Here is a 143,737-nt window from a genome sequence, read left to right on the forward strand (position 1 = left end):
ACTGCTTTCAACATTTTTGGCTTGTGACCCTTTATGACCAAGTAATTTCTACGCAGAGAGAACATCACCGATCACAGATGCTGTTCTCTGGTATTTGACAAGCAAAAAGTTGTGTAAAATTTTAAAAAATTAAACCAAATTTTATGTTGCTTAAACGATAAGTTCACCCCAAAATGGAAATTCAGTCAGTACCTAATCACCCTTGAGCCAATGCAAGGTGGAGGGAAGTTTCAAAGTCCACAAAACATTTCTGGAGCTTCACAACAAAAACAGCATTGCAGCATTCTCCTGAACAACTTAAGTAGATGGGGACTTTTTTGAACAGTGACAAGACAGCTTGTACGGTGTAATCCAAGTCTCTGGAAACCCGCGATCCAAATTAATTTGAAATGACATTATTTACACCCTTTTTTAAGATAAAATATTTGCTGCTAAGCCAAAAGTGTTAGCATGGACCCAGTTTGAAGTGGGTGCACAAGCTCAACCATGTGTCAACGGTGTAAATAACATCTTTTTAAAATTAATTTGGGATCTTGGGGCTTCCAGAGAGTTGGATTACACTGTACAAGCTGTATGAAGATGTTTTTTTTTTTGAGAATGGTGTAACACTGATTTGCTGTGAAGCTCCAGAAATGTTTTGTGGACTACGAAACTTTATCTAACTTTGCGCAGTACATCATTAATTTTCATTTTAGGGTGAACTTATCCTTTAAATGATTTTTTCCTTTCCTGTTATTTAGGATGTGACCTGACTCCCAGGTTGGGAACCACCTCCTGTGATCAGTAATAAGATTTCCTATTTTGGTGAGACATTCAGCCTGTCTCCCTTCTTTTTGTTTATGCTGATAGAGCTATGACACATATGATGAAAATCGTGTGTCCTATAAAGGTACACAGGCCAGAATCTGAACACTTCTTCTTCTTCTGCACTGTGTGCAGATGTACAGCAAAGTGTCAACTCATGTGCATGATACAGCTGGAGCATCTTCTCTCGAGGACACATCCAGAAATGTTTTTCTACCAAGTCCTTGCAGAAAAACATTTCTTTATGTACAGTACTTCATATTTACAATGTTATACAAGGTACTCCTCTGGTTCTTTCATCAGATGGATCAAATAGTTTACAGAGTTTTATGAGTTTGTTTTTATTTGGTAATTTGGGGGCATTATTGTTAACAATGAGGTCAAGTGGCAGCTCAGTGTATATGCTGTTAATTTTTTAATTTAAATGAACAAAAGCATATAAATACATCTCCAAAAAGATAAAAGGTAAGACATTGTGGCATTTTATATACAGAGAAGAGGTATACTCTAGGAGCCTCAAAGATTGCTACTTTATTCAAGATTTTAAGATTAGCTTTCTCATTCAGACTATATGCAGGACGTGCACAGGAAGTGCACAGCAGAACAAACTTACGTTGCACCTGGCTCACAAATGTAAATAAAAAATACTATAAAAACTGATTAAAGTGAAGAATAAAGAGTTTATTATATAAATATACCATAAACAAACATGAGTATATTGCACACAGTGATTTAAAATTGCACACCTGAGTGAAATTGCTCATTGGTGGTTAAAGCAGCTACTAGACGGGCACAGTCCATGTGTGTGTGTGTGTGTGTGTGTGTGTGCGTGTCTGTGTATGGCGTCACAGGGAGTTAAGCAGTCTGACAGGCAGCTCACTAATGTAAGTGAAAAATACTATAGCTGACAAAAGTGAAAAATAAACTAATTACACAGATATTCTCAAATAAATATACATTACTATAAATATTCCTATATAGACTATGCAATAGCACAGCTTCCCACTGATTCTACGGGATGGAAGTATATATTGCTTTATGAATAGACCTCACAGTGAAAGCAGTTTTCTCCTGTAAAGCCTCTCTGGAGCTTTAAACTTTGTCATATCACTGTTACATCCCATGTTCAGCATAATTTTATAGATTTCAAGTACTGTTGATTTATCTGCGAAATTGACCACAGAGACCTTATAAAACTAGTGATATGCAACACTGTCTCACCCAGATAAAAGACAGAAAGCAACGACTTTTCATGGTCACTCTCTTCTCTGTCAAGCACTGAAAAATACTGACATGACACAACAGTCAAACACTTGTCATGGTCGATCACTTCACATGTGCTGCTTTCATCAAGCGCAAAATCATCCAGTACCAGAATGTGGATGCAAGAGCAATATTAATGCTCAGTTCAAACACATCTCCACCTTCTTCTTTAAGACTCGGTCTGCTCATGTAGTGGGGCAGATACAATGAAGTCCTGCTTGTGCGTGCCATCACAGTATGGTGGGTTGTTTGTGTGCTTGCAACCGCACAACCAAACAGTGCAGTCTTTCTCTGGGATGAAGCGTAGTGGCATCAGGCCTTGAGCTTTGGTTTTGTGGGCTCCATCACAGAAAGGCTGAAAGATGAAGATTGGATGAGGGAATATGCAGGAAGTGTACTAAAGACATGGGTGATACAAGATGAAATCAAATGTGGTTTTACCTGTTTCTTGCTGTGTCCACAGGTGCACCAAGAGTAACGCTTGCCACCGACCAGGTCCACTTTAAAAGGCTTTTTAGAGGGGATGACAGGTTCTGGAGGATGTGTGGACAGATGGACCTGTGGACAGAGGTAGAAAAGTTTAGGAGTCTCATCCTGAGGAATGAAGCTGCTCTGTAGTCTGGTGGTATGACAGCAGATACTTCTGTATCTTTTGTCAGATGGCAGCAGGGTGAACAGCCTGTGGCTGGGGTGGGTGTTGTCTTTTAGTATCCTTTGGGCTCTGTGCAGACATCTGCATGGGTACCAGTGATGTTCTGGGTGGTTTTAATCACCGGCTGTACAGTCTTCCTGTCCAGGGCCGTGCCCAAACCACGGCAGTTTGTGATGTTTCCAGTCAGGATGCTGCCATATCGCTTCTCTGTAAAATCTGACAAGAACTTGGCACGGAAAGTAGAGCCCTTTTTCACCATTTTCTGATTGTTTATACACGACTTGTTGATTAATCGAGAGAATAAAAAGACCATTAAAAATAATCAATGGTTGCAGCCCTACACTGTAGCTACAGGTTCTGCATGTTAAAAGTTGGTTAAAGTAAAACAAGTTAACTCGTTATAAGTCATTATGAGAAAGTCAGTGTAATAATTGATATTAGTGTTTCAACCATCTACAAACCCACGGGTCTACCTTCACAGGTGTTGTCACTTTGGCCTGTGCAATGTGCAGATTGTGCTTCATTTGACTTTGCTGTCAGTGGGAAAACTAACTTTTATGATTCTCAGTGGTTTATAGAGATTGGTAACAGTCAACCCTGTGCAAAAATATAATTGAGTAGAAGTGAAAACACCTGTACACCTGTAATACACAGGTGTAATCGGGGCATTTAGCTTCTTTTGGCCTCTTTTCACAGTGAAGGTTGAGCACTGCTGGATATTTGAAACTCATCAGTCTCAACAGAGCCAAAGCTGTAGGTTAACTGTCCTCAAGTTTATCAAAACTCACATCAACTACGGAGGTCAAGCCCTGACAGTATGTGCTGCTATGATTTAAACAGCTGTGTCTGTGCAGGAGCTCTGATGTTATACAGTAGGTAGGACAGCCATTGTTAGTTTCATCATATGCTGCAGGCTACTGTAAGGTCGCTATTACGAAGTTATCGTTTTTCAAGGTGCAAAAAGAGAGGAAACCTCGTCAGAAAAGAAAAAAAGTAAAGTTTCAGATTGTTGTAGAAACTGACGTTAAGTTTCGTTCGTTAAAATACCAGTTAACATCATTATAGGTGTACTGAAGGCTACACTTCGTAGAACGACGAAAATAGTTAAGAAGTCAAAACAACGAGATATGACGCAGCTTATTTCCGATAGTATTTTTATTTTATTTTTTTTACAAATAGCAGGGGCTAATATAATGACTTAACTTACCTTGGGAGCTGCCATAGCTGTTATCCACGCTTGTCTCAAGGTTAAACCGACCCATCTGTGGTCTAACGTGTTCAGCAACATGTTCATGTCTCCAGTGACAGCTCGACTTCAGCGCGACCAAGCTAGCTGCTGCCCACGTCGCGTGCAGGTAAACAAGACAGGAACGAGGCTGAGCGACTGACAGAGAAGCTCCAGTGACGTCGCAGCTCCAGGAAATATAAAGTTCAGTCAAATACAGGGAGAAAAATGCGACTTTGACTAATGGTGCAATATGTCACAACCCAGCAGCTGACCAGGGATATTGTAGAAAATCACTTCCTGGGTCACGTGTTAGAGGCTGAACCAATCAGTAAGCGGATACTGGCCAGGCGTAGATTGAACTGAAGTGATTTAGTTTGATGTAAAATGTCCAATAATAAATAAATATGTGTTGAATAGGCTGTAGCTCCTTTTGAGGACACAGAAATCATGTCCGTGATATTTTTCCCTGAAAGTTTGGGGACCTCTTGAGCAGTTTACATATATCTTTAAGATGCAGTGCACAAAATCGTGACAAATTGAGACATACAAACAATAAAAATTAAACACATTTAACAGAAAGACTCACAAGTGCCTTTGATAACTGTCACTTACAATACTTATTATGTAAGTGACACAACACAAATGTGTTTTTCAAGCATTTTTTAATGGTTTTTCCATTTGTATATGAACATGCCTTACAAAATCAAAATTATATACCTAAAAAAACAAAAAAAAAACAAAAACAAACAAAAAAACAAACAATGTGATTCAATCAAAGGCAAGCAAATAATGTACTGTATGTTATTGTCAAAATGTTTTGTGTTTTGTGAATTTGCAGATCACTGATAAATTAAATGACCACGTCAGTTGTTCTCAATTGCACCTACGATCTTATCAGCAAAAAGCAGCAGTACCAAAGGTGAATGATGGAGGGTGTGTCAGGCTTTATGCTTACCAAGATACACCATTAAATTACTTTTGTTTAGATTACAGTTATTGCTCCTTGGCCTCCCAGTACAGACATCTCCAATGTTGTTCATTTAAAGACGCCTTTCACCGACTTCACTATATCCTGAAAGATGACTTTAAAGTGTGTGCCATCACAGTACGGTGCGTTTTTGGTTGCCTTACAGGCACACAGCATGACCGTCCTGTCTTTCTCGGGGGTGAAGCGTAGAGGAGTGATGCTTGGAGCTTTTGCCTTGTGAGCTCCGTCACAGAAAGGCTGAGAGAGAGAGAGAGAGAGAGAGAACAAAAGTGTGAGGACACAGACCGTAAAATCATCTTCACTTCACATTAACTTTATTTTTTTAAAACCCGATGCCAGATTGGTATTCAATATTTTAGTGGTACTACAAGGATCTTTTAACTGGTTCAGAAACAGTTGCAATCTAATACTGATGCCTCTACATGAACTTCATAAGCAAACTAGAGAAGGCAAGTAAAAAACATTCGGTTGTGAATGCTGGCTGTTGAAAAGTCGATGCCAAATGCGCATTGCTGGCTGTAAAATCTTTGAATAATGCCAAGAATACATGAAAAATATGGAATATTTTAAGGTTAACGCCAAACTGAATTGGTGGCTTTAACATTTTTCAAATTGCAAAGAGTATGCCACTGTGTGTGTGTTAAACTGCACTCACTGATAAATCTGTCTCAGCCCCCCAGATGGAATCAAAGGTTGCCATGGTGATGGTAACTAAGTTGGTAGTGGTAACTTTGACTGAGAAAATGGATTTTATCGAGATTTTATCAGAGGCTCACCTCACATTATGATGCTTCTCCCTGAAAGACAGTAACTGCTATCACTTGAATGATGATATGGTAGAAATTATGAGAGTCTACTGAGCACACTGTGAATTTTTTGCATGTTTATTGTCAAAAATGTGGCCAGTGGAGCAGTTAAGAAAGGTAGATGTGTTTGCATGCCTCCAGATATTTTTCCTCTCAGATTCATCGGACAGCTCATCATTTAAAAGCCCACCGAGCAAAAAGTGTTGGTCCGTTTGCTTCCAGAGGCACACTGCTGCGACCAGCTCGTATTGATGTTTAAATCATGTAGGTGAGGTAAACATTGTGGGAATAGGAGCGAGTTAAAGACAAGGTTTTTAGACTTTTTTTTTTAGAGTCCTCCACACTGGCTGTCAACATTCTGCCCCATACACACCACTGTAAAAATCTGAAAATGGCAAAAAAATTATGAATATTTGAACTGTCACTGTGCTAAAAGTATGAATGATATGAAAAAGTTGAATTGATATGAGAAAGTCCCAATCTTTGTGAACATTTCAAAGTTTGAATGGAGTTTCTATGTGAATGTATGAAGGACTGGGAAAAGTTTGAAAATGAGTGGGGTTGAAGGCATTCAAAGAAAGTTGAATAGCTTGAAAAGTGTTAATGGGATTTGAAAGATGAAACATTTTTTAACATTCCGCCATTTATTTTCAATGGAAAAACGCTGAATATTTCTGAAAGTATGAAAGATATCAATGAGAAAAGTAATATCAAAGACGTCCTACTTGAGATGAATATTTTGATATTAAGTTAACTTCACCAGAATCAACAGAAATTAAAGTTCCTTGTAGCAGCTTTAAAGACAATTTAGCATATTACTTGATTATTCCAACGTGATTTTATATCCCAAAGTTGACAACAACAAATACATTATTTGAACTGGGTTTGACTGCACAGAAACTGATCTTACTGCCTCTCAGAAGGCAGTTTTCCAGGCGGTGGGAATGTAAACACAACACAGACAGCAGTAAACGACCTGTGACATCCTGCTTTTCAGCCCAGGTGCCTCTGAAAGCTGAACCCCAACGCACTGCACACACTCACCTGTTTCTTGCTGTGTCCACAGGCACACCAGGCGTAGCGTTTCCCAGCAGACACCTTCACTCTGTAGGGCAGCCGTGCTGCAGGGACAGCCTGGGTGGACTGCAGGCAGCACTGGACCTGCAGACCAAATGAACCATGTGACACAGAGCACCAGGTGACATTAGAAACATACTGTGGTGTTGTTATGTATGAGAATACATAGTTCATGGACAATGTTGAGGTTTACTGCTTCACTAACACAACATAATTAATAGATACACATGTAATTTATAACACCAGCTGACTATGATCTTATGAATGTGCAGATCTCTGATAACCTAAAATGAAATGGCCAGGCCTTGCAGCTGTCCTCTATCATGGCTGCAGGCTTTTAAGAAACAAAGAGAACATCTGAGGTAAAGGTGAGAGGCGGAGGGTGTGTTCTCTCTGTGTTTACACAGAGAGGAACATATAGAGGTGCATTGTAGCTCCATGACTCAGCACTCTGAAATACTCCTCTCAGAGTGAATGTTACAGGAAAGTCAACTAGAGATAATAATGAAAGAAAATACTTTTAGCGGGCTCACCATCGAAGAGGCGACAGCCGGGACCAGATGAGGTCGTCTGAAGGTCTGCACACATCCTCTCCGCACCGCGACCAGGAACATGCTCGCGCTCATTTTGTCGAGTTGAAGCGCACGAAGTCGTAAAAGTGCCGGGTGTACACTCAGGAGGGAATCCCGGCTCCTGGTCGCCTCAGGAAACTTGGACGGATTCCGGGTGAAGTTTACAACATGGCCTCTGTGTGGCAGACAGGTGATTGGTTTATGACTGCAAACAGCTCGCGCTGACGCCACTCCTTCGTAATTGTGCACCCCGCTCCTCCTCTTCCTCTTCAGACCTAAACGAGTGACTCACGCTCCTGTGACTCACTCTTGCATGTACATTTAAAGGCATAATTCACTGTGTCCAACTGTAGAAGAGACACGGCAAAAAACGTCCAGTAATCGGAAGGTCGCTGGTTCGAATCCCCTGCTGCATGACGAAGTACCCTTGAGCAAGATACTGAACCCCAAATGGCTCCTGATGGGCAGTCGGCACCGTCCACGACAGCCTGTGCCATCAGTGTATGGATGTGTGTGAATGAATGTGACTGGTCAGCAGACTTCTAATAAGGCAGCCTTCATAAGAGTTTATAAGTTGTGATTAATGGTTAATGGCTTTATTGGTGGGTAACATATAACTTACTAATATAGATCACAGAAGCCATTCAAGAACACGTTAACATATCTGATAAAAATGCAGTTATCATCTATTAATAAGTCTGTTAAACCGTTGTATAAAGTATACCTTATTTAAAAGTTGCCTCTGGCAAGAGATACAGCAGTACCCACTGTCGCACCACCAGCCTACAGAGCAGCTTCTTGTCTCAGACTGAGACTCCTGAACTCATTGTCCACTCTGTGTGTATGTAGCTCATGGAATTACAACAGAAATGTCATTATGCCTATACAATCTTGTATTGCATAATGACAATTAAATTAATCTTGAAAAAAGGGTTAACACCAGCTAAAGGGACTTTTCATAACCTGACAACTCAAAAGTTGTCCTTTTAATGGCGCTAACATATATATAGCATTGGTAAATGATTTGTTAAATATTAATAAAGCTAGTTAATTGCTACTTATTTAAAATGGCTGCCCTGATACAAGGTGTTACCTGAAAAAACTTTATATACCCTTGGACCTGTTTCAAGCCTCTTAACACCACAGCTGGTCTCAAATGATCTCAGTATTCTTGACTCATTGTGATGAAGTACAAAACTGTAAAATGCTAGGATAAAGTCATAATAAAGTTTGTAATAATAATGTAAAACTAAAATGGGGACACTATATGGATATGTGGGAACATTGTTTAAAACGTTACTTACATGTCACCAGAAGAGATTTTAATTAATATTTTTTCTTGACAGCAAAAAAACCCAAAAAAAACCCCAAAATAATATTTGCAGAAAATGTTGCTTCTAATATTAGTTTGTGTAAAGTAAAGTTAAATATATTTTTAATTCAGCTGAAATCAGGCCCAGACAAAGCTAGTTGCTGTATGTCAGTCACTTGAAAAGTTAGGAACTCATTCCCACTTTGGACCACTAACAAATAAGTGATTGAACACTCAAAAGAAAATGTAACAACTCAGTAAAATACATTTATTGACAAAAAAAGTTGTCTTAATCCATCCTTTTAATTTTACACACAAAAATATCAAAATACTTTACAGGGCTTTTAATCTGAATATTGTCAAATTCGTCTCGATCAATTCTCTCAAACAAATACACTGTACAATGACAACATGCTTGTCCTTTTTAAAATTCAGTGCTCATTTAATTTAATTTCTTTTTTTCAGGGAACAATGCATTTAAAATGATGCATAGTTATTACTTGGTATTTAGCAATACATTTGAAAGACCTCACTGCATTTCATGCAATTCATATCCCAATAGGTAACTCACGTTCCATCAAACCTCATTCAGAGCCAGGTGCTTAAATGTTGTAACACATAAAAGATACACAGTACGACATTAAGAACATGGATTATCTTGGTTACCCAAACTTCAAAGCTTAAAAGAATGTATGTGTTTTTACACAAACATATTAAAGTATACAACTTGTATTCCAACAAAATTGAAAAAGGTACTAAAAAACGATTTACAATTGGGCCCAAAGCGCCCCAGTGCAACATGAGAAAGAAACCGCTTCAAAAATCCTTCGCACTCGTCAGTCAATCTCTTGGACGTGGTTGTGTTTGGACTTACATAATAAAGACATACTTGGTAAATTGCAGAACTCCCACTTGGAGTCATGTCAACGCGTTGGCTCATGTCTTTATCAACATAATCAACATTCTCCTTCTGTCATTGCTACAGTATTTATCACCGATTAGTGAGCTGCTTGAAGTTCCTTTCTGACGTCTACATTAGCTGCTAACAAAATGACCTAGCACTCAAGATATCACATGTAAGGGAGATCATGTTCAAGATTGCAAACACACGTGAGAAAATATTTTAAAAGGCCTATGACAATATTGTTAAAGAACACAGGAGAAAACATGATAAAATATTCACTTTTTTGTGAGTGGCCATTGTTCTGAGAACTAAAACTGAGCCCAACAGATACATTGTTTGATAAAGTGGAGTGGAAGGAAAGAGGAGCTTATCATCGTCTCTACGTTGGCTCAAGTCTGGGTTCAGGCCTGCAGTAAAGGCCATCACTAACAACATTGGCAATTCACGGTCTGCTCAGCTGATAACAGCTACACTATGTATCATACACTGCCGCGACAGCACTTTAATAATAGTTTACAACATGGCCGTCCCCAGCCGTCTCCTATGACACCACTGTGCAGGCTTCACTGTAAGATTCTCAACAAGTCCTTGTTTCTCAGTTCTCTGAAGCACAAACAACTAAAGAACATTGCATCTGAACACAAAAATTACAATAGAAAAGGATTTGACACTTCAGTTACCACTATACGCTTATTCACACATTTCATCTTTTGAAATCATCAGTCAGCTATCAAAAGTATAAATGGGTTTAGGAAGAGTGCTTTCTCTTTACTAATGTAACCTTCCATGTACCCCGGATAAAAAACACTATCAAAGAAAGACGAGAAGAGAGTGAGCCTTTGGGCTCATGGTTTCCTCTGTAAATCTAACATCATTAAGGCATTATCTATCCAGTATTGCTAAAAGAACAACTAGTTGGTGAACATGAAAAGAATAGCTATATATGAAACACAAAAAATGACACTTCAGGAGGAGGAGGAGTGCAAAATATTCACATGAATCAATAATCTTTCAGTCCCTAGTGGCCTAGTAAGTACCAAGCATCCTTTATAAGGTACTATGCTGATGGCTAATTTGCTCTGTTAGCTACTAACATGCAAAGTGCTCACTTGTTTAGGAAAAAACAATTAATTTCTTACAATTTCCAAATGTTTGGTTTCATCTGCTTAATCTCGATAGCAACTGGAAGGATATAAAAGTATTTAGAAACTCTCATGGTGGTTTTGAATAAAATCTGGTGCTCAACGTTGACGTTGATGCCAGTCTCTAGTGGACGATAGCGCCATTTTGAGCATGTGGGTTCTGTGCCATTTTACATCTACATGAGTTAATACCTTTGAGTTGACACCAAGGTTTTTGGTGGGCATTTATATCCAGTGAAGGCTATTGCGGTAATGAGTCAGCACAAAATTTCAACAATGGAAAATAGGCGGCACAAAGATCTGAGGTAATAACTAGCTTCATGTTGAAATGCCACTAACCACACATCAAAAATGACAGTATACTTATCCTTTACATAATAAGTGCATGTGAGAAAAATGCAACATATAGAAGATCTGGATGAAATTTGGGTGGGGTGAACACAAAGGGAAGACAAAATATCAAGGAAGACAGTTGAGGTTGCAAGAAGTGGCAGAAGCCTGTGATTCTCTCTGACTGAATGGAAACAAGCCATGGAGGGAAATCATGAACGGTCAGTGCTTGAGAAGTCAGAGACAACACAGTCTGACCTTGAGTACACACTTCAACCCAGAAGCCTACACAGCATCTGCAGGGCTGAGCAGGAACTCTGCCTTCAGAAGCAGCCTCATTGGTCTAGCTAACAAATTAGTGCAATTTAAGAAGAGACCATTGTATTCATGTTCTCTGAAAGCTGCCTACACAAAAACCTATGAGAAGAACCTCTGATATAAAGAATTCCAAAACACGAAAAACTTCACCTTGACGTTTAAGTCCATCCTGTTATACATTCATAAAAGAGGGTGTAAGATAAACATGACAGAGGAGGAAAGACGTTCAAAAGTCATGTATGTTGACGATGCCCGACATCTTCATTTGAGCTGCTCCTGTGGAATCAACAAACATCACCCATTCTTGTCTCCACCCTTTTCTCCTGCAGCCTGAAAGCAAAGCAAATCATACAATGTTTCTTACATTTCGTAAACTGAAAACATATACAATCAGAGTGAGAAATCTAGCAGTGTTGCTCACCCCGGGCTTGTGAAGTGCACTGTCCTGCAGGCCAAAGAGGCTGCCGCCCTGGCCGCCCTGCAGGGGTGAGGCTGTGGCTGAGGACAGCAGGTTGGGTGACTGGGCGATCATTGGTGAGTTTGGGGTGGAGGTGAGTGCTCCCGTCAGCGTGAGGCGCTGTAGCTCCCTCTGTCTCTGCTGCTGCAGCATCTGGCACACCACCACTTGCTGCTCCTGGTGGAGTCAGGGGAGGAGACAGTGTTTTTATGAGATGTTGAGGACACCTGTGATCTTCAACTCAGACAATTGGGAGACTCAACTCTGAGCTCAGTAGGCATATTTCATAAGTTTCTATTCTTGCAAATGTTACATACATACAACACATTGGTTAGCTTTCAAAATTGGAGGTTAAATATGAAAATAATCCTAATCAGTAAAAGGCAGCATTTCTTCTCCTTGACATGTGACATGTTTGTTTAAGTCCATCAATAACTGGTCCAAAGCTTCTGCTGCTCTGAAAGCAGCTGAACAAGTCAAACATTTCTTGGGTTAACAATGTTGTATCCTTCTCACCTGTTTCAACACAGGTTTACAGGTGTTCTCAATGTGCCATAACACAATCACACATAAACCCTCAACCCCACAGTCACAAAGGAAAGATACTAGCTCTAGACTGGATTAGATGTCCACAGTGTGTGGTTGATTCCAGACTCCACCAGACATTTACCAGTTTGCAAGTCAAATAGGACCATTCATGGTGGCTGGCTTCTATTGTTGAGAAAGAATCACACAGTGACTCAAAACCTCAACAGCTAGTTAATCACACACTACTATATACTGTTATGCCCATATTCATCTCTGGAGCAATTGTCATTGCTATTAATCAACAATATTTCATATCTTATGTATCTTATGTATTGTTATTTCACCATTATAGTTGTTATTCTAAGTGTCACATCCTTAACTGTCGTCTACCACTAATGAGTATAAGTATCTTGAAGCAAAACAAAATAAGGCAGGTCACTACTGAAGTATCAGACAAATGACCCTTGTTTCTAGTCATTTGAATTGGAACACGTACAGTCTACTCGATTTAAAGCAATTGTTTGACAGTTTGGGAAATACACTTATTTCTGTACACCAGCACCTCTGGAGCTCACTAATTAACACTTTATATTGTATTTATTTACTCCGTACTGAGGATCAGGGACTAGTTTTTGGCGGGGCACAGTAACTCACTGAAGTCTCCATTGGTTGCCTAGCAATCTCACATTGACCACAGGGCTCCAGCCGAAAAATAAAAACTGTATTTGACAAAATGTTAAATTCTACCTATAATAAGAGAAGATTTTACAATGGAGTAAACCTAAACTGTCCACTGTGATTAAGGTCTATAAACAAAACCTGTTTGACTTCCCTACAAGACTGAGAAGGTGAGTCTGTAGGTTAAGAGATTATTTCTGCTCATTAAAACTGATATCACGGGGCGCTTCCATAGCTCAGTTGGTAGACTGTGCTCCATGTACAAGAAATAAAAATGGTATCAGTACTAGTCATATGACACAACTTTCACAAATGTAACAACAAATGTAATGAAGAAAAACAAAACAATGTGAAGAAGCTGTCTTCTAAAATTAAATCATTTTGATGGATGTTTACATTTTTTGCCCAAGAAACAAGTGTGTGTCTCATCTTCCTGAGTACTATGAAAATGAAATGCAGTCACAAGATATAAACATAAAGAAATAGAGAAAGATAAAGATGATTTTGGTCTCTCTCAAAGGAGAAAATTACAGGAGATCCTATCTGAAAATGTACATTGTGAAGTTATAGGTGTGAAGAAGTGCTAGAGTGTCATTACAGGAGTGAAGTTCTGTGAGGTTAGGAACTGCTGGAGCTGCTGCTGTTGCTGCTGCTGCTCCATAAGAAGCTGCTTCTGCTGCTCGGACAGGAGAGAAGACCTGAAATACAAGAAACAACACATGGACACATTACACACCAGACAACACACAAACACACAGCCATCAGATACTTATCCCTGCTTTAGCTGGCTGACATGATGTCACTGCCTTTAAACAAAACAACTATTTGTCTTAAAGATTTCTTCTTCAACTGCTTTACAGACAGACTGGGTACGTACGGGCTGACACTCTTGGGAAGCTGGAAGCCCTGTGCTAGTGCCTGGGGGTTGAGAGGTGGAGGCTGGGGGCGCAGAGCGGGAAGTGTGGGCTGAGGGGCGTTCTGCACAGGAGACTGGATCACTCCGTTCAGACTGCCCAGCACACCGTTCATATTCAGCTGAGGACTTCCTGCGAGGGACGCCATGAGCCCACCCACCACAGGCAGAGAGGAGCTGCCGGCCTGACTGATGGTCCCCAAACCGTCGCTCAAACGACTTAGACCGTTCAGCATGGGCTGACTGAAAGAGGCGGGACTCTGCTGAGGAGGAGGAGTGCTCTGGAAGGAGAGGGAGGAGCTACTGCGGGACGGACTACCAGAGTGGAGCTCCTAGAACAAAGATGTGAAGCATCAGTTTAGCTATTGAGCTCGCACTAAGTGCCTTTACACCTCAGATTACAGTGAAATAAATTCAGTGTAAATGTGATTGTAGCAGACAGGATCACTTATCATTATCATCATCTCTGTACTGATGTTTAAACCCACAGATTCATGTCACAAAGAGGTATAAAAGGCAGAAATGTACTTGCTAATACAGTTTGACAAAGGTTTGTACAGTGTGTTTAGGGTAAGAAGGGTCTATGGTTTCTCACCTCAGATGAGGTAACAAAGGAGGTGTCATTCAGGAAGCAGCTTTTGGACAGGGGACTCTTATTGGTGCTCAAGGGGTCTAAAGACAAGAGGCACAAACACAAGGTGAAAACTATTAGATCAGATGATTACACTAACTACTGTAGTTTTTATTACTAACTTTAAAAACACCTGCATGTAGCATTTTCACATCAATAAATCATTACATCCTCTGCATAATTACTGTGTTTGTGGCCATCGCTTAAAACACATGCAGCCTCTACACTGCACTACAGAGGCCATCTATTATAGTATCTGTGGAACCACCACTAACCTGACAATGATACACTGATGTTTAAAAATGCTACATGCAGGTGGATTATTGTGAGGGGAGGGAGGAAGGGAGAGTGATGCAGATGAAAAGTAGATAGGGAGCGTACTACATGACACCATATTCAAACTGTGTCCTAAGGTTTTGATTTGACAGTGGGTGGAGATGACGATTCTGACCTTGGGTGGATGACAGGAAGTGGAGCTGGGCAGAGGTGTGCATGGAACCCTGGGCGGAAAGAACGTGTGGAGGGAAAGGCACGGCCAGCTCTGTGTTGAGCAGCTGCAGCCGCTCCTTCTTGGCCGTCAGGCTGAGGATCTGGTCCTGGAGGCGCTGGTTCTCCTGCTGCAGGGAGTGGAGCGACTGTAGCATCTCCACAACTAGAGGAGGCAGGGAGGAGATGTATGTTGTCAAAGCAAGACTGCATTTCAGCTGAGAACTGTTTCCATTATTTAACTATTTCAGTGAACAGATGAGTTGGACTATGACAAGCATTGGAAGGTAGTGAGGGCCATTATATACTAAATGTAACAGTGTGGGATGCTATGCTAATAATTTTGTGCTTTCACGGATGGACAGATGGCAGCCACCAGGACAGAGCACGATAGTTTTATCTTGGTTCTATCTAGGTTTTATACTTGAATTGCTGGGCTGCTACTGAAGATGTTTTTTGTTAATCTGCTGATTATCACAATTAATTATTTAATCATTTAGTAAAACTGCAAACAAAATACTCATTACAGTTTCACAGAGCCTGAAGTGACATCTTCAAGTTGCTCCTTCTGTGTAACGGTCCAAAACCCAAAGACTCACATTTAAGAAGCTGGAACCAGTAAATGTTTGACGTTTTTGCATGAAAAATGACTGAAACAGTTAATCAATTAACAAGCGGTTGGCTGCAAATTTTCTTTCGATAAACTAATTAATCAATAACCTAATCCTTGCAGCGCTACACGCCACTCATGTCACCTTGAAATGTATTATGGTTTGTATGACTTGAACATTTATGTACCCGCAGTGGCACATGTAATATAAAGAAGCCCCTAAATACAGAGATAAACAAACCAGTCATTTGTGGATTATAATAAACCGTGTTTACATTATCATGAGGATTTAGCAAACGAATGAGAAGTTATTTTCATTGCACCACAATGTGAGATACAGGCTGGCATTAGCACATTAGAGTTTGCATTGACATCCTTCAACTGACAGAGGAACCGGTGTATTATATTCCCATTAATTTACAGTATGTATCAGGATAAATTAATTCTAATCCAATGCGTAGGAACACGTCGATCCAATGGTCGACACAGGGAGCTGCTCTAAACTTTAATTCAGTCCACACCAAGTTCCTGTGCAGCCCCACGGACAGTTTTAGTCATTTAGACTGATTAGGCTCCTGCTTGGGTGGATGATGTGCTGAGCTACACTGGAAAATACTAATGAGTGTTTATGATGCAGAATAATCCTAAATTGTCCCACCATAACAGGTTCAATGATGTCAATCAATCAAGCCAACACAGTCCTATTCTGGTTTAGGGTCTAATCAAATACGTCAAAAGGTATATACAGTGGACGACAGGTGGAGCCTAAGGGCTTTAAAGGTGGACAGATTCAAAAGGATACCATTATTACACAACTAGAGTAACTGCTACTGGAACTCAATTTAAAGTACTTGTGGGGAAAATCCAACATCATTATGACTTTTACTTTTGCTTAAAGTGTCTTTGTGATTTTACAATTGTTAAATCAAAACACAATAAATACATGCTTAAAAACATTTAAACAAATAAAGACTGTAAAAGCTATGTAACTGAGAAATTAGGCTTCAATCTCCAGTAATGTGCTGTCATGAACTACTGCTTCCTGTGGACAAAGCCGTGCTGTCAGGGCTGAGCTAGGAATTCAAGCATCCTGTAAATGCTCTCTGATTGATTTTCTAGGGAGCTGTCTGTGCAGCGTTCCCGGCATCACAGACACAGATAGTAAACACAGTCTTCTCTCCCATTTCTGCAGATTGGAGCAGCAGTTAACACTCATTAGTCTGAAGCTCTCCCTGGGGCACAGATAAACATATTTAAGATAGAGACTCCTGGGCCTTTCCTTTTACAAAGCATGGGAGGCTAAGTTGCGTAAAAACACACCCAGTTGAGCGATATTATGGTGGCAGGGGAAGAAAGGAGGGCCCAAGTCTGATTTTGGGTTAGGCAACGATGGTACAAAGACAGACAATGGTAGAAATAGTAAGGGAATAAGAAAATAGTATGAGAAAAATTGAAAATGGAAAAAAAAAAATTGTGACAGCACAGTGTGGAGAAAGAAAAAGCAGCAATGATAGACTAGAGAGCAAGTGTCAGCTGATGATGTCCCCAGAGAAGAAGAAGAAATTAAACATAGAGAAGGAACGTGAGAAACAAAGCTGCTACAGCTGCTTTAAATACCACAGCAGCATGCTATCTCTCACTGTGCTATTTTTTGTCCTAAGCAGCTTCCACAGGTACATTCATCATCTTGAAATAGTACCAGTTTGCTGTCTCAGGGACACATAATCTTGTGCAGCTCACAAATTGTATTCTTATTTTGCATTTCAGTGGTTCCTAACAGTTTTTGCTTGTTAGCTCTTAAATGAAGATATTTGTGAGTCCTCCTCCAAGGTTACAGCCTTAATATGGCCACTAGTTGTGAGCAAATCAACCAAAGAGTGATTTCTCCTTCTCAGACTGTTTCATTTAAGGCTTTTAAAATTCCTATGGAAATGAAAGTATCCAGTATTTTACAAGAAAAAACACTGGTGGGTGTCTTTTTCCAGCCTCACTCACTGTTGACTCCCATCTCTCCATTGCCATGTTTCTCCAGCAGGAGCTCAATATGCGAGCTGGCTGGAGGGACATTCTCAGGACGGGATCTGACTCCTGCACCCAGCCCGTCTCTCTGGTCGAACAGAAGAGGGAGACAGCTCATAGGAGACCTGGGTGAGGAGGGGGAGAAAAGCAACGATGAGTCAGAAAGAAGTCACTGCTGCAGCCGAGCTGGGAAACTACCAACAAGACCCTGTGGCTGTGGTTGGCTTTTCTTGTTATAATCCACGCACTCATTTCGGTAAATGTTTCCTGTTGCTGGTTGCATAAATATAAATTGATCTGACTACAGCAACAGTAGTGGGAAAATGTGTCCAAATGATGTTTCATTTGATGGATGAAAGATGAGAAGATATTTCATCACTGAAACTGTGTTTTACTACTTGCTCCCTCATTTTCACAGCATAAATCACATATTGTGTCCAACACTTCCCATCAGAAATACCAAAAAAGATTAAATGAGACGTACTGTGAAGAAAGACTCTCTCTTGGCGAGTTCCCCTGACATGGGAAGCGACAGTCATCGAGGTCGGACTCTGAGAATGGGAACAGAGAGACATGAACTTTCCTTACCAATATAAACTTTTTTAATGTCTGTCAGATCGTCAGAAATTGAAGAATAGTTGTGTCTTGCTATGTTTATACTTGTGAAAGCTTCTCTGACACTAGCTCCAGTTTTTTAACAATGCAAACAATCGTATTGACCTGTGAACGCTGTCTTCCTCTCACCTGGCAGTGAGGTCTGGGCTTGGCTCAATAGTGGCGGCAGTGTCGGGGCTGTGGAGAGACAGCTGGCGAAAGGCTGCGAAGAGGTCAGGCTATAGGAGGTGCTGGAACCTGGATGGACCTATGAGACAGTGAACATCAACATCTGGCTCACAAAGAAAATCATCTGGACCATTCAAAAAAGATGCTGGCTTAAAAAAAAAGCCTTCTGCTCATGCCATGTAAACACTCGTCTACTGGTAATATAACACACATCTGCCATAAATAATAAACTTGTTGAACTTCTTAGATGATATAGACAATATTATCAAAAAGGTGCATACTGCCAATCATTTTTTCAGTTCATCTATAAATGTCATCTATAAAGCCCAACAACACGTCTTCATATTCCTTGATTTATCTAACTAACAGCCCAAAACCAACAGATAATCAGTTTACTGTTATATATTACAAAGAAAAGCAGTAAATCGTCACATCTGTTGAGCTGGAACAATGTTGCAAATGTTTGACATTTTTTCCTGCAAAATAAAAACGATGACTAATTTATCCCTCAGATTAATTTTCTGTTGAATAACTAATCAACAACAATCGTTTTACCTCTAAAATCATGCTGTTTTTTTGTTTTGTTTTTTGTCTGTTTTTTTACCTGGAAGTCAACAATAAGTGACATGCAGTTGCTAAAGATAGCAGTGTTAAAAAATAAAATAGGCATAATCTGTATTTATATACAGTAGCACTTTTTAAACAAAGTTACAAAATGCTTCACAACTACAAAAAGTAGAACCCAGACACAGGGAGAGTATTTCACCCTGAAACCTTCATGCTATCTGGTTTAAAAAGCCTAAACTTTTCTCTCTACCTGTGTGTTTGAAACAGCGTTGACCGACGGAAGTGAGAGTGAGGAGACGTGGGATTGAAGGAGTCCTGAGGAGAGAGGGGTGCTACACATACCCCCTCCCAGGGACAAGGAGGTGCTACACACCCCTCCACCCAGCGAGAGAGGAGTGCTGCAGATACCCCCGCCCAGTGTGAGAGGGTCCTTGAGACTGGAGTAGATACCTAAGAGATCAGAAAGTTAAAATGAGCGAAAAAGATACTTTTTGTCCACATTTTTTTGTCTAAGGAGTTGTAAGACCCCAAAAGAAAACAACAAGAGTGTTTATGTACCCGAGAGAATCAGTCTGTAAGTAGGGCAGAAAATCTACCACTCTGCAACGTGTGCAGCACACACAAAAACCACTATCTAGGACAATATCTGTGTCTCGTACAGATTAAATAAATACTGTGAGACAGATTTACAAAATATTCTCAATTGCAAACCCATGTGTATTAAAACCAGTGCCCTGTAACAGGATCTTTATTAGTCCTGCGTGGCTCTGGATTCCAGAGGCTTGTTCTACTACACCGACAGGTCCTGATATACAGATAAGCTGCTGCTGTGCTGCTGACGGGGCACAAGTGCAATGGAAACATTTCAACACTTTAGAGTCGACTTGCAAATGAACACACCAAAGTGCAAACAGATAGTGATAGTGGCGTCTTGTTTTTTTTAACACACGCTTGCTCTCACACACAGGAAGCTCGAGGGCTACCACACTCACACCCACTGACTTAGACTCACCGGAGCCGAGCAGTGAGTTGCCACGGCTTGTGGAAAAACTGCCAGCAGAGGAGGAGGAGAAAGAAGAGGAAGAGATGGTTGTGGGCGGAAGCGTGGAGGGGAAGGCGGGGTGGGGGGTGGCGGACGGGTTTGGGTAGAGTGAGGAGGTTAACGCTGGAGGAGGAGGTGCTGTGTGGTGATGGTGGTGCTGATGCTCCTCCTCTCTCCGCTCTCGGTTCTTGCTCCCCCTCGGACGCCCTGGACCATGGCTGCTCTTCTTGCTGCCGCGATGCCTCCGCTCTCTGGGCAGCGGTGGAGGTGTGGCCTTGTCCTCCAGGTCTGCCTCCTCCAGGATAGGCGGCGTGCTCAGTTGAGACGGTTTACAGAGAGACTTGGAGGGTTTGTAGTCCCCTGAGGAGGAGATCTTCCGGATCTTGCTGCTGCTGCCCAGCCCTGAAGAGGAGGTGATGCGCATGATGGACCCAAAGGTAGAAATAGTGACTTTGTTCTCGAAAGGGCTCGAGTTGCCTTCCGACCTGTCTTGACCCTGTGACCCCGCCAGTGGGCCATCAGCAGGAGTCAAAGCTGGTGGCTTGTGGTATTTACTGTCCTCCTCCTCCTCCTCTTCCTCCTCCTCTTCATCTTTGTCCTCCTCCTTTTCATCATCCTCTTCATCCACGTCCTCCTGGACTGCTGGCCTCCTGTGACGCTCCTTACGCTCCTCACCACTGTGGTGGTCGTCGCCACCTCGGTCGTGATCACGCTCCAGGCGGGAGGATGATGAGAACTGATGGAAATCCTGAGCAGAAGACAGGGAGCCACCTCCAAGAGAAACACAAGGTTGTGGTCAAAATCTCACTGCTGTCAATAATATAGATGTCACATTCTCAACATTTCACTCTGCTTCCGGTTTCATTCTTCATGTTGTAGTTACCTGTGTATGGACTGGAGGAGCAGGAGGAGGAGGAGCAGCTCTTGCCAGTACTTCCTGTCTTCTTACTGCGGTGACCATGACTGTGTGAGCTCAGCTTCTTGGGCTTACCCTCACTGTCCTTGTTGCTGTGGTGAGCGGAGGATATCTGGGCCAAAACACACAGGTCAAGATTAGTTTTTGACAGTTCTTAACTTTATGTGAAATTAAATCTGACATGGCAGAATGTTTCCTGACAGTGTCCGCAGCCCCTCACCAGTCATTCTGCGGGTTGGTATTCATACCTTTTCTATGCTGCTGCTCGTCACCGAAGAGCCCAGACTGTCCGAGGACTTCTTGTGGCGCTCTTTCTGCCGACTCTTGTCTTTATGACTCTGAACATACAGGAAAACACAGGGCTCAGGTTAGAGTCAAACCAGGTACTAACTGGCATACACTAGCCACTCTCACACACAGACAAAAACAAGCATTCACTCATGCACGCATCCACAGACAATTGGCCTCCTCTTGTTCAGGCTGTACACCCATACCCACTGGGACTGCAATCCCAGACACCAAGGGAACTCTATTGTGAAGTATCATCAGCTTGTTTATTTTAGAAAAAAAAGGAGCCAAAGAGACACACCCCTGTCTACATCAGTGGAGCTAAGGTGGAGCAGGTGAATCGTTTTAGGTTCCTGGGAATCAACATAAAAAAAAACAACAACACCCACACTACCAACAGTCTGTTCACCCTGCTGCCATCTGACAACAGATACAGATGTATCTGCTGCCATACCACCAGACTACAGGGCAGCTTTATTCCTCAGGCTGTGAAACTTACGGTTAGCTCAGTGTTAACTGAGTAGCATGAGGGAGATAAAAAACTACATTTCGTTATACAACCTTGTGTTATAAATTGATAATAAATTAATCTTGTATCTTCTTCTGGATCTTGTCACATTAGGTCTGGTAACTGATAAGGTTTTGTTGATACCAATGCCATTATTGATTCTGCTTATCAGTCCAATTCTTTATCGATTCCCTTCTGATTCTTTATCAATTTCTGTGTGAAAAAAATCAGGCCTACAGGATCAACACAACTTTTTCTTTTTTAACAATTTCTGATCCTCAACACACTGATGGGCGAGTCTCAGTCTATGACCTGAGAGCTAGCTGTAGCAACAGTCTGTTATCATAAAATGGATGAAATGCATTTTACAGACATTACAAATAGCACTGTTTACATCATTCTTTGTGAAATGAAGCCACACTGTGGACCATTTCTTCCTCTACACCATGACTCCTTGTTCCAGCAGTGTGGACACACAAGTTCAATGTCATTGTTTTGCAATTCGCAACTGTCAGAAGAACGTTCCAGCACTGATGAAAGAATTGTTAAGATTGGAGGCATACAATTCTGATGAATCGGACAATTTGGAACCGGTTCTTCAGTGGAACTGGTTTTCAATTCTCATCACTGGTAAACAAGGTTAGAAATCTGACCACACAGCCACTGCCAACCTTCCGTACTCAACACTTTACAAGCAGCTAAAAGTTTCACACATCAGCCGTACCTTCCTCTGTCTGTGGTGGTGGTGTTTGTCCTGTGATGGAGAGCTGGAGCGCCCCCTGGGATGAGTGAAGGAGCTACTTGTATTTTCACTGGAGCGTAACTTCTTCTGCTGCAAACACCAAAGGAGAAAGTAAGTATCTTCTCAAGACCAAATAAAACCTGCGAAGCTGCTGGGCTTTTTGTTTTTCAGATAATGCATTAAAGAAGCTTCTGAATCTCTGCCTACAGAGTCCAAATAGGTCTGGTGTTCATTGACTATTGTTTCCCCAACTGTCAACTGAGCTAATCAAAGCTTTACAGATGGGGTAAAGATGTGAGACGTCATCTTCCTGCACCAGAGCCAGAAACAACAGCAATTATGAATGAAATCTATGCAGCTTTACAGGCTGTTTAAAGTCAAAATAACAACCAAATACAACAATAGTTAAGTTTAGTAGTAATGTTTAATGAGCAGTGTTAACACTTCACAGTGCATTTAAGGAAGGATTTTAGATAAAGACATTTATCTCTGATGTTTGTAGCAGCCGCCATTTTCATCATGTTTTCTTAAAGACAGTATTTTTTAGATGTTTTCTGCAAGAAACGTTGGTTAGCCTGCTGTCCATCTCACCATTTTGTTGTAGTGATGTTTGCAGTAGCCGCAATATTTAACGTTGTCAGCTTCTGGGCCTTCCTCCTCACATAGCAGACCTGCCATCTGAGCACTGAACACAGGGTGTCACATGGTCAGACAGGAGGGGAAACAGGAGAGCATGCACACACACACACACACACACACACACACGCACGCACGCAAGCACACACACACACACACACACACACACACACACACACACACACACAAACACAAACAGACACACATACACAGACTCTGACAACATGTCACCTGAGAGCTTGTGTAATTGATCATGACAGAACAGATCAAATGTCAGATCACAGCACACAATAATCAGTGCCACACAGTCTTCCAGAATTACACAGAATTACAGCACAAAGCCAAGGAATGAAAGCATTTTGAGGCCAACTGTGGACTGTTATTTACATCTGAAGTCAGATCACTTCTTGACTCGTGTTCTAAACAAATGTCATGTCTTGGTTAAGGCACACCGTGTTGTGTAATTGTGTGTATTTTTAGTAGCTTTTCCATAGAGATCATTTGTCGACACCTTCACAGGTTAATATTACATTAAACAGTTCATTTCTCATAGTATTCCTGCAACATCTTTGCTGCAGCACTTTCATGTCAATCAAAGTCATAATTGATGCTGCTGGCCATCACACTCACGCTTCCATGTAACCACAAACACATATAATCATACACACTTTAACACTTACCAGGTGACATGGAAAGCTTGCCTGCAGCCCTGTCTGTTGCAGGTCATGCAGGCTCCACAGGCAGCCTTGCTCTCCCTGCCATGGTCCTCACAGATATAACAAGTCTGGTGAAGCAACAAAGACGGAGTGAATAGGAGAAAAAGGAACACAGAAACATACATCAGTCATTATCATTATAATTATTATTACTATTAACACATGCTAGGTTTTCCTGTAGATGAACAAAGCTGTTTGTTAATCTACAGCTGTTTGCTGTTTCAAAATTCACAGATTCACAAGAAAAGCTGTGCTTGTTTCATCTGTTAGCAGGGCACGCTGATACATTCTTGTTATTTGGCCATTAAAGTAAACCAAAGTTATTGCAGTGTGGGAAAGTTAAAAGGCTCCTTAATTTGAGGCCAGCCGCAGCCGTACTGTAAAAGATGTGGACGTTTTGCTTCTCAAGACAACAGATGGGGCTTTCAAACAGAACACATGCATGCTCACTGCTTCGTACAGCAACTGTTGACCAGATTCTAGGTGCTGTATCATAGGCAACTGGATGTGTTTCAGTTTCTGGAAGACATTTCACCTCTTATCCAAGAGGCTTCCTCAGTTCTAACTAACTGGAGGAGAGTTGCAGGCTTTAAACTCTGTATGGGAGTGTCCTTATAGAGCCGTTAAGGACACGAGTGAGCTCTGAGTTTCAAAGTCTTTACGGCCTGTCTAGACAGCTTAACAACCATTCACACCTGGGCTCACCTAGCCCTAGCAACCAACATGAAAGCCGGTCAAGTCAACGACCCACAAGTGACCCTAACGATTCTGAAACTCAGAGCTCACACGTGTCCTTAACGACTCTGTAAGGACACTCCCATACAGAGTTTAAAGCCTGCAACTCCCCTCCAGTTAGTTAGAACTGAAGAAGCCTCTTGGATGAGAGGTGAAACTTCTTCAAGAAACTGAAACAAGTCCAGTTGCCTCAATACAGCACTTAGAATCACCATGACCTGGAAGACTGAGAACCTTCATCAACATGTTGACCAGATGTGACAGTTGTGAAAAAAAACAGCTGACATTGAGAAGCTTGTGGCCAGATGTGCATTTCAAAAGACAGGTTTAACTTTAGGGTTTTTTGTATCTTTATGCAACAAACATTTACTTTCCTTCCTTGTGCCCTACATTCACAGTCACCTATTATTTTTTATAGATTAGGTGTAGAATTATCATAAAGTGCAACAAAACAATTCATCATGAGCAGCCAAGATTTTGGAAATAAGTGATTTTAGCAGCTAGAATTCTTGCATCCTGTGTGAAGCAGCCTCAATCTTCACTGACATGTAAATGAGCACATATCCACAAAATGCATATAAGCAAACACAGGCAGACAAACACATGTGCGTATGCACACACACACACACACACACACACACACACACACACACACACACACACACACACACACACAGAGCTTTTGTACTTTTTCCTCAGCTGGGGGGCAGAAGAGGCCTAGCAACAGGTGCGGGACAAAAGAACAGCGGGCTCTTTACCTTTTCGCTTCAGCCCTCTCTGTTTGGCCTTTTCTCTCCCCTTCCCTCTGTCTTCCTCTACTCCCTACATCCTACTCAGCTCTCTGTTCTCCTCAGAGGATGTCGGCTAGGAAATGAAAGGCCAGAGACATAACTACACCGAGCGTGTAAAGGAAGAGTGGCTTCTCAAGTTTTCACTGTCCATTGTAACGCTGTCTAGGAATGTGGGCAGCAAAAATCTGGATGAATGGCTCTGACGGGGGGAAAGCTGCATGCAATTTACTGTAGCTGACACAGTAATATGAAACCAGGCACTCAAACACTAACATGTGTACATTTATAAGCAGGCACACGCGCACACACACTTGCACACAAATGCGCACGCACACACACACATTAGAAACACACTGCATGTCAGCGGCTGGCTGCTCAGTCTAATGAGTCCATGCGTCAAATATTGATTTCTGTGTGATGTGCATTGCTTTAAAAGGCCTGCTCTGGTGCATGCTCACTACTTCTGCTATGCACACTCTGACAACTATCAACGACTACACAGACAGGAAAAAAGGTACAAATAGACACTGTTACAAGACAGCTGATGTATGATAACTCTATAAGAGCCTGAAACCAGTCTGTGGTTCCCACAGTTTCCTTTACAAAGTGAAAATAAGACATTAGCAGAATATTTCAGAGGCACTGCAGAATGTCTAACCATGTGAATACAATGAAGGACAATGTTCAGTCTGTTTCCAATAGGTGGTCTTACTCTGCATGTTAAGAATCTGTGTGAGGTCCCCTTATCGTTGTATTTCATCAGCCAGTAGGCAAAACAAGTAACTGTTTCTTATAAAAACAGTCTTTATTTATTACACATGGAGATTACAAGAAGCATATACTTGAAGATGGATAATATCAATTCATGATGCTTTGTTCTACCTAACTAATGATTATTTTCTATATTCTATCCATTTGCTTTATTAATCAATTAGCGGTTTTATCTTGAGAAACCATCAGTTATCCCATATAAAAACCAGGAACTGCAGCAAATCCTTTTAACTGACTTAAAACTAATCGCTTCAGTACTATTCAGTGTATCATGTATGTGATGAACTGTGGTAAATGTACTTCTTTGTTGTTCCTTCAACCTGCCTCATCTATGTCTGCTTTGCTGGAAATCTCCCACAGTTCCCGGAGTGACTTTCAACAACCTCCAGAGAGCGGGTGTGACCTTGCCACATTCATATCTGGGTTTGTACCGTACTGTACGTGTAGGTGGAGAGCGTGATGTGCTGTGGAGCAAAAATGTTTTTCCCGTTACGGGAGAAAAGAGAGTTGTGTCGTTTCCCACATGTCTTAAAGCAACCTGTGTCATTCTTTGTTTCTTTGATTTTTCTGTCTTTATCTTTCATAATGTATTTCTCTCTGTGGGACTGTTGCTGGCGAATAAAGGGTAGACAATTTACAGCTACAAAGGGGTTATTATCACTGCCAGCCAAGGCGTAAGCCTGGTAAGTTTGGTGGTGGCACGATCTGATATCTCCTTGTTGGTGTTGTACCTGGAAAATCATCATTAATGTTGGTCCAGGAGCATCATTGAAACTGACCAATCAAAGATTGTGTAATGTCATAGCTTAGTGACTCTGGGAAAAAGGAAAAATACGCACATGGGAGAAGTTATCCTTTCAATTGTTTTCAAAATGTTAAATGTTGTGAAAGGGTCTATTTCAACCCAAACCATGTTTTCCTAAACCTAACCAAACAGCAACAGAAAACTGTAGACACTGAAAATAATAAGTGAGCCAAGAAGGATTTGATCCCCGGTCTCCTTAGAGAGACCTTGCATACATAATGCTCTCAAGCCTCACAGCTTGCTCGAGATGATATTTTCTTACTGTTTCAATGAAGTAAGTTGAAATGAGGGAACTATATTAACTATGATGTTCTAGGAACAACACCAATACGGCGATATCAGATACACCTTTGGTGTTGAGTGTGTGTCAGTTTGTGGAAGACTTTTGTGCAGGTATTTGGTGGGGAGTTTAGAGGGATTCCTTTTTTTTTATTTAAAAAAAGTTCACATCATTTAAGACCATTATTATGTGCAAAAAATTGGAAAAACATAAACAGATAACAAATAAACAACACACAAAAATGTCAATAATAAAACTTGATGAGGAAATCCACTGAGGACTTAAAATAACCATCACATATGGGAAATGGTCATTTAGTTAGCTTTGCTGCTCTCCACATTGATTTTACATTTCATTTCACTTAGGTGGTGCCCAAAACGGCTTGGGTGTTGAGCCTAGACCTTATAATAGTAGGGAAAACCTTGTGTGTGCGTGTGTTTTTGTCTGCAGTTAATCTCACATATTACTGGACCCATTAGCCTATTTTTTTTTGTACTCATTTATAAGTGTACGCTCAAGGACCTCTCGTGGTTGAGGTGACCCCCATTGATCAATCAACAAGTGCTTCAGTGTGGCATCTTATTTGCACTAGGGATAATGTACACCAGTCATGTCAGTGATGGTGGATCTTTTGTTGCCATTTCTACCTTGAAATTGGGTTAGGGTTAGGGTGTTTTGGAACTTGTACTGTCTCCTGTTCACTTTCACGCATACCCGCTGCACACACAGCCTAATCTTCACTCCCCATTCCCCACCCACATGACCCCGGCCACACCTGGCAAAACAACACTTCCTACCCTGCTTCTTAATACATGTTTGCAGAAAAATCACTTGAGAAAATAAGCAAAATATTTTATTTTATAAGATCTCTTCATAAGATCTCTAAGTTGTCTATATATATTTTTAAATATATATCTATATCTATAGATATATATTGGATACTTCTCAAAGCTACACTCATAATTTGGTTGGAAAGTATTGATATTTGATACCTGGCCTTCAGTGCCTTATCATGTCTAATGATTTTCAGATCAGCACAATCATGTCAATGCCATTGTCTGGTAAAGGAAAAGAAGCTCTATTGTGTTTACTTAATTTAAGGTTGGAGACAGAGCACCACACTCTGATGATGTCCTGCAGACTAACAACTGTTCACTTCATAATGTGTCACAGCTTTTATCCAGTCAGCAGTGTGTGTGTGTGTGTGTGTGTGTGTGTGTTAATGACAATACCTTGATGTATCTCTCATGTGGGACGTACTGCAGGATGATGGGCTCCATGGTGAGAACGTTGGCGAACTGTACCTCAGGGATATAGAGTGCACATACAACGTGGGCCCAGCCTGATGGAGAGATTGGCAGTGGATTAATGGCGTGATAAGGATCCTTGTGAATAAAGTGGGAATCTGCAGCTTCTGTTCTATCTCGTTCACTTGCTGGACAACTTAGGGAAAACAGCAGGAGAGTGAGATGGACACAGAGGATGAGATTTACCTCCACTGTCCGTCCTCTTGAGGGCACCATCTTTGTGGGGACACAGCTCACACCTCTGGGGTAGGACAGGAGAGTGCAGAGCTTAGTCCAAGTGGGACATTCACTGTGATGTGTAAAGCAGGAATGGATGGATGTGTAGTATCATACTCACCACGCGCGCCGCCCTCTCCTGTGACTCACACTTCCGACAGAACCACGGGCCGGTGGGCACCTGGACAATACCATAGCATGCTGGGACACACACAGAGAAGGGGTTAACAATGCTGTTTTTGGTAGCAAATTCACGACTATGACATGAATGTGTACTGATGAATTATTTATTCACCTTGAACCTTTAATTTTTACATTCATGCATTTTACACATAATCTTATGCTGTGTTGTCCTGACAGTGATACCTTGAAAACACATTTTTAATCCACTTGGAACTTTAAAATGACCGTATGAACGACACCTGTCAGCTCAAGCTGTTGTGTCAGCATCTAACTACTCCTTCTCTATTACATTTTTATAACACTTTCACTGACTTTAAGAGACAAAATTATCTCTACTCCAAAAATCAACCAGCCGAAGAGAACAGGATAACTCAGACAGACATAAATCTGCACCAAGCTCCCACAGTTGGTCCGGCAGTCAGTCACAGGGCTGATCCTGCTCAGAAATATGGTCTGAAAGTGAGCTGCTCTCTCTGCAGGTCTAATTAAAGTAACAAAGCAAGTGGACTCTAGGTAACAGTGTCCAAACCGGCGGGCCTCGCCGGGGCTGTTTTGTCGCAAAAACACGCCTCTTACATTGTGGATCCAACCGGGCCAGACAGCCGTGCACACACTTACACACACACACACACACGGACCTGAAGTGCCATCAAGGCGCCATCTAGGCTTGGTGTCACCGCTTGGCCCTGTGTGTTCAATCATGTGTGCGGAGAGGAAACAACAAACAGCACGCCTACCTACCCCTCCCACACACACCAACATACACACAAACACGCACGTAGACAGCGACAGACCTACCTAGAAACCTACCGACCAACCAGCACCTCTGGCTGCCTCCAGCCGCCGGGTCAGCCGCCCACAGCTGCCCGGTAATGACACGCTAACAGCGGCTAATGTTACCTTGGTGGACGGCGACGCTGCAGCCGTGTCCATCACAGTACACCAGCGGATTCTCAGCCCAGCCTCGCTCGTCTGAACACACGCAGCAACCTCCAACCATTTCCCGCATGCTCCCATATGAAGAAATGTATTTCCCCTCCCGGCAAACGCTCAGACCTCGCCCAGGCCTGTCAAGTGGTCGTCCCGCACTTTAACGCCGCACCGGGCATAGTCGTGGTTCGCTTTCGTCGCGCAGTTTTAGCGCAGCAGAGAGACGAAATCTCGGCGTGGGGTTTGTGGTGCTGCTGCTACGTTTTTTCCGTGATGTCCTCCCCGTCCCCTTAGAACCGATGCAGTGCGCATGCTCAGACCTGCTCCTCTGGGTCGGAATAAAAGTCACAGCAAAGGTAGCAAGTTAATGTTATTTTTAACACGAACCACCCTTTTCAACACACGTTTTCAGACCCGAACACGAACATTTAAATTACCATCAGTGTGAATGTATCGTACCTGAAGGCGGCTCATCTGTTGAACAGGTTTAGAAATGAGATGAGTACAACATGTGGATCAATCAGTCAAAACCGCTGGCTGCTGCTGTTTCTCTATCAAGTTCGCTTCAACAGCGCCATCTTCAGGATCTTCGCTGAATAATCGAGCAATAATTACAAGCTATTTCACCATCCAGTGTCCTGACCTCAAATTAAAAAACAGACATCCAGTGTGAATGTTACACCTGTGTTATATCACATATCATTTCATTTAACTTGATTCTCATTTATTCCATCGTGGTGTAGGTTTCAAATGACATTACAAGCAATTGTCTACATTTGTATTCCTCCTGTATCTGTAAACTAAACCCTCTTATTGCAGCCAAAAGGAGAAAAAACAAATAGATATGAAATTCAAATTCCTGCTGACCTATACCAATCTCTCATGACTCAAACGTTATTTGAATTCCTCCGTTGCTCTTAGGGTCAGTGCACAGTGTGTTGTTGTTCCAGTTAAAATGCATCAGCATGGATTTTATTTAGATTTTCGTCATTTTGACTCCTATAATTCAGTCAGCAGATGTCACCAGAAGCCTCTCATTTTGACTGGACTTGCGTCACTGTTGCTTTATGACTCCTGTCTCTACTGGCTGAGTAAACTCTGTCTGGCTGGCCGGTTTTATGGTGGAAATGGGACTTCAGACACACACACACACACACACACACACACAGACACACACATACACACAGACACACACACACACAAATTGGGCAGAAGCATGGCTCTATCTGGAAGTAGTCCCATTTCTGTTTCCCACCATGGTTCTTTTATGTTCAGAGGTGATGCGTCAGAAAATATTCTCTTTGTTTCCTTAAACATTTTTTGTATCCTCCTACATTACCACGAACAACCCTGACTCAATTTTAGCCTCAAACTTCTGCAAACAAACACTCAACCCTACTCTATTCAGAAGACAAATACCCTGAAGCTAATCTCGTATAACTGGAAAAAGAGAAGCAGCCTTTCTGTACTTTTGAAATGGATGACTGGGCTGTTTAATCCGACATATGGACATGAAGCTGTGATGACAGTTTGCTTCACAAGTGTCACTTCTCTTCAAACCCAAAGAGAGAAAAGGGAACTGGCACTGATGGAGAAGACAGATAGCATGGTGGCAGCTGGAAGCAGCTAACACCCTGTTCTGGTCTCAAGGCAGCAAAGCGTGACCAAGTCCCTACACTGACATGTGGGCGAAGTGCATCCACGTTCACATGCGCACACACACAGCCCGACACACTGATTAGTCAAGAACTCATTTGTGTGTTCACCAAAATTTCCCTGATACACTCAGAAGAAACAGATTTAGCCACCAGCTGAGGTCCCTAAAAAATCCCACAAACCCTCAATTTTTACCTAGATTTAACTCTTACATAGATAAATTCCCATATGCAGTGTTTTACTGGCAGACATAATTTTTTACCATCCACTCTGTGGGTGAGGTGAAAGTAAGTGGGAAGAATGAAACTACAGATTAAATCAGTTTTGCCCATTTTCTCTGAGAGCTTTCATCCTGTAAAAGAATTATTTATGACTTTCATTCATTTAGTTTTGGACCCCCTGCACTGTTTTTAAGGACCCCCAGTGGGTCCCAGGAACCACTTTGGGACTCAAATGCTCTGGAGCAATACTGTATAAGGAAAACACATTAAAACTGATTCTCGTTCATGCAGTACCACACTTCCTCCAGCAGATGGATGCTGCTGAGAATAGACTTGTGATCCACTGACATTCATTTCCCCAGCATCTGGGGGAAAAACAGTGATGGAATTGGGAGACAATCCCTGACCAAAGACAAGTGTCATTGGACATTTTGCCCTCATTTGATCATTTTCAGACTATACAAATTTTAAGATACTACAGAGGTATCGAGGAGAAAAGAGAAATCTCAATGTGTTTAACAGCACCTTACATCTAATTTAGACCTAACTTGACTTTCACTAACATCTCCATTATGTCTGTCATTCTTAGATATACTTTGGACTTTCAAAGTACTTTATATACCTCTATTCTGTGTAACATAAATGTCTCTGCAAAACTGTAAGCCCTTTCTAACTTGTGTGGTAGATGAGTATAGTATTCAGGAGTGAGAAACCAACACATGGTGCAGAGCGAAGTCATGTCCTTTGAAGCAGTGAAACCACAGCCTAAAAGGAGACATGTGACCTTCTAGATAATAGGATTTTTTTTTTTTTTTTCTGTAGTCTTGAATTGGCAAGCGTTCTTCAGAGAAGCTGAACTTCTCTCAACAGTGCAGGTCTGTGTGTGATGAAGGACAAAAGAAATGTTCTTTTATTTTTTACACCTTTATACAGATCCCAGGAAAACAACAGCAGATACACAACAGATGCATATATTTTTGCTACTTTTTGCAACCATTTGAACTTATATATGGCATATGGCTGATAAACTATATAAACAGTGGCTACAGCAGGGATCACTAAATGTTACTTGTAATGTTATTAGTCCCTCATAAACACTTTACAGGCCATCTTTTCAGATGACTATAGTATGAGTAAGAACACTCTGACACTCGTCACACTCCTATAACGTCTCAATCTCGCTCCCTCACACACACAAAAAACACAAAAACACACACACGAACACACACACACACACACACAGAGCAGAGACAGACAGAGAAAGAGAGAGATAGCTGCTACTTCATGCTTTCATTTCTGATACTACCAGCTACTTATATGAGTAAATTTGTGTATGTGCTCATACAGTGCTATCTGTCTGAGCATGTGTGTGTTTGTGTATGTATGTGTTTGTGTGTGTGTGTGTGTAAGCATGAAAATTTACATGAATGAAAGCTACTTCAGTTCTAGGCGGTGCTCGCCACGGGCTATGTGGGAAGAGAACTCGTAACGGTCCCGACTGCGGTGGCCACACATGTTGCACTCGAGTGGGTCACGGAAGCCGTGGCAGCCCATGTGGATGGTGAACATGACGTAGTCCAGGAAGATCACCCTACAGTGGCCACAGGGGTACACTGCCCCGGGCAATGCGCCGGCCTCCCCGTCGGCTCGCACCACCCGTAAAGCCTCCAGCGGGGATAAGGGGATGGGCTGGTTGTGTGGGTGGGGAATGCCGTTCTGGTGGTTCAGCCCTCCCAGCAGGTGCCCCAAGCTGTACATGACGGGCTGGGACATCTGAGAGCCATCAGCGTGGAACGAGTCCATGCTGAGGGGGGGCTGGGAAACGTGAGGGAGTCCCAGGAGCGGCATGCCCATCTTGTGGCCGTTGGTGAGGCCCATGGGGCTGATGTCATTGCGGCCTAACGGGATGGGGTAGGGCCTGTGGGAGGGAGCTGGATCGCTGTCCGGCCCAGTGAGAACGGGTTGATGGTGGCCGTCGGGCCCTGGGGAGCCTGGCGGAGGGTCCTTGATGTCAATCCGCTGGACCAGCTCCCTGTTAAAGCTCAGGTCCAGGCAGACACCGTTGTCGCCTAGACCAGCAACATGAAAAGAAAGAGCGCTCAAGACTCTGCCAAAGGAGGTCTCACATACTTCATCCAACAGGCAGCAAGCAGCAATTAAAGCATTTATTGCTTACAGATGGGAAAAGATCTAATAGAGATCACTTTGGTGTTGAGTAGAAGCAATGATAAAAATGTGCATCCCTCAGGCACGACAAAAGAAAAGCAGCACAGTGAACTTGAACATTACAGGTTGACAGGACAAAAGGAGCTTTAAAGTATCAGAGTCCTGATAGAGCATAAGAGGACAGAGGGCTGAGAGGAAGCAGACGACTCCGAAGAAGGCCTCTATGCAGCTGCACCACAGAACTATAGACAGAGAGGCACCTGCTCACGTTTTCTCGCCTCCCGCCTGCTCTCTCTCTCTCTCTGCGGTTGCAGACATTACTTCTCTTTCCCCCTGTGGTTGTCATATTGAAAGATCTCACTTCATTTGTCAACTTGATAGAGATGTAGGAGGGTTTTTCTGCCAATACATTCTCGTTTTGCGAGCAGTTTGAGGCTTGATTGCGAAACTACAACCCAGTGTTAGTTAGGCTTAACCAGAAAGGTGCGAGCCAGCTATTGAAAATTGTTGTGTGCGTACGCCCATAGAGCCAACCATTTACCGAAACCGTTATCTTTTGATCAATCATCACTCAGACAAATACAAAAAACCAGCTAAGAGGTTTCAAGTGCACGTTTCTCTTTTTCACGTCTCCATTTCTTTAACCATGCAGGGTTACCAATACCCACCTATGACATTATTCTCGCTGAGAATTTAGGACATTGGAGACCACTCTCTGGTGCATGCAGGTATGAGGCTCTGCCCTCAATTCCTGTTTGGCACAAGATGGAGGCCAGCAGAGACAAACAGACAAGCAAACAAGTAGCTTAGACAGACAACTTGAAATAATCTAGAAAACATGAATTCTGTGTTGTAGAGCATAAATGCACAGCAAAAAAGCACATATTAAGTAAACATTTCAAAAAGGCAGTGGCACATCATAGCTGCACAAGTCAGTAAACAGGTGGGCATTAACACATAAAAATATCAAGTAGCAATGAAGTAGATAAACATATCAATCAAACTAAAAAAATACCGATATTCAAAACATTGTCTTTAAATCTGTAGTAATGCAGTTAGCTGCTTTAAAATTACAATCAGAGATCAACACCTCCACTAAGCCTCTACATTTCTTTGTTGTGAGTTCAGCTGTTCTTACCAGTGAACTTCTGTGGCATTGAGCTCTTCCGTTTGGCTACGTTGCTGGCGAGCCGGTCGAGCAGGAGAGCACGCTCAGTGCCCATCTGAGTCCTGGGTGTCTGACCGTCCTCTGCGTGACAGCGAGAGAGTGAGAGAGTAAGTGCAGCACAGAAATGAAGACTTCTTCTCTATCAGTATCATGAGTACAGGGGGTGAACTGAGCTGCAGCTGTCCACCTCAAAGCATCAAAGCTTTTGAGGTTATGAAGTGACGTAAAAAAAAAAAAATCTTGCAAAACACATCAGCTGCTCGAGTCACACTGGGAGGAACGAGATATTAATTTGAGATCAGACCTCACTTCCTGGTGTTTTTTTAAATTCACCAGTGCAGGAACGGAGACCACACGATGAGGATGTACTTCCTCACCACTACGGCACTATCAGGCATAAACTTACGACATTTGGTGACCACAGATGCAGAGCATTGTCTGTGTGATGCAACCGTGCAACTGTCCTGTCAGTATGGAAAGGCATATTTGGGGGAGGTTATACACATAGAGGGTGTATGTTGGTGTGTTTGCCCTACATCTTTGGCTTCCCCTTTGCCGCTACTGACATGAGCAGCGGTCTTCATATTGCTGAGCCTCCACACCACAGCAGCTATAACCTATTTAACTGTAATGATGGGCTATCAGCCGTACGCCTATTTGTCTAATGAGGCTATAAAAACAGGATCTGCTATAAATAACAGCTTTAATCATGCACCTGCTGCATATGTACAAGTGTGTTTATGTCAACTGTGCAGATGTCTGACTACATTAACAGCTTTATGTGCATATGTGAGGCATGTCCTGGAGTTCCAAAGACGTTGTTTACGAAGCGGGTGTCAGAAAGTTTCACTGAGATGAGGCTGAGTGTGTGCTATCTGCTCACCTCTCTCGGCGGGACCTTTGCTCTGAATGTACACATGGCACCTCTCTCTGTGTTCTTCAAGGGAGCTGCGCTGCTTGTAGCTGCGACTGCAGTGGTTGCACTTGAAGGGCTTCTCTACTGTGAGCAGGAGTTTCAGTTAATCACCAAAACTTGAAACATCAACAACATCTAAATGGCACAACGAAGATGATTTCCTTACGTGGTTTCAAACAAAAGTGATGATGTGCATATTAGAGATCGTGCAGCGTGTCTGCAGGTAAAACACGTGAACTGAAAGTGAATGAGTAAGTTTCCAGGAGTAAGTGAGTAAGATGTCATATGTGAATTGTAAGTGTTACTGTAAGAGCCATGCAGGCTCAGCATGTGTTCAGATTTAAAAGGAGTGAGAAACCAACATGAAGGAGTGAGAAACCAACCAACATGATACTGTACACAGGTGCATACAGTATCAGCTTCACATGTGAGTGTGTGGCTGGCTGGTACCAGAATGGGTGCGCAGGTGCCCGCTCAAGGCGTCACGTCGTCGACAGGCATAGCTGCACATGGGACATTTGAAAGGCTTCTCCCCGGAGTGAAGTTTGATGTGGCGAAGCAGGTTTCCCTTCTGGGTGAAGGAGGCCCCACACTGAGTGCAGTGGAATGGCCTCTCACCTGAGGGAGGAAAAAGCACATCATGAAAAACAATCCGGCACAGTTCACATTTTAACATGACATTTGTTTTGTTAACTTATTGATCACACAGCATCTTTGGATTCACATACAAGTTGGATCATTGTAAGTTATCTGTTGTGTTGGGTTGACTTGTCTGACTGTAGATTACTGCTCAACAACACATCCATATGTTCAGCAGTAACACTTTCTTAAGTGGGAATTCTGTGATAACTCTGATGTTATCTGATGTTATGATATCTTTTATGAATGACCTGTTTCTTTACGATGTTCTTAAGTTGTAAACTCTTAACTTGCTCCTAGTATTACAGTGAATTGCAAAAAACACAGAATCATTCACCATCTTTGAAAAGGGAACAAGGCGACAACCACTTTGATTATCAGAGACCTAGAAGCAATTTTCTCACGACTCAAACCCCACAACTGCCAATCATACTGTACTCTTGACTTCCCACATTAACAACGCAGCCTCATGAGTTCCATCTGAGGGTGGCATTATTCTGCTATTTTATCTACTCATCATCTTCATTTTGACTTCAACATGATTGCGCCAGAGGAACCTTTAAAATAAGTCTACAATGCAATAATATTGCAAAGTAAATGCATCACAGTTATAATAGGCATATCTTTGTTTCTTAAACTGCGCTTTGTTAGGCACACTGAGGACTGATGGAAGGAGTGAGAGAGACAGAGAGCTCTCAGATCATCATGTGTCGATGGTCCCTCACTACATTTAAATACACAACTCCAAACCTTAATTCTTTGTTGGTTTTGTAAATTTTGTTTTCTGTTAATATATGACATGTGCAAAGGTGGCCGACAACAACATATTACATTTCTCCACAGCAACAGTATTACTACATGTGGATAGACAATAAGCGTAAATGAGTGCCTCGTGTGTATGAGACGAACACTATTTTCCATACAGTTACTCTGCTCTCAGCACTTTACGTGAATATATTATGACTTTAATGACCATAAACATGAGTGGGTCATTACAGGTATTGCATAATTCAGGGCAAAGTGATGACTGTAGATGTACTATGATGCGTTTATCTATCTGTCACTGCGATCATATCAGAGAGTTATTGCATGTGCTTTATATTTAAAAAACAATAGAGGATATTTCACAACCTCTTGCTGTTGCTGTCGCACTGGTAAGGACATGTGCGTCATGTATGATGCAGACGCATGTGCCTGTAATCATAGTTACTCGATCAACCTAGTCAATGCAAGGCGCTATCTCCCCATGCTATCAGCAGAGGGATGATTGCACAACTGTTGTGTTTGAGGTCAGGTGTTTGGGTTGTGTTCCTGTGCTTACCCGTGTGGCTGCGCTTGTGCACCAGCAGTACGTTGATGCTGACGCAGGACAGGCCACAGATGTCACAATTGAGCTTGCCTGATGCCTGGATGCGGGGCGCCAAGGCTCCAGACCCATAAGTCTCTTCTACACAAGCGGCTGTTGCTGCGTGGGTGTCAGGCAGGGCCGTGCTGTCGTAACGCGTGTAGTCCACCACTGACAGGTCCTGTGGCTCATTCAGGGAATCTTCCTCTTCATCCCCCTCCCCGTCCCTCTCCTCATCATCGTCCTCCTCTGTTCTCTGGTCATCAAATGCTTCCTCCATCCCGTCCTCACTGGCCCCCTCTGCCTCCTCTTTAGGCACAATCTCTCCTTCCTTTTCACCCTTTGGGAACTGTCCGTTGTCTTCCATCTCCTCTGCCTCTGTCTTAATCGCACCTAAGAAAGAAGGAAGCAACAGGGAAGCAATTTGGAGTGACATTTAATGTAAACACACATGAGGTGACAGAAAAATGTGATAAAAAGTACTGATTTACAAGAAAAGACATATGAGTGATGTATAGTACAGTTGATGTTTGTTCTCACTTCCAAATAAGGTGCTAAATAAGCTTGATGAGACTTCACTTCTACATTTGTATTTTAAGCGATAGTTCGATATTAGCACTAGCACATCTCCAAGTGTGGGTAGCTTAATTTGGGCCAATCTATAGTGTCACAAAGAGATTCAGGAGATGTGTGCTTGAGATAAGGAGAAGGCATTTCCTCTGAATACACAGAAACTAGAACCAGGGCAGGACAGAGACAGCACGCGCCTCACACAGACAAAACTAATTCCTCATCTGCTTTTAAAAAGAGCTTTCAGATGATTGTTGATTGCTTGTGTCACAAACGCAGAGAAAAGTCCAAAATCCAACGCTAATCTGCAGCAAAGGTCCTCCCTAATTTCCTCCATCAGCCAGAAGGGCACTAAATCTAGTTTACTTCTACAATATGCAAGTTTGTCGCGTTGTTTTTCTCTTGAACATTTTCCCCAGGTCCTTACCTACTGCAAACCTCCACATTCTACAGGATCAAATGGATGTGTATTTCTCAACACCACATCTGTTGACGCAGAGTCCCAAGGCCTGGTTTGCAGGACCTCTCACCTAGCCATTTGCTAAGTGTCAACCTACCCCCTCAGCTCCATCCAGAAACCACACTGTGGTCTGGTGGTGACTGATGATGAGCTGAAGAGCAGCGTCTTGTATTGTGGAAAGCGCAAGAGGTGCTATGGAAACTTTGCACACACAGAGCTCTGAGAGGCCCGATATAGAGTCCAGGGCCTCAGAGCAGTGAACCGCAGGCTGTGCATCAGACGTAAAGCAGGGCTTTAGGAAGTGCACCCAGCGGGCCAGATAGGTGGCAATAAGAAATAAATAGGAGAGCTCTCTGTAACACTATGTTCTTTTTTTTTTCATGCCGAATGAGAGACGAAGGGCACGAGGCTCAGTGAAAACATTTCCACAAACAAAATATGATGTTTGAAACAAGGTGGTCACAGTTTAAAAATGTGCAAATATCTGACAATGCTAATATTATAGAATTATATACTTAGGATGTAACTTTTATTATACAATACATGACACTGAAGAACAATTAAGGAACAGCTGCAGTTCCAGTGAGGAACAACAATAGACGGGGGTTATCTGGCACTCATGTTGATCTAACACTATTGAAAGCAGATTAAATCAAATTCTGAGAATTATTTGCTAATTTCTTTGCACTGAAGGACACATCATGATGAGCACCAGTGACAGAGATGCGACAAAGGCACCATTAACTATAGCCCAGGATATTTGAGCACCTAAGAGCTTCATGGTGCCTGCTTTATCTAATCAGTTGGATGACAGTTGATGTGTAAAAAGAAAGCCACTGCACTTTGGTATAAGAAACCATTAAAACCCTCAAGATAAACACAAATGTACAGTAGCCATGCTAAAAATAAGAACATTATTTAGTTCTTTCCCAAACAGCAGCATTTTGATGTGTCAAATGTCAGGGTTAGTAGCAACGTTGCTCACACTTCTTTCACTTGCGGACAAAAAAAGTCACTGTACGATGCACCTGAACCTTCCTCAGTAACAAGTGGACCAGTTTTCAAGAATTCCTTCACCAGCTTGATGGCTAAAATGCAACGCGTAATGGAAAGGTGTCAATACATGTCAAGTGTATGTGTGTGCGTGGGTCTGTCGCACCTTCAGCACACTGCATTCCATTCTCACTGAATGAATTGTCCTCCCTCTCTTCTTCCTCCTCCTGTGGCTTCACATCTGCAACATCACTGCAAACGTCTGAAAAAGTGACACGTTTGTGCATGTGTAAAAACTTTGTGTTACTTTTTGTTTCATGAAGAGAACTTCAAGACAGTAAAGTACAGTTCTCTTTTGGAATGACATCTCTTTTGTTCTCTTAAAATCCCTTCATGAATATTCATCTTGCTGCTCTAGTCTGCTAACAACTGCCGCTTGAACAAACATCTCCACAAATACACCTTCAGTTTTCAATACTCTGTAGTCATGTGCGGGAGGCAGGGTGGTGGTAGCTGTGGAGAAATGATCACTGAACGCAAGGGATCAGATACTCACCCATCCCATCTCCCTCTGGGTTGGTAAATTCAGGCTGTTTGTCTGTGCTCATGATGAAAAAATATTTTCTGTAGAGAGGAATCACAATATTTGGTTAATGAGAGACAGTTTGGAATCCAAAAAGTCTAACCAGGTCAAGCCAGATTCCTTCTCATGGAGCTTTAACAACTAGGTACAATACTGAGGGAAAACCTTTTTAACCATAAAAATTGCTGTATACATTCATGATGTGACATTTTGTGTTAGACATTGACACTAATTTAACTTTCTTAATGTTCTTGACACTATTAAAAGCCTCCTTTACTATTTCTACAAAGCATGTGAAGAAATAGAAACAACACTTGCATCTCACTGTTCCTGTTGGTTGGACAGCGTAAAAAGAAGTTTATAAAAAAAAAAGTGGGGGTAAAAGCCCACGGTTGGTTGCTCGACCCTGTCACTACATTTAGCCTTATGAGAAAGAGATGATATTCACTGCACATGCACTTCCTGCTGGGTCTGTACATAGGAGCAACAGTAAACGCGCCTTCCACGCCAACAGCCAGAGAGACTCCAACACTTGTTTCCACGGTTTGAAAATGAATTAGGAGATAAAATATCCAGTCATGCACTTTTTAAAAGCTGCTTTTGATACCTTGGATCAGTTTTCACTGAACTAATAAAAAAATCTCAATCTTTAATTATATATTGGAAAGGGAAGGGTAACAAAAATGTAAACTATGCAGTTACTTAGACATGTTTTTTATCATTTAGATGTAACTCCTCTTACATCACATTCAGTGAGGAGAATACAGCGGCAACAAACTTTCTCACACGATCAAAATGATTTTGACTAGCGCATGTCTACACGTTACAAATAATCCCAGGGTACTTATTGGAGTTTTATTTTTGTGAGAAGATAACCGTAAGTTTGAGCAATGATGAAATGATCTTACCTGCTTCTTGCTCAGCACCCGGAGGAGAGTGGGAGATTCCACACTTTCTCTGAATATGGAATATACGCAACGTCACTACGGTGAATTTTGGAGCGCTCCCTTAAAGGAACAGGAACTTATTTTGAAGGTGGAGCAACAAAGACCAAAGCATGCTCATACAGCACAGTAGCAACACCAATGCTTTAGATTACTCTTTACCATTTTCATGACGAGAACCATTTTCATGTAGAACCATTAATTTACTAAACCCTAACATGAAGAATCTATAACACGACATGATCAAGAGTGAAACAAAGAACTGATCAGGGGTTTGACACCACTTCAAGCACTCCACATGGTTCCTTATTTCCATTTCAGGAGCTATTACTCCATCTTGTGGCTACAATAGAAAGCTACCTTCCATCATTAACTATTCTTTCTCCAATTAATAACTGAACAAAATACAAAAAACAATCACATTTGTACTGTAGTCCTTTGAACACAATTAATCATTTATTTGGGTGGATTGCACAACCAGCTTTCAATGATATCTAGCTCTTGTTACTGTTGAGTTTGAATGTATGTACGTGAATGTAAGTTGCTTTGGACAAGAACATCTGTCAGTGATGTGACTTTCTAAAAATGTTTTTACTATCACTACACTCACATTTTAAACTTTAGGCATTCATTTTAAAGGTAACAACTACATCAACTCAAAACTCACTGCAAAAAATCTGCCTATAAACAGTCAAATACACACTATGGCTATTCTACCTATTTAATATTAGGGGACTGGGCACGCTTGGTACCCTGGGGGTTAAGGCAGTGACCAAGAACCGCAATGTCCCCAGTTCATTTCTGGCCAGGGACTTTTGTTGCATGCCATTCCCCATCTGTCCCTCTGGTCATTTCCTGACATATCTCTGGTAGCTGCACGACTATTTTGACAGATATTCCAAATGTGATATGATCAAGGATTAGTGGTAATGATTTTTGCATTGTAATTCTCATTTTTCAGTCTTGAAAAAAGAAGATCCACACACTGCTCTTGCTCAGCATCACAACTGAAAAAAAACTGTTAAAATCCTGATGATATGACATTTGTGCGGGTCTGTACCAAACAAACATGTTTTCTTACATCTGGAGAACAAGATTTGTAGGCTGGGACATCTTTGTAGCTCTACAGTACTTCATTATAATGCTGTTTAGACACACATTTTAGCTTCATAAAATAAATTGCAGCTTCTGAGGATATTGCACTTGGCTTTATAGTGGCTTCGATCGAATACAGGCCAAAAACCTCATGTCAAAATAATTAAAAATATTATGAAACATTTATACACATCTCAAGTTGTTCTGTTTGTTGGTGAAATATATAAAACCACAGACCCACACACTTGCATACAACTCTTTGACAAACACCTATAAAACAGCAACACCAACCACTGCAAACCAAGTAACTGAGTAACCATCTGCCCCCCCTCCAAGAAAAACACTCACACAGTCAAACACCTCATAAATGACACATAATGAAGCTGCTCGCCCTCTCATGAGCTCCAGGACCAGTGAGCGGCTCACCAACTGCTTTACTACATTGTTATTACAGTCAGTCATCTCATTAAAGCTATTTACTTGAAACTGACCAGATGCAGTTTTTCTTTCAAATATTTGACTTGCAGTGCAGACAGTGGCTTCATCACAACAAGGCCACTGATGTCTCGAAAAATTACTGATCATTTATCAAGATGGGACAGATGAAGAATCTGGGTGCTGTGTAACTAACAACACACACTGTAGCACCTGAGTGGTGCACGGCCTTGTAAGGCTTGCTTGCTGCCACAGGCCCGCCTATGGCAACCAGCTACCAGCTGGAGGAAAAAAAGCTGAAAGAAAGCGCACTCACAAAGGCATTACAATACATGCTGGGTTTCCATGGCAAAATGGAGGCAAAGGAACACAGGGGAAAAAAAAGAGAGACGTCGACCAATAAAAGCCATGATTTAAAACCTTTAAGACTGGGTGTAGGGCATATCTGCACACACGGGCAAACAAGAACAAAGTACCACGCTGATTTAAAGACTCTGTCATTATCAGAAACACACACGTATAATAAACTACCCCAGCTTGTAGCTTTGTTAAAACTTATCCTGCAATCCCACTGGTGGGAGGCTTGTTTAGGACTGGTGGGGGCAGGGCGGCACTGAGGAGGGGGGGGGGGGTTAGACTGTCCATTTGTCTTTTATAGCTGCCCACTCCAGTTAATAGCAACAGAGAGGAAAAGAGAAAGAGGCAGATATAATGAGGGTGGGGGGGCCATAGCATAGACTAGACTGACCACTGGATACACACGTATGCAAACACACACTGAGACCCTGGTGAAGGCGCGCGCACAAGGCTGTTTGTTGTTTGAACAATGTTTTCGACCCCGGAGGCACAAACGTGAGTGTGTGTTGGGCATTTGGGGTTGATTAGAGTGGAACAGCACTGATGTGTTCTCTGTCTTTCTGTTTTTCTTTTTCATGGACCCCAATGTTTCACCAGTTCAAATCAATACATGTCACATAAAATAAGTCGGACATGTTTGACTGAAATGAATGATAAAAGGGCGGTGGAGAGGGAAAAGTGTATTTTGTGTGTGAACAAGCGTGAGGGAGATTCAGCTGCTTTTTCTCTCCATGCACTCAGGATTGAGAGAAGACTAGAAGAGGGAGAGTGTATATAAGCTTGTGTGTCAGAGTAAGAGAGAGCTGTAGAGAGAGACAGAGGGAGAGAAGTAGAGAGCTTTAGCCTGGCTTTTCTCCGCTGTGCCTTTCAGCTCCTCTCTCACTGTAGAAAGAGGCGTGTCCATGGACCAGTATAAAGTCCAAGGAGAGCCACTCATGTTGAGCCTTTCTCAGGAGTGAGTCCTTTGCACTGAACACCAGCAAGAGGAGGAAACTGCAGCTGTTACTTAAAACACTGCCTTTTGATGACCTGCTTTGCATTTGGACACTTGTAGACCAGATTTTTTTGGGTGCTTCATTACAGGGTGGCTGAGCCTCTGGATTCAAACTTGAAGAGAGCAAGAGTCACCTGAACACGGTGGTGGATATCCTTCCTGCAACTGTTCATTTCAACGTAACAAAAACTAGTTCTTATCACCACTACATTCGCCAGCTGAGCAGATCACGAGCAGGCTCGAATTTCTGCGCTGTGAAACTGAATCAGAGGAACGGAGAGGCAATACAGCAGAGGCATTGTGTCCCTGCAATTGAAACACTAACCAGCTGAAAATATCAAAGACCATCCTGGACAAAGCTTTCCTCTCAAACCTGCATTGTTAGTCTAAAATCTGCTGTTGACGTAGAAAGTGACCAAAAGCAGCACAACACTCAGAGAGGAGAGGGGAGGCAAAGGGGGACCTACACAAGGCAAAGGATTCTGTGCAGGTGCCGGGCTGCCATGGTGCGTGGAGGCGGCGTGGCACAAGCTCCGTCCTGCTGGGGCTTTTGGGTGTTCGGCGCCCTGTCGCTGGTGGCGCTGTGCATGTCAGACCAGGCTATCCGCTGTCCTGTGTGCACTGAGGAGAGGCTGGCCAGCTGCCGTCTGCCGGAAGGCTGCGAGGAGACGGTGCGGGAGCCCGGCTGTGGTTGCTGCCCTACCTGTGCCCTGCCTAAAGGGGCTCATTGCGGTGTCTACTCGCCCCGATGTGGCACGGGCCTCCGCTGCTTCCCACCGCGTGGCGTGGAGAGACCACTGCACTCGCTGATGCATGGCCAGGGGGTGTGCACCGATGAGAGGGAGGTGGAGGAGAACTCAGGTGAGAGCAAAGGGGTCAGAGTCTGTGTGTGAACTGATGATGAATACACTTCTTTACACTGGGCACATCTTCTTCCTTTAAGTTATTGTCAATTACAACAAGGCTCACAGCACCAACACATTTACACCACATCTGAGATCTCTGCAAATGTTTATGTCAAGATGCTCTCACATGTAACAACTGCCGCAGCTGACTAGGTCTCTCCAAACCTGGCTTGGCATCGCTGCGTACCTCTTGCTTGGTGGACCCATTGCCGAGCACACCAAAATATTTTCTGTCTCCGCTCTCTGGGCCTTACCTGAGCCGGGCAGGGTCAGAGTTGGGTGGATGTGTGACAATGTGCTGCTTGTTTACCCTAATCTCGGCTAAGCCCCGAACCAGAGCGTGCACACACACCAGCTCCTCACGCATGGCCTGATGGGAGATCGCACACAGTCCCTCTGCTGTCTTGCGGCCGCTCGCTGTGAAAGGGGCCCTGCTGTAAGACGCAGAGCAGGCTTCAGAGAGGAGAGCGTTGTGGTGATAGCTGTGGTGGGCATGTGTGCATGTGAGTGTGTGTGAGGAGCCTGTACTGTATGTGCTGCACTCTGTATGACTGTGTGGCGTGCAGGATAGCTACCTGTTTTATTGAAGGAATCGTGCATTTGATTAATGCGGACGGTGACACTGAAAATTCACTTTCCCAGCAACCCTTGGGTTGTACAATTACCTTATCATGCCAATGTTAAACTGAGATCCTGCAGGTAGTCGTGTAGTGCAGGCACTGATATGCACTGTGCTGTTACTGGGAATGTAAGTGTGTGTGTGTGTGTGTGTGTGTGTGTGTGTGTGTGTGTGTGTGTGTGTTTGTAATGGGAGGAGGTAATAAAAGCTGCTGTATGAAATGACTGTAATGGAGTGTGGCCAGTCTGGGGCTATTAGAGCTCTCTGCAATCAGTAATTCACTTGGTGCTCTTTCATGGACGCCCCCAATCCTCCTCCTCCTCCTGCTGCTGCAGATGTCTAACTCTTCCTCTACTGTCAATGTCTCTATCACTCTCTTCTTGGCTGACTTCTTATTCTCCTCTTTGTTGTTGCATTCCTCTTGCAAAGAAGAAAGTCTGTTTCCACTTTCACACAGTGGGATGTCTAATGCTGGATGTCTTATCTGCATATCCAGTTCCAGTTCACTGCTTTTACGTTAATGTTCTTTCTACTGAGGAAACTGCTCTCCAATGTTTGTCTTCCTCTGCTCTCCTCAAAGGGAGGGGTGTTGATTTCCATTATGCTGTATGAGACAATTGTTAGAATGTGTCACAGACGAGGTGGTTCTTTCATTTGTTCCAGATTATCAAATAACTGGCCCGCCGTTGCTTCCACTGAGCCCAGGCTCCCAGACAGTTACTGGTAATGACAGTAGGCTATCTGCTTGTGCCAGAACACCAAAGATTTGAACCAGATATAAAACTCCCAGGATGCTCATCTTCATTGCAGCATCTGTTTCCCCTGGCCCTGGGTGCACCAACACCCCCCCACCCCTAACAAGCCTTTGAGCGCATCGCCCACCGCGTCCAGCTCCTTCATGAGGATGAGCTCATCGGCACTCTTGCTGCCAGAGCTGAAATGAGAGCCTTCTGCTCTCTGTGCAGGGCCAGCATAGGTTAGGCCGGCACATAGCATGACTAAATGGAATCAGAAAGAAGAGGCAAGCTGTTTAGAGCATGATAAAAACGCAGGGCTGCCTCAGCTCAGCCCGCCTGTTCTCTCTGAAACATTATTTCTGCTCTTTGATGCTGCGTTTTGCGATCAGCTGGCCCGGAACTGGGTTATAGCGCACTGGGGGGGAGTCTCGGGTCCTTTCTCCAGGGTGGGGCGTCAGTAAATGGAACATTTTGGAAAGTTCATAAGTTTTGTTTTTGGTGTTCTGTAATCTGAGCGCTGAGTACTGTTTGCTTCCACACTCCTTCTCACCCCTGAAGCCTGTCATAACAAAGCGGGGAAGCTCTGCCCAATAAATCTCACTGTAAATCAATTCTTCTGGGCAGCAGCTCAGATGTGCTGTATAAGAATGTTCAGTGTAAACCATGGCAGCACAGAAACAATCAGAAAGGCACAGGGGAGAGGCGAAGAGCAACTCCAGTCACAAGCAGGAGATTTCCTTTGTGGCACATTCACCGTACTTATGCATTATTAAAGAAGGGGGTGCATCTCCTGAATACATGTCTGACACTGCCCCACTCCTAGCAACAGTGAACATGCTAGATAAAAATAGAAGAGGGTTTTTAAAAACCAAAAGAATTCATAATGAAAAGGACCGTGGGATAGAGGCAGACCTCAACAGCATCTAGATACTGCAAGATGACACTTGTACCACTGCCTCATGATTGACACTTAATTTAAAGGCTAGCTGCTAACTACCAGTGAATAAAGAAATACATTAAATCAGGCTGGCAAGAGTTATGAGTTATTAGTACATTTTCTTTGCTTCAAAACAGTGTATTTCTCTCAAAAATGTATCAACCTTAAGGCTATTGGACCAAATTTCCATAGCAACAACAAGCACTATCCTGCATCTGATGTCAAGGTCTAAGATAGCTTTAGTGCATCTTAATATTCCATTCTTAGAAACCCTTACTATCTTAATACTTAGAATAAATCACCATGCATGTGTTGGCGTCTGCTCCTACATTGCTGCCGGTTCTGCCCTGGTGTCGTGTTCAAATGCTTCCCTCGGACAGTGAAACGGATATTATTTACAAACTGATACAGATGTCAGATATGAAAAGTCTTACACCTACAGGCATGGAAGGAGCTGCATGAATGAAAGTGCTGGTGGAACTGTCCAACTATGCTCAATTTACTGTGACGCACACAGGTCTTTATGAAAGCAGCATGCTAACCTAGATTTTCCTCTATGCTACGAGCGAGGACTCCTCAGCACGTTTTGGGAGTTGTGAACTGGATTAAGTTGTGGATGTATTTTTGGATTTTCCCTAACGTCTTTCAGCAGATGTCCCTTAGTGTTGTGTATTTGCTTTCTTTGGGTTGTGCGGCACATTTGTACAGCTGGCGCTTTTATGCAGGGGTAAACGTGATTAGCTAATTGCTGTCCTCCGTGGGACAAGGACCCCCGTCTGGTGTTGGAGCTGAGAGATACACAAACATGAAACAGGCCTAATCTGAGGAAGACGGTGAACCTTCAAAAGCTGATAATTCCTGAGGTCAACCTTTTATTTCAGCAATAAAATACTGTAGCAATCTGAGCAATGGTCATTATGTTAATCCATGCTTTTGATTAAGATTAACTACTGTATTTGTCACTTGTATGATAGGTAGTACCCCTCCACTGGTTGGTAGAATACTGTAATATTCACTTCCACTCCTTACACTTCCACTCAAGCCCCCGGTTCATCTGCACATACATTAAAACAAGAACAATCCAAATTACGTTAATGATGTTACTCTAAATAGTCTGACCTAATTCACTGTAGCTGCAGGTTTCCCTCTATTCATAGATCTATTCATCACATGTAGTAGTACTATGAGTGCATCAAAAAGTGATGAATGGCTAAGATTAGCCCAGCTCATTATGAGAGAATTGACTCGCTGATCTGCAAGCAAAATAAATCTACCGAACAAGCAGTGGATGGAGTCCAGTCTGAGGAGTTATGTCCCTCAGGTTAAATATGGCTATGGATGTCTCACTGCAGTTTGTATTGTTGGACAAGTGACAGGAATTCAATTTGCCTTTAAACGTGTTTTTTATTTTTAAGTGAAAAATGAAATATGAATCTCAGAGGAGGCAGTGAATGTGGGAAACAACTCACACTGCACTAAAGCTCCCTCAACATGTTTTCATCATGCAGTTCAACATTTTGAGCCAAACCTTTTCTGTCAGGATAAAGAATAATGTTTATCCTGATGATAATCTATCTAGAAAAGTTTCTGCTCTATCCGTTATTCATATTTTTTCCGTGTGCTATATCTGGCCTATTAGAGACGATAAGAGAGTTTCAAACCTCGGTAAGCAAAATTGTGTTTTCTCTATTAAAAAATAATAAACTGACAGACACTTGCAAAGAGTGATTGTGATTTTATAGTTGGCTTAAGTTTTTGTCAACTAGTTTTATAGTGGCAAGTAAAAATCAATTAATGCAGTTTCGCATTCAAAGTAGGCATTCATTGGTTTCAGATTTGTAGCTCCTAATTATTTTCTATTCCTTAAACAGTAACATGAAATCAAAGCAGACGGTAAAAGTTTTCTGCTCTGCTCTCTTTGGACATGTTGTACGTCTACATGTCTGCTTTGACATCAGCTGAATGGGTAGCGGAGCAGTATCAGACAGGGCAGCAGCAGGTTTCCTTTTGATTATGATTGTTGATAGTTGATTAGCGTTCTATCTTTCCTCTGACAATTGACACTATAAAGAGTTTCAGTGGCCTTCTTACAGCACATGCTGGCAGTGTTGAAGAGTGCTCTTACAACTGCACCAGACAGTAACTCTGATGATTAACTGATTCACAGAAATGCTCTGCCTGGAAATCAGCGGTCTGATACTGGCAGAATCCAGTGTTGACTGAACAGAACAGTTTTTTGGTAGTAAGCCTAGTTGACTTTTGAGTTTGCAGCCAGAAACTCTTGAAATAACAAAATTAATTTTTCAGCAGATTAGTTGTTGTCATCATAGTGTAATCTATTCTATTAAGAGTCAAGAGGAAACGCAACACTATAAACAATCACGTCAAATCCACAATTTTAGACACTCTTGGCTACTTTTATGGACTGATTAGTTAAAATCAGGCTAACCTCTATGTTTGGAAAACATAAATAAATAAGCTGACAGAACAGGAATGACTCTAGCTGAGCCAAAGACAGAGTAATGGAGTTGATTCCTCTGCACTGAGCTGTCTATTGCAACTAAACTAAACACATGTCACTTAAAATCTCTCAACTTTTGCATGCAATCTGATAAATTACCTCCAGTGATGTCACTCAGTGACAAAATCACATTGTGGGCACCAGATTTTGAAGAGGAGGTAAGAAGGTGATATCTTTGGTTCTGCTGTATTGATTTTGATCATTTGTTTTAAAACTGTCCATAATGGGTCCAACAGTGTCATGGGAGTGCAATGCTAGACCAGTGGAGCCTACATTACCCACAATGCAACTTAGCCATTGAGTGACATCACTGGAGGCAATTTATCAGATTACATGTAGCTTCCTCTGGAGCCACAAAAGACTTCATACTATTACTATTACTACTATTATACTTTTTCACACATACGGTAGTACTCCCAAGACCTGTAAATACCCTTTAATGTGTAAAATTTAACTTTAAACAGTAATTACCACCAATATTTTACTGCCCTCTCAGATTAAAAGTTTTCAATCTGCCTGGTCAGATATGTGCCATGGTACACCTACAACTACACCAGCACTCTTCTACATCAATGCAGCAAGATGAGAAATTAAACAACTAAATTCATTGTCTTTGCTCTTTTATAGGGCTCATTTACATCTGTCTTTTAAAGAACTGTGACCAAAATGTGCACTGAGTGCGACATTAAAAAATTAAACCTGTCAGTGCTCTTACATACAGTTGTGGTCAAATGTTTACACACACTTGTAAAGAACATGTATATCATGGCAGTCTTGAGTTCAATTGATTTCTACAATTTAAATTTTTCTGTGATGGAATGAGAGGATCACATACTACTTAGTCACAAAAACATTCATGAAGTTTGGTTCAATAATGGATTTATTATTGGTCTTCTGAAAATGTGAGCAAATCTGCTGGGACAAAAACATACATAAAGCAATTTAAACAATACATTTTGGTGATTATTATTAAGTTGTGTGAATCAAATTTTGCTCTGTAGCATGGCCTCTTAACTTCTTCTGAATGATTCTGATTGATAACAGCTGATGACTTTTCTGGGCCCATTTTTCTGGGCTTACACACATACGACTCAGCAAAAAAACACTACAATGGGAACGTTTTAGGAGCTCAGCATTGATCTGAAAGAGATCATTATTGATTTGAACAAATCAAGAAAGTCACTTGGAGCCATTTCAAAGCAGTTACAGGTCCCAAGATCAACTGTACAAACAACTGTTTGTAAGTATAAAGTGCATGGCACAGTTGTGTCACTGCCACGATCAGGAAGAAAACACAAACTATCATCTGCTGCTGAGAGAAAACTGGTCAGGATGGTCAAGAGTCAACCAAAAACCACCAAAAAGAAAGTCTGCAATGAATTAGAAGCTGCTGGAAGACAGGTCCACAGTTAAGCATGTCTTGCATCAACACAGGCTGAGAGGCTGTTGTGCAAGAAAGAAGCTCTTGCTCCAGATGCAGCACCTTAAAGCTGACTGAAGTTTGCTGATGATCACATCGACAAAGAAAAAAACACCTGGAGGAAAACTCAGCGAGAAGATGAGGCCTTTAACCCCAAGAACACCGTACCCACTGTCAAGCATGGTGGTGGTAGTATAATGCTGTAGGGGGTTTTGTTGCCAGTGGATCTGCTGCTCTAAAGAAAGTAAATGGAATAATGAAGAAGGAGGATTATCCTCTCTCCAAATTCTTCAGGAAAACCTAAAATCATTGGCAGAAGATTGGGTCTTGGGCGCAGTTGGGTGTTCCAACAAGACAATGATCCCAAACACATGTCAAAAGTGGTAAAGGAATGGATCAATCAGGCTAGAATTGAGGTTTTGGAACGGCCTCCCCAAAGTCCTGACTTGAACCCAAGAACATGTGGACTGTGCTGAAGAAACAAGTCCGTGCCAGGAAGCCAACAAATTTGGTTGAATTTCACTGATTCTGTCAAGAGGAGTGGTTAAAAATTCAGCCAGAGGACTACCAGGAGGTTGTGGATGGCTATCAAAAGTACCTAATTGAGGTGAAAATAATATAAAATAAATCCATTATTGAACCAAACTTCATGAATGTTTTTGTGACAAAGTAGTTTGTGTTGCTCTCATTCCATCACAGAAACATGAGAGTTGTATAAATCATTGGAACTGAAGACTGCAATGATAAACTTGTTCTTTACAAGCGTATGTAAACTGTTGACCCCGACTGTATGTCTGCATTTCTTGTTACTCTTTGGCAGTAACATATGCATATAAGCTGGATAAGCTTATATTGGCTCCTATATCAGTCAGGCTCTTTACTCTTTGCTCAGAGGGGTGCAGGATGTTTTCGAATGTCTCACATTGTGGACTCTCTTTAGTTTAGATCCAAGATCTAAGTTTGTGGATGTATAAACTGTAGGAAAGTACACTGCCAATCTCTCGCAGCATAACTAAATATTTATTTGAGGCAGATATTTGTCTGTGAGGTTTACAAGTTCAGCCTTAAAGCCACTGACAGTAGAATTTGAAAATGATGTCCTTTAGCTCCCTATGTCAATGTCCTGTGGATTGCAAAGAAAAGACAAATATATAAACAGAAGACATAGCATGTCTTGTCAGGAAATACATACAATGATTTAACTGCGAAGACAGTGATGTTTCCCCAAACAGAAAAAGTATTCATCAGAGGGAGAGTGCCTGCCAATCAGACTGCTATCTCTCATCACATCATGAATGATGCTCACACGTCTGGGGGCCAGTGTGACGAATACATTTGCAAGTCGTCAGCTGATATGTGACAACAAATATTTAACTAAGAACTAGATTGAGCAAGCAGTGCAGTTTATTGTGTAATAGATTTGGAATTTGTTGGTTAAGTGCTGACAAAATGGAGCTTTGTGTTCGCCCTATGATCAGTGCTGTATCACAGTGATTATATAATTAACTATATGGCTATGTGACCACCTGTTAATCACATTCACACTAGACTATCAATTTAGTGAATGAATATGATGATGATGAATTTAACCTGGTTACTAATGGACAGGCAGTGGTTTTTGTCTTTGTCTTAATGAATTGTGTTTTTATTTAGTTTTGACATATAATGTATCCAAAGACCAACAAGAATGAGGAAGGCTGTTCCTGATTCTAAGTATGGCCATATGTTTACTCAAGCCCTTTCTCTATCTTTGCTCTGCACCTATAAATGGAAATGTCCTGAAATATATTAGCTTCAGGGCTGATAATGCACTGCAATTATATTTTAAAAGTCAAGAGCTGCTGATCCAAATCAAATGAAACCACACAGAGAAGTGGCAACTTCCTCCATGGAAAACAGCAGTGGTAGCAAACAGGACATGCCACCCCTGACCCACTTCTAGATCACTTTGGCTCACCCTACGAAAGAGCGTGGAATCGGAAAAGTGTGAACTGGCAAAAGAGGAGAAAGAACAACTTGGAACGAAGGAAATAGCTGAAACGCTGTTGGCTCTTGTGGAAGAAAGTGCTGATGAGCAAGGCTTAACAGCAACATGACTAAAAATACAAACAGCCAAGAGACACTTCCCCCCTGACAAGCCAAGCCAAGCAAGATGACTGTCTCTGAAGTTTAAAGAAACATGGTCACCTTCCAACTGTTGCTGCGCAGTAATAAAAATGTAGGTCATCACCAGAAAAGGGTCCAGGATCAATATCTTGAATACAGCAGGGCCAGGGCTAGCTTGAGAACTACAAAAGTAGTGCAAAAAACAGCTTGCACTGGTCTCATTGTGTGTGTGTGCCTTCATGCACTGTAGACCTGAGAAAAGCCTGCATATCGCACAAGATTAAAAAGGCTACTACTGACCCACCTTCATTATCTCTTTGCCAACAGCAATTAATTGGACTCAGTGAACTTAGATATTAACCAGAGCTCAGATCTGGTTCAATGATCAGAGCAAGAACAGCTTGAAAATGGTAAAACCGCAGTTTAAAGTCCTTTGATTCCGATGCCAATCTGTAAAATGCCATGGGTTGTGAGCAGAGAGCAGAAAACACTGCCAAGTCTTACGAGCCACAGGTGAAAGTCAACACGTATGTGCACAAACAAAGACACACACAACCTTTATCCCTCATTTTAGCCATCTTTTGCCCCAACCATCCACTAACACAGGCACACGCACACACACACACACACACACACACACACACACACACACACACACACACACGCACGCACGCACGCACGCACGCACGCACGCACGCACGCACGCACGCACACACACACAGAGTTGTGCCCACTTGTGACATTGCAAATACCCTTTAACAACCTCCATCTGGCACAGACTGGGGTTGTTGTGGAGGGGTGGAGAATGAAGAGAGAGGGGGGCATTTCCTGAGGAAGCAGCTGGCTGCCTGCAGGGCCGCAGAACTGCAGGATTATAGGGATGCAAAGGTGAATGTGGCACAGACCACAATGTCCAGAGGGTGGCAGAACAGGGGTGGTACAGTTTAAAAAGCCTCAGAGCTCGTGGCATGGCTGTGGTGCAGTAGTTGAAAAGTAACAGGGCAGACGCTGAGCTACAGATTACCCCCCAGAGCGGGAACATGGCTCTGTCCTTGAGGTTAACCTGGCCTCATTTTTAGCCTACATCTCGCCACGTTCAGCTGGATGGGATGTTATGTAGAAGGTCAAGGAGGAGGAGCAGAACAGCTCCTGCTCTGTATTTGACACCCAAGCAAATCATTAAAATAATGGATGTTTACTAAAACATGTTCATATCATTAAATCATGATATTAATTTGTCATTTTGTAACAATTCTGCAACATAAACCCAACAAATTTTATAACTTTCATGCAATACCTTTGACAGGGCACTGTTCACCTTGTTTTTGAATTTAAAGAACTAAAGCACTATTCCTTGTCCTTTAGCAATGGACCGGCAGGATGAGATCATCCCTGAGCACCCAAACAACAGCAATATCAGGTGCAGTCCACAGGACAAGCGCTGCATACAGAAGACCCTGGCACGACACCCTCCCAAATCCACAAACCAGAGAAGCAACACCGCCAGGGAGGAGACCAAGGCGGTGCTGGTGAGTGAAATGACGTCCTGATATCTTATCATTTTCACCAAAAACAGGATATCCCCTCTGCACCACATGCCTCAGCCAAAGCAGGTGTTTTACATTAAGGCTTTATAGTTCCAAAGCCACAAGCGTAACAGTCAGGTTATAAATTGTACAAATTAGTTATTTACGGACCGTAACATTTAATTGCGGTCTTGCGAAATAAAGTACAGGTGCACATTGACATCAACATGCAATTTGCTGGTTTAACATGGGCAAGAGCACGATGATAACATCCCTATTAATCAGTAACAGGCTGCTTTTACCACATTTTAGTACATTAATTTAACACAGACATGTTGCATGAATCCCACACAAACAGACAAACACTGTAGATACAGCTTTACTTAGACCGCCCACCCAGTTAGTTTCACCTTTTGTTTTGGATAGTTACATTTTCAATGTAATTCTCAATGTTTTCAAGGGCATGCCGTTAGATTGGCTTTGCAGGTTGATAAAAAAAAACTGTCATGGATGCATGCATATGCAATCATTATTTGGCTTGTGAAGTCATTGCAGCCGACTGTCAGCACTATTCAACAACAACACTTGATTTCAGTAAACTATAATATGATCAAAATACTAAAGAGACTCTTCTGCACGACGACTGTCACAAGTGTCCACGAGCACTGGAGGAAATGTGCTCATCAGGTCAAGTTTAATTTGAGTAATAATCTTAAACCTCAATCAAGGTTTACAGTACAAATCATAAATCTAAAACTATGTCCTATTTCCCCAGTTTGCCTGGTATTTATTTTCTAAAATCACTTTATTACTATCCTCTGTTTTTAAGACATTGCAGATTTATTCTCCATTACTTGTTATGACAAACTGAAATGACATCTTAACTTCTGGTGGTTGTTTTAATCCTCAAATTTTAATCTTGATCATGGTTTTAGCCAATTTGATAATTATAGATAATAATTTGGCATTTCTCTTTAACACAACAGTTTTCTTATGCGATATGAACAAACAAGTCAAAAACCATTTGTCCTACAGGCTCCATGTCGTGCTGAGCTACAACGAGCGTTGGATAGATTGGCATCAAACACCCGCACACATGATGATCTCTTCACAATCCCCATACCAAACTGTGACAAGAACGGAGATTTCCACGCTAAACAGGTCAGTGATTTCAATATGAGCTTTATTTAATCACTGAGCGGACCACTATTTGGCCATGTGTACAGGTAAACTGTGAGTCTTAAGCTTGTCAGTCTTAAGCCAACACAAATAAAAATGCCTATCTTTATACTTCAAACCACACCAGCAATCTGTAAGCCAAAACACAGAACATGTCTGCAGCAGATGAAATATTACTAGTGTTACTAGTTCAAGATCAACACAAAAGTGTCTCCAAGAAGACTGTCATGCCAAGTACGCCAAAACCTTATTTTGCTAAGCTCATATGAAAAGTGATTTACTCCCAGGATGCATGCATAAAGTGGTTTCCCCACAACTGTTGGACAATAATAATTGCTTTATTGCTGTGATGGGTGCAATTAGCCTTTGGATGCAGTTTCTTGTTGTGTTGCCTTTGCAAGTTTGGGCAACTATGCAGATAAGAGTGAGAAACTCACAGGACATAAAAACACAGATAAGAGAGCTCTGAGCTGTATATGCAATCACAGCAGCAGACACAGAGTCAGTGATAAAGGGAAAGCTCTTTGCTCAGGCACCAGTCATCAAGAGTCGGAGTTATGTTGATTGTGTAACGTGGTTAAAGTATCTCTGTCTGCTCAGACTCACAGGCATCTGTTTACTGTTTAACTAAAACTGCACTGTGATAAAAACCTATTGGGAAGTAAAGCACAGGTCATGAGTGACAACTGGGAGTCATTTCATGGTAGGGTTGTTCTGAGATCGTTAACTGGTCTTGAGGGCTTTTTAAACTGTAATTTCACAGAAGGAATGTCTGAGGCTTTGAATTAAATAATCAAATAACTTGAAATATTTCTCACAGTTTGTTACAGTAAATGCGACTTTAGGTATCAGCTGGGTGGAATTTGCATTTATTAATGATTCTTGGGTATGCGGACAATATTTGATTAAATGTGGTCTAGTGCTTAAATTGTGTTACACCATTTTGCAGCTCTTAGCTTTTCCCTCATACATGACTGAAACATCGTTTGAAGTTTTAAAAGTCATCTTAGAGAGTTGTGGCCCTGCCAACAGTGCATTATCTACTCTTTCAAGACAATCAAACAAGTCTGTAACCTCTTACCTAGTGCTCAGTATTATATGACGCTACATTCATTGATTCTTTGGGGCAGCACTACAAGCTGTACACAACACTGAAAAATTAACACCTTGTTAAATATTATAAATATATAAATATTATCAATTTGATTTTGATTTTTGGGTTGCCAATCCGATTCAGAATCAATTCTCGATTTGAAAAGATTCTGGATTCAAAATTGATTATCAATTCAATGAATAGAAATGGGTGCGCTATTTTCAGTCTTTTACTCCAGCTTACTGTGTGCTAAACCATTAATTGGGGTTTCACGCTATTAATTAACATTCAGAAAATCTATTTTTGACATTTGTGAATTGATTGTGAATCATGGGAGATATGAACCGCAATTCATATGAGAACTGATTTTTTAACCCACCCCTAAATACAGTACAATATACTTCATTGTCCCCCTTTTGTTTTCGGCTCAGTGCTGCATTGACAGTATTCAAACTGATTATGTACATTCCTTGGGTGTACATACAAGCTTCAATACCTTGTAAAACCTTGATATCTGACAGCCTTGGTTGGCTTTACAACTACACATGCACCTTCATATAATGTAAGTTATGACTATAATTATGGATCTATGAGACTGAACGATGACCGTCACCATGGACTTTACCTTGAATGATGCCATCATCTACCTATCCTCGAGACCATATAACAAAAGAGTCATGTGACTGACTTTAGGAGGCTTGGCTCACCACCCATAAAGCATCCTGGTGTGCACACCTTCTCATCCTGCCAGGTGAGCTTCAGCCCATTCTGAGCGACAAGAGATGGTGACAGTCATCATTGGGTCTCCTTGATCCATAGTTATAGTCATAATTTACGGTCGATTTCGACCTCACTCAGACCGTCAAAACAGTCTTTACCTTGGATGACTTGTACTATCAATGTCGCGAGAAACAGAGGACTCCACTCCCACTGAAGCAGACAAACAGCTGGGAGTCCCTCAGAGACCAAGTGTAAGTAATATAAGCCTTCAGTGCCCTCACAGGAGTCAGCAGGCCAGGGTCCCTCTGTGTGACATCAGGACTGGGTTGAAATGCACTGATCTCAACCACCTGGTTTACTGTCTGAGGGTTTACCACCTTAGGTAAAAATGAGGGATTTGGCCACCGGCATGCCTATGTCATCAGCCTTCCATCGCAAACAGTCCTCACTTACGGACAGAGAATGTAGCTCACCCACCCTTTTGGCTAAACAAATAACCAATAGGAAAGCTGTTCCTTCAGGTCAGATTGCTCTATAGGTTCGTATGGAGTCAGGGATCTAAGCACCAAAGGGAGATCCCATGATGGAACCCTGAGTGCTCTGCCTGGTCGCAGGTAATATGCTCCCCTAATAAACTAGGACAGTAAGGGGTGTCTCCCCACTGTAACACCCCCCACTGTGTCATGGAAGAAAGATACGGCGGCCATGTACACCTTAATTGTCCTGGCCGCTCTTCCTGAGTCAAAGAGAGACCGCAGAAAACAGAGGACCAGTTGGATGGAGCAAGTGGCTGGATCTTCCTGCCTATTGTTGCATCATGATGAGAATACCCTCCACTTCTGACCATAGTTAGCATGATTGGAGGGAGTCCTGGCATTGCTTATGGTCCTTGGACAGCCTCTTCTAGCCCCCGAGAGAGGAACTGAGAAGAGGCCATGCCCACAGCTGCAGTACAGCTGGGTTGGGGTGCCATATCTGACCTTCTAACTGGGAGAGAAGGTCCACCCTGACTGGAAAGGCCCAAGGTTGACTGTGAACCAACCGAAGCAGCATCGGACACCAGTGCCTCCGTGGCTACTAACAGGACCCTGCAATGGCCCAGGTTGATCGTGGGGAGTACCTGGGGAAGCAAAGAGAATGGAGGGAACAGAGGGAAAGCGTACAATATCCCTTCCAGCCACTCTTGACGCAGTGCATCCAAGCCCAGGGGACCTCCTTGATCTGGAGAACCACATCCTGCAATGGGACATCTCTGTTAACGTAAACAGGTCTGTCTCACTTCAGGTGGAGGTTGACAGCATTCAGCCACCTCTGGAGCGGCCAACTCTGAGAAGGCCCAGAGGAACAACTGCCATTACTGCTGAAATCATGCCCAATAGTTTTTGAAACTGCACCATTTCCACGCACCTGCCAGGACAAAATTTGTCCAGGAGGGAGAGAAGTTTCATTCCCCTCTGAGGAGCGAGGGATGCTGACATTTTTTAGGGAGTCCAGGCCTTGGCTCAAGGTTGCGCTTCTTTGTGTTCACCTTGAAACCCAAGGATTTTATATGTGATATCACCTCCTGAGTGTGCTCCGTGACTTGGCTGTGAGTTGGAGCGCAAATTAGCCAGTTGTCCAAGTATGGGATGATCTTTATCCCCGACCACTCGAGAGGGGACAAGGCAGCCCTCACCACTCTGGTGAACTCCCTCAGAGAGAGGGAACAGCCAAATGGCAGGACCTTGACTGAATTCTATACCCCATTGATACTGTAGCCAGTACCAATGGGTCTGACACTTTTACTTCCCAGCTAAACCTGGGAATAAGTTTCGGCAGATGCCCCCCCTCCCCTAAGGGGCCCTGTACCTTTGGGGGGATGCAGCTTCTGGGACGTGTCTTTAGGGGAATGACAGGACTGGAATCCCTGCCGACGTTGTGTTGCCAGCACCAGCGGCTGAAAACCCTGAGCCCTGATGCCTGCCATGCACCCACGGCTCCTGACAAGCCCAAGGGGGTTAGTGTGGAAGCTGAGAGCCCTTCAGTTTATACCTGGCAATGGAGGGTCTGCTGAATGTGCACTGAACACAATCTCTTGTACGCCGAGACTGTTCAGCCCTATCCAACATACCCTGGGTGTCAGGGTGAAACACACTTGCTGGTACAATCAGCATGTTAGTAAGCTCCTTCCTGATGTTCTCCTGCAGAGATGTCTACGCCAACCAAATCTGCCTTCGTGACATCATGGCAGATGACATAGCTGCACCAGTATCCCTTGTAAGCTGGGAATGAGGGCTGAATCTATCAGGCTCATAGTGTCCTGCTCCTCTGGGTTGGCCACTCTTTGTTGGACAGCGTGGATTAGCTGTCACACGCTCTGGACCCAGAGACGTTAAAGCTGCCATCTCTCACTCAAACAGGGGCATATCCCCCATCCCAGTCTCAAGGGCATACTGGACCTTTGCCAGCCTCTGGCAGCCCTCATTAAACTGAGGCGCCCCACAAGGGGCTTCCATGACCTTCGGAGCATCAGCAGATAATCCTCTGCCACAGGAACAGAGAGTGATTGCTGGGGCTGAGAGATGCCTGCCCAAACCCCATCCATTGGGGTAGGAGCCTAAATTGGAACACTAAGTCCCATAATTTTCGCCGCATCATCACCTTAGAGATGATGTCCATGGCTGAGGGTTCACTGTCACCTGCAATGCTAGGGTTTGACATACCCCCAAATTGTGAAGACTTAGGCTGACCTCATGCAACAGCAACATCTGACTGCTCACTACTATCAAAAGGGGAGTCTTGAGCATAGAGAGAGAGAACATCAGGTTGATCAATATTCTCCTCCTGGTAAGATGGTAACCTGTCAGGGGAGGATCCCAGAGAGAGTCCAGGCACTGCTGTGACTGATGTATCAGGCAACTGGGCCTCAAATCTACACAACATCTATGATAGACCATGTATGGCAGCCTTCTGAATGCGCTCCTCCATAGGCAGCTCAACTATCGCCTCACATGGGTTCTCAATATCCACCAATAAATGTGCTATAACCAAACAAGGAGGGCATTCACAATGGCCATCACATGGGTCCATGACACCCCGGCAGAAACAACAGGTGTGAGAAACCATTACTCTGCTTTGAACAAAAAACAATCAGCAGGGCCCAACAGCTACGGATAGCTGCAAAAGGGAAACAAATAAGCAGGCCGCTCAAAGCTGGCCACAATCACTTTAATTAAATTAAATGTACATCATCATATGCACATATTGGCAAAGGGGGAAGCAAAAAAATTAAAAAAACCCACTCACTGCGAACAGTGAGTAAACAGGGAGAATAACTACTCACATTAATATGGGGAGGGATAAGGTTAATGATCACATTAAACTTACCCCTAATAGGGTTAGGGTTAGGGTTAGCAATATGAGACAAACAGCACTTACCAGAAGCTACAGGCTACTTTAATTGCCTAGCACCAGGTGCAACAAATTAGAAACAAGGTTAACACGAGCAGTGTAACCCTCTGCTATTTAAACGCCAGAGAAACATAAAAGGGGAAGAAACCACAGACAATCACAGACACAAGGCACCTGCACCACCATGACAGATTGTTTATAGTGGAGTCCCAAACAAACACAACTTACCTACAGATTTCAGATGAGGCGAGTGAGGCAAAGAGGAGTAGACGTGCTCACTTGGATGCTTTACGGGCGGCGAGCCAAGGATCTTAAGGTCAGTCACAAGACTCTGTTGTTATATGGTCTCGAGGATAGGTAGATGATGGCATCATTCAAGGTAAAGACCGTGGTGATGGTCTGAGTGAGGTCGAAATAGATGAATATTTATCAGAGCACCTTTAAAAGGGGCACTATGTAGTTTCAGGAAGAAATCTTAATCAGATGAGAAATATCTTCATTAACTGATTTTGTTTTTATGCCTAAAAGAAACTATTTCTGAATTTGTATTAGTACTTCATTTATATTGTTAAAGTGAAACTCTCGCCAAAATGCAACCTAGGCTTTTTTTGTGAAGGAACCCGAGTCAAACCTTCGTGTAAAAGCATAATTACGATGAAAAAGCCACTTTTAAGATTAATCGTATTTTCGTTTTTCGGGTCAAAATCATTTTCAATTGTATGGAGCTAAATCAGGGTCAAATGTTTTGTACTTGAAAAAGTAAAATTTGAAACTGAAATTTCAAGTTTTGATCTTGAATTTTGAAAAATACATCAACAATTTCAAAATAAAAATAAATGTACAAAAAGTTTTTTCAAGTTAACGTGATAAATATCAAAATGAGAGGTCGTTTTGTAACAACATACAATGTTTCTGGCATCTTTTAAGTGGTGAATTGTCAAAGCTAGAGGTTAAGCATAAGGCTAACGTTAGCATCGAGTAGCTGCTAACGCAGTAGTAGGTAGTAACGTTAGCCTATGTACTGCGTGAAAAACAGATAATGCTGTTAATTTGAATAAAGGAAGTGCTGTTTTGTGGTTGCAGGAATGCATGGGGTGCTGAAAAAAACACAAAACGACCTCTCATTTTGATATTTATCACGATTTCCCAACCTTACTTTTCTCACCTGTGTGCTGGGTCCAGTGCTACGTGTCGGACATTCCAGTACTTAAAGTGTGGGTGTCTGTGCACAATCTGGCGTGATTTTGTCGCTCCTGTACTACAATTGGTCCTCAGTACTGTCTAAAACAGCTTCCACATCTCACATCTAAACAGCCTTGGAAATTAAAACAGTTTTAGCCGTGCAGGATATTCGTGCATGGTGTGCAAATGGAAGTTTGTCACTGACAGCAGTTTTTTCACTGCCAATCATGTGGCATAGCCGAATCGTTTTAGATCCTACGTTCCCTGAAGGCAACGTGATAAGGGAAAGTCTGTAGCCTTTTGGTTAAGCTGTCTGTCATGATTCCACACCCCTCTCAGTTGATGCCACGCCCCCCACGCTAGATCAGGGTCAAAAGTCTGAAACTGAAAAAAAATATTTGAAACTGAAAAAAATATTTGATACTGAAAAAAAAACTAAGATCTGAATCTGAAAAGATAAAACATGCAATTGAAAGAAATAGGATCCCAAATATCAAAACATATGAAAGTGAAAAATGAAAATAAATGATTTATTCAAAAGAATTACCAGAGTTGATCATAATTATTTTTAACTTGAAAAAACTTTTTGCACATTTATTTTTATTTTGAATACGTTGATGTATTTTTCAAAATTCAAGATCAAAACTTGAAATTTCAGTTTCAAATTTTACTTTTTCAAGTACAAAACATTTGACCCTGATTTAGCTCCATACAATTGCGTGCTAGGGGCAACATCGCTATTTTTAAAACACTAAGAAGAGTCGATCCCCGAGGGCAACGCTTTAGGAGCTTTCCACCTTTACTCTCCTCCATGTTGCGTCGCACTCGGGGATCAACTCTTCTCGACCTGGCAGGACGGCGACGAGCGGAGCAAGCTACTGCTAGCGTGAGTTGTTCAAAAACCTTCTTTTTAGTAAACTCTGTGTACACAAACAATGTTCTCAATGCTTGTGTTCATGTGTAGAGAACCTGATGATACTACGAGCAAAGTTTCATGTTGTGTCGAGTCTTCTTAGTGTTTTAAAAATAGCGATTTTGATGCTACCGTAATGTTTTTGACCCGAAAACGAAAATACTGTAAATCTTAAAAGTGGCTTTTTCGTCGTAATTATGCTAGGGTTCCTTCACAAAAAAAGCCTAGGTTGCAATTTGGGCGAGAGTTTCACTTTAATATTAAAATTCTGAGTTCGTACCCTTAGAAGCTGTTGAAGATGGTGTTATATGCAACTTGAATATTCTACAGTATTTTATGCCCACAGTGTCATCCAGCTCGTGACGGCCAGCGGGGGAAGTGCTGGTGTGTGGATCAGAAGACTGGCATGAGGCTGCCAGGGCCGCTGGAGCTGCGAGGGGATCTGGACTGCCACCAGTTAATGACTGCTACCCTGAGGGATTGAGGAGTGAGGTGTGGCAGTGGGGGTGCAGGACCAGCTGAACTCTACTGGTGCTTATTAGTAGAACTACATGAGGAAAGGACTTTGCTCTAAAGCCTCGCTTCACCTGAGGCCAACAGTACTTGAGCTTGTGCAACAAAAAGGAAACCATTGAATTGAGTTCTTTTGCAATTTCGTTTCTGTGTGTGAGAGTCTGAGTTTTTGAGCACTTGTTGTTTATTGTTTTTACTATGTGAACTTAAGACTGGTTGTAGTTATGATCTTTCTAAGAGTGCAAAATGTGTTGTTTTCTCTAGTCTAACTTGAGTAGAGTAAGAAAGTAAGAAAATGCATCAGCCCCACCAGATAATCAGACCTGAGATACAACAGCAGCTGTAGCATCTGTTTTATTCTTTCTGCAGCACTAGTTGAAATTATTGCATCAGGACAATGCAGAAAGATTACCAATTAAAGGACTGTGTACTAGTTTTTCACACTATGTTTTTAATTGGTTGTAACGTGTGGCTGTTATTCTACTGTCCTATATGTTGTGAAATACCCACCCATCTAGTAAGTAGGATCAAACAAACCATAAAATGTGTTTGCAATCACAAAGTCTAGTTCAGCAACAACACAAGAGTAGCAATAAAAGATGGAATGAGCACACCAGATAAAATGAAAAAAGAAACAATAGGTTTCTTTTTTCATTTTGAAGGTAACAAAGGAATGCATCAATCATCTGCCTTGAGTGGCTAAACCAAGGCTTTTGACAACATCAAGCCAAAGTGAAAAGTGATATAAGTTTGAATAACTGTATCTCTGAAAGGCCAGAATAGATTTGCTTCATCATGCTGTGGTTAACTCTGCATCTTCCTCTCTTTGCTCTCTCCAGCATTATGGTCCAGAAGGACTGGCAGATCAGCTGGGCTAGAAACTCTGTACACTGCTGATAGGATAATCTTATTTCTCCAGCTGGTGCTAAGACGCCAGGGTGACTCTCGTATGAATATCCTTCAACATAGAGGATTTCTCTCCAAACAGACTGCTTGGCAGAACTTTGGTGGTGCTATATACTGAATGTGCCAAAACACAAAACAAAAAAATGGCTTCTGCACTTTTTTGGGCATTGTTTAGGATTTAAACAGAACACGGGGATTTTCAGGAAGTGGAGCAATTAGCATCAGCAAGTGTGAGGATCACCTGAATGTGTGACCATTTGCACTAGCTATTGACAAAGGCTTTCCATGTGTTTTTTTTCAATGTTATTGTTCAAATATAAAAGTAATATCTCACATTGGAGAAAACTGGCTGAATGATTCATAAGCCATGTTGTAAAAAGCTGGCATGATATGTTTTAAATACACAAGCAGGGTGTAATAAGTTCACAGAGTATAGTAACTCTTAGTTAACATGAAGCTTTGAATGGAGGTGTAGCAGTAAAGATAGCAGAATGATTATGTTGAAACCAGAATCTCCCTGGTAATCTGACAACGCTAGTGTTCAGTTATCATATTGTCTGTAGGGCAACACACTAATAATTAAAAGAGTATACTACCAGCGCAAGTGACATAGCTACTTAACAAATATTTTAGATACCGTAGACGAGGCTGGTATTATTCTTGTAGCAATTTGATTGTACTGTTGTTGTGCATTATGAGTTCAGTGCAGAGTAGCAGGTTTAAGCTAACGCTGGTGTTTGTTGCCACCAGATATGGACAGCCTGCTCAATCTGTTCCATGGGAAACTTGGGTTATTATTGACTCAAGCAAATATTAATCTTGTGTGGATAGTCCGTCATTATTGGTTCACTAGAGGAGAGGGAGAAAGAGTGCAGCAGGTCCAGGGAGAGAGCGCCAGGTCATTCCAACAGAACAGCATAAATTTCAATCTATAAAAATCATTGGTGTTACGATTACAGTGCAGTCTTATAAAATAAGTTGAAAAGAAAAATATCCTAATTAGACAGATATTCACAGTTACTGTCAGACAATGGATTTTTGGTTATTTCTATGTCTCCACACATCAACGGACTATTTGAAGGAAGGTTTGTTCAGCTTCACACAGAAATGAAAGTGCCATGAATACTATTATTATTATTATTATTGTTATTATTATTATTATTATCATTATTATTATCATTAAGCATTTTTTGCACATTTTTCCATATTGAATTTGGTCTAACCTTTTCAAGACAGGCATTAGTATATGCACACATACACAGAGTCTGAAAAGTCTGAAAAGTAAAATGCTCTTTTTATGGAGCTTCTCACCCATTTACCATGCAGGGCAGTAAAACGAAACCATTGGGTGTGGACAATAGTTGCCCTCCCACCAGTAACCCACCAGCTCAGCTAACTAGGGACAGCTGATATGGGCAAGCCCTTTCCCAAAATCAGTCTAACAAATTCAGTCCCTTATCATCAGACTGATCTGATGTATCTTCAGTGCAACCTGAAGGTACTTCAGGGGGAAATTCTGCAGAATTAAAACAATCCCTCTACAATTTAAACAAACTTTGAGGGTGTGTTTAAGTGCACTTTGTCTTCTATAATTTAGCTACAAAACTCACTTATAAAATTGGAATTACATTACCTTACATTTTCCATAGATTCATCTTAGATTCATCTTATATGGGTTATCATAATAAACTATTAAAAAAAAAAGATCAAAGATAACTTATTTTCTTGTCTCTGTGTTGGCCAAGTTATTCTGCCATAGTTAATATCAGACAGAACTCAGACTCAGACACACTTTTGGTCCCCAGTTGCTAATAACACTACATACTGTGAGGTATTTAATCTAATCACTGAAGCCGATGGTAAATCTATAGGCTAACCTTTTCTGGAAACAGTGCACTGCTACATGATGACCACTTTTACTTGTCACTAAAGAAAGAATCCAAAGGAAGTTCACCAAAACACAGACAGATAGATAGATAGAACAGGGTATGGGTGGAGAATGCTACAGCTTAATAATGTAAAAAACCAAATATCCAAAAAAATTTCCAAAGACTACAAGCAAAGTATCTGGAGACGTCAATACTCATTCAGTGAAATGCATGCAAGCAAAAACGTTCCAGCAAAATCTTATCTTATCATTCATCAACTAATAAGGTGTTACTAAACACATTTCTCTGATAAATAATCACAATCTTTGAGAGAGGTGACAAATGTTTTTGGCTTTGATTTTAAAAAGGCCTTCTAACTACATAAACAGTTTATTTAAGCTATAGTACGTTGCTTGATCTCTAACTTTGCTGTACTGAACTGTAATTGCATTTCTCGAGAATAGACTGTTTCTGTTTGCCTTTGATATTAACTATTAATGTGTAGAAGATATGAAGTAATGTTTGCATGCATACAACGGACTGCGGTTGGAAACAGCTAAAGTTCTTGTGTATCTTGTCCAGAACAGGGCTGTTGTATTCAAACACTGAAGTGATCAAAGAACTGAAATATAGAGTTTCAATAATTAAATGGTCACTTACATTGTAAATGTTTACCTGATGAAATGTACACATTGTAATACATTGATTAAAACACTTACCTACAATGTTGTTGTTGATATTATTCGTAGCAGATGTAATATTATTAGTGACATTGGATGATTTTAGCTTATCACAGATATATTAGTACCAGCATATATGTTGGCCGATAAGTTAGTAGAAGTTGCTGCCTGGAGATGCCACATTGCAATTGTGGTATGAAAGATAGTTTTAAAAGGCGGTGTTGACTAAAGTTTAATGTGTTGACATGAATAATGGTTGGAAGATGTTTTCCTTTACAGCAGCCTGTGTCACAGAAACAAAAATAAAAAACAGTACCGATAAATGAAGAATTAATTAGTACAGAAAGATGAACTAGTAATTTGTGACCATTAACCCTTCATGCCCACACTTCTTTAATGTTTATAGTGTATTCTTATTTTCAGTTTTGATGTCGGATTTTTTTTTTAGGTATTAGAGTCCTATTTATCTTATCTACACTGCAATACATTTTTGATGTGTCTGTGTTGTTGTTTTCAGTTATTACTAGGGTAACTAACTTAGCTTATCTTTCAAAACTCGAGCCTGATCGATCTACTGCGCGGCTGATAACGGCCTATCACATATATATCGGTATCGGCATTTATGTTGTCCGATATGTGCTGATGTAAAAAACGGTATTTTTGACAGAACATAATCAAGAAAAAGATGCTGGGGTAACTTATAATTATTAAATTCCCAGTGAAGTTTACTGTTTTAATCCACTGATGCTATTTTAGAAAAAGTTTATTGTTAAATTGTAAAATATACTGCCTCCTTTACATTTGTCACATTTGAGGGATCATTGCAATTGTGTACATATTCTGTGTATTTAACAATTTCGGCATTTATATTGATATTGGAATTTTTTACTCCCTAATAATGGTATCAGCATTGGCCCCAAAAATCCAGTATCTGTCGAGCTCTATCAAACCTTACTGCTATAACTTCAAGCTCAGTGTTTAAAACTCACTGCTGTATTTGCTGTTTGACTTTGATGAAATTTTATCTTTTAAAAGTAAAATTTAAAGAGAAATATTGAATATCTACATTACAGATCCTTATCAAAAATAATAGTTTATGTAATGTGAGGACATATTGTCATAAGAATGTAAAATGCTCAAATATTGGTATCTGCCTCAAAAATCCAGTATTTGGCTTGGTTCTAGACGAGGTAGCTGTAGCAATGCTAGCAGTAGTGTTATTAGAGGAAGCACTGATTTGTGCTTATTTCTAAATGCTTACACGTGGTTTGTTAGCCAAGTGAAGTTCATCATTGTCCTCTGAGCTCAGAGTCAGCTAAAAGTAACCACAGCAGCTCCAGATAATGTGCTACAATCATATAGGAAATAAACCTTTGAATAAAAGACTAGTCAAGTCGTTGCCTCCAAGCCGAAGGCAGGAAACGAAACATTTACAGGCGACTTTTATGAATTTATTAACCTAACCAAGTCAGCAGGACAATGTCATCTGCAATGTCAATCTCTTTTTTTTACATATATTTTAAAATGTTTTAAAACATTGAAATAATGTACAGATGTTTCTATTGTGAATGCTGGTTAGACAGACAGGATACATCATAATAATCTGACTAAAAAATACCGTCTAAAAATACCTCCACCGTCTACCACCAGAGTAAACTTTCAAGTCTGCTTAGTTCCACTGCCTGAGTCTATTTTGGAGAGCTCTACAGGCTTAAGAAGTGGGTCTGAATCTGCATCACAAGAACAGCTTTACGGGTTTCCCTATGACTGATTCAAAATGTCACAGGACCTGTTCTGCCTCTGGGCATCCACAATCCCACAGCTGTGCCTGGGAGGCCCTGTGTGAGTGTCTGTGCTAAGCCTGCACAGTAGCTTACAGGAGGCATGTGACCTTCACCCTACCTTCAGATGCACTCCATCACAGGTGTCCAATGCTAAACAAGGTCCTGGCCATGCCTTGTGTAGAATGTGCTCCCCCATTCCATCCATCCAGCTTTCCGGCCATTGTCTAATGCATGAAAAGAGGACGAAGCACCACACCTGCAGGTGAGATCACAACAGTGTCTGTATGCATATTATACAGGAGGCAGGTCAAGCAGAAATAGAATAAGCTCTAAAGTGTGTAGTGTAAACAGAAAGTAACAGGGTAACAATGAACACAATCAATTAACAAATCCAAAACAAGTACTACTCAGGTTGAATGGACAGAGATGTAGGCTAAATCCTACAGGCTTTGGACTGTTATCTTTAGGGAACACACTATTACATCTGTTGACCTGGGCGCCTGTTGAACAATGTGAACAAGAATGCAAAGTATTTCAGTTCTCAAAACAAGGGAGCGGTGAATAGGGCAACCTTGATTTTCTCATAAGCTAGTAGCTTGTGAAGTGTTCATAATGCAACTTACGTTATGGTGACATAATAAATCATTTAAACTGTTTTGTATTAATAAAGCCTGAGATTATCATCTTGTTATAAACAAGAATGGATGTAAACTGGGCTGACATGGCACAGGATTTTTTGGATTTTTTCTTGAATTTTGCAGTCAGGGTAACTATGCAGGTCAGCTAACCCCAAAACACAACTCAAAAGAAACAGGCTACATTGTGTCTCTGACAAGTCTTATAATAATTACATCTGCAACTTCAAGATGAAGCCATGGAGGTAAAATGTGACATCCTATTTCGCTGCGCTGTGTTGACGCCGGCTCCTTCTCTCTGACTCCTCTCCAGAATGAAGATGTTTCTGCAGCAGTGACAGCTGAGCGCGATGAGCATCAGCATCGCAGCGAGGAACAGCTGTAATGAGGAGAGGGTGGGGGTGCAATTCTGGAAGATTCTGCAGGAATCTTATGAGTGGACCCCATTTCATTCGTTTATTGTGGGGACTGTTTCTCTGAGCTAGGTGGTTAGCCCTCCCTGTCAAAGTCACAACGTACATTCTGTGGTTTGGACTAAAGGTTTTAGGGTGAGTTTTCTGGCCAACACTTCAGTATACATGCTTGCTTGTCACCATCAGAATCTATGGGAATTTGTATATCTCTAGATGCGTTGGTCTGACTTAACGTTGCATGCTAATGTCTCACAGATGTCATTTTTCTTTTCATTTAGCTTAGGCAGCTAAGCTACGCAGCCAGCTAGCCGTCAGCCTGCTGGTTATTCAGACCATCTAACCTTAACGTTAATGAAGCTGATGAGCCAGGCTAACCACACTGCGTTATTAACATATGTCTACTGTCCTAACAGTGTAATTACAAGTAGCGTTAAGTCATGGACGTTAACCAACGCTCCGTTTATACTGGCGTCCGCTCTTGAAGAGAATAACTAGCTTTGAACAAACACAAAATGACTGTATCTACGTTAGCATGCTATTGCTAGCTTGCTAGCTAAGTTAGCGTTACTTTTCTTTGATCCCGCATAGGTGTAGCACGAGATGGGTAGAAGGACGGTGGAAACCAGCCCGTCCTAAAATCAACTACCAGTGCTATTTCACCTGTTTTACCAAACACATAATCATAATTCCTTTGGCAGTTAATGCAACCTGAAGCAAATCAGCGCTGTTATTGATGCCACTTCTTTTGCAAACATGAAATGGCTTTACGTTATATCCAGCAGTCTTCCTGGACTCAGTGTTCACGTTAAGCTAGCTCTAAGCTAAGGTAACATCGAATGCAAACCAGCGTTAGCCAGCCCTGTCGTCTGATATCCATCATCGGCATCTCTTTGTTTTGTGCGATGTATGAACCACCCTGTCAACACCACTAATCTCATCAATACGACAATGACCTCTGTCCCACTCTCAATGTGTTTATTGCAGAGCCAATGACCGGGGTAGACTGATACCCACTCCTCACTACAAAGATGTCAAGTAAGAAGGGAGTGTTTGCGTTAGTTGTCATATTAAACTCTTTGTAGGTGATGGTATCAAAATGCATAATATATAACCAATCCATATAGCAATCCATATAACCATAACACTGCAATAACACAAGTGTATTAGTGGTTAAAAGAGAATCCCGTTGATATAGGCCTAGCTTGTTATTGATGGTTTTATTTCATATAGAAAGAAAGCTTGGTAACCTTAAGGGTTAAATAAGCTAGAGGACTGGAAACTGTCTGTTGGTTCACTTGAACAAGGCTGGAGTTTGATCTGGACCTTTTGTTTCACAACAGAGAGACCATCTTATGCCCCTCCCCCTCCCCCTGCCCCTACAACTGTAAGTATCACTGCTGCACCAAATGTTACCCGGTACCCAAAGTTCAGTTAATGTTGCTGTTTGGAGACTTAAATTTAGTACAGCAGGTGCTTTAGAAGAATATATTCTTCAAAAAGATCAGCTTTTTGGTTGAATCCGCAACCGTTATTAACACAAACTGATGTGCTTATACACCACTGCTTCTGAAGAGATCATTTTCTTATAGCCCTAGCATGAATGCAAGTTTCTTTATTTTGCATTTCCCAGCTTTGTCATTTATTTGCACCCCCTACTCCTTCTTTTATGTCATTTCTCATTCGTCTTTCTGTCTCATTTGTTTCCATCAGCAAATGCCCAACACTGCCGGGTTTGTGGGGTACAACCCATACAGCCACCTTGCCTACAACAACTACAGACTGGGAGGGAGCCAAAGCAGCAACAGTCGGGTAACGGTATGAATATTAACATAGAGTAAACTAGGTGACTGAAAATGTGGAGAAAATAAAATCCATAAGTTAAGTTTGGCAAAGTGAGACACTGATACACCTAGCAAGCACCAGTTGCATTGGAGCTTTTCAGATTCAGATACTGCAGAATAGTCAGTAGAAGAAGCCTAACATCAATCCATGACTGAGACTGAATCTGAAATGAGTGTCATTCCAAACTCCCTCTGCTACCTCCATCACAGTGCAGACTGGCCAAAAGTCCATCTGTGTGTATTCAAATACCACCTGCCTTTCAAAGTCTGCATTTCTGACAGCCTAAGTAACCCATGCCATCAGTGTTGCCATGGTATTACAAACTTGAAGCTCAGCATGGCTCTGGCTGCTGAGCAGTAATTTAGTCACTGCATGCAAGCTGTGGTTGGCTGATTCTGATAATGGCATTATGGGCAAATCTCTGCTTAAGTGAGATTTTTGTGTTTTTTTCACAGTCAGTGCTATTCCATTGTACTCTGTGGGGTTCCTGCCTCAAACTGACATTAATTAAATTATGTTAATTTCAGTGACACAAATTTACTTTGATGCATATTGTATTTGATTCCAAGTCTCATTTTTGATTTATATATAGCTTTATACCAAAATAGCTAACTATGCATGCACATAGTTTCACAAGGTGTTCTTTGCCTAGCTTAGCAAGAGTGTTTGAATGGTTGTCTGATCACTCAACAGCAGCCATGCCTTAAGGTGACTTTTCTTTGTTTACCAGAATTCCTCTGGAATAAATATCCCAAAGCCACCCAAGCCACCTGATAAGCCATTGATGCCATATATGAGATATAGTCGGAAGGTAAGTGCACAGTGTATAATTGCTACCTTTTGCATCATCATGTGCTCTGTTGGAAGACAGGGATGTTTGCTTTTAAGATATTCTATCAGCTCAGAGTAAGTAAGACGTACATTTTGTTTGAGACACTACTAGTTGTTTAGGTGTGAAGCCATATTAAGCCAAGACTTAGCTAGGACTGTCCACACCACATAGTGGGATTTATCAACTTGGAGATGGAGCTTAAAGCACACGGCCTCCTCTGGTTTGTGACCTCTCTGCAAAGAGATAACCACTTAATGCCCCTCCAACCCAACCCAACCCCACACCCATGTCTGGTTCTCATCACCAGGTTTGGGATCAAGTAAAAGCCTCCAATCCTGATCTGAAGCTATGGGAAATTGGGAAGATAATCGGTGGCATGTGGAGGGACCTCACTGATGAGGAGAAACAGGATTATTTGAATGACTACGAAGCAGAGAAGGTTGGTTGTTTTACAAGGGGTGTTCATGGGGTTTTTCTGATGGGTGACCATTAGATGTGTCTCCCAGAGTTGTGGGTCCCTCCAGTCATCCTTCCTTCCTTCCTAACAGTCCTCAATAAACCTCTTTCCTTATGTTGTCCTAGTTGATTGAACAAGGGTCCACATGTAGTGTCTTCTCTGTTTCCTCGTCATTCCTGTCATCTTTTCCACCGTAGATTGAGTATAATGAGAGCATGAAGGCCTATCACAATTCGCCAGCCTACCTGGCCTATGTCAACGCAAAAAGCCGGGCCGAGGCAGCTCTGGAAGAGGAGAGCCGCCAGAGGCAGTCCAGATTGGACAAGGGAGAGCCTTACATGAGCATTCAGCCAGCGGATGATCCAGATGGTAAGGCCACTCAGCTAAATGCTTTGTCTCCCAAGGTTTAGAGCACTGTGACAGAGCTGTAATTACTGTAGCACGACCACACAGAGCTACCAGTCCGCACACCCAGAGACTGTTATCTTTTCCCCTCCTCCTACACTGCTACAACCATCCACATTTTTGGTAATGCTGCCTTTGAAATGCCATTTCTGCCTTTAAGCTGCAAAACGAAACAACATTTGTCTTTGTTTTGCACAACTGTTTACATTTTGTAGATATTCTTGCCATTGGTTAAGACATAATTGCAAAATTTACATTCTTTTCTCTGTTGTTTTAAAGACTTGCGCGCGCGCGCACACACACACACACACACGTTAGACACAAAAGCCAGAAGAAGACGTTAGAGTTACACCCACCTCAAGGAAATGATGCTTGTCTGGTGTCTGGCTGGGTTACAGTGGAAGATAATGATGTACAGGAAAACTACAGATAAAACCAATTGCTATTTAGAAACACCCCAGACCATAAAAATGTCAGAGCTGGTATCCCAGTGGGTTATGTTCTCAACAGACTGCACGTACGTCAACGATTAAATAAGATTTAACTCTCCTGGTGGCTGCACATTCAGAGATTGTGCTTTAGTAATATATAAAGTCTGTCAAAAATTTGACTCTAAGCTGCTGTCATATCCCCATGTCTCCCAATCTCAACAGTATCAAAGCAGCTTGCAGAGATAAAGTGCCTGCTAGAGACATAAAGTCTAAAGCGAAGGACAGATCTGTCATGTTCGGTTTTAAAATGCATTTGTGAGAAGTCTGTATGTTGATTATTTTTGGCAGTAGAACTAACTAGGAAAACTAAATTAACTATATTTGCTGAAAGTTTATGTTTGTAATGTAATCAAGGCAATATTGGAAATTCAGGAGGCACCATTGTTTTACTTTCATTCTGTCGTGCAAAATAACCTGAAATTACATGAATCCTGCTGAATTGTGAATTTGTGAACATAAGAGAAGCTTCATTCTCATAAACTATCTTCAGAATGTATAACCTTCTCTGACTGTTTCCTGTTTGGTGTCAGACGACCTGTGTGAGCACCTTTAATACTTTCAAAATGGCAGATGAGATTCATTTCTGCTCTCTGGAAAGTTTCAATTGTGCACACGTGTGCACAGCACCCATAGGTTCAGGTGATATCCACTTTGAGCTCTTGTTTCATCACACAAAGGGTTTAGCTGAGTTTAGCCGCAACAAAGCCAAAAGAGTGCCGTGTATATGATAGTATTAAAAATCTGTTTAGTGACTTGAGGATTGGTTTAAACTGATACTTCAAACATAGACGATGCTTCTCAAATTCAGGCAGATCCAAATCTATAATCACTGTTAAAGATGTTCTAGTTTTGAATTTTATGCTGAATGCATCAATAAAATTAATAAAAAATAATAACAATAAATAAATAAGTGAATATAAATACATGATATATATATATATATATATATATATATATATATATATATATATATATATATATATATATATATATATACATATATATATATATATATATATATATATATATATATGTACATGCAATTTGAATCCATCTGGACTTAATTCTTTAGTGTGGAAAAAGTAACTGGGGCGATTATTGTCTCAAGGCACTGTAGATTGACTGTATTTGGATTTTACTTTCCTGCACCATCGTCCTGTATTTAAATGGCAAAGGAGTGTACATTTAAGACAAAGAAGAACATTTGCTGACGAATGAAAATTGCAGACTACATCTGTCCACATACAGTGGGTTGTAATTAACCGCTTGTCCAATTCACCTAACAATAACGGTTCCGCTTTGCTTAAGGATGTATTTTGACATAATGGTCTATACTTAACTTTAACTCTGTATATAAATATTGAGCAATATCCTCTCTTGTTTATAGTGTCTTGATACAGCAGTATTTGCATCATATGTTTTGTATTATTTGTGCCATAGTTTGCAGAAGGCTTTCATACTCAGTGTTGATGACTCTCTGCTCTTTGCCTTTTGACAGGTGTGTAAAAGTATATTTCCTTAGACAGTACTAACAACTCAGATGATTTTCATGTCTTCAGATTACGACGACGGGTTTTCTATAAAGCACTCAGCTGCATCTCGTTTCCAACGCAACCACCGTCTGATCAGTGAGATCCTGAGTGAGAGCGTAGTCCCAGATGTGCGCTCAGTTGTTACCACTGCTCGCATGCAGGTCCTGAAACGCCAGGTCCAGTCTTTAATGGTTCATCAGGTATGATCAAGTTATGGTCATCTAATGTTCACGTAACGGTGGCATTTAGCAGAAACCTTTGTGTTTTAGTGGGTTAATAATGTAATGACTATGGTGTCTGTGTGTCTTTTATGACAGAGAAAGTTGGAGGCAGAGTTGCTTCAGATTGAAGACCGACACCAGGACAAGAAAAGAAAATTCATCGATGCCACAGAGTCGTTTACAAATGAGCTCAAAAGGGTATGGCATCTTTTACATGGAGTTTGGTCATTGCTTACTCGCACGCAAGCTTAATTTTTCATGTGTGGCTGTACCGTGTGCAGCTCTGGTTATGTGCCAGCCTACGCCTGCCTTACAGCCACCAGCTGCTGCTAACTCCATCCACATGTTCTGGCAATCATATATCTGTCATCGTTTACAATTTGTAGCCCCCATAATAACTGTTGTTCTGAAATGAGATGCAGCACTGTGCATTTGAATGCACTGTCTGCTGTGCACAACAGATGGCGCCATTTATCCTGTTACAGAGCTTCTTAAAGTATCCATTCACTTAATGACATTGTAGTTAAGAACAGAAATATGTGCTCATTCAGTGCACTAAAGTGTAAAAAATTTGAATTAAAGCATGCTCAGAGTGCAGCAGTTGTTTTTACCTTTCTACATTAAATCCCCCATAACTGTCCTCTTAAGCTGTGTTGTATGAAGGTGGAAGTGGACATGGAGAAGATTTCTGCAGAGATTGCTGCAGCAGAAGAGGCAGCCCGCAAACGGATGGCAGAACGAGAGAAGGATGCAGGAGACCGAGGTGCAAGAGAGGCCCCCACCTGTGTCTTAGCAGAGGAAGAAAAACACATTTGTGCAACACATGGCAACAAGTCCCAGCAAAACTCTCTTAGTGAAAGTAGCAACAAGGAAGGAGAGGACACAGAATCCAGCACCACAGACACACCAGGTGAGCAGTACTGGACATTATTTGTACCTTCTGCTATATTACTGTTTTTCTTTCTTTCTTTGTTTTTTATGAAGGTAAGGGCATAACACATGTGCAGTGCTGTTCAGTCATTGAAGAGAAATGTGAAACAAGTGTGAGTATAGAGTAACAGCAGCTGACACCAATGTCAACATTTAAACAGAATGTCAATGAACATAAACAAAATAAAACAAACCAAAGGATGTACTTTATATATACTGTATATAAAACAAACAATAAAACAATCCCTCCCCAGTCACTGCCAATGAGCCATACATACAAATATCTACCTGCCACACCAAGAACTTGCGGTGAATGAGTAAAAAGTGTGTAATGTAGTTAAGCTGCACTAAAAATGAAGCATTTACAGGGTCTGGAATGCTTCCTGGAATTTCCGGTTCGAATATTGGAGTGAGTATCTGATTTTCCAAGTTTTAAGCAGGAAATGATGTCCGCCAACCACTGTGTGTGAGTGGGTGGGACAGTGTCCCTCCACCTGAGCAGGATTGCCGAGCCAGAAGGGAAACAAAGGATAAAGTATGTCGTTTTTCCACAATTAACTGCGTCTCCCCCCCCCCAGTGACCCCAAACAGAGCCAGAGGGTTTGGTTCCAATTTGACATTCACTGTAATACCTGAGCTAGAGTGTGAAAGATCTCCATCTAATACTTGTTAAGGCTGAGGCATGACTGGTACATATAGATGAGGGAGGCTTCAGCACTTTTGCATTTACCACAGTGGGGACTAACCTCAGGATACATGCAAGATAACTTGGCTTTTGAAATATGAGCCCTATGTACCACTTTGAACTGAATTAAGCAGTGACGAGCATATAGAGGTTGAATTAACCTCTCTATATGCTATATGCTTAGGCCTCCTCCCATGCTGCTCTGAGTTTGACCATGGGGGCACACCTGAGGTCCGACACCATGCCACAGAGGGCTGAGATAAGCCTTTTGTGAGATGGATTTAAAGAAGGGACCGCATCAAAAATGGTTGTGTCTGCTGATACAGGCGAACCGGACAACTGACCCCTAGATTCCACCAGATCAGGTCCGACTCCACACCGTCACGGCTCTGCCATGGCAGCAGAGCTGATAGGTTTCAGTCTAGTCTATGTGTTTACTTCCACTGGCTCCGCTGCGTTGCATATCTGCTCCGGAGCCTTCTTGAGCAGATACGCAGGACTTCTATTTCTGCCGGATGCCAGAGAGCGACACAACTATTCAGCCAAATTCAGCACAGAGCAGACAGGAAGTCAGACACCGAAACAACAACATAACATCTGATTCATTTTCAAAATAAAACACTCGTGTTGACGCCAGCACAAAAATCTCAAAAAAGTGACAAATACGAGCTCTTCTTCTAATCATCCGGTTGGGAACACTTCGTGTTGTTGTGTTTATAACACATACCTATAACTGCGGGCGCGTGTGATTATGTAATTATCGCGGGAACTCCTCGGCCTCGCAACTCCAGCTGTCCGACGGTGCTGCACCGTGCTGGACTCAAAACGCAGCCAGTGGGGGGTTGCCGGACAACGGAGCAAAACCGTACCAGAGCTGCAACGCAATGCACATGCATCCAGTGGAATCTTTGGGTGAGAAAGCACAGCGTGTCTTGCTTGCAGATACCTGAAAAAATTTGACCTAGGACGACTGAATTTTTCGCTGAGCTGCTCAAATAATGCAGAAGTGTTATCTATAAACAAATCTTTGAAACCTACAATAGCTTTCCTTTGCCATTCTTGAAAAACAGAGTCCTGAGCAGATGGTTTGAAAAGATGGTTTGACGCAGTCGGGTTTAGAAGAGAAAAGCTGTTCAAAGTCAAAGTATTTCCTAAACTTAAGGAGTGTTTCACCCCCAGGTTCCTGATAGTTTTAAGTGAGGGGAGCGGAAGTGAGTAACCAATGTAGGAATTGACAAATTACACAGGAATCGGACTTTACAATGACAGTAAAACAAGTAATTTCGTGGGGGTTGTGCGGCTTTTATTACCGTTTTATAGACGCGTCTTTCACAATGTTGCATTATAATGCATGCATAAGATCCTTCATTGAGCCGCCTTGGAGAAATTCACAGGTAACACAGCAGTACAGAGGGAATTAAGTAGCAGCACAAGAGTAAGTCTAAAAAAATAGAGACAATAATGAGAAGATATTGGAAAGAATAAAACAACAATTTGAATAAAAATATAATAAAAACTATTAGAGTAAAGATAAACATACTATATACAGTAATGGTCCTTGTGTGTACATGACGTGTGCAATATATAATAAATGTGCCTGTGCAAATGTGCAATGTGCAGGGTTCCTGAGATAATAAATAACAACAGAACAAAAAAACAATCAGTCTTTAAGTGACAGTGAGGTGTATGGTTGAGTCCTTAGAGTCCGTCAGAGAACTTCTGCAGGTGGCATGTCCGGGAGTTGTAGCAGAAGTCAGAGGTGTAGAGGGTGAACAAAAACGGTGAAAGAACAGTTCCCTGCGGTGTGCCAGTGTTGCTTGTCCCCACATCTGACAGGTAGTGTCGCAGGCGCTCTTTGTGGGGGCTTGATTTCGACGATGAGGCCAGCCGTCTTCTTTGCAGAGGAAGTTACGGTCAAGTTATCAAACTGCGTTAAATAGTCCTCCTCCTGTTCTTCGTTGGTTTTACTGGCGGATTAAAAACCACACCGCCATCCACTGTATCGGAGTATATAACATCATGTTATTCACTGATGGGTGCGCTGTCTTGAGTGAGTGAGAACGGGATGCGCGGCTTCAAAAACAAAATCAATATGTGGCGGACCGCCATAAATAAATTAATGTGTGGGAAACACTGAATTATCATCTGAGTGTAGTTCCATCGCAACCCAATTGGGGCTGTTGGGCTAGCTTTAGAAGAAAGCCCAAAACGTAAAACAGCAATAGAAATGAAAATTGGGAAGAGCCAGACCACCAGTAGACTTGGTTTTTTGAAGGTGGCCTTGTTAAGACGAGGATGCTTACGCTGCCGTATATAGGAGGAAATAGTTGAATCAAGTTGGTTGGATCTGGGGATAAAGAGTAGTAAAGCCTGAAAGAGGTAAAAAAATGTAGGTAGGATGGTCTTAAATGAGTTGATATGCCCCACAAAAGACATGGACAGGGGTGACCACTGTGTTAATGTTCGTTTCATCTGGTTTAACAAAACAATAAAATTATCTTTGAATAGATCTTTGTAGTTCTTCGGAACTGAGATGCCCACGTATTTTTTCAATTTTAAAAGGCAGGTTGGTGAGGTCTAAGGCTCGTGCTTCATTATTAATGGGAAAGAGCGCACTTTTGTAGATGTAATTTGAGAGATTTAATTTATATCCTGACAATCGACTGAACTGACTGAGCATTGGCAGAATGGAGGGCAGTGAGGTACCTGGGTTGAAGACAAAAGCAAAAGGTTGTCAGCATAGAGTGAAACCCTATGCTCCGTGTTGCCTCTCCAAATACTAGACATGTCCTTACAACTACGAAACGCTGTGACAAGTGATTCAATGGGCAAATCAAAAAGCATGGGGCTCAGAGGGCACCCCTGCCGGGTTCCACGCTGTAAGTCAACAGTATAGACTGCTGGGAGTTGGTACGAATTGAGGCTGAGGGATGCGAGTATAGCAGCTTAATCCATGAAGTAGTACATGTACGTATCCAATAAGTAGTTCCATTTAGCACGATCAAATGCTTTCGATCATGCTGAATGTTCTCACTAAATGTGAGAAACGACACATTTTGGGACTTTTTCAGAGGCCAAATAGATGATATCAAAAAATCGTCGTATGTTAAAGTAGAAGTGTCTGCTTTTAACAAAGCTTTGGTCTTTAGATATAAATGTAGGGAGGACGTTCTCAAGTCTCTGAGCGAGGACCTTAGTGAAGATCTTAGCGTCCGTGTTTAAGGGGGAGATAGGCCCATAGGAGGCGCATTGGGTGGGGTCTTTTTTGGTATTAAGAGTGATACGAGCCTCAGAAAAGGATAGCGGAAGGGAAACTGTCTGCAAGATTCAGATAGGACGAAAGATAACTGTGGGGAGAGCAGCAAAGAGAATTTTTTTTAAATTCCATCGGGAGATATGAGCTCTTCTGACATTCAAGTCCCCCCTGACTGTTTTTTAACATCATGTCTTACATTTTTTCTTTGACTCAGGGAAGCCCAAGGCCTCAGAGGAGCCTGAGGTTCATCTAGGCAGTGAGGAGGGGGCGTCAGAGGACAAGGAGAGCGTCCCAGAGGGAGCCATGGAGGAGGGAACCAGCGACAGTAACACAGGCTCAGAGACCACCTCTGCTCAGACGGAAGATGCTCCGACTAGTGAGCCATCAGAGGGGCCGAGCAAAGCAAGAGCAGCCAACTGAGTTCAACACCTGACTGTCTGTGAATTGTAAGGCTGTCATTACATCTGCTAGCCTCTGATATCATCCTCTGAGAACATATATTGCACAGTATCATCTCAGTTTGTCAAAGCGTTCAGATGGGCTTAGTGTTTAACAAGCTTGAGGCAATGATGACATTTAGGTTGAGTTTGAAAGCCTAAGACTCACAGACATGCGCTGAATACAAATAAATGAATGAAATGTAAAGCACTTGAAGCCGACAAAGCAATGGTCCTGTCGAAAATAAGTGCGCACCATAAGCCCATGTGAAAGCACCGAAGAACCCATACAGGCCCTCTTCAGCACATATTGATACATATCTCTAGCACTATGTCTGGCAGTTCCCGGATCGTCACAAATTAAGACTTGCTATATGAAACAAGCTGTCACATGAAACAAACATTGCTCAGTGTTATATTTAAAGTTGTCCTTTGTATTGTAGTGTCATTGTTGCTTTTATTGTTATTTTTGCATGTTGCAATTGTTTTGAAATAAGTTTGCATACTTGTGAAGAGTGGAGCTGGGTGACCATCTCCTTGGCAGGAGAATATTTGTTTACTCTCTGTATCAGTATTACAGTGACAGTATTGTCTCAGGAGTTTGTAGTCATTAGTAGTAATTACTTTTGTTATTTATTATAAGCATTTTTATTATACTTGTGCATTGGTTGTGCTGGGCCTGGCCAAGTCCATCCATTAGATATATCATATGATCATCAATGCTGTACAATGCTCAACTACCAGTGTTCTCAAGTTTGCTCGCTGTCAATCAAATCAAAAGCAGTACGCTTAGAACATTTGTGTTATGATCAATATTGCAATTTTCAGACTTTTAAATGTACCGTAATTGTGTACACAGTGTAACGAGGTTTGCTTAAACATGGATTTACATGTTGTAAAACAGCTTGAAGAACAGTCATAAACATGCAGTCTTAAAATGAATTTCCTTTTGCATATTTATACCAATAAACTTTTCTACCCTGAAAAGAAAATCTAATTTTTTTGTAAAAATTAATATAAATCAAAAGGTATGGTACAAATGTGCATCATTTAAAATGCATAAAGGTGATTTTAACAGGTTAATGCAAAACTTTAATCTTTGGTTCATAAATGATCTAATCAGTGTATAAAGGTTGGCTGAGGCTTGTGTCAAACATTCATTGTTGCATATAGTGCTTGCATAGAGCACATGTGTCCTTTGCACAGTACAGGTAAGGGAAGTGGGTAAGATGAGAGGGAATTGTTCTGATTTCCTGTTTTTTAGTGCAGAACTAGCTTTCTTCTTGAATGTTCAGTAGTGCATGAAACACAATTCAGTGTCACAGTCTGAAGGACTCAGACCTGACAGGTGATTAAAGCTTTATGTGTGATATTGTCAATAGAAGCAGCCTCTTGTGACATGGTTTGATGATAAGATTTGACAGTGCTTTAGTTTAAATGTCAAAGATGTCCACAGCATTGCAACTTGCCACGTTTTGTACCATGTGGTTAGCACTGCCTCAAGTGAAAGCTACAAACCACAACCGCAGAGATACAGGTGTGCAGAAAGCTGTACAGATCCTGTATCTAGTGGGCAAAAGGGTAATTTTGCAAGGCCTCATCTACTGTCCATAAGACCATAACAATCACAACTAGAAAAAGAAAATACAACTGAATATCTCCCACTATACACTAAATGATCTCTTTAAAAAAAGCAAGATGTCTTGTCAACATTAAAATATTAATAAATACTGTAGCATTATACGTTGACTCAGTGTTTACTCTGAGTCTGATGAACAATGTGTTTGAAAAAAGATGAATGCATATTAACCTACAGAACTTGGCACTATTGCATACACAGAACACTATCCACTATTAATTGTCAGATAAATACCTATTGACTGCAGTGTGTGGCTATGAACAATAATAGTTTCCCTAACAGGAAACCTGAAATATCCTATTTGCATACAAGACTTTCTGCCTCAACCCCTGCTCCTTCTCAGGTAGTCCCTTTCATGGAAACATGAGATGTCTTTAAGAGTAGATTCTACCAAAATCATTTGGTATGGCATACATTTTTTAATCTTAGTATATATGTAATGTTGCCCCTCAGAAAACAGATAAATAGTAAAGGGATTGAATAACAGGAAGTGGGTATATTTTTATCTGTGAGTCACGGTGGCCAGTGGTCTCCATATTACATTTTAATGTCAAGGTGGCCTGATAGCTATATATTATTACCTAATGATAGACATCATCGTAGTCTGAACCTATCTAATTTACATTTTTAATAAACATTACTAAACAGTTTAATAAAGTAACTAACATTACTTTAATAAACAGTACATTGCAGTATCACTTACTGAAAAAGTAGATTCTTTTTTGTACATATTTTAGTTGTGTGGTTTTCTCACATGACACAAGCACTGAAGAAAAAAAAGTTTCAGTAAGGCATTTTTTTTTTCATTTCAACAAGGGGAAACCACCATCAGACACAGACATTCATCTCATCTGTGTCGAGTGGCTTTACCTTCAGCGTACTACTCTCAGTCAACATGACTTCTGTCAGCGGTGAGTACCTTATCAGAGTTTAACTAAGACAGTTAAAAGGATGTTGCATGAGTAGTTCTAAATGAATGCATATAAAAAAGCCATCGAAATGATTGTGTTTAAAAAGATAAGCTCAAGTCAAAAAGTCAAAAGTTAATTTTAATAATCTAAAGCACAAATCTGAAAAAAGTAACTGTGTAGACTTCTGGTATCAAAATAATCAATGACAAGTATTTCGCTACCAGGGAGTGAGAACAGTATGTAACCTGTTTAATCAGCTACATTTACCCTAGTCATCAATGTGCTCCAAATGATTGAAAGTGCACACAGCGTGGCACCACAGACACGTTTAATGAGGTTGACTTCATGTATCTGTAAATCAGTCAAGTGTTGTCATATATCAGCCAACCTTATTTTTGATGTAGCCCAAATCTGCCAACCAGTCACTACTAAATAATAATACTTAATAATAGTAGTTAGTTTTATCAATACATAAGTTATCTGATTAATGGTGCACTTTAATAAAATGGTAACAAATCACATTTAACAGAATGGGACTAATGACTACTACTGTGAGCTTCAACAAAAACACAAAACTAATCCTTTTTTTCAATGAGCTGATTTGAATCCACTTTACCGCCGCTTTAACAGGAAGCTCATTACTTCTGAAAATAAGAATGACAATATCCCCATTCTCAAAAAAACATGACATGGGGAAGTCCACTGATTTTCCATTTACAGGTCAGTTTACTAGTAGTGAGGAGTACTACTCAGCATGTGAAAACACTTGTAGAAAGTCTTGTGTGATCTTTGTGAAGCCTAAGAAAATAACCCTCATAATGTCATCCAGATTCTCAGTTTCGGCTTGGAGACTGCACCTTAGTAACAGCAAGACTGGGTTACAACCTGGGGTTAAACAGTTTGAAAGATGTAGGCAATTACCAGGCAGGTAGTGTTTAATGAAAGATGCTATGGGTTGCATTATGAATAGTGTAAGATACAGTTCCATTTCTTTTTTTTTTAGTTTAATCCATGCTAGTAAATTCAGGATATTTTGGCTTTTTGCTGCCTCAGTTTTGACGCTTCTATTGTAATCTGTTGCGACTGCAGTACTTAATCGAAGTACCCCCTTTAACTGGTTCTTCTATCACACATAATGATTGTCTGCACAGTGAAATACTTATCAAGGATATTGTCGTTGTACTGTAACACCACCTAATCTTCTGAAAATTAATTCCATCTGTTTTTCAGATCTCCGAAAGCTTCTGCCAGCTGTGCTGACATGGTTAATGAATGTTAAGGTAAGAAAAACACACATGTGCAGGACCTCTTATTACAGTTGTAGACATGAAAAATAACAAGATGTTGACAAATGTTTGTAGCAGTTTGTATCCACTTTGAGGTGAAAACAAGAAGAAACGAACTAACCACAATCTTCCACTCTCGAGCACAATTTCCTCTAAGGAAGTTGATGGTGAAGGTATACCAAAAACAAAGTGTCAGGGGTGGGGGGGTGGGAGGGTTCAGTGAAGAGCAGGTATCTTAGTTTTCTGATGTACATGTGATTGTTCATACTTGCTTTTATTTGATGATTTAATCTGTCTTTTAATTACAGTCCTGCTTGTCTCAGCAAGCAAACAATACAACCACCGTGAACTACCAAGACTATGACTTCCCCAGTATCAATTACGACGACTTTCCTGTCCTTTGTGTGAAAGATTCCAACCGCCATTTCCGCCTCTGGTTCATGCCAACCTTCTTCTCCATCATCTGCTTTCTGGGCCTGGCAGGAAACCTACTGGTCATCCTCACCTTCTTCTACTTCAAGCGTCTCAAGACCATGACAGATGTGTTCCTGCTCAACCTGTCCTTCGCAGATCTGCTCTTTGCTCTTACTCTCCCCTTCTGGGCAGCGAGCTCTATGGCAGAATGGGTGCTGGGCCTGTGGGTGTGCAAGGCCATATACACTGTTTACAAGGTCAGCCTCTACAGCAGCATGTTGCTTCTCTGTTTCATCAGCGTGGACCGCTACTTCGCCGTCGCCAAGGCCGTGTCCGCTCACCGCCACCGCTCCCAAGCAATGTTTCTCAGCAAGGTGTCATCGGTTGTCATCTGGGTGTTGGCACTGCTCTTCTCCATACCGGAAATAAAGTACACCGCTATCGTTAACAACACATGCACCACTTTCTCGAGCTCTGCTGACCTGCTCCGTGTTCCCATCCAGTCGAGCCAGATAGTTTTGGCCTTTGTCCTCCCGCTCCTGGTCATGTGCTTCTGTTACAGCAGCATTGTGCAGACCCTTTGCCAGGCTCGTAGCTTTGAACGTAATAAGGCCATCAAGGTGATTCTCGCTGTGGTCACCGTCTTCCTGGTCAGCCAAGTGCCTTATAACTTGGTCCTATTTTGGAACACAGTACTCACAGCACAAGGAGGAACTGTCAACTGCGGCTATGAGAACAGGCTCCTCTTCGCCAGTGATATCACCCAGTGTTTGGCCTTCCTGAGGTGCTGCCTGAACCCCTTTGTCTATGCCTTCATTGGTGTGAAGTTTCGTCATGACCTCCTGAAACTGCTAAAGGACTGGGGCTGCATGAGCCAGGAGAGGTTCTTCAGGTATACCTGCGGCAGGAGGAGGAGCTCAGGAGCCACTGACACCGAGACAACCACCACATTCTCTCCTTAAAGCTCCTTCAGGACGGATAACAGCCTATTCACACCTTCGCAGTCAGCTGTTGGACATCAGGATAAAAGTCTTAAACAAAAATATAATTTCCATGTACATAGCAGAAGTTATCATATAATTGACAGTTATGCAGGTTTTTTTTGTTATTTTTGTTTCAGTCGCTTTGTTTGTGTTTTCTCTTTAGTTCAGATCAAACTCGGCTTTGGTTATATTTTTGTATTGACTGTACAAGAGTGTACAGTTGAATTTCAAGAAGTTCAGTGTTAATGAAAAATATCTAACCTGATTTTACTAACTGAACAAACGACTGACACATACTGCTTTTTTTTTTTTTTACTCTTTTCTATATTGTAAAATTAATAAACAAGATTAAATTCACTGAATCAAGACTTCAGAATTACTGATTACATCAAGCTTCTTTTAAAAAATTGTTCTATGTAAGTAAGGCTTATATGTAATGAGAAGAATTTTGAATTAAATCTTAAATTGACTGAAAGCCAGTGCTGTGAACTGCAGAAAAGGCAATTATACAATTGCCAAGTTTGAATTAGTAATCTTACAGCAGAATTTTGCAGAAGCTGTATTTGAGATAGTTTCTTACTTTAAAGCAGAAGATACTGTAATTAAAAATACAATACAGGTATAAGCACGACTAAAGCTACAGTACAGTACAGTACAGTACGACAGTTAAGACAAGGGGAGGGGGGAGACAAAAGTCTAGATTTACAAGAAGGATATCATTTTAGCACATCTTAAGTGAAAGTAACGTTTACTTTCTTAAAGGTGCACTGTGTGGTTTTGGGGAAGAAATTTTAATCAGAAGAGAAAGATCTTAACTGACTGATGTTTTATACCTAAACAAACTAAATAAACAAACTCTCTTGGTTTTCATGACTAAACAAACAGAATACACAAACTGACCTTACCTGACAACACAGTTTCATATCATTTTACTTTGTTTACATGTGGCGGACCCTGCCACCTTTCTAGCTTCAAACTGCGCTCTGGGGACCTCATTTTCCTCTGAGAACAGCTTGTCTGTTCAGTTATGGAAAAGATAAATATTTATGAGTTTGTATTTTTACCTCATTAATATTGTATATTAAAATTCTGACTTTGAATTTCTTCTCCAAACTACATAGTGCCTCTTTAATATGCTTGTCAAAGTTCAACTAGGGATACAAATATCGTAGCAACCAGTCAGGAAATGTTAATTTTTTTTTTTCAGTTTTAACTGAAAAAGCCTTTAGTCATTTAGAAACTGATTCAACTTGATGTGAGTAAAACACACTTCACAAGAAATCCACCTCAAAAGCTGCACTTAGATCCAGAGGAATTTAAGTGTCTCACTCAAAACAAATCTGGATGTTACTTGAGTCTCTAGGTAGAAATGTCTCTGTCCTGTAACCAGAAATCAAACAACAAGAACTTGTCAAAAATCTCACCGCAAGGTTTCCGGACACCAAGTGTCCTGTAGCCGTCCTTTTCTCAAAGTTCTAGTTCTAGACTGTTCAGCTAGAGAAAATAGATATCTTCAAAAATACGAAGGGCCAGTGAAGTTTATGGCCTCGTTTAAGAAGAACAATCTAATGAGGTAAGTTAAGTGCTACAGCGGAGGCTGTGGCTGTGTTAATATTTTATGGAAAAAGAAAGGCAGCAAAATTTTCCTCGTCCTTGACTGAGTGTGTGGAAATAAAGGGAATTCACTTTAAACAAATGTACAGTGTGCAGGCTGACTGAAAATGAAATTGAATTTTGTAGAGGTAGTAAACTTTTTAGTAGCATAAATAAACTCATACAGGCTTTGTAAAATCCTACAGCTGCAACCCAACATCAGCAGTACAATCAGAGAAATGTGATAAAAATCTAATCTGAGTCTGGAAAGGATGATATATTATAATACAGCACACAGCATTAGTTGATTTGAAGTCTTACTACTGTACTACTGTTAATGTAAATGCACCCACCAGCCTAATAATTTGCCATGCTGAAGTTTTAACTATGTAAATGCAAGCTAGAACATTACAAATAATACTATGGAATGACGTCCCACTACACTAGAACAGGTGAAATCATACCACTCATCTTATTTCATACACCGCCCCTCCGGCCATAAACTTTACACTGCTAAGATGACATCATCAGTGGGAGCCACAGGGATTAGTGTTACTCACTGCTGATAGGCTTACAGGGAAAAGGGTTGGGATTTTATTAATAAAAGCATGCAACACACTAAATGTCAAAGTAAAACAGTAAAGAGTGTGAGAGCCGAACAACATTACAACAGCAGAGCCCTGACCAAAAGAAAATAAGGTAAGCCAATCTTTATTTACCTCACCTTAAGATATATTATTCAATCTACAAGCTTTGAATCAACAATACTCAAGTTTTATTGTACTGCCACCTGTCTATTTTTAATGTAGTTTTAAAACTTATGTATTGTTAGTCAAGCAGTCTTAGCAGGGACATAAAAAGTGATTAAAGCAAATTATAGTGCTCCTCGTGTATGTTCTCAGTTTCTCAGATGAAGTTGTGAATAACTCAAAAGCTGCATTACAGCTCATATGGCATTCACATTGCATGGTCAGTATGTTATTGACCAAGATGAAGCTTTGTGAAACTCATTCGGGCTTCACAAGAGTAAAAAATGATCTGAATTTTTTTTTTTAAAGAAGCAGCCTTTTGCCTGTTGACTATAGAAAATACCACGCTAACCCTAAAAGTTGTGGCTGTTGTAGCAAAACAACACTAGTGTAGTCATAGTAACAAGTAGTCATAGAGGTGACTCAATGAGCACCACACCTCACTTCAATCGCGGAGAGGGAGACACAGTGTTAGCTGATCATCCCCTATGTGACACACCCATCTTGAGCAGTTATTCATGCTGATATCAGCACTGAAGTAAGCAATTCACTCAGCTTGTGTCATTCTTCAGTGTGTGGTTTAATGCATGAATTGAAAAATATGTGGAAACACTGGAGTAACATATACTGTCTAGGACAAACGCTGTTTATTTAGCTTATTATTAGCCACAACAACTTTCAAGTTATTAATTGTTGTCAAGTGCAGTGAATGTATTGTAGCATCAAGTTTTATAGCGATGAACTAACTAAGCATCACTAACAATGTACATTTACAATGAAAAACATTATCGATCAATTCTATTTAAGAATATTTCTATTATTAAAAGCTGGTAGCTGCATATGTTGTTGCTTTAATCATTGAAAACAACAATGAAAAGCTTTTTTATGTACATAAAAGGTTTTTATGTACAGTGCATACCAGTGGCCAAGCTCAAAAATGTCCATGAATATGAGAATCTGAGGGGAAAAAAACTTGGGCCTGTTTTGCAGAAGGGACGAAAGCGAGTGTGTCTTTCCAGTAAGTGACACTGTAACTGATCCTTCTCCATTGTATCTCCTTCTGTGGTTGTTCCCAGCAGACTGTGAGCTCTCCTAACATGATGCCTGCAGCAAAAGGCATGTCCCACATGATGCCCAATCACGTTCTAAGAGTGGGTCAAACTATCAGTCTGGACTCTGTGAAGGAGACAGTCCATCAACATCCCTTTCTCATGGAGCCCAGTGGTGACAATGGTGACGATGATCTCGACGCTTCCCTGGATAATCTCAACCAGCTCATCCTGGAACTGGATCCAACATTTGAACCCCTGCAGGTCAACAAAAGTCCCTCGTGCACCAGCCCTGCTACAGGTACAGTATGACTGTAAACCCGCCGTGCATTGCGTTCTTTTGTTTCTTCACTATTCAAATGGCTCTGTTACAGCTCCTTCTCACTTAAACACATCAACAAAGTAAAACAAGGGAGAGCCTCCTGCCTACAGAGGTGTGACACAGAACACAGTTAAACTATTCTTACTCTTATGAAACAAATAGTACACATAACCTGGGGCTTGGGAAATTTACCCTGCCTTTTTGAGATTGTTTATTGCTTTTAATCATGGGGTAATTGCACCACTTCAACTGTTCTGGGATTACTGCCCAGACTAGTACCACACCCTGCACATGTGAGGCTACAGACACAGAGAAGCTCACCAAGGAGTCACACGTGAGGGTGGTGCCGGCAGTGTCTTCACTGCCTGCTTTGATGAAAGTGTGCACAAGAGTCATAGAAATGGATTTCCTGCTAATCTTTTCTGAAAAGACGTTTGGTTGTATGTTTTTGAAACCGGCAATGCGTTGTGGGGACAAACACGTTTTAAGGAAGCTGATCAACAGTGATGAGAAATCAGACAATCCAACAGTTATTTCATCACATTAAAACAAAGACAAAATTCATGTGCTGTGTTGATGAGTACTCTTTTCCTATTGTTGAAAAATATAGAATTTCCCCTTGTAAAAACACTCACCACAGCACCTGTCTACACAGACAGCTTTTCTATGTCAGTATGAACATTAGTCATTATTATGTAACTCTGGTTGCAAAAGTCATGTCTAGCTCAGCCACTGACCGCAGGTTACAGTGTTTTCCTGAGGGCATAAACTCACTCAGTGCCCATCAACAAAGTGAGGCAAACAGATCCTCAAGTGCACAAGAACAAGTTGTGACCCCTTAGTTGACTGGGTATCATTGCAACAGCAGGAATGCACAATTCAAAGCATTTAGCCTGGAAGGAATGGCCTGAGCTCTGCAAGCAGGTACCTGCATCAAAGATATCCACGTCTTTATCAGGCGTGTTTCAGCAACGACTGCGTGTTTGCATGTGGAGGCCAAGCCCATTTTGCTAACAGACAACCAAAGCATGAAGTCAGGGAAACATGGAACAGCTGACTGTTGTATATCCTTCATATGATTTCACAATCCTTTGTCAACACTTCCCCCTCCCTCCTCAGATGACTCCAGCTCAGACGAAGATGTCTCCAACTGTGTGTTGGTCCCTAGAGGATGTTCTCCCAGCACCTCGTCCACCATAGTACGGTGTGTGTCACCCAGTATACCCATCCCTTCACAGAGCAGTCTCAGCTGTAGTCCCAATGGCACACTGGTGTTCTCCAACTCCCCCACTTCCTGTCTGCCTCCGCTACCATGTGGAAGTGCACCCCGGCGAAATCCCTCACAGAAGCATGACACAGCCTGTTCCCAAGGATCCCTGCGCTTGTCACACTCCAACAGAAACAGTGCTGCCTCGCTCCACTCCATGTCAACATGTTCAGACACCAGCTACATCCTTGGCAGGTAAAACACTTTTACATGCAGCAAGTTGTAAATATGCTGCAGACCCTTAACCCCACAGGCTGATCAGGGCCTGTTCGCAAGCTGACTTACTCAACTGATACATATTTGTGATTTTGCAGGGGAACAAAGGTTTATGGCAGTAATAACAGTCTGAAACTGGAAATTTTAACTACATTCCCAAAAGGATGTGGCGTCATCTTTTCTATATAATTTCATTCTAATGTTACAAATTATACAACAAGAGAAGGGTTACTGCTTTTCTGTGAAGTTTGAGTTAATGTTAACTGTCATAAGCAAAAGAAGATAGGGTACTGATCTGTACATTTGAAACATATGCGCTTCCTCCCTACATAGCAACCTTTCCCTGGCCAGTGAAGACGCTGACTCTCCAGAGTCCATCCTTACTTACACATCCGGCTCCTTCACTGATGGCTCCAGAATGAGACAGAGCCCAGACAAGCCCTCGCTCATAAAGCAAGGACATCTACAGGAGCCTCACAGCAAAGGAGCACAGAGCAGTCCTGCTTCACTTTGTGGGTCTTTGACCGATATACCTGTACTGCTCGTCAACGGTGCGCCACAGCCAGATCTGTACATCCAGTCTCCTGGACCAGAGACGGACTTGATCCAGACCAGCCCTGTGTCCAACTCAAAGCCATTTTCACCTCACAGTGAGTTGCATGTGTCACAGTAGTTATTTTTTGCTGGCAGCTATCACATTATAAATCTTTGACCCCACTGACATATTTTTATTGCTGTTTAGGTTTCCAAGCCCGTTTCAGTGGCAGCCAGCCCTCAATGAAATTTGTCATGGACACTTCAAAGTTTTGGTTCCGTCCACATATCAGCAGAGCAGAAGGTGAGAATCTCCAAACATCATTTCAAAGATGACGAACTGAATACATAATAGCTCTATCAAGCTCTGAAGTGAATTCATCTTGCTGGATCTAGTGTTTTTCTCCCCCTGAGTTGTATAAGATTCTTGTGCAGCACAGGTACAGTAATAAACACAGATTATAATGTCTCTAAGCATTTTCTGTGGTGTTTAATTGATTCTAGCTGAGGCCCTGGTGACGGACAAAGAAGCAGGAACATTTGTGGTGAGAGACAGCACCTCCTTCAAGGGCAGCTTCGGTCTGGCCATGAAGGTGGACCAGACCTCTGCCAACCTCACAGCTAACAACAACCCAGGTAAACTTTTACTAGTCAAAGCAACGGCCGGAGCTATTGACTCCTTTTGAATCACGTGCAATTTTGTACAGTCAGAGCAGTTTTTGGGCCGATACAGGAAACAGTCAGTCTTGAATGCCACAGTTACCACAATCACAGAAAAACAATTTTGAACACAGTGGAGCACAGTGCTGCTGCCATTTGTCTATGCCAGAGACCTGAAAGGCATAGGCAATCACTCACCCAACTCCGCTGATATGAACGGGCAAGTCTGATGACATCCAGCTATGCGTGGTGAGGCAGGAGACAGCGCTGTTATTTTTTCCACCCGCAGTAACACTGTGTAAACAGAAGAGAAACCCAGCTGTTTATGGCACTGTAAGCAAACAAAGAGGAAAAATGGACCTCACTCACTCACAACACAATTTTGAGGCTAACTTCATTTTCCAGATTTGTATTTTTCAACTCTTCTAGGAATGCAGGATATGAAAAACATGTGAGCACTGTGTCGGACACTGTCATCAGCTCACTGTGCAGGCTCGTTGTGTGTCGTCTGTTATATGATTCCTCTGCTGGCTTCCATGTTATTACTCAGGAACAATTAGCAGTGTTATGTAAATAAAGTCAAACAAAATTATTAAAGATTTACAAGGAAAGAACTTTTTACCCTACCAGTTATATGTTGCATTGGCTTTTTAATGAAGCTTGTTTAGGTGAGATTAATAGAAAATGTGGGGCAGCTTAAAGTACCTCGCACCCTTCATAATAGGTTACAGCAAATCCTGTTGTAGGACACTAAAACTATATCATTTGAAATCCTGTCTTTTTCATTTGTGGGTGTGTACATTTTGATTTGCCCAGAGTACTGTGAGCTTATGTGAGCTGGGCACCATGTGGGACAGGATGCTAAAGATAAATAGGTAAAAATAATGACTGAAATAATACATTTGGAAAAAAGGATCAGCCATGATCCATCTGAAAAAACAGCGAGTGCCTCTTTAAAACTTTTATATTAATATATCAATATCTTATACTGTATATTAACTCCACTGGCTGCATGTAAATCTGGTCTTTCCTTTGTCCTGTCATCACAACAGGAGAGAGCTGCTCAGATCTTGTCAGACACTTCCTCATTGAATCATCGCCGAAGGGCGTCCGCATCAAAGGCTCTTCTCAGGAACCATACTTTGGTTGGTACTTTATTGCTCATCTAAAGGTGATAAACTGTCTTCTGAATTCATGCTGATAATGTCTGGCACACCAGAACTGAGTCAGCCATGTCTGGCCTATTTGGATGTGGGTTGGGAGCCGTGGGTGGATCTTGTTCTTTATTCAGGTATGAGTTCATGGGGTGTGTTGTCACACCCACAGATCTTTTATCAAAATGTATTGTGGGTCTTATCAGGGCATGGCATGATGAATAAGACACATGCTCTGATGTTTCCGCTTCCACAGAATTCTGTCTTTACTGTGGCAGCTCTGTGGAGGCTACATATGGCAGAAGTACACTACACCAGAAGTACACTACACCAGATTTACTCAGCTTAATTTCAATTTCACCAAAAAGTCTTTACATTATGACAACTATATCAAGAATATTTCAGGCTGGAATTGATCCGAGAACTGGCCAATGGATTAAGATACACTTAAAAAGCAAAATTACCATTTGCATTCCACATAATGCAATGCAATTTCTTAATCATGTGGGCTTTGCTATGATTTGTTTGCAGGTAGTCTCTCTGCCCTGGTTTACCAGCACACTATTTCTGCTTATGCTTTACCCTGCAAGTTGCTGCTCCACTCTCAAGGTAGGCCCTTTTTACATGAAAAAGGTTTTTGTGGTGTGTGTGTGTGTGAGGGGGGTGGGTGTGTGTGTGTGTGTGAGTGTGTGTGTGTGTGTGTGTGTGTGTGTGTGTGTGGCGTGTGTGTATGTGTGTGGTGTGTGTGGTGTGTGTGTGTGGTGTGTGTGTGTGTGTGGAGGAAGAAAAATGAAAAACTAATCTCTTCTTTGCCTGCACAGATCTGGGCTCAGCAGAAGAGAGAGCTAATGACAAACCAGCATCAGAGGACAACAGTAAAACAGGTGGGACAAATTATCAATAAAGAGCATATATTCTATTCATTTACATAAGCATGTAAAACTAGGTTATACCGTACATTTACTAGCACTTACACTCAAGTGATACTTACAAAGTGCCACTTAACTAGGAGCAAAAAACAAGGAGCAGCAGAAGAAAGAATAAAAAGTAGAGAAATGAGAAAGGTTAGCTAGAGCTACAGTTGCAAATGTCAGTGGGATAAGGGAAAAAATAAACTAAATAATAAGCAACACATGAACATTGAAGTGACAAAAGTAGCTTAAACTCCATAAAACAATATATATGTTCTTACCCGTACTTCTTCAGCAGTCATAAACGTTGTTTTGCAGCCACGTAGGAAAGGCTCACAGTTGCTTGTCCAACAACGGGGACGGCCTTCCACTCCGAAACACCGCTGTGCCGAATCCGACTTTCAAGTTCCAATGACTTCCCAATAGGGTCAGGGTCAGGGTCAGGGTCAGGGGTTCCCCAATAGCCTTTTCGGAATAGTGGGGTCTTTAGAAAAAATGGGAAACCCCGCCATTACGAAGAATGGAAGTCTATTTTCAGAACAGCGGGGTTTCGGACTCATTTTGAAAGTTCTCAGTCAAAAAGAACCCTTTGTTTTAAGTCCACTTTGCTAGCTTGAAGTCAAAAACAGAACAACGTCTTGCAGATAAGCTGATTGACCTTCATGGCAGCTACAACAACAACAACAACAACAACAACAACATTGAATTGAATTATCATAGCAGAAATAGAGCACACAGGTTTAATCAATAACGTGACTTACTGCAGGTTGCGTGGCATTCAGGTGTGTCAGTACAAGAGTACCAAGTAACTAACAACTCAACAAACAACCAAACGTGTGTGTGTGTGTGTCTATAATGTCATGTGAGGAAATCAATATGTCCATATGTTTTTAGTATTTATATCTATAAATATGTCTGGATGAAAATAAAAAATAAATTGACCTGTATATCAGAACTGTGTTGAGAAAAGACAGCTTCGGTCACTGTGTCTTCTGCCATGACATGATCTCATGACATGTCCTCACGATCTATATGTAAAATATGTCTTTTGTTCCTGAGGAGGGACAGAAAGGGGTCTGTCAGCTATCAGTCCCTGAGGGAGTTGTAGGGGGCTCAATTTACTACCCTACATGCTTCATTCCATTTGTATTCAGCCTTTATTTCTAATCAAACCATCACATTGTTTGTCTTTTCCAAAGCTTGCAATTTTGTCTACCTGAATGCTGTCCCCACTGAGACGCTGACGGGCCCTTGTGCAGTGCAGAAGGCGGTGTCCTCCACCTTCAAGAAGGCCCCGGGTTCCTTCACACCAACCATAGTCAACCTCAAGGTGTCATTGAAGGGTGTTACACTGACAGATATCAACAGGAAGTAAGAAATGACACATCTAGTCAGCCTGCTGCTGAGATTGGACTTATAGTACACAACAAATCCTGGTGGTTTGTGTGTTTGTGTGCAACATTTCACATCTAACAGCCACGTCATCTTCGCAGGCTCTTCTTCAGGCGCCATTACCCTGCACACCTGCTCAGCTACGGCGGTGAAGATCCAGACAGTCGACTGTGAGTATACAGCAGCATGTTATGAAATGGGTTTCATTTTGAGTATGATTCATACTTGTGTTGGAAAAATATTATGTAACATTCGCCATGGTTACATTCTCTTTTATTAGGTAACTAAATACGCTGAGCTGATAAATCACTTGACCCGTACTGCTGTATTTGGTTTTTGGTGTTTTTGGTTACTGCATCAAACAGATGTAACTAATAACATTAGTGTTGGCTTAGTTCCATTTAGTTTTCCCTGTAGGCCTTGGCAATGACCCAGCATGGATAATACTAGGGTGCTGGAAATGGCACATCCAGATGATTAATTACACCTGTGATATTCCTGCTATAATGTCAACATATATATTTTTTTTTGTTCACAAAGAAAATGCATGACAGTAGACCACTAATTTAAACTTAAACTTTGTATTTTTTACCCTGACAGGTGGACTAGAGGTTCCAGTTTTGGTGCAAGGTAATTTTTAACTTTATTTACTTACAATATGAGAATGATGTTTTGTATCCAACTGTAAATTCTATTTATTGCTCATGTGAGGACACATAGTAAACCCCTCGCAGGTTTCAGGCTCACATGCAATTCATATCTTGCAGACTTCAATTTAAAGAACACTTCTTCTTGTACTTCAATTTTGTACATATTTAATCATATCTCTTTTTTCTTTGTTTCAACAGGATGTTTGGTTTTGTGGCAAAAGGTGTAGAGGCTGGCATGGAAAATGTGTGCCACGTCTTTGCAGAGTATGACACCCTCCAGCCTTGCAACAAAGTCATTGACGTTATTCAGCTTTCAATAGCTAAGCAATAGACACATAAGGACTGAGACAACAAGTTACACTGTCTGTCTACTGTACTTTTCTGAAGTAACCTATAGGGTCACCACTGCTGTTGTTAAACTGGAAAATGTTCTGTATCTGCTATAGTATTATAGTACAGTAGTATACAATACCAGTATAATCTGAATTAAAAGTCCTTCGGACATCCCAGACATGTCCCTGGACTTGTCCCATGGTCAGATGATAAAAGTCATATTAAAAAGACAGTTGTAACTGGCATATATGAAGATATACAAGACTAAACAGCTGTCAAACAAGACATAACAGACAGCATCATGTACAATAATTGTACTTAAATGGCATGCGACCAATGTGACATAATATCTAACCAGTTTGTAAGTAAAACAAATCAAACTCAACAATATTATTGTAATAAACATTTCAGTCTAAATGTGTTTGTATAAAATGTTAGAGACTTATGACTTATACATAACAGCTTATGTATAGCTTAGGACAAGGTAAAGCAATTGGTTTATCTTATATCTTGACCTGGAACTATTCCCATGTATATTGAGATGTAAATGTGCACTAGCCTGTGTTGTAACATATAGCAATGGGGGAATCTGAAGGCTTTGTTTATAGACTTGAAGAAAAACATACCGTCATGTCCTTTCATTTCAAGGCAGAAACTTGGTAGATACCTTAGTTGTATATTTTATAATGTATTTATTACAATACCCTGTTATTTCTTCTCTGTATATTCATGTATTTTTTTAAGTTTTTGTGATGAAAAATAAACATGTCCAACTGCTGAACTTGTGTATGTGCATATTTACAAATGTTTATGTGTCACACAGAGAGGAAGTCATGCAGTGTGCAGTGAAGTATGAAACATAGAGCGAGAGCTTTGTGTTCTACATCACCTCACCATCAAAGCCTATCTATAATCATAAGTGAGGGTGTTATGGTTAATGGTTTTATGCCTTCTAATAAATCGAAACAAGATGTTGGTAAACATTCGACAGAAAACACACCAGTCTGCACATAATTCATTTTTTATTTGAAATGATAAATTGTTAGATAAAAGCATAATGCTTAATTTTGAAGTTACATAGCTCCCGAAATGAAGAGTGTGCTTCATGAAGCAAAGCAAAATCAAGCTCAGAACTGCATAGATAATGTCTTTAAATATTCTCAACATATTCTGAGGCACCCAAATGCAATGCACAATGGTCCTTTTCCTTTTTGTAATATCTTTGGTGCCAACTCAAAAAAACTTAAAAACTCTTGATCTAGGGTATAACAGATAGCATGTGCTACACACCCCGAGTTGAGTACTGAGGACACACTGCAGTGTTAACTATTTACAAATACTGCCCTCCTCTGGTTAAGACAGGGAATCTAAATCCACTGAGACACACGGTGAGTGTTCACTGCTAAGATCACAGTGACCAGATTTTAGAGATAATGCATCATAAAATATAGCTACATTATCATTTTGAGTTGCAAGACTTTTTTTTCCTCCACATAGAGAATGTGCTGCAGTGACAAAATACCTTCAATGTTAAGTGCTATATGTGTCTGCAGTGCAAGCATTTAGGGACTGTACAGAAATTATTAGGGTCTGAAGATCATTGCTTTTCACATTTTAAAAAAAAAATGTGTCAGTCTCCAGTGTTCATAATATGTCCAATGGACCCTCCCCTTGAATAAAAGAAAAAATGCAACACCCTCCCAAAAACTCTTACAGTAATATATCACCATTAAATAGTTATTGTCATTTTGTCTTTAATAACTAAGAGTGCATTAAGATTTTAAGATTGTGTGTTCAAATTTTGAAATATATATCTCAATGGTATATATATAATATCCACATACCGATCAAAGTGGATTGGCAATTTCCAAAAAATATGGTAAACAAAATAATTGTATCTGTTTCTGAATGTTCAGTATATATTGAGTTTATAAGAGCCGTCACTTCCACGCCCAGTTTGCTTCAGTCTTAAACACCCACCACTGCAGATGAGAATCAGGCAGGAATGTTCACGGGTGTGTTAATCTATTAAAGTTTTATTCACATTATGTTTAGTCATGTTTGTGACATCCTTCGTCACTATCTGATCTGTTTACCCAGAAGTTATAGCGACAGTCGACCCAAAGAAATGAATTAAATAAAATTAGCATTTCTCTAGGTTTGAACATGCTTGGAAACATTTGAGATAATGTAAGTTCACAACTCAACAAAATATATAACAAAGGTCGAGTCGCTTTTAGACATTTTAATGCAGAAATGTTACATATTATATCTTTTATTTCCTTTCTGTTTACTTTATTCCTTTTTACACATTTTACTGCAGTTCTTTCTGTTGAGCAGTGATGAAATGTAACTAAGTACATTAACTTAAGTACTTTATTTGTGTGCAATTTTTTTTACTTGTACTTTCCATTTTTGGCTATTTTATTTCTACTCCACTTAATTTTGTAGGCAAATATTGTACTTTTTACACCACTACATTTATTTGATAACTTTAGTAACTATTGCTTCACAGATTGCATGCTGCATCAGAGCCAAAGTAGCTAATTTTAAAATTAATTTATTTTATCGGCAATACGATACAGTTGATCAGAAAAATGCTGAATAAAGTCAACCCCTAGTATACAGTATATACTGTACAATCATGTAAATATATTTTTAATTTACTTACTTTTACTTGTTCTATTGATACTTCAGTAGCTTTATTGCCAGAAAATAACTTTTGGTACTTGAGTAAATTAAAAATCAAATCCTTTAAGACTTTTACTCTTAATCTTACATTACTATTCATATAGAGTAATATTTTAGCACATTATCTTTACTTTTACTCAAGTATGTCTTTTGCGTACTTTTACAACACTGCTGTTGTGTATGAGTAATGCATAAAGTCCAGGTGGGAACTGCTTTTGGATAGTGATAATTCAAGTGCTGACTGGAGAGATAATATTCATATACTGAAATAAAGTCATAATTCTCCCTCTTTCTGAACCCCCCTTTGCCCAAATGATTTTTGTACAGTATCTAAAAGAATAAATATGAAATAATCCATCCTTAAATAGTTCACGGCAGCTCACAGTGACCTGTGACTCCATTTATCTCCAACTATCTGTGCACTCAGCCTCCTGCAACACGTGTTCATTAAAATGAAATGCTGGAGGTAAGCAGAGTCATATGGTCAATTTAATCTCCTTTCCAGTGACCTCATACTAAAATAATGACAGTGCTGAGAGATGCCTTTTCTTCATCAAGACTGATGTAGAAGAAAGATGGTGACATATTAATTGTCCTCTGTAATGTAGGTCTGATGTCATTGATCTGACACTATAAAATGGCCCCATAGATAATTCTTATCCTGCCAGAGTCAAGATCTGATGAGAGAAATCATAGTTTCAGTCATCAGTTGTGATATAAAGTTTAATGAATGCTGTCATTTGAAATTCATTAAGCACTGGAAGTGATGGTCATGGATGCTAATATCGCAGATGTCAATGATACAGATGTTATATCTGTAACTTCAACATCACCAGTGTTACCATAAACAGCTGCAAACCAATGCTGACTCTGGCAAAGCAGTGACAGAGTTACGGTGTGATAGTAGGGATGCTGCGAGATCTCTTCATGATGAGACGCACCTCCACGTCAGGGAGGCTGTCCTGTTTAGTCTGGGCGCACCCCTCATCTGCTGCAGCCATGTGCAGGTCGAAGCGCAGCGACACCGACTTCTTCCGCAGCTTGGGATTCCCTCTGAAGAAAGAGCCCTCCCACTGCTTTATCACCTTGTCAATCTTCTCTGTCCTGGTAGGAAAGAGGTTAGATGTCGTGGCAATAAAAGGTGATGATGATGATGATGATGACACATGATGGTCACTTCACATTATACGTTATCGGATTATTTGCATAATTCATTGAAACTATTTTCAGTGGATGCTTTTCTGTTTGTTGGTCTCTATCCTGCTTATATGTCAAACATGTTTTCTTGTGTTCAGGAACATTTATACAATCCTGATGACCAAAGAGTTGGGATGCTGTGTAAAACGAATATTTAAAAAAAGAATGCAATCATTTGCAAATGAACTGTGTTTACGACGAGAGTTTTAACCTTTATACAATCATGTGTTTCACAAAGTGGTGAACCTCACCCCATCCTTGATTGTGAACGACTGAGCCTATCGAGGATGCCCCTTTCATACCCAGTCATGATACTATCACCTGTTACCAATGAAGCTGTTTGCCTGTGGAATGTGTTTTTGGAACACTTTCCCAGTCTTTTGTTGCCCCTCTCCAAACTGTTGTGCAGCTGCCATCAAATTCAGAATAAGCATATATTTACAAAAAACAATGCTGTTGCTAATGTGAAACACTGAATATAATGTCTTTGTACTGCTTTCAATTGATTATATCTCAAAAAGGATTAGCAACTGATCACATTCTGTTTTATTCTTTTTTACACAGTGTCCCAACTTCATGGGAATCTGGTACACAACACTAATTTGTCTTAAAGTCTATTTATTGATTGACTTAAAGTAATATTGTATGTTATGTAATTCCATGTGGGACGGCTCATTTCAATAGGCTACATTATGACAAAAACAGGAAACATGTATTCATTCATTTATGCATGATACACCTCATTGCAGAGTAACACCAGGGGGCAGCAAGGTACAACACTTGACTTGCCTCAGACTGAGCTGGTATTAGAGCTGTATAACACTATAACTGATGAGAACATGAACAGAGCATGTTGTAGTAACATGCAACCAGTCTGTCACTGAGTAGACTCACTGAGGATCAGGATCTCCGATCTTTGCTGTTTCAAGTGAACTAAATGATGCAATGGTCTGAAAAATACAGACCATGCATCTGCAGAAGTGGTAATGTCCAGTAGGTGTCCATGCAAGTGAGCCACTATAAAAACAGGGTAACCTCACACACTAATTGATGATTTGGGCTGTGAAATGGGAAGGTTTTAAGGTATCATATATTTGTTGGGCTTTTAGAGGGAGCGCCACAGAGCTAAACAATAAATGTACCCAAACACATTTTCCACTGGACTGTTGCTTTTCTGACCACCTGGGGGCAGTACAACACACTGTAAACACAACACTGACATATTATCACGTTAAAAAGTTAGCAAGCAGTTTCCTGTTAACACATTCAGCAAACACAGAGCAACACTAGAATTCAGTCATGGCTGTGTTCAACTATCTATGCACTATAAGTCCAATATTCCATCTCCTCTTAGCCCAGTTTTGATCACCATATGACGGAAATATCTGTTTATTAGAATAGATGCCTGCTGCAACAAAAAACAAGGTTGATGAGAGCAGTGAGAGTGAACCAAAGCAAAACATTTGCGAGCCATAAATATAGATCTCGAGGCCCCTCATGATTCCACTTTGATTCAATTAAATTCAAATCGTTTCAACTCGATTCCGAGGACTTCGATGCAATTATAAAATGATTATTGATACATCTTTATGCACCGCTATGCATCAATGTTTTTTATTTCACACATGATTTATTTCTCTCACTTACTACTTTTAGCGTATTTAGCCATCCTTACCAAAATAGTAGAATGCCTTTGAAGATAAGTTATACACAGGTAAATGACGATTATGTTTCACCATCCAGTTGGTATTGGTATTTACCAGTGGGACAAATCAGTGACTAGAAAGTGTTGTTTAGTATCTGAATCTCAGTTTTGACTAGACCACATGAAGATATGGACAGTATGAATGTTTTTAACAGTATAGGCCTGTAAGCTAGTTGTGAAGGTTATGAGAACATTCAGCTGACAAACATTGGTTCCATCAGTAATTACAGATAGGTGCCTTCATAACGGACCATTACCTAACAATGCAGTAGTCTGAACTAATTAACTTGAAGGCATCAAGAACCGCTGAAGTGTAAACAAGTTAATTCTTCCTTTCAGAGGCAGAACTTGTTCTGGAAGTATTCAAGGAGCATTTAGCTAACAAAAATTTAGTGGGCTGGCCAACACTGATAACTGTGGAGAATCTGTAAAGTGACAGAATGACTTATACTGTCTGCTGATCACAGCTCAAAGACAGATGACTATTCTGGCAGATGGACAAGATATGTGTATGTCTCTGTAGACGTTGTGCATGTGTGCGTGTGTGGGGCAGGTAACAACGAAGCATTAACAAAGAACTCGTCCAACAATAACAGGTGCCACGCCCTGAAGCCTCCCCACCAGGCGGGTATCTCGACATCAAACACAAGCCATTAAAGGAGGAAAATTCCCATGAAGCTCTGTCATGAATAACTCATGGGAACCTGCGCAGCCAACTACTAATGTTTTATCCTTTGTAACTTGTTTAACGTGCAATGATAATTCCTTTGAGAGTTTGTACATCTTGTCTGCTGGATCAGACGTCGCCGGGGTGGGACATGGATGACTGTGTCATTATAAGGTAATGAGTCAATATAATAGGTGTGAAGCCCTCAGGAGATCAAGCAAGCAAGAAACAATGTTGTTTTGTAATCAAAAAGGCAATTATCTGGGTAACGTAAAGCAGATCGCTCTCAGGTGATGCTCTTAGTGCTTGCTATTAGAAAATGCCTACATGTCAGACTGAGCCAAAGGTGCTGACTACAGCTCAGCGGGGGGGGCAAAATGATCAATACTTACTCAATGGTACCGTGACCCTCTGCACTCTCTCGCACCACGTTGCCCTGAAGAATCTCCTGAGTCTTCACAGTGGAGATTGGCAAGTCTTTATCTTGCTCTGGCTCTGTGAGAAGACATCAATGACAAATCATAACAAGATGTGACTATAGTGTGTGTGTGTGTGTGTGTGTGTGCGCGCGTCTTACCTGTGAGTATCACAAGGCTTTGCTGCCTATGCAGTATGCTTTTCTTTAATCCGTTGTCTGCAGGGAAGAGTGAAGGTATTTCAGGCAGGGGCTCTGACTTGGGTTCGTCCGGAGTGACAGCAGGGTCACTGAAGCCGTTCTCTAGCCCGTTCTCCTTCGGCTCCTCCACATAAGACCTCCAGGGCTGCAGACTCATTGGCTGCCCAATACGACTCATGTACCTGCAGGAAGGAGTAGATAGTATGGATGTATGCATGTATGTGACACAGACATTTTATGGAATATATACTTGTTCCCTTCTTTCTGAGTGTTAGATGAGAAGACCAATACCTCTGCTATGTCTAAGGGAAGCTACAACCATGAGATAGTCAACTTAGCTTAGCATTGAGACAGGAAATGGAGCTAGCTTAGGCTCTGTTTGAAGGTAAAAAAAAATGTGCCCAGCAGCACCTCTAAAGCAACTTCATTAATGTGTGTTTCATGCCAACAAATACCAGTGTGTATAAACAAGTTGTGAAACCACATCAAGCGGTTTGCTTCTTTTTCCACTCCTTAGAATAGGCTAAGCTGATGCCGATAAGCGAAAAACTATAGCTTCATATTTCACAGATGCTATTGGCATAAGATAGAAGATTGAAAATAGAAGATATTATCTTCTTTTATCTTAAATTTCCTCTGGCGCATTTATTGAAATGTCTCAACAACTAGATGGCTTGCCATGAAATGTAGTTCAGACATGTTTCCATAAGGTTGAATTGTATTTTCTTAACTTTGGATATCAATAATCTCAATATAATCTAGTGCCATCATCAGGTCAAAATAATTTTAATTATTACCAAATACCTGCAAAAGTTATTCAATTCACATCAACATCAGCTGTGTATTGTTGTTAGTGCTAATTAGCAGATGTTAGCGTGCTCACACACAAAAGATTACATAAAGGTGTCTACATTGTCATTATGAGCATGTAAGTATGCAGGTGTTAGCATTTAGCTCAAAGCATATTTTAGCCTCACAACTACTAGCATGGCTAATTTCTGCTGCTAGGGGTCTTTCTAATAAAACAAAACAAAAGATGTTTGCAGAGTGTTACGTGTGACAGGTCTGGTGGAGTGGAGGGGGCAGCCATCTCTGGAGGAGAGAGTCTTGTGCAGAGTCAGACACTCTGGAGGAATAAACACCCGGAGTCACATCAGATTCTGCTCTGATCGGGAGCCATTTACCAATGGCAGGAGCTCAGAGATTACTTTTACCTGACCTCCATTGTCCAGTGTTTATGTTCTGTAATGTTGAAAGTTGTAATGCCGACTGGAGTTGGAAGGGAAATGCACTAACTCTGCAAATTTTCAACCGTAATCATTATCTATCGGAATTTAGTTCATGCTGAGGGACACATAAGTGAGCCCCCTCAATGTTCTCTGTGTCACTGGGGGTTGGCGTAAAGTCTGGCCTACTTCCAAGTACCAGTGACAATACATGAAAGTTCACTTCTGTCATCTAACGCAATGTTAGAAAATATGTAGGCGTACAGTTTACCATCTCAAAATATATGCAACAGCTGTTTGTGTGGGGGCCTGTGGAAAACTCACACTAAAGCTTATTTTGTAATTACTAAACACAAAGCCACTTAATTCAAAGCACTAAGCTTTGCCCGAAAGGACGTGTTGAACGTTTGTTCCTTAGCCATCAGTATAAGGAGACCAAAGCTGAACAAGTGTAGTGGTCAGAGAGGGCAAGTCAAGAGTGGATCACTAAGAGGTGCATTGACAGTGCACAGAACCAAGCAGCATCTCCAAGAGCTCACAGGGCTGCAGCTCCAACAGGTGACAGTGAGTCCAACCTGGTGGTAAACTTGCTCCAGAGGAGGAGAGGAGAGAAACTGACCTGATGGAAACTGTAACCAAAGACTTATAGATGGCTCACAGATTCACACAGCAGCCTCTGAGCGCTAACAGAATAATCCACCTCAGCTTCACAGAGTGATGACTTACTTGAACAAATTTCATTTGTTTATACAATGCAGTTTTAAAAAAAATATAATTTCCATGAGGCACTGGACATTTCTTCTCAGCAGACAGACCACAGGCAATAAACCTGGCATATAATATTCCTCATACTCACAGCCGTATAGTGACGTTAGCGAACTACATGTTGAGTTCCGCTCTTTCGATCATTATTTTAAATCATTATTAATACCACAAGATAATACAATCAGTGGTCAGGTGGTCATGTGACATTTATACACATTTCTCCTTGTTTCATTTAGTGTTGTTTGAACTATGACCTGCAGTGACAGGCCATAACAACTGCGGGTCATCAGTAACCGTTGGGGTCATCGGTTCACTCAGCCATCATCCGTATTATTGTTTCTGTTATATTAATTTTAAGTTTTACAACACTTCACAGTTTTTTATTGTAAACAATGTTATGAATGAATATTTTTCTCACTGGACTGAGATGTAAAGGATACTAAATAAATTGTGTGTATTATACAACACTACCAAATATAAACAAATATTTAGTCTATGTAGTATTATAACAATGAAAACTATGAACTATAAAACTTATTCCTCTTTACTGGCAATCACATAGCTAACTTATTTCAGATGCCTTTTTGTACACAGCCCCGTTTGAATTGCCCACCTTCACATGCTGGGCATGTTAAGGAAGTATTTGGGGGTGGAGCTTCAGGAGGTTGCATGCAGTGCATCCTGGTACATGTAGGCAGGCTGTGCAAGCAGGAACACTCTAATAACCCAACTTTCTCTTTCAAGACACCACACACTGGGGATTTTATTGCCTCAATTAACTACATTTACCAACAACACTGATTGGGATATCCACATAAAACATGGCAAATTTCTCCTTTAAGTAATGAGTGTAACATTACAGAGAGGAGAGGGGGAAAAGAAGAGGGAGGACTGGAGTCTCTGGTGAGCGTTGAGTTTTGTGATTCACCTGAATAAAACTCACAAATACACACAACCTCTGCTTGTCAATGCTCGCCAGCTTGCAGTTAATGTACAGCAAATTAATCTGGCTGTTTGGGGCAAATACACACTTGAGCGAGTAACAGGAATAATCTTCATATGGTGCAAATACATATGATCTCTCTTTGCACAGCCTAAACAAGATTGGATGGCTAAATGATTAAATACAAGTATTGTGACCTTTCAATATTATCTTTTGTGCCTTTTATTTAGTTAATTAAAACCTTAAGGGTATTATGCGTGCAGATGCCTCAGTAAGAAAGAGTCATTATCACTGTATGAGGATGCTCTCATCTCTTTTTTTGTCACACAGCTGTTTGTGCCTCTTTGACCACCCTTATCTCACATACAGTAGCTGATGCACCAAATGTGTTAAATTGCAAATGGGCTCGATGTGAGATGTCAATCTGTGGTTCAAAAGGCCTGTGAAGATAATTAAAGGCGATGCCAAAGAAATGGAATATTCCTTAGTAAAACTGCTTGACACTGCCTAGGAATAAGTTAAGAGACCAGACAAAGATGGGTCAACTGTTATATCATCTTGTCTGAGTAAAGACAGACCTGATTGTTGTTTGTTGTGGTAGCAAGTTAGTCACTTTAACTACATTTTACTGTTGTTGTTACATGTCTATGTTGCATGGCCTTACTCGCGAGCCCATTTATGTCTCACCCTGCAATTATTGTGGATTTTCAGTTTCACTACAGATAGATTCTACATAATCCATTACAGAATAGAGGGCTTTGAGCTGACTAAAAAGGTCTTCACTTGAAATTATCAGATTGACAGCTACATAAAGGAAATCATTAAGACATAATTGTGTTTACTTTGTGCTCAGGTGCTAAGGATGACATTTCTGTCTTAGTCATGTCATTGATGTGTGAAGTCTGTGTTCTAGATACTGAATTTGCATAAAAACATCATAAAAATTGATATATGATGTTTCTGTGGTATTTTGTTTTTCTTACATTTGTTCTCCACTGTTCCTTGGAACACTTTTGAGGGTTGAAACTGCACCAGTGTTCTGGGAAGTCAAATAACTTCCTAGTTAACACTAAAACCACAAAATTCCAACTAAACCACTCCTTTCTGCTTCCTTGAAGCTCCATTCCTGTCTTTCCCTTTTGTCCTCACCTGCCCTCTTCACTCTCCAGTAGACGTCGGTAAGTAGTGATCTCTCGCTCCAGCCTCATCTTGGTGTTAAGGAGCTGGCTGTGGCGCTCGCGCTGGGTGGCCAGTCCACTCCTCACCTGCTCAAGCTCACTCTCCAGCCCAGCAATCACCTGGGAAAGGTCCTGCAGCTGGCTGGAATACAGCTGCTGGGTGTTCTGCAGGGAGTTCTCAAGGCCTTTCTCCTGAAAAGCAAGAGGAAAGGAGCTTTCATGATAATGACTAAACAGATGTCATTATCTTTTGAAATAACTCCATGTTGAATTTAGAGAACCATGTAGAGACTTGTCTTGTTACCACTTTATTATAATATAATTATAATTATTATATATAATTGTTTCAGCATCTACATCACAATGTACAACAGTAGGCAAATTAATTCACCTGTGTCACATCTAAGATGTGTTTTTTTGTGTTTTTGCAGCATTCAAGATGGATATTAAGATTGCTGCACTTGATAAATATTACATGTTGCCACGCAGTAGTCTTTTTGTTACTCAGTGGTTGTAACCATGGTGACTTCCACCTATTGTAACATCACATGCATAGCCTCTATTGAGATATTCAAGTTATCTGTTGAAAATTCCTGTATTTTTCATATCACAATAATAATTGCAGAAAAAACAAAATACTGCAATGTCATTATTTTTCCAATATTGTGCAACCCTATTTAATTTGATTCTGGAGTAAACTGTTTAAAGACCCAAACTGAATCAAGGGGTGATTGGAAGGTATAATCCCATGGAAAGCTTTGATATAAACATGCAGTATAAGCTATATTCTATGTTACTAATATCATAGTTTTCATTATCTTGTCACTTCTACAAAGTCAACACATGCAATATGCCACTTACCATGGAACATTTTTTATCAGTGTGATAGATGGGGAGTTGGCTGTGGTGATATGTGATGATGTGTGTTTCCTTACCAAGGCATGTAGGGTCTCAATCTCCACCTGCAGCGAGTGCCACTGCTTCCTGGCTTCAGCTAGCTCGGCCCGGGCCTCCCTCAAGGCACTGCTGCCGAGGCTCACCTGCGCCCACGCTGCCTCCTCCTGGATGACATGACAGGATTTGCCATTGAAAGAGGTACAAGAACCCCATCGCCACCAACACTGCCACCATCTCATCCAAGTAAACACACCAAACCACAAACAATCTTACTCATTTTAACTTCTACTCATCCAGTACACAGATGAAGTCCAAATAAATGTTTTAATGTTAGCACCGTCACTGATGGTACAGTCATGGTCAAAAGTTTACAACAGATACTACTTTGTCACAAAAAACATTCATGAAGTTTGGTTCAATAATTAATTTATTATTGGTCTTCTGAAAATGTGACCAAATCTGCTGGCTCAAAAATATACATACAACAAATTGAATGACCAGTTTTGTTGATGTAGAAAGTTGTGTGAACCAAATTTGCTCTGTAGAATGGCCTCTTAACTTCTGAGTGGTTACGACTGATAACAGCTGGTGACTTTTCTGGGTCCATTTAAAAAGGGCTTGTTTGATACACCCACTGGACTCAGCCACAAACACTACAATGGGGAAGTCTAAGGAGCTCAGCATTGATGTGAAAGAGCGCATTATTTGAACAAGTCCGGAAAGTTTCTTGGAGCCATTTCAAAGCAGTTACAGGTCCCAAGATCAACTGTACAAACAACTGTTTGTAAGTATAAAGTGCATGGCACAATTGTGTCACTGCCACGATCAGGATGAAAACACAAACTGTGACCTTCTGCCGAGAAAAAAATGGTCAGGATGGTCAAGAGTCAACCAAAAACCACCAAAAAGAAAGTATGCAATGAATTAGAAGCTGCTGGAAGACAGGTGTCAGAGTCCACAGTCACGCATGTTTTGCATCAACATGGGCTGAGAGGCTGCTGTGCAAGAAAGAAGCCCTTGACACGGCACCTTAAAGCTCAAAATGAAGTTTGCTGCTGATCACATGGACACAGAAAAAACCTCCTGGAGGAAAACTCTGTGGTCAGATGACACAAAAACTGAGTTGTTTGGCTACAATGACCAGCAATATCTTTGGAGGAGAGAAGGTAAGGCCATTAACCCCAAGTACACCATACCTACTGTCAAGCATGGTGGCGGTAGTATTGTGCTGTGGGGCTGTTTTGCTGCCACTAGATCTGGTGCTCTAAAGAAAGTAAATGGAATAATGAAGAAGGAGGTATATCACCGAAAATCATCAGCAGAAGATTGGATCTTGGGCACAGTTGGGTGTTCCAACAGGACAATGATCCCAAACACAAAGCAAAAGTGGTAAAGTAATGGCTAAATCAGGCTAGAATTGAGGTTTTGGAATGGCCTTCCCAAGTCCTGACTGGAACCCATCAAGAACATGTGGACTGTGCTGAAGAAAAAAGTCTGTGCCAGGAAGTTAACAAATTTAGTTGAACTTCACCAATTTTGTCAAGAGGAGTGGTTACAAATTCAGCCAGAGGACTACCAGAAGCTTTTGGATAGCTATCAAAAGTATCTAATTGAGGTGAAAATGGTGTTGGGACCTCACCACATGGTCCTAACAATAGAGAGGCCTGCATGTAAACCAAAGCTTAACATGTGTGCCCCCCACGCACTAACAAAGCCTGTAAACAAAGGAAAGAGTGCAACCCCAGTGTCCAGTAAGTAACACCTGGTTGCTACAGTTCCCCAGATTTGAAACTCCAATTCTCCCATTGGCCAGAAGCACACCTGAGCACATTGTCAGTTCCAGCGTGACAGCCTGATACACAGAGACCTTAAGTACAGCTGCCTGCCCAACTCACAGCAGTCCCATTGTAAAGCGCTGCTGGAAGCTGTGGCTTCCGCCGGCGCAGATGTGACTAAAAGGGAGAGAGTCCCAAGAATAGGTTTGCACCATACGGACTGTGCACACTTCTGCATGTGCATCTCCTCACTTTTCCACTGACATTGCAAAAAAAACAAGGGGAAAAAGAAAGGCAAACAGCCACGAACTGTTTGGTCGCAATGTAAGAGTGTGAGGATATGTGTATATGAAATATACACAGCCCTATATCTGAAATGATAAATAAATGGAATAAAAAGAAGAAGATGGAAATGGCAAGAGGTCACCCATGTGCAGGCTGTGGTGTGTGCATGCCTGCAGGAGATGGGCATGCCAGGCCATGACAGCCTGTGAGGATCCTGCCTCCTGCATGAATTGCTTTACCATACCAGGGAGGCAAGTGCCTCTTGGTTTATGACTCCTCCCCCTTTGAGATGGAGGAGATCTTGCTGGCCCCATGCACCTTGCGGAAAAGACAGGAGCATGGATGCAGCCCGTGGGCCTCTGAGGCGAGAAGGAATTCTAAACTGCCTGGACGATTGGCTGGTATGGGCCTGGACAGGAGAACAGGGTTGCTGCCATGTAGCCCGGCCCAGGAGAATGGAGGCTCCACCCACATGTGGTGGCAGAGATCGTGCAATGCTTTGGGACAGCTGGTGCAGATCTGTTAGTCTCCAGGGAGTCAACCTAAAAGAGAAGAGTTGCTCCCTGTCTTTCTGTTGTCAAAGGTGAGATGACCTGCCCCTCAGAACAGATGCCTTGGCCCATCAGTGGCTCCAAGGCCTTCTGTATACATTTCCCCCTTCAGTGATGGTCTCAGAGAACCACGGTTACAACGTAACCTATCGTTCTTTCCCCATTGGCAGCCAGTCAGACATTCAGAGGATAAACAGCCACAGGTGCTGTTGGTAGTGTGTCAGTGTCAGTTTAGGTAAACAGACAGCAGAGCAGACGCCCAGGCCTGTGTGTCAACACAACTAAGCAAGCTGTGTTGACACACTGTACAGCTGTGAGGCGCTTCACACCCTCTGTCCTCAACCCCCTTCGAATGCAGTGAAGCTGTCTCAGCACAGTTATGACAATATTTTGACAGTAAAAACAAAAGGAGATGACTCAACTTATGTAAGTTATGGTGTTTAATTTATTACTTCAATAATTTTCATTTTCTGTTCCAATGCATAAAGTCTGTTTCAATTAATAAAAAACACAACGTAATAAGCAAATTTAGGGAGAGATTATCCTATGTCAGCTATTACTGTAAAATTACTTTTACAATGTATGTAAAGATAATGTAAAGAAAGTACTTCAAAAATTAAAAGTACTTATTATGCAGAATGACTACTTTCACTGTGTTATATTATTTTTGAATATATTATTGGATTAACACAGACTGTAAGTAGCATTTTTCTTTTGTGGTTGGTGCAGTTGAGGTGGTGCTAATTTAAACAACTTAATATCCATCAAATCTTATTTTATATATATATATTTTGTATCTTAAACTATAAACTATAGTTGTCAAAAAAAGGTAAACATTAAGAGTAAAAAGTACAATATTTGTCTCTGAAATATAGTGAAGCACAAATGTAAAGTAGCATCAAGTGGTAATATTCAAGAAAAGTACCTTCAAATAAAGTACAACACTTGTGTTACTGTACTTAGTTGCTTACCACAACTGATTTTAGGTGATATTTTTGACAGTGCTAATCTGATTACTGGTGTCGGTATCTGATTAGTGTTACTGCATTGGACATTCAATTATAATCCAAAACCTTAGTGGTACTGAATGGAGTGTTTGACCAGTAGTGGCACCTTGGAGCAATATTTTACAACTATTTGAATTGCAAACATGCTACAGGAAAATAATGAATGGCAATATTTATTCAAATGGACCCAAAAAACTACAATAACCCATGGCTAGATTTAGAACAAAATCAATGTAAAAACACTTCACTTGCAGACCTCTCCTTCAAACAACAATCAATCAATCAAGAAACAGGACTACCACAAGAAAATCACTATCTCCTCAACCCTGGCAGCCTGGTGGAAAACACATAAAAACACCAGGTCATCACTGGCTCCATGTAGCTACATCCCGTGTGATTTGGCATTATCTGGACTTCCAGCTACACAACACCCCCATTTACTTTTTAGCATGTCAACAAAAGGGAATCACTCACCTGTATCACCTATCCCAAAATAGCCAACCTATCTGTTCACAATGCACTTTGGGTAGCACAGATGATTATTTTCACACCACTTGGGCCTGTCAACCAGTTCACTCATTTTGGATAACAGTCACTGAAAAACTCTCCACTATCTTGGGCTGCAGAGTCCCACCGTCCCCTCATTTCTCTATTGCCAAGAATTCTAAGTGCTGTATCGTAGGCAACTGGACTTGTTTCAGTTTCTTGAAGACATTTCACCTTCATCCAAGAGGCTTCTTTTAAAACTCTGTGTGGGAGTGTCCTTACAGAGTCATTGAGGACACATGTGAGCTCTGAGTTTCAGAGTTGTTAGGGCCACCTGTGGGTCGTTGACCCAAACGGCCTTCATGTGGGTTGCTTGGGCTAGGTGAGCCTAGGTATGAATGGTTGTTAATGGTTGGCATTCTAGGGATCATTACAAAAAAGAAATTGTATATCAGCTGATATTTCAATATGTTTTACTTCCTAATATCAGTATTGGTAGTGGCTTCAAAACTTAAGTCTATGTTGGGCTCCACTGAAAATTATAATAGATGTCATGTAGTTTGGGTGCCTGCATCACAGCTTTGACTCCTCACTGTACTTTACAGTCCAACTCATGAGGTAAACAATGCAGCCCTTTCAAGGAAGCACCGGTTTATTCTGTGTAATATCGTAACAATATATCTCCCACTAACTGCATGTTAATATGTCCTGTATAACACTTTCTTCTTCAAAAGACTGCATTATTTGAAATTCTAATATCACCCATGATAACTATGGACATCATGCAGTCTTTTGACTGCAGCATTGTGTAACAGTTACTTTAGTGGGCCAGACAGAGAAGGTATGATGTAAACAACAACATCTCATAAAACCTGCTCCATTTCAGCACTGTGGAAGCTTGCAGATGACAGACCAAAGTCATTTTGCTGTGGCACAGGAACACTGGGATAGCAAAAGGCATCCACACTGCACTCTTTCCCATAATAACTAAACAGAGAACAGATAAAACGAACCGAAAATAACAATAGAAAAGCTCCAACTCTCCAATAAAAATAGCTGCCATTAATACACAAAGGATACAAATCTGCAAGATAGATGATAGGTGTTTTGGTCTAAATGTAGCTCATGAATATTTAATGAAGGCCAGAGATAATTCACTCAGAGTAGTAAGTGATAAGTTGTAGCACACTACTGTAAATGTGTGTAGGAATGAAAAGGTAAAGTAAATGAGGACACAATCATGCAAAAACATAAACAAATCTGCAAGAAGGAAAATACAGACACACATACATATGCAAAGAAGGAGGGAGAGACATGGTGAGTCCTGAACCTAAAGCTTCACCACAGTCAACAAACACTCTGCTAACATTTAAAACCAGCTGAGCATATACATCTCTCTGTCTTTGTTATAAGACGGCCCGGAGTGTGAGGGTGTGTCTGGCTGGCAGTGGGCCAGGACAACATGACAGAGGCATAAGAAAAAAAGGAAAGTGAAGATGCAGGAGTGGATGCGTACCTCACTGAGAGCTCCTCTGTGTGTTCTGGATGATGCTGCTGCTCCAGATCGGCTAGGCCCGACCAGGCCGGGGAGCGGATTTGACACAGTGCCCAGGCCGAGGTGTCTCTCTCCCGGGCTGGGAACTCGGCTCTGATCGCACTGCGCTCTGATTTGGTCGAGGAGCTGGGTGAGCTCCATCCCTGTGCCATCCTCCACCTCCTGTCCTGCTGCTGCTATGGTTGTCACTAACAGAGCATCGCAGGAGCTGGCCCGCTGCAGCTGTAGAGCCCGGGCTGCCTGCACACAGCCAACCAGAGGGAGTAGGAGGGGGAGGGAGGGCGAGAGAGAGAGAGAGAGAGAGAATGACAGAGAAAAGGTGAGAACAGAGTGAATGATGTAAAGAGTGAGAATTACAAGAGAAAAAAAACAAGACAAAGAGGAAAATAAGTAGAAAATCATTAGGTGAATGGATGCAAAGTCTGCAAAAAAAGTCTAAGAGCAATGTGTGTGTGTGTGTGCGTGTGTGTGTGTGTCCTTGTGTGTAGAGTGTTCACGCAATGCAGAGGCAAGAGGAAAAGAAGAACCAGTTATTGAGTCCTACATGTGTGCCTACGTGTGTGTGTGTGTGTGTGTGTGTGTGTGTGCGCGCGTGTGTACGTGTTTTTGTGTTTGTGTGTGTGAGCATGTGTATGTGTATACATGCAGAAAAACTGGACACTGGAAGGGGTGGGGTGGGGTGGGGGTGTATTAGTCAGCAGGAATGAGAAAACTAAGAGGAGGTAGGAGAGTAAGGAGAGGGGAGGGGTGGATGAGGTCAGAGTGAAAGGACGAGGAACCGTTAGATGCGGTGAAGCTTAACTCACAAATCATCACACATCAAAGCACGCGCACGCACACACACACACACACACACACACACACACACACACACACACACACACACAGGACTATAATGCAAGTGAAAGTACAAGAGGCTACTTATTATGTACATAATAACATAGCATCATTGTACCAATGGTAACTAGTTACATGTTTAAATACAGTATACTACACACTGCATCATTTTATCCTCTCTTCTATTGTTTAAAGAAAAAACAATAATTTTGAGGTTCAGACTGTTGATTGAGCGAAACAACCAATGTGAAGGTGTCACTTTAAGATAAGCCTTGATTTTTTTCAAGCCAATCAATATTAATTGTAAAAATAATCAGCAGATGAATCTATAATATATATAATTGATAGTTGCAGCCTTATATAAAATAGTTAGAAATGAGCTGCATTAGTAATAATAGACTAATAATGATATCATTTATTAGACAGTCACAGGGAACATTTTGCCGCATTAAGTACAATTACTTTTAATAAAGAACATTAGCCTGATTATACTTACATACTTTTACTTAAGTAAAGGATCTAAATTGTTCCGATTCCAATATCAGTATTGGAAATGCTGCCGAAAATGCATGTATCGGTATCGGTGAGCACATGAGTCTATGCACCGATCCGATACCATGTAATTTATAAAATGGGACCCTGCTACTTCCCAGTTAGCTCCATTAGCTCTGCTTAACGTTACATATTGGAAATCAATTCTTCTTCGCTGCTCTGAAAGCCAACACAGGAAGTTGCGCTGTGCTGCCCCTGGCAACTACTGTTAGAGCGGTGAAGAAGAAGTTGATTTCACGTGAGTCAGACGGAGCTAGCAACATGTCAGCTATTTGGCAATATTTTTCCCGTGAGTAAGTTTTAAGGGAATTATTTATTCCTAGATTTATTTAAGTTGCTGTTGCACTACTGTTTTAAACTGTCCTATTGAAAAAGTGGCTGCACTTTAACAGTTTTTAAAGGAATTGTTATTTATTCCGATTTCTTTATTTGTTCTTTTTCGGTTATGACTGACTGTCAAAATAGATAATAAAAGAATGTTGGATGGCAATCATTCTCTGCAAGGTTTTACCTGAGCCAGGCCATACAACAATGATAGCAATCATATCACATCCATACAGGGCTAGTAGTACATACAGCTGTTAAAAGAAAAAAATACAACTTGTTCTTCTTTTTTTTTTTTTTAACACACAGTGGTATCAGATTGGTACTCGGTATCTGCCGATACCCAAAGCCCAGGTATAGGCATCGGTATTGGGAAGGAAAAAATTTCATCGGAACATCTCTAATCTAAATACTTCCTCCTCCTCCACTGTAGTGTAGTGAAGCTGTACAGTGGTGCTTTGAGCTCAGCATCAATGTCAGAAAGATACAAACTCAAAATCAGGATCACCACGATAAGTAACATGCACTACACATTTTGCTCTTGCAGGCCTGCCCAGCAGCCTAACACCATCAGATCCAACTCACTCACTCAGTCAGCTGTTGGTTAGTTATCATCTCAGCGCCTTACATCACCACAGTGACGAACATACTGTATTACCTCAGCTCTGATGACACTAATACAAAGTCCGCTAACTCTGAAACTACTCACCACCTAAATTTAGCCAAAAGAAATCATTCCTCGCCGTCAATGTCCTCCAGTCGTCTCAGTCATTGACAACATTAGTGTTTCAGACACCCAGTGGCTCTTGCCCTCTCCACAACCTCATGCACCCAAGAAGACTGAATCCTTCAAACTGCTGTTACGTGTCACAATTAGACAGCTCTTGTGAGTGACTCTCATTCTGTGTAAGCAAAAGAGAAACCAATTCTTCCAACAGAAGTTTGGTTCCAGAGCCGATGCTAAATGCGTTCAATGATGTTGGTACCTCTCAACTTCCAGCCAGATTCACAAAGGCTCTGGCTTCATCTTCTAATTACAGGTAAAAATGTCCACACCTACACCTCAGTCTGTGCTGTCTCTTGTCCAGAGGACACTGTTTTTGACCTCTGGGTTACCCAGCCACCAGATGTGCGCTTGCAAGGTTTAACCTGATGTTCATGAACCAATTAGATGGATCATTGATTTTTTTTGGCCCATCTCTTCTGTAACCATACCAATAGCATAGGTTCCTGACAACATTGCTACCAAGGACACACACCAAACCTCCACCTAGCTAATAATTCATTCTTATTCTTATTAGTATTCCAATTTTCAGCCTATCTATGAGGAGACATGTCATTGTGAAGTTAAATTTTATTTTTATTGCCCGGATGAATAAAGGGTACATTAAAATTAAAAAGGTTGTAATGTGAGCCTGTGCATACAGAGGGATAAGCACCATCAGTCAGAAAGATGGACAGGCAAATAGAAAGAGGAAGGCACAGTGAAGCAGGCAGACAGAGGGTTGGATGGAAACAAACAAAAAAAATGAAAAAAAGATGCCATGACTGGCATTTGCAGTGCATCTATTGACCTCAAACTCCTGGTGCATCTCCTGCAGCTCTGCCATGGAGTGCCGGAGGTCTGCCTGCAGCTTCGTGCTGCTCTGATCTGCGTTCCTCTTTGACTGCCTGAGCAGAACCACATGTTGCTCCAGACACTTGGTGTTCCTCTCCTCCGCCTCACATCTGTGATATGATGTCATCAGCCAGCATTATTTATTGAGTCCCATTCAGTGAATACTGTTAATCATTCAACTACGGCATACATAGGTGACGTAAAAGACCTAATTTTAACACAGAGGAAACAATGAAATGGCCAGAGAAAACACATTTAATCAAAATTCGAGAGCAACAGATCAAGTCAGGTGGAATTTTCTTATTTTCCTGAAGTATTGACACATTCCTCAGTCTTGCCAAATACCCAGTTTAGCTTCATTTAAAAGGAGTTTCTAACAATCATTAGTGACTATCCAATAAGAAAGTCAAAGATGTGGTTTTAGCTGAACAATCCCATTTTGGTGCATGACAGTGAAGGAGGGTGTTGCAGAAATCATTACTTCAAGTAAAAAGGGCCAAAAAGACCTTGACATCATTAAAGTGTGTCATAAACAGAGTCCAGAGTCTCACAGACACACTATAAATAGAAATAGAAATAGCTATAAATAGAACAGGTGTATTTATTTCCAGCTGCAGCGTGTCGCCGCTGTCCTTCGGGGGTTAATGGCTAACAGTGGAGGGGTGGTGTGTCCGTGTGTTGAGAGAGGTGGGGGGTGACTCAGTGTCACTCTGCATCAATACATAAGTGAAAGTGCCGATGCGGCACAAAGCCCGGCCTGGATTTGTATGCAGGTTGGCTCACTGGAGCAGGAACTGGCCTGAGTTAGATAACAGAGGACTGGAAAAGTATTGCAGCAGGATAACAACAGGATGTCTTTCTACATCTAAGTGTGGTGCTGGTGATGCTTTTATGGGCCAATAATGATAATCTCACATTATCTATTAGCATCTAATACTAAGTTACAATAAAAACACACACAAATCTGTATTTTTCTCCACTGCAGCTGATCACTACAGACATAAACTGTATAAATGAGCATAATATGTTTATGGGATGCGATCTCATGCCTATTACTAATCAATAAGCCCTAGACTGTACTGATGGAGGGAGAGGAGCGTTAGAGTTTTTGGGAACACTACAGCTGAATACAGCTGACCTGGCCTGGATGGCAGCAGCTCTGGACTTCATGCTGTCAGACTGTAGCGCCAGCTGGGCATTCTCCATCAGTAGTTTACCAACCTGACAGAAACAAAACACAATAACATTAGATTAGATCAGTGTGCAAAAACAACATGCAATTCTACATCTGGCAGGGGGATTCATTTGGGTGAGGCCCACTACAAAGTAAAAGACTTCGTCTGGAATATTGAATTTTTTTAACAGCAGTGACTAATATTTTGTTCTGCATGTCTGACATCAATACGTACAGATACCATATGTTTATATTAGTTTTAAATCCCATTATACAATGTATTAGATAATTTTTCAGTGACAACCTAAATGTTTATTAGGACCCTACATAATAAACCAATAGGCTTTTTCCACAGCATACATTGTGCCTTGTCATAGTAGAAAAGCACATGTGATGCTAATAACATGAATTAATGGTAATGGCTCTGATTTATTCAAGTGTCACAGTAAACCATGACACTCTGACGTGAGTCAGCATGAACAATAGACCCTTTTCACAGCAGACATTTCGACTTGTCAAAGGAGGAAAAGCGCAGGTGGAGTAAATAACATTAATGATGGCTGCATTCCATTTAGCTGTGCTAGTTCCAGTTCTGGTATTGTGCACGCTCACTCACTGATGTGACTTACTAGGACACTTAATAAAATGGATCGTTAACATTATTGGTTACACCTGTGCTTTTCCTGCTTTGACAAGTCAAAATGTCTGCTGTGAAAATGTCAACTGGGAGGACAACAACAATGATGAATCTGTATCACAGTTTTTTAATAATATCTTTTGACGCTCATACATAAAATACATTTTTGTCCTGCAAAAAAAGAGTTGGTGACTTTTCTATTGTATAGTTAATTTGAACATTTGGGGACCAGAGTGTCCTGGTATAGCCTCACTCATAAATGAGGGTCATTTTAGTCTTTTTGAAAAGTGGACAGCCACATTCAGACCACATTAAAACCAAATAAAGGCAATATTTAACATTTTAACACTTTTTACTAATTGTAATTATCATATTTTGACAATGAAGTAAACATGCATCACACCAAGGCACACTTGTTCAATCTGATTCAATACTTTTAGTATCCTTTATTTTTATTATGAATTACCATGGTGTCCATCATTAAGCCTTAAGACATCTAACTGCCCCATTAACAATGAGGCTATGACCACAACTTCTGTGTTAAAATCAAGAATGTGTGCAGTGTCATTAGCTGAGAGCATTATTACAATATCTTTGATAATCTCAATATACGAAGAGTACATCATATTTTTATTCTCTGACTAAGCAGCATATATTATGATGTTACAACCATGGCTGGTTTACATGTGCAGTCTGGTGAATATAAATTGAACAAATTGAACAACTTGGTCCAATTGTTAAAGGTGCAATATGTAAGAATTTTACAAAGCTCCTCTAGTAGCGGTGTAAGCACCAACACTCCCCTGGTCCAGTCCTCTAGATGACGGGCTAACTGAGCTAACTGGCTTAAGGCAGCTACAGTTAGCAACAGTTACACTGGTGATATGCTGCCAACTGTTTGTTTTGAGTATGATTTCGACAGGTGGCCAGTTCTTACATATTGCACCTTTAATCTTTGACAGATACTCCTTCCCAGTGATTTATTTTCTAGTGCTTGACCAAAGTCGTATATTCCAACTGCTCAACACCCAAAAATACCAAGGTAGCACACACACAATCTTCAGGAAAAAGTTTGCTAATCTCAATTTCACAAATTTATGCTGGCCATGTCAACCAATATTCTAATGTTTCGGCCTAGCGGCCTTCATCAGAGCATCGTCAGAGCATCTCCGAATCAGGCTACCTTTGGGTATTCAGCAGTTGGAACAACTTGTCCTTCTTTTATAAAACAAAATACTCCACATGTTCTCCAGAAATAATTATTGTGGTTTATAGCGCAACAAATTGGCCATGACAAAATGCTGTTTGAATTGTTGTGGAAACTAAAACTGAAAGTGTAACAGGAACTAATTGTACTTATGTTTATAACAAAACAAGTATTGTGTACAGTGTCTATCTCTTCACTCCTCACCTCACCCCTCAAAAGCCAATCAGTGCTACAGTATGTGCAAACTGAACACATACTACACATGGAATAAAGCCAACACAGCCAACAAACCATTTGTCTAGCATTAATAATGGATATATTGTACAAAGGCTTTTGTCAGGCTTTGACAGTTTCATTTAATTCTCACTGTCTAGCCTAAAGAGCTGTCTGGATAAACAAAAAGTGTCTTCTTGTCTTTTATCACACACATATTAATGTTAACACACCCTTATTTCCCTTTGTGCAATACTTTGGAAGGTGACACACCCATGTTGAAGTAAAGCCAAGGATAACATGGAATTTTCCATAACATTTATCTCATAAACATTAAAATACACTCATGGGGATGTTGATGAGCCACAGTGATTTGAATGAATCAGTCTACTGACATTATCTCCTGCTTAATGTCTTACTAGATGATCGGCCATCATTGAGTCTCTGCCATATATAAAAAGATTAATATTAATACTTAAGCAATTAAATAGCAAAGTAATCCTATATGTAAATGTGAAGTCTTTACTTGGATCAACGAACAATGAAGCAAGCAGAGTTTGTGTCATAGTCATGGGAACATTAGCCAAACTTTGGAGATGAGTTGGATGAAGTCTTTGCAATGGGAAAAAAAAGAGTCATTAAAATGTCAGTCAGTGACACTTACACGGAAAGTGATGCTAAAACCAACATCAAGTCGGTTCATGTTTGTGGGCTATTAAGTGGAATGGCCTTTAAAATAATCAAAAGAGTTCTGCATTATGTGTGTGACTGACAGCTGGTGATGTTTGTGGAATCTCCCTGGCTCTGATCCAACAGTAATGACACACATAAGTGCTTCTAATCTTCTGCAACACGCTCGTTTGATGTGCAGTCACCTCTCACCTGATGGACTTAAACATCACTAAAATAAGCATGTCACTGTTCATGACTCAAAACCGTGTCCACAGAATGTCGATTCCAGGACTAAAGAAAAACATTTTATTAGCTGGATGACAAATGAGTTTCAGTATGGTTGGTTATGGTTTTTATACATCAAGAAGAGGTTGCTGATTCTTCACACCAGCTGCAGTAAAACATGAAAAAGATCAATAATCAACAGCAATTTGATACTTTTATAGCCTCACACGCATATTAAGCCACCATAAACTCTGCTCTCGTAACAGTGTTGTTTTTAATGAGTGAATTCGCTATGTAGTACAGCACTGGAGCCGCTGTCTTCCAACATGGGCGGCACCACTGCCATTAAAGCTCTCTACCTGGTCTTAAAAGGGAACATGTATCTGAGGCTGTTCACATGATGTTGTATGCCATGTGCCTGTTTTGACTGGCTGTTTGATTATGCACACCTGCTCCTGTTGTCTGCCAGCCAACATGACCTTGAACTGATGTAGTGAAGCATAATCATTTTAAAAAAATATTTCCATAAAGAGTGGAAATACGACTGTATGACATCCACAATATTATCATGTCCAACACTTTTTAATAGTCTGCATAATTAAAAATCTCAACAAAAGTCTGACCTGGGCACGGAGCTCATGAACAATCTTCTCCTGCTGGGACCAGTCCTGGGAGCGTGAGGTGCTCCTGATATCCCAGTTGGTTATCTGAGCCTCCAGCCGCCGATTGGCCTCCTGCAGCCTGTTCACCTGCTCCAGGAAGCCCCTCAATCGGGCGTCCAGGCCCCACGCAGTGTGACTGGAGTCCTGCAGCAAGTCCATGGAGACCTGAGAGAGTGCACACGCAATTTTCACAGACGCACACAACGAGCTGGTGATATTTCCATACAGTCAAATGAAACAACACAGCTGAAGATAGCCTATGATAGCCGAATGATTTCACGACTGACAGACATGTTATGTTTCCTGCAGCATGCATACATGGAGATATAAAGTTACAACTTTCATAGCAAACAGCCTTCCACCCATTTGAGATCACATGCAGCCAGAGGCGTTTACTAGGTAAATGTTTACCCAGTGATACTCACCTGATGCAACGTGGCCTCCCAGGAATAAGGCACTGTAAGAGTAGTAGAGGCAGCAAAAGTCCCTCTGAAAAGTCTGTTTGCCTGGTCACACAGAGCCGATCCACCACTCCCCACAGCTTAGCCACATTCTTCTACAGCGGGCTGGTCAACACTTTCTCCTTCCCACTGTGTACCAGGTCATCAGCAGCAGGCCCCTGAGACAGAGCACACAGGCTGTCATTAGCCCGCCAGTATTGCAGTGTGTGTCAGTCTGCAGTCTTCAGTGGGTTAGGGGGTCAGCCACAACTGGGATGTTCCTCTGTGTCCCACCTAACCCCCCAGGCAGCATTTGGGAGTGGGGAGAGCAGTGGGGTAAGCACTGGGCACAGTGCTTACATCACCAGCACTCTGGTGCCCTTTGTACTCTCTGATCCAGGATTACTGAGCTGCTTTCAAACAGGCAGCAACACAAGCTGTGGAGGGAATGTTCAGGGAGACACAGTGTCAGAACCTATGTGTGAGTCAATGTGTGGGTTTGAGCGGTGGTTTAATAAGAGGTTACCTATACATGTGCTATAATTAAGGTGATATCTGTGTCTCTACACTCCTCTGACGTCAAGTAATACACACTTTCTGCAGAGTTACCTCTTGCTCATAAACAGTCTTGGCTGCTTTCAGGGAAAGACTGAGTGATTGTGTCTGTCTGGGCCAAAGGTTTCATCTTCCAAATATTATAATGTAGCTCCAATATTTCCTTGGGAGCAAAGTTTGCAGATATGCCACAGCTACAGCCAAAGTTTCAGAACACAGAGATTTTGACTGTAATGACTGTCTGGCATTGTCACATACGTTAATGCAGTACTGAAAATATTTAAGGTGTTAAAGGTGCTATTTGTACCAAAAGTAGATTTTTGAGTCTCATTCCCAACTCGTCAATCTACTTTTCTTACAAATAGCACCTTTAAGATAAGATCTATGTGTGGTAAAGCTAAAGGTGTGGTATAAGCAAACAGGTTTGCTCACTATCATAAAAACAAAAAATTAAAAAGATCAAAACACAAGATTATAACCTGGTGGGGCCCCTCAAGGATTGACAGGTCAATTAATGAGAATAATTTATTGATGTTTTCTGATACGATTAATGTGAGAACTGTAACAAAGGGCCAATTTTGATATCTTGATTTGAGTGAAGCAGAAACGAGATAACCACGACACTCATTATGAACATGGCCTGTGATGACACCTCTGTCTGCCAAGATCTTCTGCCAAGAATTTAAACTTTCGAATTAAACTGGAATTAATTGTTTAATGGGTATTAAATCATAATCAGCTGTGACAGCATTGGCTGGTATCTCTTTCACCTTTGAGAGTGTTCAAAAATGGGTGTTGTACAAGCGCGGGAGCCAAAATTAAGGGAGTTGTCCTGTCACACTTTTATTGAGTGTAATAATGTAGTTATGACTACTGAGAAGGTATGGGTCGGGACCTCAACATGTTGATAGGCATTGTGGCTGGTGTGATCCCATTGCAAGATAGTCTCTAGTTTTACCTGTATCTGTGGGGGTTCATTGTGATCCCTTCTATTTGCTTGAAGGTAGAACATGTAGTTACAATTGCCCAAATGTGCCGTTTCAACAATGACAAGAGTCCATTTTGCGATGGATTACACCAGCTGCGACATCCTTCAACATGTTCATGTTCCAAGCCATGACCACTCAGTAGTCAGTAATACATTATTATGATGATACTCAGAACTCATGGGATTGGCCACACCCATCTTCAAACATAGCCTTCATTTTGATCTACTGTAGACACAAGTTAAGTTTCACGCCTGCATCTTACATGGTTGTTGCGCTATCACGCTGACAAAAATCTGTCCAATGACAGACAGACAGACGGAAGACAGACGAAAAGACAGACAGACAGTCAAGTTGAAATCAATACTGCAACTGCTTTATAGTGTTCCATAACTTTATGGCCACAGCCAAACTGCCTCTGTGGTAGTTCCTGCTATAATAGGTAGCAGGACTCACACATACAGAATTACAATTGCCCCAGTCTCCCCTACAGTACGTAACTTCTTGTACAGTAGCCATGATAGCTACAAATCACAGGCTAAAAGCTTAAGTGGCAAGTCAAAGTGTATGTGTGCGTCAAAAGATTGTGCCAGAAACTTGGTGACATAACGAACAGGAACATAGCAGGGGTAGCTGTTTAATCAGATGATGAATTAACGGCTAACAAGCTAGCAAGCTGAGACCATGCTGACACTCGTCAGTCAGAAAAGTTCACCAGAAAGCGAGCTAGATCTTTTCAGTAAGTAGGCTAGCTATGTCCGTTCAAACGGTTTATTAGTGTGGTATATTTGTGACATTGACCCATGTCTCATAACTGTCTGGAAATAAACCATTACTCTATTGTGGATTAGTTTATAATCCAGCACAGGAGGTTAAATAAAAGTGTTTGTTACAACACTAATCTATGAAAGCTTCTTCCATTTTAGACCCTCCAGCTCTCTTGTCTCAAAGGCGACAGGCAAGACAGTTTGCAACTGGTCAACAGTGCCAATTTGTGGTTCACCAAAGTTGAACCTGTCGCAAAAGATTTGTGGATGAGACCAATGGGCCTTAACAGTAGAGAAATTAGTCATAATAAGGTCAGAAAACTAACTCAGTGTCAGTTTCTCAACAATATGCATCTGAAGTTTGCTAACATTAGCTAGGATTAGCCTATTCACCATATGCTGCTGGCCCTACTCAACCAATCAAAACTGAAGCAGCAGAAAAATAAAAGTGTATTAAAACTACTAATAGTTTGTTTTATTGCTTATGCTTTAAACTTTTGATTTTGTTTGGAGTGGACTTTTCTAATCATATTACAAAAAATAAGCATTTTCTTTGTGAATGTAACTAAAATACATGATTTTTGTATGTTTTTCTGCTACTTTTGTAAATTTGCAAATACGTTGCAAACCAGAGGACTTACTTTTCTGTTGGGTGAACAAGCGTGCTTTGCCAATGGGCAGAATGTGGTGATTATTAGTACAGACAACTGAGTGTGCACTTCTATCTGCTCCAAACACTGTACAAATATTGTCTCTGTCTCAACTTGGGTATTCTCTGCAGAGAAACAACAGAGGAGGAGCAGCCAGCTCACTTTCTTATGTGGTTTTACTTTTTTGTGGCTTTCATCCATCTGTATGTTTAGAAGGAGAGAGACAGAGATGAATTGATAGAGAGAGGAAGAGTGAGCGATTAAGAGGAAGCAGGAAGAAATCTCCACTAAGAGCAGAGAAATGTGTGGGAGGAAAAATGTTGATGCAATTTAAATAGTTAAACACACACATACACACACAAAGCATGCTGACAAACCCAGTGTCAGACAGGACTGTCAGGACACTTACCTTCATCACACTCCCACACCCTCCGTTGGTTGATGATGACTCCAATAAATAATGCTAGTCCAAATCCGGGAAAAACAAAACCTGTCAGGGCGTAGCCGGCAGATCTGTTGTGAGCGTCTGGGACAGATGATTTCAGCTGTGACTACAAACAGTGAATGCCACCAAGCCTGTTTTTAGATGTCCTGTTCCTCCCACATATATCTAAGAAATAGCCTACGTCGCACGGATCACAGGAGTGTTGGTCAGAGGTATCATGTAACTGAGGGCTACAGAGAGAAGCCGGTATTGACTTGTTGAGGCTTCAGAGGTGGACACTGCCTATAGGAGAATGACAACAAACCAAGTCTGCTGAGATTACGGGTTTAACACTTAGCGGCTCCCTCATGTACCTGAGCCCCGCGACTTTACATTCCTCTGCCCTAGTTCCCCTCAGGAGTTGTCGCTTAGGATCTCTTTGATTGTTTCTCATGTGATCCTCTGTACAAGGAACCATTTATTAAAGGTGAAAAGGAACACCTGTTATCAAAACATTAAATAGCTTTGATCTATTCTCTGACGATTATTAAAAACTCCATGCCAGGAGGTTTTCATCTGTACATGATTATTAAGCAAGCCACTTATGTTGAATTGGAAGGTATTGTGGTTTAAATCCGAAACCACAGAAGGGATAATCTCCACATAAACCCTTTAACAGACCGCTTTAGGGGCCATGCTAAGCTAAAGCATGTTTCATGTGCTTTTACTTGCTGTCTAGACTTATTTTTGTGTGAGACAGTAATAGCAATAACAATAGGTCTTCAGTATACTCTACCTGCAACCCTCGGGACTCATTTCTACCTGTCAAGAACTCATTCAAGCACCCATTATTTATGATTCAACTAAAAATAATCACTATAAACACTTTACCTTTCAAAGGCGTACTAATGAATATCTTCAACAGTGTGTCAAATGTGTAATGTTAAAGGGGTCACTTGTACTGACAAAAGTGACAGGAAATGGTCAGCCAACTTTGCAGTTTCTTTATATGGACAGTTTTAACTTTTTTCAGCTCATTGTTTTGGTTTTCCCTCAGCTCAATCTCTTGTACGCTACTTGGCCAGCACCAAATGGCAGGCATCATAATGGAACTGAACTTAATTGGCATATGCAAAAACTTTAAACACAAAAATGAAAATGCACGGTATGTAATTTCTGCCTCTTACGGTTTGTCAAGTAAAACAAAACAAAATATGTTAGTTGCGTGGTGTCATGGAAGTTGTTGTCTTCATTGTTAAACAAGCACCATTGCTGCACCAATGGTTTGATCTGGGCCCCTTAGACCAGTTTAATTAAAGAAATGGTTTGGTGTGGTCGAACTTGACTCAAACATCTTAGAGATTAACTGGAATGCATACTGACAACCAGGCCTTATTGCCCAACTTCAGTGGTTGCCCTCATTCATAATCACATATGGGTGTAATATTTGGGTGTCCACATACTATTTGCCATGTAGTGTGTCTCTGTAGGTAGTGTTACCTAGGAATGTAATGTTAGGTAGGAATGTAACTTGAGTTTTTGCATTATAACCAAAGGCAGACCTCAATTTCCATCTGAAGGGAGCTTTTCATCACTTGTGCCTGAGCCAAACAGTTACCTCACAGACACATTCCGAGAATCAGTGGGCTCATCCTTGCTCAGACCAGACAGTATCAGAACCAGAATGTGCACATTTTCAGCCAAAGCTTTTTCCCATACCTTTTAAATTCCACCAAAACCCTCTACACCTTTGACTTGAATGCTGATCGTACCATTGATGACAAACAATGACTACCGCATTAATTGACTACCAGACACAAAGCATTCCATACCTTTCATAGTTCATAGTCTGGAAGGCAAAAGTGACGTACCCATGAAAGGAATAACTGGAGGTTATTTAGTACAATACAATGAAGGGAAAGGCTCAGTTCTTCTGACACACATGCACAGACCAAGCAGGGTGGCTTATCTTGATTGACTGGGAAAGTTGGCTACACACCGAGAAGAGAATTCATTAGATAACTGCATCATGACTGCTGCTTTGTGCCATCTCACTCTGGTTCTTAAACTGTTTTAACCCAATAATGAGGGACCGAAGCAGAAAAAGGAATAAGGAAAGTTAATTTACAGTTACTTCATACATTAGGGAACATCAAGGCAGTTTGACTGGTAATGAAGCAGTCTCAATTTAAGATTAATCCTCTATATGACACACGCAAGGAACTAACCATCAGTGAGAAGGCCGACTTCTTCTGTATAAGGACAGATTCCGACTTATCCAGGTTGGTAATAAAACAAAGTTTACTTTGTTTCACTATCATATTTTGTCCACAGAGACCGCCAGAATCAACAAAACATGACAATTCCTTGTAGTAGCTGGATATCAGTTAAATAAAATGTTATTTATGAAGATTGTATTTATTTTTAAAATTTTTGTTAAAAAGCATATTCTGTGATTTTGTTGGCCTGTTGTGTTATGTGACATCTATTGCATGTCTGTCATTCCTGGAAGAGGGATACCTCCTCTGTGACTCCTCCTGATGTTTCTTCTATGGTCCAAATCAATGACAGAGGGTGTCAGACTCTAAACATAAATTAAATTGGACTATAAAGATAGAATTGACTTGGTATTTATCTATAACTGTGAATTAACTTAACTGATGATGTACACAGTTTGCACTAATCACATAAAGTCACAGTGACTTCATCATTTGTTAATATTGGTATTCATGATACACCCTGCATTAATTCAAGCAGTAAACCCTTTTGAGTAATGTATTCGTTGAGCATTACTTAAGTCTATAATTTGTACCCTTATTATAAATCCAACAACAAGCAACAGAAAAACGATGCATCCATGACCTAAAAGTCTGAGTATTTCCCTCAGGCTGTAAAGGATAATCTAAGCTGATTTTAAATGTAGATTCACATTTGTGCAAACTGCTGGTTTTATTAGATTAACAACCTGAGGGAACTCTAAAACAATTACATCAAAGTCGGTATCACTGGATTTTGCATTCAAACAAAAAAGAAGCACCGTGACAGCGCCTGAAAAACTATTATCCTCGTCATTTAGCACAGCACCTCAGGGTTACATAGTATTTGCTTCTCAGAAAACTATTACACTAGGAGTGCCGCACTTAGCTGTCATCCAGCTTTATCTGGAAAAAGGATGGGCAAATAGTTCAGACAATCAAACAAGTCAGGGCCGTGTACAGTGATACCGGCAGTTAGTGGGGTCAGCAGAGGGACGGGTGTGGGTATGTCAAGTAAGGTGACGGGCAAACAGAGGAGAGGCACGTCTTTGTTTGCTCTAACCTTTAAAACGTGTGATAATGTTACAACATGATGACCCAAACTAATACGTCAGAACAGCCTGCCATGTATGCTGGATTTAAGCTCTTGCTCTTCAATATGATGAATCATAATCCATTTTATATCTGTAGTTTAACCAGTTTTAAGCAAAAGGAATGACTAAAGAAGTGATTTCTTGTAAGATAACACATTGTTTGAATAAACAAAATGAGCTAAATAAATCTGCCCTGGACCCAATGTCAAATATTTCCGAAGCTTCTTTAACTATTTTACTATAAGCATTCCGACCTCACTGAGGTTTCATCAGGTAATGTTTATGTTAATGACCTTAGCTTCGGTGATTTATGTCTTGTTTCCACACAGTTTTGTTTTGTGTCTGTAATTATGGACAGCCCTGGTGTTCAACACAACAAAATGAATTTCTTTATGGAGGAGGTTATGTTTTCACCCGTGTCCGTTTGTTGGTCAAATTGTACTTAGTAATAGATTCCATGTACCTAAATACACCTATTTTTTTCATCAAGATACGGGCATTATTCCTTGGGAAATCACAGAACCTTGTCGATATCTAGAGGATCCACCATCCCATAGAGAAAGAATACACCTTCTTTTCACAAGCCCGTAACACAAATACAAGGATTGACTACTTTTTAATTGACTCTAAATGAACAGCAGCAACCACCTCATCAAAATATCACAATATTTTAATCTCAGACCACAGCCCTGTTACTATAGGTATTGATATTGGGTTGGAAAAAGCCCCACTACAATTTGTGGTATAACTCAAACCTCTTCAACGATAAAGTATTCTTTGAAAAATGCTCAGCCTCAATAAAGGAGTATTTAGCTTCTAATGATACTGGGGATGTTTCAGATTCAATTTTGTGAGAAACCCTCAAGGTGGTAATAAGAGGTTTTGTCATATCATATGAAGCCACACAAAAAAAACAAAAGAGATTGAGATTATCAGAAATAGATCAGCAAATTGCTTTGCTTGACAAACAATATAGAGGCACCATCTCCTCCTGCACTTATAACAGTATTCTTTCTCAGAATATTAGCACTTTACTTCTGAATGTGAGACACAAACAGTTTTATCTGGGAGAGAAGCCTGGCCCCTGCTCTCACGTCAGCTGAGAGGTGCACAAGCCAGCAGAGCTATTCATAAAATTAAGCTATCTCTGAGCTCTATTATTACAGACCCTGTTAAAATAAATGATTGCCTCAAGAAATATTATGAAAAACTGTATACATCCCAATGTCCTGCAATAGAAGGTCATATTTTCCCATTTCTGCGCTCTCTTCCACTTCCTAAACTAGTTTCCAATGCGCAAACGGACCTTATTGCTGAAATTTCATTACAGGAGGTCCTCATTGCGAATTTCCAAGTGGAAAGGCAGCTGGCCCCGGTAAAGAATTCTACAAAGCATATGCTGATGATGTGGCCCCTCTATTACTGAGAGCGTTTAATGAGTCAATTAAAAAAAAAAAGTTGCCAGAGTCTCTATACACTGCAAATATCGCTTTAATTTTGAAAAAAGACAAAGACGAGACTGACCCATCATCATATTGGCCCATTGCCCTTCTTGGCAATGACCTAAAGGTGTTTACCAAAATTCTTGCTAACAGATTAAACAAACATATATCAACTATCATACACAAGACCAGGTGGGCTTCATTCCCAGAAGATTTTCCTTTTTCAACCTCCTTTGATTAATCAATATTGTATACAATAAACAAAACAAATCAAAATATGCAGTCCTTGCATTTGATGCACACAAGGCATTTGATCAGGTGGAGTGGAAGTATATGCTATTAACCATCAGAGAATTTGGTCTGGATGAAAATTTTGGTTCTTGGGTAGAGATGCTTTACGCCCACCCTATTGGCCCAGTCCTTACCAACTCTGACAGTTCTCGTCCTTTTAACCTACACCGTAGTTTTCGGCAAGGCTGCCCTCTGAGCCCTCTGCTGCTTGCTCTGTGCATAGAACCCCTAGCAGTAAGCAGAAATTACCCTAAAATTATTCCTATACATCTAGGAAAAATGGGTCATTACATATCGCTATATGCTGACGATATAATGTTGTTTCTGTCGCAGCCTGAGAAATCTGTTCTGCCATTGCTAGACCTTAGTAAAAGCTTTGGAAAGCTATCAGGATATACCATATACAGGCAAAAATGTGAATTAATGGCTCTGAGCGAGGATATAGATCCTGAATTTCTCAGCAGTCATCCAGTCAGAGTTACTAATCACATAAAGTATCTGGGAACTACAGTCCCCAAACAATCGGACCTGCTTTATAAATTGAACTACAGAGTTATGATTGATAAACTTATAAGTGATATTGAATATTGGCGAACACTCCCCCTGTCTATGATTGGCTGAATTAATGCTATAAAAAATGTTTTATTAGGTTTTTGTATTTATTTCAAAACATACCCATTTTTCTACCTTAAGTATTTTTTAAAACACTGGTTTCAGTTATTATGCCTTTTGACTGGGGATACAAAATACATCGTATGAATAAGAAACATCTTTGTAAACCAAAAGAAATAGGAGGGCTGGCTCTGCCTGTGTTCCAACATTATTACTGGGCAGCTAATGCTCAAGCACTTACATATGCACACCCTGAAGAGCCTAAAGACACTATCCTATCATGGTTGGCTATAGAACAAGACATTAGCAACACTTCTCTCCCAGTGCTACTCTGGACCTTTTAAAGGGACTGGCTTTATGGTTAAAAGATCATTACAGGTATGGTACCAAAATAAAAGTTCATTCAAATTTTCAAACACTGTTAAAATCATGCATTTCCTCCTTCACAATTATATGCTAGTTTCTCAACCTGGAATGGGAAAGGACAGGTTTTTGTGAAAGATCTGTATATTGATAATGTATTTTCTGCATTTATTCGACTTTGAGGTTAAGAACTATGTCAGAGGAAATGTTCCACATTTTGTAGCTTATAACTCTCCTGATGAACTTGTGTCTCTCTTAACAAAGAAACCTGATACCAAAAAAATTGTGTCTATTTGTAAATGTGTCTGAAGCTCAGTTTGTTCCATGTACACAACACCCTCTACTCATCCTCATCACCACTCTGTATTAAATGTAAGCAATCTGATGGAACACTGGCTCATATGTTTTGGTTTTCCATCAAACTTCGAAAGTTCTGGCCAGACGTTTTTCAGTGCTGTTCTGATGTTTATGGGCATGATCTCCCCTCTAATTTGTCAATCCAGTATGGAATGGTTGTTGCAAAGAAAATCATCCTTAATGTCTGGAACAAAGAGATATCCAATGTTTTTAAGCCTGACTTACAGAGTTCCTAGTATTCCATGTATGGAGAATATTTGATATGAGATGTCAGGAAAAGCAAATAGATTCAAACAGATATGACAGCCCTTTCTTGATTATATGACAGTAATGAGGGGACCCTCATGACACCTCATTTTACGGTCTTTTACCTACAGTTACCTGACAGTTATTCCTTTATACTTTTCCAGACAAATTGTAATGTTATTTGCGGATGACCATAGAAACCTTTGTTGTAGAGTACAGTAATAATAATAATAATAATTATTTTCTTTTGTCATTTTTTTTTGTTTGTTTGTTCATTTTTTCTACCTTGTTTTTGGGGAGGAGAGTGGGAAGAAAGGGATAACATTTCTGTTCAACAATTGTCTTAAAGTCTTACCTTTCTATATATAAAAGATTACAGAGGATCCCATAGGAATGAATGGACTTCCTGGCTCTTGAGTGTTTTTCATTTTAGTCCTCACCATTTTACCACCCGTCATACTTCCAGATGACTTGCATACGTACACAAAGTAACAGTATTAGGCAGAAGGCCTGAGGTTGCAGTACGTTCAAGTAGGACAGTTTAGTGTAGGGACACAGGGGTTCATTAAAACTTGTTGCATTCAAAACTTGCAACATTGGCAGCTGGGTGGTCAACTCACCACTAAATAAGCCCAAGCAGTGGTTTAGACAAGTTTCTGAAGGTAGCCATCAGAGGAGATAACTTGACAAAATGGACAAACCCTAAAGTTAAATTTGCTCAGACTGTAAATGTGATCTCAGGGTTTTATTCCACAACTTGACCTCAAATCCCTGTTTAAGCTGCAGTGTTGATCCTACATTTGTTTAAACTTCCATGTGATTATAACCCTTGTCTGAGCTTTCCATTGTCAGTGTAGCCCTAATAAAAACTTCATGTCACTCTACTTAGTTTAAACACTGTCATTTATGTCTAGTTTGAATCAGCATTAACTGATTTTGGTCACTTGGGGACAGCACAAGAGGCAATGATATCCCAGGGTGGGTGATAACACTGTTGTGATCATTTTGGCAAGTGAAACAGTCAGTGTGATCATTGTACACATATAAATACTGCGGTGCCACTCATGCGTAATGATGTAAGGACTGCGTGGACTGTGTCTTGTATAAGCAGCTAAGAGAGACAGGGAAGGTCAGATTTTTCACATCATGTTACAATCGGCTCACATATGGTCAATAAAAACAGTGATTTATACATTTAAAGTGCTACAAATTGTTACATAGAGCACCTTTAAATCATACCAGTCTCTGTAATTATAAGGTAATCAGACAGCAATGTTGATCAATATTGTGATTTCTATGTTAGAGTTGTTACAGTAAAGAAATATGGTTTGGTTACTTTTCTGTACCATATGTAGTCATTTATTGATATGACTATCAATGGTTTAATGCCATGTTGCTTTTTTATTCATAGTGCATACATACTGTTTTGTTTCTTACTGTTTCTGATAGCACAGCGGACGATATATAGTATACAGGATGAGAGAGGGGGGATTATATGTCCCACAGGTTGGATTTGAACCCTGGGCCACTGCAGTGAGGACACATCATCTGTAATGTAAATGGGGTGCACGCTTTACCAACTGAGCTACTGGGGCACCCCTTTGACATTACTTCAATCTCTTTTGTCAGTTTAACTCTAGTTTAAGCCTCTGTGTTGTTAAGCATTCGCCTATTGTCTGATCATTTTTTGAAATTATTTACATGTCAGTACTTCTATCAGTTCCCAAAAAATGCTTTGGGTGCAAAATACTAAGTCGATGCTTCCCACAGCGGACCGGATTTGGTTCAGGGCCAGGCTCTCTGCTGACTGTCATCCCCTCTCTCTCCCATGGCTTCCCTCTCCAGCTGTCACTATCTAAATAAAGTAGAAACGTCAACAAAATCTTTTTTTTTTTTTTTTTTTTTTTTAAAGGAATGGTTATAGAGAAATTTCTCATGTACTGTCAGCACAGTAAAAGGTAGCCACATGTGGGCAACAGACGATAGTGTGCACTGGTAATTAGTAATAATTTGATGTTTGCAGTTATGAGAACAAACATGTTTCATGGGAATTGGAGCTTGTTCAGTTTCTTACTGATTGGCTGCTACTATTAAAAATAAAACATAGCGCTGTTCATGCCGGCCTCTTTTATCAAGAGTATACCACTTTTGCTGCCAACATCAACTTTTACCTGCACTTCAACACATTTTGCTCAGTCAGCAGATAGGCATTATCGTGGTAGCAGACAGAAAGTGAAAGATTCATAAACATTTGGAGTGTAACAGTTTATTTGGGAGCACCAAAACAATGAAGCAGTCATTTTTCCTGGAACATCCCAATACAACCCACTCCTGTGTGAACAGACAACATGCTTGGGTTTTTTGTGAATCACTTCCACAATACACATGTTGTGTGTTGAGGTACCTTGAATTAAAACATGCTGACAGACTGGTCAACACAGACCTGCCTGGATGTCATTCATCCACAAAAAGGCATGAAATTATTATTTGTAATAGAATAGCAGAATGGTTTTGTTGAAGAAGCACTGAAACTTTTTGAAAGTGTATTTTAAGATGAAAAGGTCAGTAAATTGCACGATTTAATTATAGCAAAAATAAAAATGACTGTAAATAGAAGCATATATCATTTTGATGTGGCAAGAGACATTCTCAATTATCAGGAGCAGTGTGCTGAGAGATGATCTCAAGAAATTATTGTTTGTTTGTATGTTTCTATGTTGGTAGAACGTTAAACACCTTCCTGTCAACACACTGCTAGTAATTAAATCTATGAAAACATTGATCTAATCGCAGTATAACCATTGCACACAAAGCCACTGAATGAGAGAAGCTCAGGTAACTGCTCTGCCCATTACTTTTAACATAAGATAAACCTTTATTGATCCCAAATAAAGGGTTATCTTATCACCTAAATTGTGGCAGACCCCTCACCTCCTTGGTCCTCCACATGCAAGCATAAACTTAAAAAAGGTCAACTTGCTGATCCAACTTTTGACATCAAACTTGTGGAGACATAAAGTTGAGAGTATACACATGTGCAATAGCTTACGCAACATTAGCAGCAGCCTGAGGCAGGTAAACACTGGAACAAATATGTTTTCTGAGCAGTTAACTGTGTGGGCTCTTTTTCGTCTACACCTACAATGATAAGATCACATAAAATTAATCAAAGCAAAGTTTAAACCAGACAGCTCAATGGCAAGTCTTCAAATACCTGGCAGCACAGGGTCATATGTAAACAGTTTTATATGCAAATGTGGGAGAATATTTGTCTGTGTGAACAAAGAACGATTGTGTGACTTCCTTCTTCTGTCAAGCAATGTGTAAGAAGGATATATAGCTCACAGGGATCACATTTCATTAGGCCCAGTCTGCCTTTTCACTTGTTCACACATAACAGCTGAGGTAGATGCTTAACTTTATTTTAGCCCAGGTTTTGGCTGTGTTTTTAACACTCCAGGGATGCCAGTGTTGGTCAGTCCAGTACTTAAGTTCAGGCTGAAATTTGTCAACAACTATTAATTGTATTGCCATTGAATTTTGTAAAGACATTCATGGTCCCCAGATGGTGAAGCCTGCTCACTTCGGTGATCCCTTGACTTTTTGTCTTGTTTTAGGCTACCATTAAGTCCAAACAGTTGTCTGTCCAATACTTTGCTAATTCTGAAATGTTACCATTCTTACACACTTACAGTTTTTGCCTAATGCTTAAACACTAAAAGTGGTTGCTATGCCCAAAGCATCACAACCTCTAACTTTGGTGACCATGCCCTAAACAAAAGCACCAACCCTGCAAACACAATATATGCTTTGCACTGTGTTTGAAATTCTCCAACACACTCCTTGCAAAACACTACACACTACACACAACACACATTGTTCAAAAAAGAAATCTCATGCAATCATTGGGAAAACACATCTATCTAAAATACAAAACACAACTAAAATTGGAAAAGCACACAGACTCACACACATGAAAACATTTAAAATCTAATTGTAGATCAATCAGTCTAAACCATAGCACTACAAATACACCTGATGTGAGCTCAGCTCGTTTGTGCCAACTGTGGAAACATGGAGGCAGAAAGAGGAAGAGGGAGAGTAAGAGCAGTAGCAGGACGAGGAAGAGGACGAAGAAGGGGAGCAGGCAACAGAAGGAGACAAATATCTGATGACATGAGGGCCACTTTGGTGGACCATGTAATAAATCATGGCCTTACAATGAGGGAGGCTGGGCAGAGAGTCCAGCCAAACCTAAGTCGCTACTCAGTTGCCTCAATTATTAGAACTTTCAGACTGGAAAACAGGTATGTTTTGAAGTTTCCACACTAAACTGTACCAAAGAAATTACAGTATTGCACACTGTTCAAACGCACAGTACAATACATTGCTGTATTACTGTAGGTCTATGGGTCTAAAGTACAAAATGTATGATGTTTCATTTTCTACTGAACTGCCAGACGACCTGCACAGAGTGGAAGGCAGATTATGTTCAGTGATGAACAGGAGGTGGCCATAGTTAACATTGTTTTGGCAAATAACGAAATCCGGCTTCATGAATTGAGAGAGCAGATCAACGCAGATCAAATAACCTTCGCTGACATCAACATATGACATATGTCAGCATATCTACACTCTCCCGCATCCTTAAAAGGCACAACATTTCACTGAAGCAGTATAGAGTTCCATTCGAGAGGAACAGTGCGAGAGTCAAAGACCCGTCATGACTATGTGCAAGTAACCCCGCCCCCCCCTTTTTTTTTACTTTTGCAAAAACCTGAAAAACAAAAAAAAATTCTGAAGCGTTTCCATTTTGTTTTCATGGCTCTAGATCAACTGTAGTGGATCAATCTTTCACAAAAAAAAATCTGTATGAGTCTTTTAAAGTCAAAAACCATCCAAAGTACTAAATACAGCTGTGTTTTGCATAAAGCACATCTGTGTGTTGTTGCTGCTAGGAAAGAGTAATTCAAAGGTGCATGTGTCTAACGTTTTGATGCTAAAAACAGTTTTGAAATGGGATTGTTAGGTTTTGTTTCAAGAGTTTCATTTTGTCGTATAAGTTAGGAGTTTATCTTCATGTGCTGTGTCTTACTCGGTCTGTGTGTTAAGTTATGACACAGTGAGCCAAAGTCTGCCACATGTGTGTAAGCATTCGGCAAAAACTGTAACTAAGATGGTGAGAACGGTCAACATTATACCTGCCGAACATGTGCATATTAGCGTTGTGATTATGGTAGCCTCGCTTACAGCCTCTCATAGATACTGAATTGTCATTGACTGAATGATTTCAAAATGAATCACTGACTTAGTTTCAGTGATGAAATGTAAGTGAATACATTTAGCCTATCAAGTAGCCTCCTGTAAGTACACTTTTAAGGTACTTGTACCATACATACATACTACTTTGTACTTCAACTTCATTAGTTTTTACTCCACTATATTTATGTGACAACTTTAGTTACTAGTTACTGTCGATATTACATGCTGTATCAGAGCCAAAATAGCACATTTTAAATTCATTTAAAATGGGAGAAAAAACACTGATCCCCATCAAAAAAATGCCGAATATTCAATCTCTAGACAGTAGCTTACAACACTGCTTAGTTTAATATTTTGGGACAAGTTTCGGTTTTAACAACAATGCTGCAATTTAGTTACAGCTAATTGAATACTAATGAGCTAACAGCTCCATTTCTTAAAATTCACCTCAAACATCACTAATAACTTTATGCTAGGCTATATTCTGTTGGTCACTTTTTTATCTAATAGTAGACTAATTATTGGCCAAAAGTACAAACTAATTCACACAGTGTTCCTTTTTATTTATGATAAAATCTAACTGTTTAAGGCTGAAGTAAGTTAGCCACAGACTGCCATTAAGTATTATTAATCCTCCACTTCCGCCTATGACAGGCTATCAGACACGCTTGATTAAAAGTGACAAGTTGAAATGAAGCATGTCCCACACGCCCAGCTCTGCTCAAAGAAACATGACAGCCGTTAGGCTTTATATCAGTAAACTGCGGCAAACCTGAAAGCCGAGCCACCACACCCTGCCGGTCACATGTGATGCTGGAGAGCATCTTACCTGTTGGGCCGCTCCCACTCCCGGGGAGGACGCTATAAAAGCACCCTGCGGTCCGCCTCGGCGTTATCTCCCTAGCATCACTCCTTGGGGTTTGACAAGTTGAAGTGAAAGGTGCACCTGAGTCAGAACTGAAGTCAACATGTACCGTCCTACGAAGTCCTCTGTGTCCCTGTCCTCTGTGCAGACAGTGACCGGCAACAGGCGGGGGGGCTCGAGCGTCTACGGCGGTGCAGGTGGTAGAAACGTCCAGGTGTCCTACGCCTCCAACGGCCTTGGCAGTATGGCAGGCTCGCTGTATGGTGACGGAGGAACCAGCAGCAGCATGTCCGTTTCAGGCAACGAGAAAGTGACCATGCAGAACCTCAACGACCGACTGGCCTCATATCTGGACAAGGTGCGCTCCCTGGAGGCCGCCAATGCGACGCTGGAGCGTCAGATCCGTGAGTGGTACGACAAGCAGACCCCCACCGTCAGAGACTACAGCAAGTTCCTGGCGATCATCGAGGACCTGCACAGAAAGGTAAACTCTACCCACAGTTATAGGAACGTGAACCACTATTTCTTATATATTTAATTCATTTTTAACAGCAAAATCATCTTAAAAGTGGATTAAGTTATTTGGTGCTTTTTTTTCCCGTCCCTGAACATCTCCTGCACTCATTGCTCTAATTACCATGTACGTTATTAAAGATTACCCGGGTTAAACTAATATGAAGTTATCATAAAAAGGGATATAGTAATAATTAAAAAGAAACGACCCAAAGCAACAATTTAATAGAAATCCATAATGTTTATCATGTTAAAATGTCAGGCTTCAACAGTATCACTTGAGACAGTGCACCATGAAGGTGGGAGAACCAGGTTTATTAACTTTTTATACTTATTTCCTGCCATAATGAGTCCTCATTTACATATTGTGTGCTGACTCACTCAGTCAACAGTGAGCCAACAATTAGTGTTAATTCTGAGTTATAAAATATCAGGAACAACATTTAGGACATGTGCGAGTTAAAGGCTGAAAGAACAAGTTAGTTTGAGCACTGGACTTAAAAACTAAAGCTTCTTTTTTTTCTACCCACATGCACTGCCATGACAGACGCTTAACACATGTAATAATCGTCTGATGCATCAGATTTCAAGCAATTACAGTCAAAAGCAAGTCATGCGCTAAGGAAAATCAACATAACCCTGCCAGCCCACATTCTAAATACTGAATCACTAACACACCTTTGTTGTTGTACTATATGTGGATAAGGACCCAGTGATAATGCACTCTTCTTCTGTTTATTTTAGATCAGTGTTGCCACACAGGACAATGCCAGGCTGATGCTGCAGATTGACAATGCCAGACTGGCAGCAGAGGACTTCAGAATCAAGTGAGTGCAGAGGTTACATCAGAATTTTAACATGACGTCACATATTTGTTCAGTTCCAGACCACAGTGTGTGCACATTCTCAGGGGTGTACTGATCAACAGTGTGAACTGGTGTAACTGGTTTGGCTGGAGCGCCGCTGTGTCTGTTTTTTTGTTGGTGGTAACATCATTTGAGCTGGTGCAGCAACATGACCCTCGGTGCTTCTTTGTTAACAGGTTTGAGAATGAGCTGGCAGTGCGCATGTCAGTGGAGGGGGACATCGGCGGACTGCGCAAGGTCCTGGATGACCTGACCACAACCCGATCTGACCTGGAGATGCAGGTGGAGGGTCTGAAGGAGGAGCTGGTCTACCTGAAGAAAAACCATGCCGAGGTGAGAGCATCACACCATCTCTGTGACATCCTCAGTATCTTCATGGTTACGGATGACTGCACTGGGAAAAAAAACATAAATCTTGTGCTGTGGATAGATCGTTTCTTGATATGACCTGGAGGTAACATAAATGATTAATTCCATTTTAACTATTTGCCAGAAGCCTCTTATGAACTGTTATCTTTTGCTTGAACAAACAACAGGTAATGTTTGGATTGCGCCATGCCTTGAAGTTGTGTACCTCATGGTAGGCGCTGTAAGTGGCCCCAGGCTGTTGCCAGAAAACACTCATTGGAGATGATCTGATAACGAGACATCTCAGATGACAAATCCTTTTTATTATGGTCTGTCTGTTTACTTAGTGAGATGCTGAAAAAGCTCATTTAATGATTAAAATTCATCCCACAGACAATCAACTATCTTTCTCCAGAATGTTACATTATGTTGCTTTAAATAAGGGCTTTTCATTGATATGTTAATTGGAGTGAGCCCTTATTTAAACTTTATTTTATTATTATTATATTGAATTTAACTTTTGTTAAATAGCGGCCACTGTGGCCAAAAGGGGAAAGTACAAGAATTCTAAAACGTAGTGTAACAGCAGCACAAGTAGCCTAGATTCAGTGAAGTGAATATTCTGTATTATCAATTACACAATATCTATCCATCAAAAGTTTGCTTACGTTAGCTAACGTTAGCCACCATAAGCTACTGGTCATACCAAGTCAGGCTATTGCAGCAGGACCCTTGAGTGTACTGAACTGAGTGAGGGTGTCTTTACTTGCTTATACGTAACATTCCTTTAATTTCAGGAATAATGTGTTTATTTGTCATTTTAACCAGTCGTCTTTTCATTCCTATTTTTGCTTGCCATGTGTTTGTTACGTTTGACCACCTAGCTGACCCTTGACTCTTTTGCCCCACCTGTAGGAGCTCGCAGCCATGCAATGCCAAGTTACTGCAGGGTCTGTCAACGTGGAGGTGGACGCCAAGTCTCAGGATAGCTTGTCCGTGATCATGGATGAGATCAGATCTCAGTATGAGGGCATCGCTGACAAGAACCGCCGCGACATGGAGGCCTGGTACAAGGTCAAGGTGAGGGGAACGAGACAGGACATGCCCATATCATCTCATCTAATGCCTGAATTAAAGTCAACATGAGTCCGATATCAGTACATCAATGTCAAGTGATTACCAAATAGCCTGAATAGCTCATTGACCATTCTCACGTCCAATTTTGTGTCTTCCAGTTTGACGACCTGAACAAGCAGGTGGCAACTAGCACAGAGACCCTCCAGACCTCCCGAAGTGACATCACCGAGCTCAAGAGGACCCTGCAGGCGCTTCAGATTGAGCTGCAGTCCCAGCTCAGCCTGGTAATTCAGACCCCACATGCACACATGCACATGTCCACAGTGGAAGACGCTGTTCTCATACATTCTGTGTTTTTTCTCCTGTACAGAAAGCTGCCTTGGAGGGCCAGCTGGGAGAGACAGAGTCCCGCTACAGCCTGCAGCTGAGCCAGCTCCAGGCCATGGTCAACTCCCTGGAGAGTGAGCTCAGCCAGGTGAGGGTGGACATCGAGAGGCAGGCCAGAGATTACCAGATTCTGCTGGACATCAAGACCAGGCTGGAGATGGAGATCGCTGAGTACAGGAGACTGCTGGACGGAGAAGATACAAAGTAAGGGAGTTCTTTCAGTGAGATGTTTGTCACAAAAAGTCCAACTTCATGTATGATTTATCTGTAGCTGTAGCCACCTCTCAAACTGAATCACCAAAAACAAATAGGGGGCAGCATATCACCAGAGCAACCACCAACGATTGCTAACTGAAGCTGCTGTAAGCTAGATATTTAGCGTACAGACATTAGAGTGGTATTAATCTTCTCATTAAACTCTTGGCAAGACTGTGTTTATTAACTTTTCATTTAACATTTATGTTATATAATTCTTGAATGCTTAAAAAATAACTTTTGTCTTTCTTCTAGGAGAACTGTCGTCACAACAGTACAAAAGACAGAAGTAGTGAAACGTAAGTTTACATCACCTTTGTTTTGTTTTTTTAGCTCTTGGCCT

General features: G+C 41.0%; 8 protein-coding genes across 15 annotated transcripts; 5 read left to right on the plus strand and 3 right to left on the minus strand.

Moving 5' to 3' along the window:
• Positions 1-8,949: 8,949 nt before the first annotated feature.
• Positions 8,950-30,186, minus strand: LOC141003633 (protein AF-17-like). 2 transcript variants are annotated; one of them, XM_073475043.1, is made up of 20 exons: positions 29,905-30,186; positions 28,943-29,022; positions 28,792-28,846; positions 28,531-28,640; positions 23,881-23,984; positions 23,156-23,249; positions 22,547-22,654; positions 21,275-21,364; positions 20,994-21,138; positions 20,081-20,881; positions 19,319-19,518; positions 18,463-18,580; positions 18,203-18,269; positions 17,695-17,843; positions 15,055-15,255; positions 14,568-14,644; positions 13,937-14,304; positions 13,658-13,757; positions 11,818-12,030; positions 8,950-11,726 (listed from the first exon to the last, which is right to left on the minus strand). In XM_073475043.1, the coding sequence occupies exons 1-20, from the start codon at positions 30,011-30,013 to the stop codon at positions 11,691-11,693; spliced, it is 3,225 nt and encodes a 1,074-aa protein (XP_073331144.1). In that variant the 5' UTR covers positions 30,014-30,186; the 3' UTR covers positions 8,950-11,690. The 2 variants fall into 2 exon arrangements, with proteins under 2 accessions (XP_073331144.1, XP_073331133.1); XM_073475032.1 differs by having other exon boundaries at positions 18,439-18,580.
• A 2,509-nt stretch (positions 30,187-32,695) lies between these two features.
• LOC141003662 (zinc finger protein Aiolos-like) lies at positions 32,696-69,634 on the minus strand. Of its 3 annotated transcripts, none has more exons than XM_073475088.1 (8): positions 69,594-69,634; positions 40,625-40,692; positions 40,235-40,330; positions 38,022-38,438; positions 36,512-36,679; positions 36,029-36,145; positions 35,116-35,226; positions 32,696-33,880 (listed from the first exon to the last, which is right to left on the minus strand). In XM_073475088.1, the coding sequence occupies exons 2-8, from the start codon at positions 40,674-40,676 to the stop codon at positions 33,246-33,248; spliced, it is 1,596 nt and encodes a 531-aa protein (XP_073331189.1). In that variant the 5' UTR covers positions 40,677-40,692; positions 69,594-69,634; the 3' UTR covers positions 32,696-33,245. The 3 variants fall into 3 exon arrangements, with proteins under 3 accessions (XP_073331189.1, XP_073331196.1, XP_073331181.1); XM_073475095.1 differs by lacking the exon at positions 69,594-69,634 and adding an exon at positions 41,560-41,782 and having other exon boundaries at positions 36,029-36,142; XM_073475080.1 differs by lacking the exon at positions 69,594-69,634 and adding an exon at positions 41,560-41,782.
• LOC141003643 (insulin-like growth factor-binding protein 4) lies at positions 44,430-67,736 on the plus strand. Of its 3 annotated transcripts, XM_073475061.1 has the most exons (5): positions 44,430-45,337; positions 55,087-55,250; positions 56,283-56,408; positions 61,864-61,945; positions 64,071-64,128. In XM_073475061.1, the coding sequence occupies exons 1-4, from the start codon at positions 44,980-44,982 to the stop codon at positions 61,942-61,944; spliced, it is 729 nt and encodes a 242-aa protein (XP_073331162.1). In that variant the 5' UTR covers positions 44,430-44,979; the 3' UTR covers position 61,945; positions 64,071-64,128. The 3 variants fall into 3 exon arrangements, with proteins under 3 accessions (XP_073331162.1, XP_073331171.1, XP_073331156.1); XM_073475070.1 differs by lacking the exon at positions 61,864-61,945 and having other exon boundaries at positions 44,431-45,337; positions 64,055-64,172; XM_073475055.1 differs by lacking the exon at positions 61,864-61,945 and having other exon boundaries at positions 44,435-45,337; positions 64,071-67,736.
• A 792-nt stretch (positions 69,635-70,426) lies between the features above and the next one.
• Positions 70,427-82,596, plus strand: LOC141003683 (SWI/SNF-related matrix-associated actin-dependent regulator of chromatin subfamily E member 1-like). 3 transcript variants are annotated; one of them, XM_073475107.1, is made up of 11 exons: positions 70,427-70,658; positions 71,508-71,558; positions 71,864-71,907; positions 72,234-72,338; positions 73,096-73,176; positions 73,505-73,636; positions 73,852-74,023; positions 76,110-76,282; positions 76,400-76,501; positions 76,952-77,213; positions 81,389-82,596. In XM_073475107.1, exons 2-11 carry the CDS (start codon positions 71,552-71,554, stop codon positions 81,592-81,594), a joined length of 1,284 nt encoding a protein of 427 aa, XP_073331208.1. In that variant the 5' UTR covers positions 70,427-70,658; positions 71,508-71,551; the 3' UTR covers positions 81,595-82,596. The 3 variants fall into 3 exon arrangements, with proteins under 3 accessions (XP_073331208.1, XP_073331224.1, XP_073331216.1); XM_073475123.1 differs by having other exon boundaries at positions 70,481-70,658; positions 76,967-77,213; XM_073475115.1 differs by having other exon boundaries at positions 70,481-71,558; positions 72,234-72,332.
• Positions 82,597-84,092: 1,496 nt separating this feature from the next.
• ccr7 (chemokine (C-C motif) receptor 7) lies at positions 84,093-87,201 on the plus strand. The gene is made up of 3 exons (XM_073469287.1): positions 84,093-84,161; positions 85,392-85,441; positions 85,756-87,201. The coding sequence occupies exons 1-3, from the start codon at positions 84,146-84,148 to the stop codon at positions 86,821-86,823; spliced, it is 1,134 nt and encodes a 377-aa protein (XP_073325388.1). The 5' UTR covers positions 84,093-84,145; the 3' UTR covers positions 86,824-87,201.
• Positions 87,202-90,270: 3,069 nt separating this feature from the next.
• Positions 90,271-97,672, plus strand: LOC141005840 (tensin-4-like). The gene is made up of 12 exons (XM_073477887.1): positions 90,271-90,536; positions 91,677-92,019; positions 92,374-92,681; positions 92,783-92,878; positions 93,079-93,210; positions 94,287-94,379; positions 94,920-94,997; positions 95,210-95,272; positions 96,499-96,670; positions 96,793-96,861; positions 97,292-97,321; positions 97,540-97,672. Exons 1-12 carry the CDS (start codon positions 90,284-90,286, stop codon positions 97,670-97,672), a joined length of 1,770 nt encoding a protein of 589 aa, XP_073333988.1. The 5' UTR covers positions 90,271-90,283.
• A 3,402-nt stretch (positions 97,673-101,074) lies between these two features.
• krt222 (keratin 222) lies at positions 101,075-124,152 on the minus strand. The gene is made up of 10 exons (XM_073475134.1): positions 123,765-124,152; positions 123,301-123,504; positions 119,688-119,770; positions 118,506-118,659; positions 115,180-115,458; positions 109,598-109,723; positions 108,634-108,854; positions 104,512-104,732; positions 104,327-104,429; positions 101,075-101,469 (listed from the first exon to the last, which is right to left on the minus strand). The coding sequence occupies exons 2-10, from the start codon at positions 123,496-123,498 to the stop codon at positions 101,256-101,258; spliced, it is 1,599 nt and encodes a 532-aa protein (XP_073331235.1). The 5' UTR covers positions 123,499-123,504; positions 123,765-124,152; the 3' UTR covers positions 101,075-101,255.
• Positions 124,153-140,048: 15,896 nt separating this feature from the next.
• LOC141003725 (keratin, type I cytoskeletal 19-like) lies at positions 140,049-143,347 on the plus strand. Its single transcript, XM_073475168.1, has 6 exons — positions 140,049-140,432; positions 141,206-141,288; positions 141,504-141,660; positions 142,591-142,755; positions 142,911-143,036; positions 143,123-143,347. The coding sequence occupies exons 1-6, from the start codon at positions 140,052-140,054 to the stop codon at positions 143,345-143,347; spliced, it is 1,137 nt and encodes a 378-aa protein (XP_073331269.1). The 5' UTR covers positions 140,049-140,051.
• The last annotated feature ends 390 nt before the right edge of the window (positions 143,348-143,737 follow it).

The sequence above is a fragment of the Pagrus major genome, chromosome 1 (assembly GCF_040436345.1).
Source record: "Pagrus major chromosome 1, Pma_NU_1.0".
In the NCBI taxonomy this organism is placed as follows: domain Eukaryota; kingdom Metazoa; phylum Chordata; class Actinopteri; order Spariformes; family Sparidae; genus Pagrus; species Pagrus major.

What these genes read in the sequence shown, in the direction of transcription:
- LOC141003633 (XM_073475032.1), bottom strand. Translation starts at nt 30,013, where the DNA reads ATGCGGGAAATGGTTGGAGGTTGCTGCGTGTGTTCAGACGAGCGAGGC. An exon ending in CTCCTCCAGTCCATACACAG is followed by an intron (nt 20,882 to 20,993) that starts GTAACTACAACA and finishes TTTCTCTTGGAG; the next exon opens with GTGGCTCCCTGTCTTCTGCT. An exon ending in CCTTTGTTACCTCATCTGAG is followed by an intron (nt 14,305 to 14,567) that starts GTGAGAAACCAT and finishes TCTTTGTTCTAG; the next exon opens with GAGCTCCACTCTGGTAGTCC.
- LOC141003662 (XM_073475088.1), bottom strand. Translation starts at nt 40,676, where the DNA reads ATGAGCACAGACAAACAGCCTGAATTTACCAACCCAGAGGGAGATGGG. An exon ending in GCACAAGCGCAGCCACACGG is followed by an intron (nt 36,680 to 38,021) that starts GTAAGCACAGGA and finishes TTCCTCCCTCAG; the next exon opens with GTGAGAGGCCATTCCACTGC. An exon ending in GCACCTGCGCACCCATTCTG is followed by an intron (nt 36,146 to 36,511) that starts GTACCAGCCAGC and finishes TCCTGCTCACAG; the next exon opens with TAGAGAAGCCCTTCAAGTGC.
- LOC141003643 (XM_073475055.1), top strand. Translation starts at nt 44,980, where the DNA reads ATGGTGCGTGGAGGCGGCGTGGCACAAGCTCCGTCCTGCTGGGGCTTT. An exon ending in AGGAGACCAAGGCGGTGCTG is followed by an intron (nt 55,251 to 56,282) that starts GTGAGTGAAATG and finishes TTTGTCCTACAG; the next exon opens with GCTCCATGTCGTGCTGAGCT. An exon ending in GAGATTTCCACGCTAAACAG is followed by an intron (nt 56,409 to 64,070) that starts GTCAGTGATTTC and finishes TTATGCCCACAG; the next exon opens with TGTCATCCAGCTCGTGACGG.
- LOC141003683 (XM_073475107.1), top strand. An exon ending in ATGACTACGAAGCAGAGAAG is followed by an intron (nt 73,637 to 73,851) that starts GTTGGTTGTTTT and finishes TTTCCACCGTAG; the next exon opens with ATTGAGTATAATGAGAGCAT. An exon ending in AGTCTTTAATGGTTCATCAG is followed by an intron (nt 76,283 to 76,399) that starts GTATGATCAAGT and finishes CTTTTATGACAG; the next exon opens with AGAAAGTTGGAGGCAGAGTT.
- ccr7 (XM_073469287.1), top strand. An exon ending in CATGGTTAATGAATGTTAAG is followed by an intron (nt 85,442 to 85,755) that starts GTAAGAAAAACA and finishes TTTTAATTACAG; the next exon opens with TCCTGCTTGTCTCAGCAAGC.
- LOC141005840 (XM_073477887.1), top strand. Translation starts at nt 90,284, where the DNA reads ATGATGCCTGCAGCAAAAGGCATGTCCCACATGATGCCCAATCACGTT. An exon ending in ACCAGCTACATCCTTGGCAG is followed by an intron (nt 92,020 to 92,373) that starts GTAAAACACTTT and finishes CTCCCTACATAG; the next exon opens with CAACCTTTCCCTGGCCAGTG. An exon ending in GTTGCTGCTCCACTCTCAAG is followed by an intron (nt 94,998 to 95,209) that starts GTAGGCCCTTTT and finishes TTGCCTGCACAG; the next exon opens with ATCTGGGCTCAGCAGAAGAG.
- krt222 (XM_073475134.1), bottom strand. Translation starts at nt 123,498, where the DNA reads ATGGACTTGCTGCAGGACTCCAGTCACACTGCGTGGGGCCTGGACGCC. An exon ending in AGATGCACCAGGAGTTTGAG is followed by an intron (nt 115,459 to 118,505) that starts GTCAATAGATGC and finishes GGCTGTGTGCAG; the next exon opens with GCAGCCCGGGCTCTACAGCT. An exon ending in ACAGAGGAGCTCTCAGTGAG is followed by an intron (nt 109,724 to 115,179) that starts GTACGCATCCAC and finishes CATGTCATCCAG; the next exon opens with GAGGAGGCAGCGTGGGCGCA.
- LOC141003725 (XM_073475168.1), top strand. Translation starts at nt 140,052, where the DNA reads ATGTACCGTCCTACGAAGTCCTCTGTGTCCCTGTCCTCTGTGCAGACA. An exon ending in TCGAGGACCTGCACAGAAAG is followed by an intron (nt 140,433 to 141,205) that starts GTAAACTCTACC and finishes TGTTTATTTTAG; the next exon opens with ATCAGTGTTGCCACACAGGA. An exon ending in AGGCCTGGTACAAGGTCAAG is followed by an intron (nt 142,756 to 142,910) that starts GTGAGGGGAACG and finishes TGTGTCTTCCAG; the next exon opens with TTTGACGACCTGAACAAGCA.